General features: G+C 40.1%; 7 protein-coding genes and 1 non-coding gene across 11 annotated transcripts in view; 6 read left to right on the top strand and 2 right to left on the bottom strand.

The window, feature by feature from the left end:
- Window positions 1-8288, top strand: part of grk5l (G protein-coupled receptor kinase 5 like) — a 41664-nt gene extending 33376 nt beyond the window's left edge. Inside the window, exons 4-16 of one of the 2 annotated variants that reach the window (XM_053503453.1) lie at window positions 698-775; window positions 903-1000; window positions 1117-1209; window positions 1596-1659; window positions 1851-1991; window positions 2076-2266; window positions 2405-2442; window positions 2543-2632; window positions 3410-3618; window positions 3733-3870; window positions 4782-4919; window positions 5688-5890; window positions 6003-8288. In XM_053503453.1, coding sequence (XP_053359428.1) covers window positions 698-775; window positions 903-1000; window positions 1117-1209; window positions 1596-1659; window positions 1851-1991; window positions 2076-2266; window positions 2405-2442; window positions 2543-2632; window positions 3410-3618; window positions 3733-3870; window positions 4782-4919; window positions 5688-5879 — 1470 coding nt within the window. In that variant the 3' untranslated portion in view covers window positions 5880-5890; window positions 6003-8288. Of the gene's footprint in view, window positions 1-697; window positions 776-902; window positions 1001-1116; window positions 1210-1595; window positions 1660-1850; window positions 1992-2075; window positions 2267-2404; window positions 2443-2542; window positions 2633-3409; window positions 3619-3732; window positions 3871-4781; window positions 4920-5687; window positions 5891-5999 lie in introns of both variants that reach the window. The other variant, XM_053503452.1, reaches the window with a different exon arrangement.
- Window positions 8289-16208: 7920 nt separating this feature from the next.
- On the top strand, window positions 16209-21549 carry star (steroidogenic acute regulatory protein). Its single transcript, XM_053503188.1, has 7 exons — window positions 16209-16535; window positions 17464-17571; window positions 17964-18091; window positions 18278-18436; window positions 18973-19157; window positions 19245-19338; window positions 20252-21549. Exons 1-7 carry the CDS (start codon window positions 16472-16474, stop codon window positions 20369-20371), a joined length of 858 nt encoding a protein of 285 aa, XP_053359163.1. The 5' UTR covers window positions 16209-16471; the 3' UTR covers window positions 20372-21549.
- Window positions 21550-31312: 9763 nt separating this feature from the next.
- elmod3 (ELMO/CED-12 domain containing 3) lies at window positions 31313-42332 on the top strand. Its single transcript, XM_053504724.1, has 13 exons — window positions 31313-31370; window positions 33092-33397; window positions 33675-33746; window positions 34862-34924; window positions 35012-35081; window positions 35201-35263; window positions 35826-35914; window positions 36004-36127; window positions 36339-36461; window positions 36622-36752; window positions 36845-36921; window positions 38063-38190; window positions 38296-42332. Exons 2-13 carry the CDS (start codon window positions 33362-33364, stop codon window positions 38529-38531), a joined length of 1212 nt encoding a protein of 403 aa, XP_053360699.1. The 5' UTR covers window positions 31313-31370; window positions 33092-33361; the 3' UTR covers window positions 38532-42332.
- Window positions 42333-51269: 8937 nt separating this feature from the next.
- Window positions 51270-74697, top strand: aebp1b (AE binding protein 1b). The gene is made up of 22 exons (XM_053504963.1): window positions 51270-51472; window positions 56170-56244; window positions 56331-56540; window positions 57829-58131; window positions 59431-59550; window positions 59646-59738; window positions 60495-60578; window positions 61059-61115; window positions 62451-62552; window positions 66057-66155; window positions 68758-68867; window positions 68938-69077; window positions 69165-69249; window positions 69519-69663; window positions 70549-70637; window positions 70727-70850; window positions 70995-71191; window positions 71494-71673; window positions 71861-72548; window positions 72674-72813; window positions 72954-73053; window positions 73239-74697. The coding sequence occupies exons 1-22, from the start codon at window positions 51337-51339 to the stop codon at window positions 73820-73822; spliced, it is 3861 nt and encodes a 1286-aa protein (XP_053360938.1). The 5' UTR covers window positions 51270-51336; the 3' UTR covers window positions 73823-74697.
- pold2 (polymerase (DNA directed), delta 2, regulatory subunit) lies at window positions 74550-85181 on the bottom strand. Of its 2 annotated transcripts, none has more exons than XM_053504965.1 (11): window positions 85039-85181; window positions 83292-83514; window positions 82905-83026; window positions 81556-81679; window positions 81248-81362; window positions 80942-81140; window positions 80770-80850; window positions 80515-80672; window positions 80131-80258; window positions 79891-79992; window positions 74550-75121 (listed from the first exon to the last, which is right to left on the bottom strand). In XM_053504965.1, the coding sequence occupies exons 2-11, from the start codon at window positions 83503-83505 to the stop codon at window positions 74961-74963; spliced, it is 1404 nt and encodes a 467-aa protein (XP_053360940.1). In that variant the 5' UTR covers window positions 83506-83514; window positions 85039-85181; the 3' UTR covers window positions 74550-74960. The 2 variants fall into 2 exon arrangements, with proteins under 2 accessions (XP_053360940.1, XP_053360941.1); XM_053504966.1 differs by having other exon boundaries at window positions 83292-83507.
- Window positions 85182-86787: 1606 nt separating this feature from the next.
- Window positions 86788-86870, top strand: trnal-uaa (transfer RNA leucine (anticodon UAA)). Its single transcript has one exon. It is a non-coding gene; the product is annotated as a tRNA-Leu (tRNA).
- A 698-nt stretch (window positions 86871-87568) lies between these two features.
- Window positions 87569-96397, bottom strand: sf3a1 (splicing factor 3a, subunit 1). Of its 2 annotated transcripts, none has more exons than XM_053504937.1 (15): window positions 96200-96397; window positions 95468-95577; window positions 94337-94547; window positions 93986-94243; window positions 93678-93752; window positions 93434-93584; window positions 92995-93191; window positions 92752-92869; window positions 92319-92626; window positions 91987-92232; window positions 91179-91386; window positions 90918-91081; window positions 90433-90534; window positions 89544-89615; window positions 87569-87743 (listed from the first exon to the last, which is right to left on the bottom strand). In XM_053504937.1, exons 1-15 carry the CDS (start codon window positions 96239-96241, stop codon window positions 87642-87644), a joined length of 2364 nt encoding a protein of 787 aa, XP_053360912.1. In that variant the 5' UTR covers window positions 96242-96397; the 3' UTR covers window positions 87569-87641. The 2 variants fall into 2 exon arrangements, with proteins under 2 accessions (XP_053360912.1, XP_053360913.1); XM_053504938.1 differs by having other exon boundaries at window positions 90918-91078.
- Window positions 96398-96875: 478 nt separating this feature from the next.
- Window positions 96876-106915, top strand: LOC128530078 (coiled-coil domain-containing protein 157-like). The gene is given in 10 exon segments (XM_053503796.1): window positions 96876-97202; window positions 98297-98459; window positions 99162-99285; window positions 99288-99535; window positions 99609-99831; window positions 104411-104488; window positions 104579-104748; window positions 104858-105034; window positions 105768-105933; window positions 106134-106915. Coding segments are annotated over 10 exon segments (1977 nt in total). The 5' UTR covers window positions 96876-96954; the 3' UTR covers window positions 106514-106915.
- Window positions 106916-144179: the final 37264 nt, after the last annotated feature.

Raw genomic sequence — 144179 nt, 5'->3', positions numbered from 1 at the left:
ATGGTGTTATTGAGGATGATCATCATGATGATGGTTATGTTGAGGATGATCATGATGATGATGATGGTGATATTGAGGATGATCATCATGATGATGGTGATGATGGTGATATTGAGGATGATCATGATGATGATGATGGTGATATTGAGGATGATCATCATGATGATGATGGTGATGTTGAGGATGATCATCATGATGATGATGGTGGTGATGATGGTGATGATGATGGTGACATTGAGGATGATCGTCATGATGATGAAGGTGATGTTGAGGATGATCATCATGATGATGATGGTGGTGATGATGGTGATGATGATGGTGATATTGAGGATGATCATCATAATGATGATGGTGACATTGAGGATGATCATCATGATCATGGTAATGATGATGATGATGATGATGGTGATATTGAGGATGATCATTATGATGATGGTGATGGTGATGGTGATATTGAGGATGATCATCATGATGATGTTAATAGCTGTGATAATGATAAAGGTTGATGAGGATAAAGTGGATAAAGAAGATGGGAAAGGATCATCAAAGTGATGATGAAGAATGAATGTCATGATGATGATGAAGGTGGTGATAAGGACGATGGTGATAAGGACGATGATGATGATGATGATAAAGGTGATAATGACTGGTAATGCTGATCATCACCATGGTAACGCTGTGGTCTTGTGCCCCTTAGGAGGACTACGAGGTGACTCCGGACGAGAAGAGGAAGAGCCGAGGAGACCAGATCATCAAGAAGTTCCTCACCAAGCAGGTGTGTGTGTGTGTGTGTGTTTATTATTCAGTGAATAAGATGCTGTTTTAAACTTGTGCTAAATGTGTTAGGTAAATTGTGTGTGTGTGTGTGTGTGTGTGTGTGTGTGTGTGTGTGTGTGTTGCAGTCCCCGGAGTGTGTGGATGTGGTGGAGGGTCTTGCGGAACGCTGCAGAGAGAACCTCGAGCTGAGTCCCTGCAAAGAGATCTTCAGCGACTGCCGCAAGTATGTCCACACACACACACACACACACACACGCACACACACACACAGAGATCTCCTCCTACAGAACATGTGCTCAGGGTTCTCCTGTGTTCTCCCGTGTTCTCCTGTGTGTTTAGGGCTCTGCATGAGTACCTGAGTGGAGCTCCGTTCTCTGATTATCAGAACTGCATGTACTTCGATCGCTTCCTACAGTGGAAAATGCTGGAAAGGTCTGAAGCTGGAGTTTATCCTCCTCTCTCTCTTTATCTTTTTATCTCTCTCTCTTCATCTCTCTCTCTCTCTCTCTCTTACACAAACACACACACACATACACACACACCCTCTCATTACCACTCTGTCTCACTCTTTCACTCACTTGCCAGTGAGCTTTATCCCTCTCTCTCTCACACACACTCACACACTCCCTCTTTGTCTCTCTCTCTGTCTCTCTCTCCCTCTCCCTCTTTCTTTCTTCTGTCCATCCAGTCTTCATTTCTTTTTTCGTTCTTTTTATTTATTCGTTTAAATCTCTAGATTTTTTACTTTTTTTAGTATGTAAGCTGTCTATAATGTTTGTGTATAATGTGTGTGTGTGTGTGTGTGTGTGTGATTGCAGGCAGTCCGTTACTAAAGACACGTTTCGGCAGTACAGAGTGTTGGGGAAGGGAGGCTTTGGAGAGGTGAGGAGCTGTATGTGTGTGTGTGTGTGTGTGTGTGTGTGTGTGTACAGGTGTGTGCATGTTGTCTGTGTTATTGATAGTGTGTTATTTTAGTGTGTGTGTTTATGTGTGTGTGTATACAGGTGTGTGTTACTGATTGTGTGTTATTTCTGTGTGTGTGTGTGTGTGTGTGTGTGTGTGTGTGTGCGCAGGTGTGTGCGTGTCAGGTGAGGGCCACAGGGAAGATGTACGCCTGTAAGAAGTTGGAGAAGAAGAGGATAAAGAAGAGGAAGGGCGAGTCCATGGCGCTGAACGAGAAGCAGATCCTGGAGAAGGTGAACAGCAGATTTGTGGTACGTTCCCTCCTCTCTCTCTCTCTCTCTCTCTCTCTCTCTCTCGGTGTGTCTCGGGTCCTAACCTCCGGCGCCGCCCCGCAGGTGAGTCTGGCGTACGCCTACGAAACCAAAGACGCTCTGTGTCTGGTGCTGACCATCATGAACGGCGGAGACCTGAAGTTCCACATCTACAACATGGGGACGCCGGGCTTCGAGAAGGATCGCGTGCAGTTCTACGCTGCCGAGATCTGCTGCGGCCTCGAGCACCTGCACCGAGAGTCCATCGTCTACAGGTGACACACACACACACACACACACACACACACACAAAAGCCAGTGAAAATCATCAGAAAGTAATAATTCCATTCTGCTGTAGACACTTGTTTTTCATTTGTGTGTGTGTGTGTGTGTGTGTGTGTTTCTCTTGTCAGGGATTTAAAACCTGAGAACATTCTCTTAGATGATAACGGTAAGTAATGACGTGACTATCACAGATACAGGTGTGTGTGTCACACACAGAGTGTTTAATAATGATCTGTGTGTGTGTGTGTGTGTGTGTGTGTGTGTAGGCCACATCCGGATCTCAGACCTGGGGCTGGCCATCAAAGTGCCTGATGGTGAGGCGATAAGGGGCCGAGTCGGCACTGTGGGCTACATGGGTACGTCATCCTCTAACCTTTAATCACTCACTTCATTCTGCATTCTTGCTGTTAACACACACACACACACACACACACACATGTCCCATATTTCCCTCATGTATTACAATTTATTCAAACAGAATCAGGACCGAATCTGATTAATGAGATTCTGAATAAAATAATTTAGGATCAGATTCAGTGTTTAACAAACAAAACAACTTAAATTTGGCTGGAAAATAAACTGAATCGTTGATAAAAAAAAAAAAAAAAAGAATCAGAATCAATATTTGGCGTAAAAGAATTTTAGTGTTATGAGTCTTTTGGCTGCTCATATCGCGGAGTCGCCACAGCGGACCATCCGTTCTGCTCACAACTTGGCACAACTTTCTGCCGTAACCTCAACATTTTTATCCTGGCTTGGAACTGGCACTGGATCCAGTGGGTTTTGGGCGTTGGTTGGGAATCGAACCGCCAACAATGCCCTCATTTGGCTTAAAAGCGTTTAAATCAAAATTTGGCCAGAAAGGATCAACATCTGGACAAAAGAATCAGAATCAATATAGAGTCAAAGTGATTCAGAATCAACAGTGAGTGAAAACAACTCAGAATTAGTATTTGGCTCAAATGAGTCAACATCTGGAAAAGAGTCGGAAATGACTCAGAACTTAATCGAAATGTTTCATTATAGAATCACTATAAAGCATTGTTTTTCAATTATATTAGAACAAGCCCTCCCCAACACACACCCACACACACACATGTACATCACATGACTGTGTGCCGATGGATCCGCAGCTCCGGAGGTGATTAATAACGAGCGCTACACCATGAGCCCTGATTGGTGGGGTCTGGGCTGTCTGATCTACGAGATGACGGCGGGCCGCTCGCCTTTCCGCGCCCGCAAAGAGCGAGTGAAGAGGGAGGAGGTGGAGAAACGAGTGCAGGAGGAGGAGGAGGAGTACAGCGACAAGTTTACAGAAGACACCAAAGCCATCTGCAGGATGGTGAGGACATACACCTATAACACACACACACACACACACACACACACATATAACATGTATCACATATAACCTGAGTGGTGTGTCACAACTGATTTTATGTGTGTGTGTGTGCAGCTCTTAGCCAAAGACCCTAAGCAGAGGCTAGGCTGTAAGGCAGAGGGCGCAGTGGAGGTCAAAGCTCATCCCTTCTTCAAGAACATCAACTTTAAGAGACTGGAGGCTGGAATTCTGGAGCCCTCTTTCGTGCCTGACGTGAGTCATGTGTCTCAACCACGTGCAATCGCCAATGATTCATTCCTCCGCAGGTGTCACATGTTCGGGGGTCTCTTATCTGTAATGTTCAAACATGTTCAAGTGTCGAGTTCCTAATGATCACATGTGAACTCTGAATCGGATTCCTCCTGACTCTTGATTCTGATTCTCCTCAGACACACATTCTGACTCAGAGTTTGATTAAAGTTCTGATCCTGACTCTTCTCAGAGAATGCTGAGTCTGATTTTAGCTCTTCTTGGTTCATGTCTGATTCAGAGCCTGATTTCTATTTCCTAAAGTCTGATTCTGAACTGCCTTTGCCAAATTCTGATTACGTGTCCGATTCACTGTCAACTCTGCTGATCCTGAGTCTGATTTTGACTCAACTTCATTCATTTCTGACTCCGAGTCTGATTCCTCGACCAAATTCTTGCTGATTCCACGCCTGAGTCAGATTCTGTTTACATTTAAATAAATGTTGACTCTGAGCCTGATTGGTGTTGCATAAGTATTGACTCTAGTATTGACGTATTGCATAAGTATTGACTCTAATTCTGACTCAGAGCCTGACTCTGATTCTCACCTCCTGAATTCTGACTTTTGGAAACAAATTCAACAGTCCAACTTCTGATTGAGAGTCTGATTCAGATTCTCCTCATTGCAAGTCAAAATCTTTTTTCCCCTGACTCCCTGTCTGAATTTAAATCCTGATTGGCCAGATTCTGACTCTGATTCTGACTCTGATTCTGACTCTGATTCACCTTCACTAGAGTCTGGTCTTTTTTCTGCATTTTATTGGACTTACTATATTCCACATGCTTTATTGTATTAAATTAGGTAATAAATATTTTTCTTAATCTTTTATTTAAGATTTATTTCTCTCTCTCTCTCTCTCTCTCTCTCTCTCCAGCCGAGAGCAGTGTACTGTAAGGACGTGTTGGACATCGAGCAGTTTTCCACTGTTAAAGGAGTCAATCTGGACCAAACCGATAACGATTTCTACTCTAAGTTCGCCACTGGCAGCGTCTCTATACCCTGGCAGAATGAGGTGTGTGTGAGAGAGATGTGTGTGTGTGTGTGTGTGTGTGTCTTTTGTATAACACTCCTTAACAATAACTTGTACTCTATTTTAAATAACCCATTTTTTTTTTTTGGAAACGTTTTCCTCATCTTAAGTCCCGCCTCCTTCACTCTGATTGGCTAGTAGCGTTTACTCGCAAGTGGAAGACACTCGAGAAGTCGTTCACATCACCATAGCAACCGCAGCAACACAATGGAGAAGTGTTGGAGACGTCTCCGGCAGCAGGGTCATGAAGAGATCGTTCTCCGGCTTCTCCTCTAGTGCACGAGAAAAAACAAGCAATACACTAGGATCTGATAGATAGATAGATAGATAGATAGATAGATTACAATTTTAGCCATTTATTTTTTATTCTATGTATTTTTTCACATTTAATAATACATTATAATATTTTTAATTTTTTAGTATATTATGCCCATTTAAATAATTCATATGTTTGTGTATACAGTGTACTGTATATTTTAATGAATGTACAGTATATTATATAAATACTACTTTTTCTGTTGCAATTTAAATATTTATTAAGTAAATATTTAATTTTATTACATTTGATTTTTTTTAATTATTTTTATGCATATCTCCTGTTTTTTGACTGCAGTTTCAGAAGTTGTTCATTTGGAACTGATATTGTAGTTACACTCTACATAACTCTCCCATGAGCTTTGTCACTGTTAACACACCTTGGCTAACACACCTTGGCTAACACACGCCCGTGTTCATTGTGTCTGGATGCAGATGATCGAGACGGAGTGTTTTAGTGACCTTAACGTGTTCGGGCCTCAGGGGACGCGATCCCCGGACCTGGACTGGGCTCAGCCGCCCGAGGCTCCGCGCCGCAGCCTGCTGGACCGCCTCTTCAGGAGGAATGTGAGGATCTCCTCCTCCTCCTCACACACAGAGGAACCGGCTCAAGAACACAACAGCTAACTACAGACCAGGTTCTACACTCGCATGTTAACAGATCTTCATATTAACTCTGTGTATTCAGTTATGACTTCATCACCATCCGTGTCGTCTGCTCATCTTCCTCTCCGTTCTTCTCCCCAGCAGCGTCTAGAGGCGACCGTCCCTCGCAGCCGAGTCTCGTCTTCCAGCGTCAACTCTGCGTTGACTCCGTGTCTAACTCCGCCCCCTAGTGGACAGATGCCTACGGGACAACAAGGAACCAGAATGAGGGATGTACTGTATAGATAGAGAAAGTTGACAAAGACTCACAGAAATGAGGACATTTTGGTCCTTGAATTTGCCAGCGCGTTCCCGCTGGAGGGCAAGACACAAAGCGACTCAGCTTTGGAGACTATAAAGACGTTTCTCTTTTTTTTTTTTTTGTCTTTGTTTTTTTTTAACAAGAAAAGGAGAACTTTTAGCCCTCACCTCATGCTCCCTCAGGATTGCTGGACCAGAATAAAAAACAAAAAAAAAACAACGGAAACAAAAAGAGCCACTGACAATGACGGAACATTAAACTCTTTATTAATTCAATTCAATTTAATTCAGGGGATTTTACCGAGGCCTCCACAGGGAAGGGGACGAGGGGATGACGTGGGCTTTTCCCCTTCGCTTGAGGAGGGAAAAGCTAACGGAGTGGACTGAAGGGACTCTACACACACTCGACACACACAGGCCTTCAATCATCCACACTCTCTCTTCCTCTCTCGTTCTTTCCTTTTCCTCCATCAGTCCATATCCTACGACATGACGCGACACACACCTCCGAACCTCCACACTGCCTTGCGTTTTTACACTCAGGCCAAAGATACGACACATACTTAAAAATTCGGTTGCTGTCATTTTTGTTTGAGCTTCGGCTTAACATAGCGCAGCGCGGGCATGCTAGTCGCTATCTTTCACTCATTCACGTGTGTCTATCTATAAAAGGGACGCTTTATCAAACAAAAAATAAATAACTTGAAACAGACACTTTCTATCAGTTTAACATTAGCTCTGATTATTTTACCAATCCTTAGACCTTTGACCATGTTAGTCACCCTGATTAGCATTAGCAGTTTAAACTTTTAAAATACTGCTAGGTTAATGTGTGTTAGCTAGATAGAAGTCATGGTTAATAATATTTTACAATTTAACTATTTACAAGCTCAGAATCCTTTCAGATATCATAGCTAGTGCATGCTAGGTAACAGGTTAGCATTACTGTAGAAGATGATAAAACAAATCTTGTCAGGTTAGCTGACTTTAGCTGAGTGCTGACAGGGATGATGATGAACCTTCATTAATATGGCGGTAAAAATCCACTCAGAACTCCTGTCAAGTTAGCTTGTGTTAGCCAGCTTGGATCTGTGAAGATTGTGAATATTACCCTCATGACTCATAGCAAAGGTTTGGTAGCTAGCCCATGTTAGCAGTGAAGATTACCGATTACAGCGCATTTAAACTAGCTATCATTGATAATAAAGATAATAAACCTTTACAGAAAAATCCAGTCAGGTTAGTATTTAGCATGTTTTTCAGATAAAGCGTCCCTTTAAAACCAAACACATTTGGCAGCTTTATAAGTTTGAGGACGGACTTTGACTTTTGAATGCTAACACTCATTTCCTGCGAGAGACATAAAGGAAATTAGCCAAACACAAAAGTGGTGGCGGTCTTTTCAAACCAGCAGATGCACAGATTGACAGCACAACAGCCAATCAGGGAGCTTCACTTCACTTCATCCATCTCATCTTATATTACCACTCTGTAAACGTTTAAGAATCACATTTATAGCTCTGTGGTGGTGGATTAGCCACCTGTGGCTAATCAGTCGTCCTCTTTCTCTCTTAGCTGCCTAGTGTTAATACAGCTAGCTAACCAGCCATGTTTTCATCTAGCCGTTGTTCGCTAGTAGGCGTCAGCGATTCAACGTTATGTTAGTCCTGGTTGCCCTGAAACCATTGCTAGATAATAAATAATATAGTGGTCGCCCTTTCAAATGTTTTTGTAGTAATCAGCTGCATTGCACAATCAGCGTGACGATTTTTAGCAAAGCTTGTGCCGGCATTTGAACAGTCACGTAAGCTAGCTAGCTACATCTTTAAAAATAAAAAAGTCCTTTCACATTTTTTATGTCATGATACATTTCGAAACATTACGTCAAGACAAATAGTCCCACTGTGCCTCATTGCTTTTGGCTAACATTTTCTTCTCATTTCCATTTTCACATTCTAAATAAATAAATATCGTATCTCAACGTAAACGTCTATACATGAAGCGTTTACAGGAAAGAGCCTCTAAGACAATTGCAATACTGATTTTTAATTAAGCTTTTGCAATTTAGTTTGTGGGTTCACATTATAAAAAATTAAATTATTTGTTTTCCAAATTTGCTAAAAATTCCTAAAAAAACGAAAACTAAATTATATTAATAAACAGTGGTTATGTTTGTACATTAAATTTCTTAAAGCTAGTTAACGTTAATGGTGCAGTCACATGACCTTGCAGTTTCAAAAAGCATTTACCGTGTTCTTTATCCCCACTCACTTCTCTTTGCACCCCGCTGGTCCCAATGACCTGCTTCTTTGGTGGGAAAGCGCATGGCGTTGTTTTGCATTAAATCGTCCCAAATTGATCCTGCAGCTGCTTTAAAAGGACATTTCAAACTTTGGATTGTTTTTCAAGACGCACTGTATCGTAACGCAACGTACCGTACTGTCTGGAAAGTGGTAACACAAATCTGGTCACCTCGTCTTACTCCCTGGAGACGCCTCCCAGTCATATTCATCTCTGCTCCTCTCATCTCCAGAACGTTGCCAAACGTCATGTTAACGAACACGGCGTTAATGAACGCAGCTCTCCTTCCAGTCTCGAACCCGAGACACTCACACTGTACTGTTTACACTCAGTAAAGCAGGTTCACCTTAAACCAGCATACCTCAACACACCACTTCGGTCATCTACTTTCCACAGCATTACAGATTTACACCACTCCCTTCATGTCGCTGAGACGCTCCGAGAAGGATCTCGGGTTTAGACTGAATGTCACCCGTACGAAGCGTTCGAGTGCTTTCTAACTTTATTATTAACGCAGAAAGAAACGATAAAGGGTTCAACGTCGTTTGCTGTGTATTAAAGATCCGGTCATTCGCTATGATCACGGTCGCGGCATGGGTTTCGGGAACGTTATTTCGAGAACTTTGCCAAATGTACAGTTAAAGCACGAGTTTATTACTTTTAGTGAATCAGATTATATTTTAAAGGACAGAACAATTTCAAAATAGTGTGCCTGAAAAGAAACTGTGCCATGTTTGTTCTCGATAAACATGTCTAGGTATGTCAAAGTAGGCATGTGCTGATAACTGGTTGTCTTTGTAATGATTATTAGAATATCCCAGCTAATCCCAGCCAGATTAACCATCTTTCACAATGCTAACCTAGCTAGCTAGCTAAATAGCTAGCTAAAGTTCTATTGGTAACATTAACTTAATAATTTTTTGGCAAGTCCACCATTTTCGTGCATTAACGGCAAGCACGTAAATGTTATGCTAAATATAATGCGAATTAGTCACAGAATAATTAATGTTGGCACATGCCTGCTGAGGAGTTGTGTATTATTTAGTGCGATAAACCTAGATGTTTATAATAAACGTTAACAGGAAACCGTTGTGATTTCAGTAAAACGCTTCAGGTCCAGTTTTTTCCGAATCATTCGTATACAGATATTCCGTTATAATAAGTGTATAGGGACAGAGAGCCAGTTGTTTTTTCGGATAAGCTAAATATTTCCATTTCTTATACATGACATGAAAATTTCTTGAGTTGACCCCCGGTCCATGTGCGGAGGCGAAGGTGTACATGAGTGGCCGGTGCAAGCGCGAGTGTACAGGATCGTGTCACGTAGCTGTTAGCAGTGGTGAGAATCTATGTCGTGCCACAATCAGGGTTACGTCGTGTGATGGTAGAATTTTTAGTGTTTTTTTTTTTTTTTTTATGAATTTAAAAATCCTATGTCTCTTCCAAGAGGCGGCTCTGGGGTTTACTGAGGAATTCCGAAACACTTTGGAGTCGTTGCTATTTTGTTGCCGTTATTGCCTTGTGTCGTGTAGCCCTGCTAGCGTGTAGTGATGGAGCTTCGTGATTCACTGCAGTGATTTGATTCTTTTGAACAACTCATTTAAGTGAATCAAACTCAAGCATTACGATTTTAATCGTTGACATTATCATGTCGCTTAGAAGCCTTATCTAGAAAAATAGACTTGCATTCATTTTTAAGAAGTCTTGTAAGAACAAAAACACAGGAATGCTAGCAGCTAAGAAACCGCTACTAAGATCATAAACAAATACTTTTGACAGGTAACAACCTTTTAAGTTTACGCTGACTGATGTTAAATAACTAGCGAGTAACAATCACCACAAGCTAGTGGTTTTCTTAGTTAGCTAATTTGACTAGCTGAAACCTTTACCTCGGAAATGTTAAAAAACATACAGGCAAACCAACGTCCAGATTGGGCTAATCTCAAATGGACCTGATGAGGATGTAAGATCAAAGCACATTTATCTTGATCTAATTTCAAATTCTATCATTATAAAGAAACAGCTAAGAAATGGATAATACAGACAGATAATTGTTAGCAAGCCAGCTCCTTTAAGGTGAAAAATAAGCTAGCTTACTTTTCTAAGCAAAGCCTCCTATTATATAGCTAGCTAAATTTTAGCTAACGTTTAGCTAACGTTCAAATTCTTCTCAAATTAATAAAGAGCTGCTGTTATTTTACAGACACGTCCTGAATTCGCTCAGTAAGAGGGTCAACATCGATGGAGCTGAAGTCAAACGTGATTAGTTTGCTTAATGTTCAAACTAACTTGGCTGGCTAGTTAACATCAGGCAAGCTAGCATTATCCTTTTTGATTTAGATTACTTGAATTGATCCACTGAAACGAGTTGTTTCAAAAGAGCAAATACTTTTTCATAAATTTGCGAGCGACCCTGTTACTCTTAGCCAGAAGGAAGACTTTAGCATGCGTAGACGCAGTACCGTACATGGTGATTGGTTGAGACTGATTAGGCTGTCCGTTAAGTGTTGCTGTATTTCCGTAGAGTGTTTCCACCCTGAGCGTTACGGCGTACTGATGATTTATTAACCGTTCGTGGCATTTCATAGCGAGGGCCTGATGCTGATTTTTATTCGCTAATATTGTCATTCCCCCCTGTCTTATCCGAAGCATGAACTTCTATTTCGATGCATTAGCGTTACACATGTTCACTTGATGTATTATAATATGAATAATGTATTTTTTTTTCCATTTGCGATGTGACAAATGATTTGTTGTGTGACTGGGCATGTGTCGATAATCGTGTTAAACAGTGAACGACGTTGGTTGTAATCTCATGTTAGCAAACATGACTAGCAAGCTACACACACATCCTAAATTACCCTAGCTATGTTGTTCATAATAGCGACTAGCTAGATGGCTAACACTGAAGTTTAACGTGCGTAAGTTTTGAGCGTAATGAAACTGATTATCTGATTATCAGCACATGCCTAGAGGTGAGATAGCTAATATGCTGCATTAAAGGGACATTGCCTTCTTTTTAAACAATGACCAAACTATTAAAAAAAAAAAAGGAACCGGAACTGGGATTTTCTTTACCCGTCGTCCCTCAACAACACGAGGAGGAGAGTCACGGTTCTCGTTTAACATTTCTCATTACGAGAGTCGAATCCAAACGAAGTGCCTCCTTTTTAGCCGTGCAGTCCGGGTAGTGCCCACGTCAAGGTTTGCACTTTGTGTGTCACTTCTGTCCATTGTCTGTGTGCGTGACACACACTTACAAAAACACACACACACATATACATACGCACATGTGATTCGAAGAAAGAGGAGTCATTCTACGCTGATTGCATGTGAAGCCGAACCTGTCAAAGTCCTTCTGAATAAAACCTGTGCTGGCCTGAACACCACTCTCTGTTTTATTCTGTCGATCTCATTTGATTTATTTGGTTTTCTTCTACATCATCAGTTACTACAAGACATAATTAATCACTCAATGTGTATGTAGGATGATATAACACCTCGCACTATCTCTGACTGCACATTATCATAGTGTATATTCTAGGTTTTGCTTCTGCACTGTTTAAGACATAAGCAACCAAATCTAACAGAAACTAAAATATCAGTCATTTTTAAATGATAAATTATGTACGTTTTGTCATATGGAAGCTTTACTTAGTGTGTCACCATCATATCTGAGTTAAATGTTGATCCTCCTGATGGTTCTGTTATTTTTTCAACCTTAACGTTTATATGCTAGCTAGTAAGTGATTAGCATCAGTGCTTAGCGCTTGTGTTCAACGTTGTACAACGTTTGAGAACATTACAGCTCAGCAAACTGGAAATATAAATATTAAGCAAAAGCTAGCTACATATAGCTAAGTGTAATTGTAGAGACATTTGTTTAACACATCAAAAGTAAATGTTGCTGTTTATAATGCTTTTATGTAATTTCTTCAGGCGCTACGTCTGTGTAAAAGGCTAAATCAGAGCTACCATGCTAGCCGGAACAACTAATAAGATTACTTATAAGCTAGCATAAACTCAGTATTTGTGTTTCCTTGTTGCCTAGCGACAGTGTTCTCACATACTGATGTTTTGACCATTTAAGCAGCAAGTTTTCTTTCACAAGTGCCAACCGAACATAGCTTTAATTAGCATTAGCATTACCACACAGGATGTTATGACGAATATTAAGCGTCGTTTTTCGAGAGAAAAAAGCATTACCGAATAGCTTTTCCAAAATAGCAGCTTTATGGACAAGCTGAGACACACTCGTTTATTTCCCCCCGCTTTGCGCAGAAGGTCTGGGATATAAATCATGTCTTGGGGCTGGAGGGACGCTAGGCTAAGGGTTAAGGTTGATTCACCCATGAGGCCATGTTCATTTCTCTCTCTGATGCTCTTGAACGTGTCAGATGTGTGTTATGTGTGTGTGTGTTATGTGTGTTACGTGTGTGTGGACATTCCAAGTCGCTAAGCTAATATTTTCCCAATGAGTGTGATAGGCACAGAGAGCAAGGCTGCAGCTCAAGTTGCGCAAAAGCACGCTGGCGTTGACTCAAGTCATTTTGTAGGCCGTATACCAAGCATTAGCGTTCGAGAGGAACGACAATAAAAACTCTAATAAAGAACGAAGACTGGTAAATAGCTAGCTAGCTATCACCCTGTTTACTACACATCTGATTAATGGTTTGTACAAAAGGAAGGCAAAACGCCTTTGACCTCCCATTAAAGGTAATGGGCGGCATCGCTAACAGCTCCTGTGTTCTAGGGCTTTCGTAAAAAGCCCGAGGTTATGGTAAGGTCACTCAACACACCACTTCTGGCGCTTGGTAAATGGCTTGGGGGTAGCGGTAGCAAAGGCTTCTGGGTAAATAATGCCAGTGTTTATGCTTAAAGGTCAGGTTACTTAATGTACACAGAGAAAGAAGATCATTAGTCCACTGTGGACGTGTCTCAAAGCACACTGATGGGTCACTACATCGGTGTTATCAGTCCACAATGAGCGTGGCCCAAACCATACAGCTTGTAAACACTATTATTAAGTCATTATGGATGTGTCTCAAACCACACACACTGTTTACTATGTAGCCCACATAAACACCACCATGGACATGTCCCTAACAGCACATGCTCTGTCCATCATGTAGTCCACATTAACATTACTGTAGAGGTGTCCCAAACAACACACACACACTGTCCAATGTGATGTGTAGTTCAAATAAACACCACTGTGAATGTATACCAAACCGCACACACTGTCCAGTATATAGACCACATAAACACTGCTGTGGACGTGTCTCAAACCAAACACCATGACAAGTTTAAACACTATATGGGCTACCGAAACACTATCAACAAGCCCCTGTTTACATGTCAAAAGCTACATGTCAATGCCACTGTGGATATGTCCCAAACCACACTCTCTGTCCAATATCTAGCCTGCATAATCACCACAGTGGACATGACCCAGTCCACACACACTGTCCACTATATAGGCCAAATAAACACCATAGTAAAGCCACTATGCATTTGTGCCAAACCGCACACACATCATGTTCATTACATAAACCACTAAACACCATCAGCAGTTTTGCATAGACATGTTCCAAACCCATAAACACCACAGATGATGTCACAAACACAAGTGTTGTGCAAGTTGTACGTTTGTGGATTATTTCATTGTTGAGCAAATACTGTGTCCTCAGGCGATTGAAAATATTAACAAACTTCACACCTGAATGTTTCACAAAGGAAAAGAGAGTGCGTTTTTATTTTAAGAGTAAATAAAACCTCAAAATGAACAAATGAACTCTCCTGATGTCCAAAATATACAGTGATCGATATAGTCACCTCTCTTTCCAGTAACTACCCTGAGACTTCCATAAATTGATTCTGTTAGTTTCTTGCTCTATTGATGAGCAACTGCAGCCTCTCAAGGTGACGTGTCTTCCTTTTACTGAAAATCTAATATTTAAAGCCCACGATTTTTTAATAATGCAGGTGATAAAGGTGGTCAGGGGATTATTCTGTCATTTTTGAGGGCTTACCTGGCAGCCACCCAAGGGATGCATGTAATGGAGCGTTGTTTTGCATATAACCTACACCCTTCTTCAGTGGTGCAGACTTCATCTTGTATCCCTTTTAGTTATTTTAAATCCAGGGGGGCCAGGGGTAGCTTGGTGGATAAGGCATTGGACTACGGTTCGAAAAATCCCAGGTTCAAACCCCACAACCACCAAGTTGCCACTCTTGGGCCCTTGAGCAAGGCCCCTAACCCTCAACTGCTCAGATGTGTAATGAGATAAAAATGTCTAAAAAAAAGTCGCTCTGGATAATAGCGTCTGCCAAATGCCTAAATGTAGATCCATCTTCAACCCAAAAACTCCGACTAGTTGTACTAGTACCCCTTCTCTATTTTACTACAGTCTGACTCAAAGTGGTTCATTAGTGATCCAGTCACAGCCCCAACCATCTGGTCATTAAGAGTCACTTTCAAATGATCTGTCTTCAGATGTTTCTTCATGTTAACTTGTATATATAACTCATATAACGGTTTTGTGTTGTCCAGTGCTGGTTGGCTGCAGTTCTGGAATATGGAGTCACTGGAGGATAACAGGTTCCCGGTAGCTTCACGTTTCATTCTTCTCAAGCCTTTGGCAGTTATTTTGTGACTTCACTTTTCCACACAAACCTGTTGACTATTTCCCATAAAATGTAAGATTGTCCAGTCATCTTGACTTAATAGCTGATCTTTTCCAACATTCTTGCAGCCCTCTGTAAGTTGAACATCTGTGTCATTGGACCTTCCAACAGGACAATGACCCCAAGCATACTTCAGAGCCCACCAAGGCTCGGTTTCAGATGAAGTCCTGCGGGGTTCTGTTGTGGCCATCACACTCGCCTGACTTGAATCCAATAGAAAATAATTGATGGTACTAAAAAAATAAAAAATTGCAGCACACAAACACAAGAATCTAACTGAACTAGAGGCCGTTGGCCATGAGGAACGGGTCAAGATCCCTCAGAAACGCTGCCAGGTTTCTGAGGTCATAATAGCTAAAGGGGACTCTACTGAGTACTAAAGATGTTTCCTATGAAGGGGTTAAATAACAGTAAATCATTAAAAGGCGCAATTTACGTTCAATTCGGAGAAAACACTTGTTATATAAGTTGTGTTATGTGATTTAAATTGCTCTTGTTCTTCCCTAATGGCACGGACATATTCCAGAAGTCAGATAGTGAAAGAGTTCTCTGAGAGCATGAGGAATCATTTTCACACAAGAACTGGATACCACGGGGTGCGCTTTAATCAAAGCTGATTGAATGGCAGTATACTGTACGTATGGAGACAGAATTGGAAAATATGCAAAGAGATAGTGAGAAGGTCAGAATACTTACATGCCTATTAACTGTGCAGAGCGAGAGAGAGAGAGAGAGAGAGAGAGAGAGAGAGAGGGTAGGGAGGTATGCAAAAGTTCAGAACATCATTAGGGAGATTTTATTTACTGTTAGACATAAGACTGTGTGTTATAGTAGCACGGGAGGAAACGTTCAAAATGCATACTTCTCTTTATCACATTATCATTAGTTTCTATTTTGACTAAAGCTCCAGAAAAAAATGACTCCGTGACGTAATAACACACATATCAGGGGAAACACTTGACCCTTTGTCCTGGTGATTCAGGCCGTATGTATGTGCCCACTTCCTGCTCCTGTGTACTTTATTATTAATTAGAATAAACTCAGAGTCTGCACCCGTGTTCTTCCTCTGTACTCTCTCTCCGTGGGCTGTTATCTTAAACAGAGTGTGTTTACGGAATGTAAAGACAGGCTCGACGTGTTCAATGCTCATCCTTGACTCTGAAGGCCAGCACTGCTCCGGAGGTGTTTATCTGTGAGCTGACACACCCGCGGCCTTGTCTCGCCCGGCGGATATAAAGAGCGTGAGGGACGCAGGAACCCACAGACAGAGAGAGATAGCATCAGTAGTTCAGATCGAGCGATTCTGCCATTCACGAAGCGACACGATGCTACCTGCAACTTTTAAGCTGTGTGCTGGAATTTCCTACAGACACACGAGGAACATGACGGGTAAGAAGCACCATTTAGTGCAATTTACTTCTAATTTGCAGTAAAATGAACCATAACGTCACTTGTTAGCCAGGTAGAGGTCACACTTACACAGAAACACAGCACTTCAACAAATGCTACAAAAAATAACTACTGACATTGTATAGTGGGAAGCAAAAATTTGTGCACCCTTAGAACATTTAATTTAATTTATGTTTTATAATTTCTTTTGAATGAATCATAATTTCAGTATATTTCACGCTTTTTGCAATCAAATTTAAACATTTCAACTGCATAAAGCAAATATATATATATATATATTTATACATGGCAGAAATGGTATAGAAACATCTGCACAGATATGCGCTTTTACATACCTATAAAAGTGCACATCTGTGCAGGTGTTTCTGTACCCTTGCTGCTGGTCTATCCAAACACGAAGCAAAACATTCATGTTTGCCGATTTCACTTAATCGATTCCTGACACTTTCAGTCTAAATCACGTGAAATCTGACTCAGGGTCAGTGAACTAGGAATTAAGTGAGCATGTAATGTAGTTCGACTCCATACACTTCATATACTTTACAGTCAACAATGATTATAAATAAACTCTAACTCGTAGTCAGAGGCGACTCATTGAATCGCAACACTCTGAATCTGAATCAGAGTCAAAGTGTTGGGAATCAGAGAGTCCTGGGAATCGTTCGCATTGAATCTGTATAAGAGTCGATTCATTGTATGAGTCTGAACCTGAATCAGAGTCGACTCAAAGTTGTATAAAACTAAACAACACTAAGTGAGAGACCAGAAACAGATGTGACAGTAGACACAGAAGGAACAGATCAGCATCACTATAAACACTTATACACACATAAACACACACACACACACACACACACACACACACACACATTATATCCTTGTCATGAAATTTACTGTGTGTTTGCAGGTTTGAGGAGGAACGCCATGATGGCCATCCACCACGAGCTGAGCAAACTATCCGGGCCTGGACCGAGCATGTGGGTCAGAAACATCCGCCGCAGGAGCTCGCTGCTCTGTGAGAACACACACGCACACACACACACACACAAATAGAACCTTCATTCAAACCTACCTTAAATGCAAGATGTAAAATATGCGTATATAAAATTATCTAAGCGTTCTTTGAAGGTTCTCTTGAGGTTCCTCATGATCTAGGGTTCTCCAGAGGAACCATCCAACAATGTAAATGGTCTAGATTAAATTTTTTTTTTTTTGCTAGAAGATAGCATCAGAGCCATATTATTATTATTATTATTATTATTATTATTATTATTATTATTGTGTGTCCTTCAGAGAGCGTGTGTGTGTGTAAAAGAGAGTTCATATTAACTGGACTCAAATATCTGTGAATGGTAGCTCATTCGTAGACATTGTGCATCCTTGAAAACTGTGTGTATGTGTGTGTAGGTAGCAGGATTGAGGAGGAGGTTCTGAGTGAATCGGAGCAGAGCTACGTGCAACAGGGTCAGGAGGCTCTTCAGAAGTCCATCAGCATCCTGAGTGACCCAGATGGCTGGCAAACTGAGATTGAGACTGTGAGTGTGTGCGATGCAGATTTCCTCCGTTTGTGGTGTCTTGAGCGTTTTCATATCATTAAACACTAGATAAATTCACAGGACCTAGAAAGCTGAAAAGCCCAAACATGCGAGGCGAGCCGTGTTTGGGTTTGAGCTACAGATCCGATCTCGAGGTCTGATTTGTTTGTTTGTCCTCTGACACAGTCGACGGGAGATAAAGTGCTGAGCAAAGTTCTTCCTGACGTCGGCAAGGTCTTCAGGCTGGAGGTGGTTCTGGACCAGCAGCCTGACGACCTGTATGAAGAGCTGGTGGAGAACATGGAGCGCATGGGCGAGTGGAACCCCAACGTCAAGAAGGTCAAGGTGAGACGTCTCCGTCGGCGTCCACGTGTCCAAGCCTCGCTTCGTTTGTTAGAACGAGTCAACTGAGTCATCTGACTACCAGCACACTCAAAATCAATCGAATTGTAAAATATTTTCTTTAAAAATATATAAATTTAGCATTTAAAAAAAAAAAGAAAGCACAATTGTCTTGATTTTTCTGCGTAGTTTTATATGCTAGCTATTTCCACACACACAAACTAGCATGGCAAGAAAACATTTAGTAAAATGTTAATAATCTTTTGTGTCATTAAAATTAAAGCTCTAGAATAAAAACGGAGCTTGCACATCCCACCATAGCTAAGTGGTATGCTAATGGTTAGCAAGCACAACTGGTTATGATTTATATTAATGATTGGCGTTTATATGCAGTGAAATGTTGTGTGTGCTTCAAAGCATAGCGGCTGGCTCAATAGCTTAGCACTTAGCTGCTCAAACATTTACAGTGGACAACATTAATACCATATGCTACCGCTGTTAATCGAGATTTTACTTTGGTTTTACTCTGTGTTTCTCAGATCCTTCAGAAAATCAATCAGGACACCATGGTGACCCACGAGGTTTCGAAGGAGACCCCAGGAAATGTGGTGGGGCCGAGGGATTTCGTTAGCGTGCGCTGCGCTAAACGCAGAGGATCAACCTGCTTCCTGGCCGGGATGTCGACCCAACATCCTAGCATGCCTGAGCAGAAAGGCTTCGTCCGGTGGGCTTAAAAATAAAACATAAACTTATAATATGTATCCAGGAAGTGATGTAACATGCGCTAATGTAGCTGTTTGCTTTGACACAGAGCCGAGAACGGGCCGACGTGCATCGTGATGAAGCCGAGCGCAGACGATCCCAACAAGACCAAGTTCACCTGGTTACTCAGTTTAGACCTGAAGGTACGATTTCATCAGATTTGTTTGACCTTCCACTGTACAAGTAACTCATGTAGGTTATGTTGGTGCAATTAAATTATTGTAATTAATTTGGAGACTTACTTAGAGATGTTTGGACATTTCATAGAGAAAGCTCCACCCACAATAGTGCACCTTTACTGTAAGTACCACTACTCTGAAGAAGAAACTAAAATGTACGTCCTGAAAAGGTTCCTGAACACACTCTGAGTTTATTAGTTAAACATTTTCAGGGCTCCCGAGTTACTGAACAAGTTCTGTGGTTTCTCAAAGGGTTGCTGTCAAAGTTACAATGTTTCTGAAAAAGAAAAACATGGGTTCCTGAAAAGGTTATTCTGTTCTTTAAAAGACTCTTGGTTAATCTGATCCCAAAAAGTTATTTATTTCCTGCAAATGATTCATTGCTTTCATGAGAGTTCTTGAAAAAAACTTCTAGAAATGTTCTGCAGTTCTTAAACATGTTCCTGGGAAGCTTCCATTTTCCCTGGAAATGTATAGTGTTCTTAACTTTGCTCCTGGGTTCCTGAAAAGATTCTTTATTTCAAAATTCTTGTTTTTTAAAGTAGGATAAAAGTTCTTAAAAGTTTACTTGGATTTTTAAAAACATTTGTGTATTGCTGGGAATCCTTCCCAGGTTCCTGAATAGGTTCCTTCCAAAATAAAAAATTCCCGCGGTTCAAAAATTATCCTTGAAAAAGGTTCCTTAACTTCATTACAAGGTTCCTCATTCTCTAAAAAGGCTTAGTAGTGGAAATTTGTTTAAATGTGGCTAAGTACATACATTTCTTGACCTTTCCAGAAGTCCAGGTGTTTCCATTGAGCAGTCTGTGATGTGATGTGAAGTCAATGAGGGTGTGTTGTATGATGTGTATTATGTATACTTATTGTCTTTTTACAGGGCTGGATTCCCAAAACGGTGATAAACCGAGTTCTGTCTCAAACTCAGGTGGATTTTGCGAATCATCTGCGAAACAGAATGGCTACAACCAGTGGAGTGGAGGAGGCAATGGCCTGCTGACATCATACATAAACACACACAGAGCAAACTCTAATTAGAGTTTAAACTCCACCCACTCATAACATCACAGATTCTGACATCACAGAAACTACACAACCTTCATATCTGAGGTAGTTAATGCCTAGCACTCACATACAGCACCATACTTTACAGTTAATCCAAACTCCATACTCATCGGCTGCTAATAAACAGGAAGTCCAATATTTATTTATTTTTATAATCTTTATTAATTCCTACTTTTCTTTCTACTACTACGTTTTATAGAACAGCTTGGAACCAGACGGCTCAAATATTTACTGTAGCCAGCATGTAATGCAAATCTGTTGCCTCTGGATCTTAAAAATACTTCCATGATCATGTGAAATGGTTCCTGGGTTCTCAAGAGCTCATAAGGTTCCGTAATCCTGTGGTTCCTGAAAAGGTTTCGTAGATCCCATAAAAATGCCCATCACTTTTAAATACAGTGGAACCTCGGATTACGAGCATAATTCCAAAACACTTGTAAACCAAATTTTATTTTCCCATAAGAAATAATGGAAACTTAAATTATTTGTTCTACAGCCAAAAAAAATAAATACATAAAAATAATTATTACAAAATATTAAGAAAAAATAAAACAAATTAACCTGCACTTTACCTTTCAAAAAAGTAAAAAAAAAATCCCGGCAGATAAGCATTTCCCTTTGTGCACGCAAGCGCTGTGTATGTGCGTGCATGTACACTATTGTGTGTGTGTGAGAGGTTAGACTGAAGTGGAGACTCTTGCTTTCAGTTAAAACTTTCTCCTCTCGTTTAAACACACACACACATTAACGGAAAGACTGTTGTTCTCCTCTAAATTATTAAAGCTTTTCCGCTTTATTTTTATGTTGCTCGCGACAGCGTAACAGCTCGTTAATCCATGCTCATGTAATGATGAGATGGACAAACTGGTCGATGCCTGTTCTTTTATTTTCTGCATTGTTAGATTATAGTACAAACTTTCTTGTGGATCCTGCACTTAAATCCAACAAAAAAAACCCACTGAAGAACAAAACTCTAGGCTCTATATCCTGGCTTAGATCTCGCCTATGCGTTCACACACACTGGACTGCATTACCCACAATGCATCTCCCGCACTGGACTACACTTCCCTAAACAGCGCTCATAAATCAACATCTCTCTCCCACTACACTGTTTTATCTAAAAAAAGCAATAAACATCACTAAAGATACTTCACTGCTGTAAAGTAAAACAAATAAACAAATGACCCAGCACCTTACATCTGAAAAGATTTGCGAGTTTCTTCAGAGAGCAGAGTGTGTGTCTCTTGCCTTCATTTCTGTGCGCGCGTGTGTTTTTGTGAATTGGGGTTTCACACACACACACACCTATACTGGTTTTTGTGATTTATAAGGTCTTTGATAGCCAAACCGGTAGGGTGGTGGTTTAAGGGGACCCACCTTTCCCAATGCTTTACAGAGACGAGAATACTATCAAAAAAAAATATTTTGTTCTGCAGAAAATAATCTCGCTTAGGATTTTCTTTACACACAACAGAACTCAAAATATGATAACATGATATTTTAGTGGTATATAAGGACTTTCCCACCAACTCTTTTAGTTCAAGCAACGGACATCCATCATGTTCGACTGTATACTTTCATAGGCATCTTAATCCATTGAACTGAACCAATCAAAGCAATCTAAATAAAACATCCTGTTTAAAACAAGGCATATTTAAAAGATCGTTATTAAATAATCACTAAAACATAAAATGGAACCTAAATCAGTTTTTCAAAATAAAATGTTAAAGCAGAATTTAAGAACAACTGTAGAATTTAAGAACATTCTGCTGCATACGTAAATGAAAAACAAAATAAGTGGACAAAGAAATCTCAGAGAAATGACGTACTTGCTCGTGTATCACTTATTTTGGGCTTTCCTTTTCAAGCAAATACCTCCATTTCTTACAAAGTCCTACACTGCTGGCATTCAGTCAAAGTGCCGAGTTTCCTTTTAGTTATATGTGCTTTCAAATGTTTCATCACAGCTGTAACCTCAGCCTTGGACCAACACACTCTTCGACTTTTTCATGGATTCCCAATCTTTGTTCCAGACTCATTTCCTGTACATAAGAATACTTACTTTATTAAGCTTAAATTTTGTGGAAGGTTCATGTACTTACACTGCTGGCTATATTCCAATATAATCTCAGGTACCTTGAGAAACTTCAGGAGGTGTTTCAGTGGGCATCTTCTGAATACCTGCAAGACATAAGCAATGCACTGATAAGAAAACCTACCCGAAATTCTAATTAATGCATTATACGGCAAGCAAACATCTGAAGGAAATACAATGAGTAAAATGACCTATATTGATCACTGCTACTCTGAATTCCAAGAAAAGAACCTTCTCCGAACAGTGATGCATGCTGGTGGAAATGTAAGGTCTGGGGCTTCTTTTCCGCTGGGCCGAAAATGGGCCAAAGTGGGGCCAAAAATGAGTGGTGCAACAAGACAACGACCCATATCATTCATGCAAAACCACCAGGGAATGGCTTTAAAGACAGAAGGTTCCTAATATGGATTGGCCTAATTAATGTCCACTCCCTAATCCAATCGAAATGTGGCTAGAACTAGAATGGGAGGTACATACAACCTCTCTAATATGGTTAAGTGCTGCAAGGAGACAACCATGTCTGACGAGTTCACAAACATTCAAGCAGCACATATCATATAAAACTAGCTAGTAGCATGTTTTATTTGACTTGTATTACCCAAGTAGTATAAACCTGTATCTGACAATTTATATACATATTGTAGTATAAACCTATATTTTAAAATTATTATTTTAAATGGCAATATTATAGTTTTGTACAAAGGTATCATCCTCCATCATGTTAGATTTGTAATCAAACAATTCACAAGTCACGATCAGTAACTTGACGAATCAGTGATTTATGAGTATTCTATGTTCTGTAACAGCAGTATGGTTTAGAGCTGCAGTCAGTAACATGTGAATGTCTAATTGCAATTACTATTATTAATTAACAAGGCTATGGATTACAACCGCAACGTAAGGTTTTTTCCCCCAACCCTCTGACCACTGTCGCCCTGTTGGTTTGATTACTGGGAGACTGCGGACGTTAGCATAACTTGGAGTTTCTCTCTGCATTACATTAAAACTGCTTTCATTATTAGGGTCTAATTACAATCTTAAAGATTTCAGTGCCTTGTTTTACAGCCAAGCTATACTACATTATTCATCCTTTCCTGAGAATTGTTTATTCCAAGTGAAGCTGCTTTGTAACTACTACTTTATAATGATTGAGAAAAGCTATATACAGTTAAAACAGATATTAACATACACTTGAAAAAAAAACACACAAAACCTTTTTTGTTTCTTTACTGTCAAACATTAAATCAGTAAAACAGGAAAAGTTTTGGACCCTTACTTTTCAATAAAGAAAAATAACTTTTTGTTTTTGTGTTTTTTTCTGAAAGTCTATGTAAATTTCTGGTTTCAACTGTAAATAAGGTTTCATTGATTTAAACTGAACAAGTAGTTCAAGTGTACATTCTCAAGTTTCATCAAATGTATTTTTATACATTTTGGTGTCAATATGAAAGACATTTTACCTATAATCTTCCTGAATTGTACATCTGCATAATAGTAACCTCCGCATGTGCTTTAACTGTGTACTGCAACACTATACATACAGTATATGCCTCAAAATATTTCCACTACAGTACGGACATCACATATTTAATGGAAGTCATAAAAACACTTTATAAAACCTGACCATATACAGTTTAACCACTTGCTTGATTACAAATATAAAGCTGTGTAATAAAGAGGAAAACTATATTTAAAGGAAACAAATAACTATATCCGTCCTAAATACAACAGAAAGCACAGTTGTGGCATCCCTAACTTATTCTAGTCGTGCACTAATTAAATAAATGCAAATATTTCAACTATATAAAAACATTTAATCTATAGTTAATTATTCCCTAAATACAATTATGGGTTAAAAAATTAACAGATATACATAACAAAGATGAGTCCATAGCAGCATGATTAGAGGCACCAGCAGGAACGTTATCTTCAGCATCAGGTCCACTGGCTTTACAGTCACACTGATCTCATCTTCAAGTAAAAGTAACATGAGAAATGTCAAAATGTGTTTAACATGTACACAACATCAAACATGGACTAAAATGACTGCGGAGTTTCTGTTCAAATTTCCTGAGGCCCAGGGCAAAATCATGAAGAGCAGTACTGTCCCTTTCCTGAAAACCATTTTTTACACCTCGCCAGCATGTCTATGATTAAAAACACTCATTCTTGCAAGTGTTGCTTTGGCTAGATCAGTGTAGACCTGAAATGATGCTTCTTTGAGTTTCCCCAAACGCCATATGTGCAGTCTTCTCAAGGAACTGATGAAGACACTGGACATCTTGGGTGAATGATAGTGTTAATGGTTTGTTAAATTTGGCCTCAATCAGTGTAACTAAGGCAGTGTGTGAAATCAAGTCTCTGAAGTATAGAGCTTTTTAAAGGCATCTGTTGATGTTCTGTATGTCTTTATGGACCCTTGCTTTGTGCACTGGTGTGCAGTCATGTTGGAACTAGTGTGAGGTTGTTTTTCAGGAGTTTCAGCCCTTTATTTCCAGTAAAAAAAAATATGAATGCTCCAGCATAGCAAGACATTTGAGACAATTCCATCCTCTCAACTTTTTGGGGACCGGTTGAGGACGGCCCCTACTTGTTCCAACATGAACAACATTGTGCGAGTGCACAAAGCAAGGTCCACAAAGACATGGATGAGCGCGTTTGAATCATGTTATTCTCAATATAACCGTCTCCCCACCGTTCTTCTCAATATAATTCTGCTTCTCTGAGGACAATTGGGCCATATCAAGGGTAACCTGAAATTCGGGAAAAAGAAAAATATTCTACTACAAGCAAAGGATTTGAATATTAAATAACAATTAGATCTCCTAAACAACCTTTTTCAGTCCTTTAGCATCGGCACAAACACTCGACTCCATCACCACTTCGGCTCTGACTCCTGACTGAGATGTGGTGTTTAATTTATGGGTAGAATGCTGAACCTCACTAGGAGTCTACAAGAGAATTATCAGGTTTCCACACGGATAGTCTTCATTCTGCAGTTTGGTTTTATATGATCATCATTCACAAGTCTCCCAAGGGAGCCATCATCTAGGGCTGCATCAACACTGAACAAATGACAGTGAATCTCTCAATAATACATTACTATTACATTACTATTACAATAATACATACTTCTTATTCCAAATAGACACAACTACTGAGGATATCAGCACCAAAAGCTTCTCATCGAATATTATATTATTTGAATACATGATCATTAAATATTTAACGGTCAATGGTCTTTAAGAAAATAAAACTGGGCCCATATTTACTAATCGTCTCAGAATCACTCATAGGAATCAAAGTTTATTTAGGACTGAAGACAGTCTCACCTCAGAGAAGGACATATAGGTTATTTATAAAGCTCTCTATTCTTACTTTCGGCGAGGAGTAAGACTGCGCCAAGGAAAGTGTGAGACGTAACTTTTTACAACACAGAGACCCGCAAAGTAGTCTGCACATTATAGTGGGTGATGAAGAGTGTATACAGGTTTTTGTAGTTTTAAACGGTGAAAAAGTGAAATGCTGAAATCAGCGGCAGTTATGTGAAAGTTTTATGCACACGGACAAAACCTATAGATGTGTGACTCGCTGCATGACGTTATTCTAATCACTCTGCTCCAATCACAACTGATTAAAGCCCCTATAATAGAGCTGTGTAGGTCAGTCATAATCTGATCAACATGACTTCAAATAAAACAGGAGGATGAGAGCGTTTTGCCTTGCGGGGTAGGGAGCAAAAGGTAAAGAAATAAAGTAATATTCTGTCCTACTCTTACCTCTAAAGAGAAAAAGTGAATGGATGCAATATGCAAAAGCATCAGGGTAGCCTGTGCCTGAACACCACTTCCTCACTATTCCTAACCAGTTACAGGACACCTCCGGGGCTCGTCTACATTTTGGTGAAGATGGAAATGATTTCCTATTTTAAGAATCTTGATAAATAGCTCTTACCCCTGACTCTGAGAAGCTTGGTGAACACGGGCCCTGATCATTAGTGCTAAATAACTGCCACATTAGTAAACAAATGCCAAATAGTGCAAACTGCCACATTTCCCCCATGTATAAAATAATATTTGTACATACCAAAAGAAATTTGCCATTGAATCGAAACTCAAACATGAACACTTTGAGGGCATCGTGATATATTCTTTGTATATATAAGGAAATCTCCCTTATAAAAATCAGTACAACTGAATACCCCTCTCCCTAAACAAGAGGAGTACAGTATGTCATGTACCTGAGACATTAATCATTAATTAAACAATCCCACCTGAACATGTTACACCTACCTTTAAACTCATTTATAAATCGAGCTTCCGGAGGCCTTCTTGATCTTTCTGCTTAAGGCTGAAGTGTGTGGCCTTCTCCAGTGGACTGGGCTTTCTCCTTCTACTCCTCATCTTCATCATGTTTTAATCAGACTGTTTTACAGAGGAAAACCTCCTTTATAACTACACATCATTTATGGTGAAGTTCATATTAATCTGTGTTTATTTATCTCTTTAACCAGAACGCTGAGATAATGACTTCTACGGTGTCGGATTTATAAGGACATGGCCCCTGTCCTCATAAACCCAAATGTCCCCTTAATGCTGGTGCGTATTCAGGTCCAAAGTCCTCTTAAAACAAAACAATCCAACACACACACAGCCTGGACAGTGTCTAATTACGCTCTCGTGCGTGCACGCGTACACACACACACACTGCGATGAGGAAGAAAATAGATTTTTAACCTCTGTATTGAGAATTTCTTTTGCCTTACTCGCACGCACACACGTGTTATAAGAAACAGTACACGCGCTGTACACACGCGCTTCCGAACAAAAAAATAAAATATGTTTTACACACACATAGTCACAGTGTTATAGTAAACAGTACACGCGTGCACAGTTGTTGATTATACCAGTAAGAGACGAGCACTAAGACCCAGCAGGGGAGACGATTCCGCAGCGCAAGAGAGAGAAAAACCGTTGGCTCAGTTGAGATCACGTGACGCTCGGCGTCAAAACAAGAAGCGCATGCGTGAAACATGATACTCGGTGCTCGTAAACCAAGACAATGCTCGTTTTTCAAGTTAAATTTGATTCAAAATCTTTGCTTGTCTTGCAGAACACTCGTAAACCGCGTTACTCGTAATCCGAGTAACTCGTTACTCATAATCCACAGTATAATGAAAGCCTAAGGTCTGCAGTTCTTGAAAAGCTTTCCAGGTTCCTGTAAAAACAAAAAAAAAATGTTCCTGGTTCCTAAACAAGACTTAGTTACTAGATTATATGGTTCCTGAAAAGGTTAATTGGATCCTAAAAAAGGATGTAATGGAAGTCTGTGGACTCTAGTTATAAATGTTTACCTACTGCTACTACAATGATCATTATTATTATGTAAACTGTCTCTATTTGGAGGCTAAAGCATTTCTGTGATCAAGTGGGAGAGGTTTCATAATTGAAGGTGTGGCTTCTCATTAGAAGCGATCTGCATGATAATTATTTTAACCTTAGATTTTTTTTATATGAAACCCTATTATTATTATTATTATTAACACTGAACCTCACAGAAGTCCAGTCATTTATCATTATTTTTTATTTTACAGACTATTCAGTTAAAGTGATTAAAATTACCTTCTGGTTCCAGGCTGTTATTGTATTTGTGAGAAAAGTTATTTATTGTGCCTGTATATGGTTCTGATTGAAGTGTCACCCTGATTAAAGATGTCTGTTAAATTAAATGAATAAACAATAAAGCCGCCTCTTTTAGCTTAAAAGACAAGTGTGTACTTTGTCTAACTTGGAGTGTGACTTTTCTACTTTTAGTAGTTTTTCATTTAATCAAATCTTAAATGTCCAGATCTGTCCTTTTTCCTGTGGCTCTATCTGAAGCCGTTTCATAACTCTTTGGATGAATCTTTGGCCGTATCACTTTTAGGCACAATTGACGTACCTGAGCTAGCGTATGATGTTCTCGACTGACTCACACACATTGGAGATGGGAGGAAAATCGATTCAGTTATAGAATCGTGATTCTTTTGTGTGGTGATTCACATGTCGCCACACTGACTCCAAAATAGATTTTTTTGACAGAACTATTTTGACAGTGGTGAGACCAGCGATGCTCTACGGCTTAGAGACAGTGGCACTGAAGAAAGGACAGGAGGCAGAGCCGGAGGTAGCAGAGATGAAGATGTTGAGGTTTTCTTTGGGAGAGATAAGGATGGATAGGATCTAGAATGAGTTCATCAGAGGGACAACCCATGTTAGATGTTCTGGAGATAAAGTCAGAGAGGAGAGATAGTGAGCATATTAGTAGAAGGATGCTGAGGTTGGAACTTCAAAGCAGGAGGTCTAAAGGAAGATCAAAGAGGAGATTTATAGATGCAGTGAAAGAGGACATTAAGGTAGTTGGTGTGAGAGAAGAGGATGCAGAGGATAGGGTTAGATGGAGGCAAATGATTCACTGTGGCGACCCCTGAAAGGGAACAGCCCAAAGACAAAGAAGAATTTTTACATTTATACTAGAGATGAACCGGTTGATCAGTCAGTAACCAAAACGTGCTGGTTTTTAGTTTGATTGGCCGTGACCGGTGGTGTCAAAAGTATTCACATTTATTACTTGGGTAGAAGTATAGACACTAGGGTTTAAAAAGACTTCTTTAGAAGTTGAAGTATCAACTCAAGCTTTTTACTCAAGTAAAAGTGTAAAAGTACTGGTTTCAAAACTACTTAAAGTATAAAAGTAAAAGTACCGTGAGGGGAAAAAGCATTAAGGATGAAAGCTTAGGCTGTGCCACGGGCCTATATACTGCACTAACACCTCATAAACAAAAATAAAGAAAAATGTGTTGTTGTTTTTTTGTTGTATTTTTTAACAGCCATAGTGATTTGGGATACTGTATATGGCAATTGAAAAAGAATGCATTTTAGTACAATGCAAATCCATTAAAGAACCATATATGTGTACTACTGAGCATTAACATGTTTTATGGAGAAGAAGATATGATAACTAGTTGCCTATAAGTATTTTAATGGTGCAAAAAGTCAAACTTCAGAGGCGTGTCATCGGTAACCTTTATTGGAACGTAAATGTACATCCAAGCTTAGCTGCAGGAATCTGTGAGGGCAACATACAAGAAAATTAGTGCACCCAGGGCAGGCTTAGTAACAATTACCCTTATATGGTTGTCTACAATAAACATTAGTGTTAAACATTATTAATCCAAGTGATTCATCCAAATAATTTATTTATATATATATATATATATATATATATATATATATATATATATATATATCATTCCTGTTCCCTTCCTGGTGCTGTTACCTTCCTCGCTGGTGCTTGGTTGTGACATTTCGCTCGAATCTTGAGTCTCTATCACGGACATCTTCGTCTACTTATCACAAACTTATCAACCAAAAATGCTATTTTATTAAAATGTCCTTGCTGGAGTGTGTGACGTGACGTCATGTGCAGGTGCGATGGATCGCGTACCAACCAATAGGGTGTCGGAATGGTATGTTTATACTTCTCATCCAACCACAATCAAATTCGCTCCATCCGGATGGCGCGGTTTATCCGGATGTTTTTGTTTTTTTTGTTTTTTGAATGACAAGTTGAAATAAAATAGGAGTAACGAGGCTATTTTTAAAATGTAAGGAGTAAAAAGTAAAAAGTCGGCTGAAAAATAATTACTTCAGTGAAGTATAGATACCCAAAATTTTTACTTAAGTAAGGTAACAAGGTATTTGTACTTGTACGGATTTTTATGGCATTACATTATTAAAAATTGCACATGTTAAAAAGCCTCTAATCTGTCTTTTTTTCCAAAATCTGTGAGGAAATAAGTCTTTTTAAGTGAGAAAACTAATTGAGTTCAAATGCAACTAGACTTTACAATAGCTTCGTGTCAGGAGGGATCTCGTTCTCTGACATCTCTTTAAAATAGGCTCATATACATTCACTGCACTATGATCGCGTCCTTCATTCATTTCGTTCACTCTTTTGCTGATGCACCTTATGTACAGTACATTCATCCTGCATGATGACTTCTATTCTTGCGTGTTACTTACTTGTATATAATCTGTAAACTGGCTGCTGTAACAATAGAATTTTCCTTTAGGATTAATAAAGCACTCTATCTATGTCTATCTAATGTTACTGTACAGTGAATGGGCTACATTTATTTAATCAAAAACACTTCAACTATATTAAAACTTAAAGGTTTACAAAATTGTAAATAAATAAAAAATTGGGGGAAATGTAATAGCAAACTGGGATATTTATAAAATTGTGATAATTGTAGAACTGAATTTTAATTGAATCTGCACCAAGGTATCGTGATGATATTGTATCGGTGTCGTATCCCTTACACACACACACACACACACACACACCATGTTATGAATTCTGAATTATGTTTCTTCGCCTTGCGTCAATCATGCTAATTATTTTTTAATCGAACAAAGTAGTTAATTCGATATTTAAAGGTGGCTTTGAGTGTTTAGGTAAAAGATATTGAGCCAACTGAATGGATTAGCATGTTAGCATATTGTCTAAATATTTGCCTCAGAAAACTTTAATGACACGATATTCTATTAAACTGACACAAAAACACTGTAGACCTTGTAAGGAATTATTATATAATGTTTATTATTAAAAAAAAAAAAAAAAAACTAATGAGCAATATACATTATAAACTGAGAAATATACATTATAGTTTTGATTTCGCTCGATCCCGGAAGTGAGTGACGCTTCCAAAACTACATTACCCATGAGACATTGCGCAATCGCGAGCACGTCGCAAAAGGGGGAAGGGAAGCTGAGATTGGAGGAGAGCGACAGGAAGGTAAAATATAACACCTTTTATTTTTTATGTTTTTAAGTGTTAATGAAAGTAAAAGAGAAATGTTTTGAAGTGTATAACGAGTTAATGTGAATCCGTTCCCAATGCAAAGCGCGAGGACAGAAAGTTAGCTTGTTAGCCAGCCAGCTAAACCAAATCCACCAGGCAGTTGTTTATTGCGTATTAACGTGACACACTCAGTCATAAAGAGGTTATAAAGCTAAAAAAAAAGCTCTATAAAGCATGGATTTGGCCCATTTTAAAACACGTCTCCGCGTGCAATTACCTTGTTATCGTGTTAAATCACATGCACGCGCAGATCCTATGTTGCGTCTCCAGGTAACGGTTTAATGAGGTAATGAGAAGTTTAAACCGTCCGATGACGTCACCGCCAGCCAATTACGCGCGTCGGGGTGAGGGAATACAATCTGTAAAAGTGAAATAAAGTGAAACTAGAAACACAAAAGGTGATGTGTGTGTGTGTATTCAGTCAGGTCCTGTTTGTGTGTGTGTGTGTGTGTGTGTGTGTTTTCTGTTTGGAAAGAGATGACGTCATCCTCTGGAGAGCATCACTATGGTTATAGACACGACATAAGGTTGAATTTAGACTGTGTGTGTGTGTAGGGTAAAAGGTGATGGAGCAGCTCCACACACACACACACACACACACACACACACGTCGTTTTCATGTCTAACCTGGAGAAGTGTGGTTTGTATTTGCATACTTGTGCTTGGCTTGTGGTTTTTGATGTAATAATGTCTGTGACATCACCGTGTGTTTTCTTTTATCCTGATCGGTTTATTGTTTAGTGTTTCTCCTGAGATACGGCTTGGTGTAGCAAACTGTTGGGATCGGAGACTGGTGTGGAAGACGTGACGGTGGGGGTTGGGACGTACTGTCTCTGTTCAACGCAGTCATGTTTTGTGAGGGCGGAGTTAATGGTCTCGATTGGTTACAGTGAAAGTGGATTGTGGTCTTGGGCAGTCAGGCATTGTGGCGTAGTCGCTTTGTTCTGGAGTCTGATTAATTACAGTGGCCTTAGCAGCCAGCTACTGTGATCTGATTAAATACAGTACATTGTGTGTTGGGGCTGCCATTTGATTGGTTTACCTGAATTTTGGGGTGGCACCTATATATTAACTGATTGTGTGCTGTGATCTGATTGGATACGGTAGATTTTGTGGGCAGGGACTGTTCTTGGTTGAATACAGTAGATTTGGGGGTGGAGACTGTGATTGGATACAATGGATTTGGGGACGGGACAACGGGCAATGTTAAAACTGCAGGTTTTTGATTGGTTATAATGGATTGGATGGGGTGGGGAGGGACTGTGTTCTTGATTGGTTACAGTGGATTTGGGGGCGGAGACTGTGTTCTTGATTGGATACAGTGGATCTGGGGGGTGTCCCTATGGTCCTGATTGATTTTGAGATGTGTTCTGATTGGATACGGTGGATTTTGAGGGCAGGGACAGTTCTTGATTAGATAGAGTGGGTTTGGAGGGGCAGACACTATGTTTTGATTGGTTACAGCGGATTTGGGGGGCGGGAACTATGTTTTTAAATAGTTACAGTGAATTTGGGGGGCGGGGATTGTGTTCTTGATTGCGTACACTGTCCTTTGGGGTGTGCTCTTTGGTCCTGATTGATTTTGAGACGTGTTCTGATTGGATACAGTGGTATTGGCACTAACGTAAGACTTTGTTCCCTCGTTGTGTTTGTAGACTGTGGACGAGAGGTTCTGTGGTCTCGTGGTCCGCCTGCACCCTGATGGCACACCAGGAGATCCGTCACGCTCTTCACCAGACGTGACTCTAGCAGAGAACACGGATTCGGGATCAGAGACCTCCCTTTCCCTCCCGTGTGAGTGACCTGTGTCTCCGGGACCTGCTGCGTCCTCTTCAGCTTTCTCACAACACGTTACTCCGTCACAGGCGGTATGAGCGAGGACTGGGGACGCAGCATGGCGAGGGGACAGTAGCTCAGGACTTGCCATGGAAGGAGACGTGGAAGTCGCAGTCCACACTGAGGTTAGTACCGGAAATCAGTTGTTTATAAATTAATTTATATAGACAAATTATACACACTGCTGAATGTGGCTGGATCTGCCTCATGGAACAAGTTACTAGCCTGTCGCTAACGTTAGCCGAGTTACACACCAGACTGGACGTCATAGTTCTGCAGATAAACATCTCTATGGTTAAACTTTAGTTTAGTGACATCATAAACCAGAGCTCATGTGCACTGAGGAGGTGTCTGTGTGTGTGTCTGTGTGTGTGTCTGTGTGTGTGTCTGTGTGTGTTTCAGAACTCGAATGGTTTTACTCAGGAATGGAAGCAGACTGATGATCTGATCAACGAACGCTCCACACACACACTGGTAACACAACTCTCTGTAACACACACTCCACTCAAATGAGTGTGTGTGCACGCACGCGAGAGTGTGTGTGTGTGTGTGTGTGTGTGTGTGTGAGTGTGTGTGTGAGTGTGTGTGTGCGCACGAGGGAGAGAGTGTGTGTGTGTGCACGAGAGAGAGAGTGTGTGTGTGCACGAGAGAGAGAGTGTGTGTGTGCACGAGAGAGAGAGTGTGTGTGTGCACGAGAGAGAGAGTGTGTGTTTGTGCACGAGAGAGTGTGTGTGTGTGCACGAGAGAGTGTGTGTGTGTGTGTGTGTGTGCTCGAGAGAGAGTGTGTGTGTGTGCACGAGAGTGTGTGTGTGTGTGCACGAGAGTGTGTGTGTGTGCACGAGAGTGTGTGTGTGTGCACTAGAGAGAGTGTGTGTGTGTGCGCTAGAGAGAGTGTGTGTGTGTGCGCGAGAGAGAGAGTGTGTGTGCGCGAGAGAGAGAGTGTGTGTGTGTGTGCGCGAGAGAGAGAGTGTGTGTGTGTGTGCGCGAGGGAGAGAGTGTGTGTGTGCGCGAGAGAGAGAGTGTGTGTGTGCGCGAGAGAGAGAGTGTGTGTGAGCGCGAGAGAGAGAGTGTGTGTGCGCGCGAGAGAGAGAGTGTGTGCGCGCGAGAGAGAGAGTGTGTGTGCGCGCGAGAGAGAGAGTGTGTGTGCGCGCGAGAGAGTGTGTGTGTGCGCGCGAGAGAGTGTGTGTGTGCGCGCGAGAGAGTGTGTGTGTGCGCGAGAGAGAGTGTGTGTGTGCGCGCGAGAGAGTGTGTGTGTGCGCGCGAGAGAGTGTGTGTGTGCGAGAGAGAGTGTGTGTGTGCGCGAGACAGTGTTTGTGTCACTGTCTCGCGCACACACACACACACACTGTCTCGCGCACACACACACTCTGTCGCGCACACACACACACACACTGTGTGCGCGAGAGAGTGTGTGTGTGCGCGCGCGAGACAGTGTGTGTGTGTGTGTGTGTGTGTGCGTGCGAGACAGTGTGTGTGTGTGTGTGCTAGAGAGAGTGTTTGTGGAAGAGAAAGAGAAAGTGTGTGTGGAAGAGCGTGTGAGTGTGTGCGTGTGTGTGTTTTCTGATCTTCACTGTGCTGATGTTCCCCAGATGTGTAATGGCATTAAGGAGAACGGTGACGTCAGCGGGAGTGTGTACCTTAGATCTGTCCCGGTGAGTGAGGGAGAAGGTCAACTCACATCAAACAGTGTGTGTGTATCTATACTCAGTGTGTGTGTGTGTGTGTGATGTGTGTTTCAGATTTCAGTGCTGAAGCAGAATGGCCTCCTACAGTCGCTGGCCGCTGCTGCAGAACAAACAGAAGCCGATGGTAAAATTAAATGAAAATGTACTGGATTATAATGTATGTATAATGAACCACATTCTGAATGTTTAGTGTGCGTGTGTGTGTGTGCGTGTGTGTGTGTGCGTGTGTGTGTGTGTGTGTAGATGTGGACTCGGAGCTGGAGCGTGCGCGGCAGGAATGGGACGCCCTCGAGAGCATCCAGCCAGGTGAGACCTGGTGCCACGCCTCGTCTCCATGGTAACCTCACCTGGATGCGGGCCATCTTGCGTCACCATGGCGACGAGGCAGCATTACATCATCACACTGAGCTGAGCCTTGGGCTTTACTTCTCCTCTCATGTGGAATAAATCCGAGTAGAGATGTTAAATAAAATCTGACTGATTTTAATACTTTCTGATTGTTGTTGCCATAGAGATGGAGAGAAGGTGTGTGTGTGTGTGTGTGTGTGTGTGTGTGTCAGTCATTTGGCTGATATTTACTAGCTAGAGGAAGCTTATAATAAAGCATTTTTATACTTTATAAATTAAAAGGCATGTCATATTTAAGACCTGCCTAATTTTTAAAACGGAGCCTCACATGTTCAGAACGCTCCGCCCCGTTTTCCCCTTAAAAGGGCACCCACAATGAAAATAACCTTGATTCCGAAATAGTTCAGATTTTGCTGGAATATCAGGAAATAAAAGATAGTGTGTTTTTGTGTTGCCATGGCAACGGGTGCGTCTGACCAGCGAGTTGATTTAAGTGGTGATGATGTCATTTCCTGTGCAGTTCCCGTGGAAGATCTCGCTCCGTCCGCTCTGATCTCTTTCAACGAGGCGCTGCAGCACTTTCAGACCACAGACCTCACCGAGCTGATGGTGAGAGCGTGTGTGTGTGTGTGTGTGTGTAAGAGAGAAAGAGAGAGAGAGATTATTCCATTATTTATGTCTTTTCCGGTCATTTCCAGAGGAGCATACAGCCGACGGTGCGCAGGACGGGATTGGCCGTCGTCACACACTTCCTGTTTGGGCCGCCACGCCTACACAAGGAGCTGGTGGAGGAGCGAGACCTGGTGTTCGCCATCGCACAGTGTGAGCACAGTGTGAACATGCCTGCTTGGTTTTTTAATGCAGAGTTTAAAATGTTTCGCTGATGACTTTCCGGTAACAGCGACCCTAAAGTGTTTTATTCCTCTTCCACCTCTGAAGTGTTATAATCATTATAATGAATCATTATAGTATCATTATGCTTAATCTACTGTCTTATTTTACTCTGCGTGTGTCTGTGTGTGTGTGTGTTCAGGCTCTCTGGATAACACACAGCCGGTGCACATGCGAGTGCTTCAGACAATCTACCGCAAACTGACATGCGCGAAAGCAGACTGTCCTCGATACGGGCCGCACTGGGAGAACATCGGCTTCCAGGGTACGGAGACGGACAGGGGGCGGGGCTCAGTGTGTGAAGGGGCGGGGCGAGGGACACTTGTTTATCTACAACCTACAATTGATTACCCATGTCAAGAAAATCTTTGTGTGTGTGTGTGTGTGTGTGTGTGTGTATGTATGTGTGTGTGTGTTGAACACAGGTACAGATCCCGCTACAGATCTGAGAGGAACCGGGTTTCTGGGTCTGATGCACACACTTTATCTGGTGATGGACCCGGAGACGCTACCGCTCGCTCGCGATATCTACAGGCTCTCTCAGCATCCTGTACAGGTCTCTCTCACTCTCACACACACACACACACACACACACACACACACACATATGTTTATGAAACTATTCCTCATATCGTTGTTCTTCTTCAGAATTTTCCGTTCTGTGTGATGTCCATCAATCTGACCCGCATCGCTCTGTGTGCTCTCAGGGAGGAGGTTCTGACCAAGTGAGTACACACACACACACACACACAAAGTGTGTATTTTATTTTAGTTACTTATAGTGTAATTTATATTTGTAATTTTCTTTTTTTTTTACTTTATTGTTATTTACTTTGTTATTTATTTTCATTATTTTACTGTTTTGTGTTTTTCATTCATATAACGTTTAGTCAATTTATATTTAATTCTATAACATTACAAAAATAAGATCATCACCTTAAAACCATTTTTTATAATATTTAAATTTTTATATAGAAATAAAAAAAATATATTATACAGTTTTAATAATATACATATTATTTTTGAATGAAATATATATAATATAAATATTTATTTTAAATTTAAATGTTTATTTTATTTTATTTAAAACATATTCAGGGCAGGTTTTCTCTGCTGCAACTTTATTAGATTTTGTGTTTATTTTATTTTGTGTTTATTGTGCAAATAATATTTAGTTAATTTAATTTTATTCTATAATATTACAAAAATAGGGTTAGCCCTAAATATTTATATAGAAATTATTTTAAAAAAATTATTTGAAATAAAAAAAATATTTATATATAAGTATATATTCAAAGCAGGTTTTTTACGGTTTTAAATTTCTATCAGCTTTAAAAAATGTATTAATCTATTCCTGTAATTAACGCGCATGCATTTGCGTGGAATTTAATTCACTCATAGTCGCATATTTAAAAAATGTACAGCGCCATCTGTTGAATTTTGAGATGAGCTAATGATGTATTTATTTATTAATTTACATTATGATATAAGGGTGTTTTCTATTTAAATTTCAAAGTAACATATCTTCTCTTCTTGGGCCCGAATGCGATGAAACAAAGTCTATAAGTGACCTCAAGCTGAAAAAACCCCAATAAAACCAGTTCAACCGTCTTTACATGATGCAGCACAAACAAACAGACGAACAAACATTTCAAAAATTATCTTGATGTGTCCTGTTAGTCTTATTAATCTTACGGCGGCCAAAATAATCTTCGGAAATATCTTTGATGTACAGACACGCCCACTTTATTATATGTGCAGATAGATTTGTAAATGTTTTAATAAATAAAATTTATTGTAGTCGGATCAATCTTCAGTTTCTCAGTGTGTGTGTGTGTGTGTGTGTGTCGGTCCACCCCGCCTCAGGGAGTGTAACCGGCGGCAGCAGGTGGTAGGCGTTCTGAACGAGTTCTACGTGGCGGCGTTCCTGCACCTGTACCAGGAGTGGAGCGGTCAGAGGAAAACCATCTCCGACTCGGGATACGTCCTCAAAGGTCAGAGGTCGCCAGACTCATTACATTACCGTCTATAACACTGCAACACTTATTTATACATGTATGAGACTTTACTGTAAGTGTGTGTGTGTGTGCGCGGGACAGATGTGGAGCTCTATTCTAAGAAGAACCCAAAGCAGCTCATCAAACACCTGCACTGTTACCTGCAGGAGAGACGCACCGGGATCGGCCACCGCACGTCACCTGACCCGCTGTCACACGGCAACCGTTCCCTCGACGACGGGACGTCTCACACACACGGAGGGAAGGAGGGGAAGATGAACTTTACCGGAGTGTGTGAACTTCCACCTGAGATGGAGGGAGAGGCCAGGCTCATCTAAAAGAGAGAGAGAGAGAGTGCTAGTGAGGGGACATGAGAGAGTGACGGACAAGGAAGACAAACTGCTTCAATAAACTGAGGAGAGGAAAAAGAGATAGACAAATAGAACGAGAGAGAGAATCAAAAAGAAAGATGAATTAAAAGATGGTGACAGCAGGTGTGAGGACAAGAGAGAGTGAGAGTTTCCCAGGAAAATAGAAAAAGAAGACGGAGTACGAGAGACAAGAGAGAGAAAGACAGACAGGAAAGGAGAAAGAGAGAGACAGAAAGAGACAGATGAGTAAAGATGGACAGAAGAATATTGACAGAAAGAGAGAGAGAGAGGGAACAGGAGAGGCAGAAAGAGAGAGACAGACAGAAAAGGAGACAGAAGAAGAAACCGAATGAGTGACAGAGAGATGGACAGAAAGAGACAGAGAGAGAGAGACAGACAATCTGGAGTGTCTAATCAGTTTCAATTCACTCTATTCGTCTCTTCATGTGCTACCATTCTCACAGTCAGTCTAAGAGACAGACAGGGACAGAGAGAGAGAGAGACAGTTGATCTCCACTTTATCTTATCTAAGAGCTCCCTGACATGTCCCCCTCCCCCCTTTCCCTCCTGCCCCGCCCATCTCAGAGACAGGAAATGAGTGACTGTGGCGCTTCACCAGACTGAGAATGTACCATTTGCACAATCTTTATATTTTCACTAATTTCCTTCCCGCACACACACAAACACACACACACACACACACACACACTGTCTATAGAGGTATATAGAGTCCCTGAGACTAGTGTGATTTGAGATGCAGCCCGAGCTCGTGACTCGTCTTCACACTAAACCGCACTTTCAATCCACAGCACAGGCCACGCCCACTGAACACTCTACAACACGCTAGGACGCTTGGAGTCCAGGATCTGAAGAGATAGGAAGTCAAACAGGAAGTCAAACAGGAAGTCTCACTGATGATGACTGCTGATGTTCCCACACCTCCCCCCCAGCACTCGCCGTACAGTAGATTATCTCACAGCGGTTGGTTAAGGTGATCTCCGTAACCCCGCCCCTTGTGTGATGTCAGCATGACACGTAGCACTAGCGCTGTAGCATCAGATGTTTTATTTTATCTCAGTGTTGGCTTTCCGTCCGGTCCGGTCCGATCCGGTGCGGTCTGATGCGTCACTGACTGGATTCATTGCGATATTAAACGTACAGTGCGTTAAGGTCGCAGAACAATCGCGCGGTTTCACCAACTCTGTACTCAATGTTAAGTCTTTTAACTAATTGTTTCCCCACTCAGGGTTTGCTAGGTGTCCACCATAACACTGAACACGTGTGCGTGTGTGTGTGTGTGTTTGTGTGCTTGTGTTATAAGAGACAAATAACTTCAGTTAATGTAAATGTAAGTGTTGGACTTTATTGTAGATTCTGTTGTAAGTCTTCACTCAAAGCCGGACTTCATAAGGACTTCATAACACACATTTCGTCAGGGCGGCATCACTTCACGCTCACTTAGATTGACCGGCTGGACAGACGAGTGTTAAAAAGCATTGTGATTTTAATTTTAAATAAAAATCTAATAATATAATTATATGTTTAAAGAAAAGATATAATTATGTGATATCATATAGAATGAGAAAACGGGTATAATGTACAGCGGAAACTCGGTGTACAAAGTTAACCTGAGATTTTAAGGTGAAATTTCGTATTGTGAAACACATTGTCTCATAGGAAATGATAGAAATGCAGATAATCCGTTCCAGCCACCCAGAAATATTACCAATATTACAGATTTCCAAAACAATCATATTTCTTTCATATAAAAACAATCAAAACATTTTAAAAGACATGAAAATTAAGTAAAATATGAAATAAATAGACATTAAACCTCACTTAACCTTAATTTATGATTCCTCTTGGCACCGGCTGCTTTAAAAACCAAACTAAAAGTGGCTCCCTTTTCTTTTTGCTACCGTCCTTGACCTGGGACCCCGTGGTTCTGTGTCTTCACTAAACCTTATACAAAATAAAGTTAACTCACTTTTCTTGCCTTTCCACTGACACAAACAGGTTTTGGATGGCTTCCGGATGTACGCGCAACTTAGCTTTGGCGCGGTTCATTTACTAGTACCTAAAAAAATTAGTTCTTGAGGTGAAGATTATTAAGGCCAGCGCGTTCGTACCACTGTATTTTTTCTGTGCGATTTTTAATGGAGTAATTTAAAGATTTTTCTTTGTTTATTAAAACTTAATACCAAACCGTCTTAGAGCGGCATCACGCTTCGTTCAATCTCTAATTACATGATTGCTATTATTTTTACAAAAATTTAGATTTCATGATGAACTGGGCTCTGGCAGACAAAAGCACATTTCTGTGATTTCCTCAATTTAACCTAAAATCCTAAAGAAGCAGCAGGTTCTACACACACTCAAAAACTTAAAAACAAAAGGAGAACATGTTTCTTTTTTCACGTCAATATGATGATATTGCACTAATGATCAGAAGGTCACAGGTTCAAACCCCAGCACCAGAAAAACCCCTTTTCGGCCCCTGAGGAGGGTCCTGAGCCCTCAACTGCTCAGATGTATAATGAGATAAAATGTCGCTCTGGATAAGGCCGTCTGCCAAATGAATTTATTTTAATTAATTTTTAGAAAAGACCAATATATAATTGTTTGACAGAAACTCCTCGGTTTTCAATATACTTTATCCGTCTGTCTCTCGTAAAAAAAGATTCTTTAGTCTGAGCTGCGAGACACGAATGCACCGCTGTCTTTACTTCTTCATCAGAAGTGAATCTGGGTGGACGTGTGCGTTGAATCCAAAATTTAGTCTTCAGCTCTTCAATAAGCGTCTCACTGTAATGAACACTGTTGATTGTTAAACATTTTCCTGATCATGTTCATCTTGTTACAATAATTTTATGAACTAAAACATGACATAAAATGTTTATGTCCAGGATGATACGAGCTGAAGCTGTTCAGGTTCTCTCACATAGCTGCTTCTTCTCTGTTGTTTAATGGCGGTTTCAATCGCAGTCTCCGTCTCCCTCATCTTTCTGGCCTTTTAAAACCGGTTATCCAGTCCAATGTTCTTTAAAAAAATGTTAAATACTTCCTTCCCTGATCTTGTCTCGGCTTGTCCTGTGTCTCGACCTCTTCGTTTGCTTTATCCAGCACTCACACACACTCCAGCACTCACACACACTCTTATCTCTTCCACACGCTCCCTCTTAGTACCGCTCTGCACCACTGCTTGTGTAATTCCGCGCTTATAAACGTATCACAGTGTAGCTTCTAGTCCGAGTCATTCAGTGTGTCTGCACGTGTGTGTTATGAAGTCGCTAAAGAGCTCGGCTCTGACCGGAGTCTCGTCGTGTGATCGGTGCTGGACGCTAACGCTGTAGCATCGGACTCAAATATCAGACTTATTTTTAACGTGAAGCAAAATATAATTTAATGTTTAAGACACAGTGAGAGAACTAAATCTGCATTACATCAGTTTAGTTTTACAAACATTCCTCTCCTTTTTTTTTTTTTTAGTTCAAAGTGTCGATTGTTGATTAAATTTGTCCAAACATCAGGACGTCTGTTGTACTTAAGCTTTTTAATTTCTCTGTGTATCTGCGTACTGACAGTGTTGTGGACATCGTGACGCATCATACAGCTGATAATCACACACACATACACATACACACACACACACACACACACAGGGACTTTGTTGCACTTCAGTGAATGTAGAAGCTCTATTTTATAAAGAGTGTGTTTCGGGTTATACAGTGATGTTGCACAGAGTAATAAAGACACGCGAAATAAAAACAAAAAACCTTTGTCTTTATTCTTTTGTTCCTAAACTCATACAGTGCTGCGAAAAAAGTAATTTTTTCATATTTGTCACACTTGATGATTGGGATCATCAAACAAATGTTAATATTAAACAAAGATAACGCGAGTAAATACAAAATGCAGTTTTTAAATGATGATTTTATTTATTGATGGTAAAAAACAAAAACAGTCTGAACCTGCCAGGCCCTGTGTAAAAAGTAATTGCTCCCAAACCTAATAACAGCTTGTGCCATCCTTGGTTGCAATAACAGTAGTCAAAAGTTTGTGATAACTGACACTGAATCTTTCACTTCACTGTGGAGGAATTTTGGCCCGCTCTTCTTTGCAGAATTGTTTTAATTTAGCCATGTTGGAGGGTTTTCAAGCATGAACGTTCTGTTTAAGGATCTCTCTGTTGAAGTCACGGCTCTGTTCATTAGGTTTATTAAGACCCCAGTTTCACAAAACTGTTCAGGTGCATAAAGTTTTACACACCAGCTGACACCGGAGACTTCTTCCATAACGCTTGTAAAATCAACGTTTCATTGCAGAAAACTTCAGCACGTCCACAAGGACACGTTTGTATAAGTAAAATGACATTTTACAGCAAATGTAAAGTTCTAAAGTTCATAAGATTTTCACAAGACTTTACAATCTGCAACTTTAAGTCTCACCTTTTAACATGTTTTTTATTTTACTGCATAAATGAAAAACAGACAAGTATCATTTCCTCTGACTAATGTGCCTAATAAATTGTCACAAATCCAACTATGTTACTATAGAACGATATGAGCGATACGATCTGAATACATGCTTTCTAATGCGTGTTTACTGAAACAGCTAATAAACTCCTTCCTCAGTAGTTATGCCACAGATCCTTATGTAGAGATGTGCGGAGTTGTGATGTGACAAAAGGAGAACATGTTTCTTTTATTATTTACGTCACCATATTTACGTAAACATTTACTGCTCTTGAGTTGTCTCTCCATCTCTGTATTGTGTAAAGGAAACGCTTCACCACTAGGGGACAATCTGTGACTGATCGTATACTCAAGTGAGTCAATTCATTCGACTCAGCTCAATGAATCGACTCTTTTGAATCTCTTTTTTTCCCCCCATTTACATGATTGTGTAAATTTCTACCAACACACACACACTCTTTGGCTCTGAGCAAAAATGTTCTCTGAGCACTTTTGGCTCACATGACCTCCACTTTTAAATGCAAACCTGCTGCCTTGACACACACACACACACACACACACACTGACCATACTTCTCAACATCTGCGAACAAGCTAATGAATGAATCCGGATGAGTCACCCTGTCTTCTAACAAACCACGAGGATATCAATAATAAGACTTTATTATTTATTACTTAAAAACTCTTCCTGAGCGAAATAGCCAACACACACTTGCAATCATTTACACACACACACACTCTTCTATTACAGCACAGCCCATAAAGACTGGACGAGTGAATGCTTGGGTGTGTGTTTTTTCTTCTTCTTCATTTTTCTTGGAATCTCAGAATCGATCCAGATTTAACTGGAATTTTTAGCAGGAGTCGCATCTGGCGTGCAGAAGACAAACGAAAGGAAGATCCAGGGATGTGTAAAGCAGCCAGCAGTTGTACGTTGTAAGAGTGAGAATAGAGATTTTTCTTTTTCTGGGAAATGACTACAGTAAAACAAATACAGCTCGTACGCCAAAACGTGTCTGGCGTCTAAAAGCTGCTTTTTTATAGTTTCACACACTTTCTAGATAACGTTGCTAACAAGCACATGAGGTTTAGCATGGGACATCCCTGGAATTCAATTTTAGGCCACACTCCTTATCTGTCTAATTCATACTGCAAAGCAAAAGCTCCAGACTCCAGACTAGGGTCAGGTTTTCATATTTTGGCTGCTCTGAAATTCGAAAGCTATTTTATCTGAATATTTTTATTCTCATTTGTTGTGTTGCGTATTTAATAAGAAACACATCAAGGTGTTGTGCTGCACTTTATTTTGCCTTGTTCACATACAGTACCTGATTCAGAAAAGATAGATAGATGGATGGATTGGTGGATGTTTTTATGCATTTGGAGGAAGAATGGATGGTTAGACATAGGGATGGATGGATGGATGGATATAGATGGATGGTTGGATTATATGGAGAAGGATGGATATAGATGGATGGATGAATGGATATAGATGGATAGTTGGATTATATGGAGAAGGATGGATGGATGGATGGATGGATATAGATGGATGGTTGGATTATATGGAGAAGGATGGATGGATGGATATAGATGGATGGTTTGATTATATGGAGATGGATGGATGGATGGATATAGATGGATGGTTGGAATATATGGAGAAGGATGGATGGATGGATATAGATGGATGGTTGAATTATATGGAGAAGGATGGATGGATGGTTGGATGGATATAGATGGATAGTTGGATTATATGGAGAAGGATGGATGGATGGATGGATATAGATAGATGGTTGGATTATATGGAGATGGATGGATGGATGGATATAGATGGATGATTGGATTATATGGAGATGGATGGATGGATGGATATAGATGGATGGTTGGATTATTTGGAGATGGATGGATGAATGGATATAGATGAATGATTGGATTATATGGAGATGGATGGATGGATGGATATAGATGGATGATTGGATTATATGGAGATGGATGGATGGATGGATATAGATGGATGGTTGGATTATATGGAGAAGGATGGATGGATGGTTGGATGGATATAGATGGATAGTTGGATTATATGGAGAAGGATGGATGGATGGATGGATATAGATAGATGGTTGGATTATATGGGGATGGATGGATGGATGGATATAGATGGATGATTGGATTATATGGAGATGGATGGATGGATGGATATAGATGGATGGTTGGATTATTTGGAGAAGGATGGATGGATATAGATGGATGGTTGGATTATATGGAGAAGGATGGATATAGATGGATGGATGAATGGATATAGATGGATAGTTGGATTATATGGAGAAGGATGGATGGATGGATGGATGGATATAGATGGATGGTTGGATTATATGGAGAAGGATGGATGGATGGATATAGATGGATGGTTGGATTATATGGAGATGGATGGATGGATGGATATAGATGGATGGTTGGAATATATGGAGAAGGATGGATGGTTGGATTATATGGAGAAGGATGGATGGATGGTTGGATGGATATAGATGGATAGTTGGATTATATGGAGAAGGATGGATGGATGGATGGATATAGATAGATGGTTGGATTATATGGAGATGGATGGATGGATGGATATAGATGGATGATTGGATTATATGGAGATGGATGGATGGATGGATATAGATGGATGGTTGGATTATTTGGAGATGGATGGATGGATGGATGGATATAGATGGATGATTGGATTATATGGAGATGGATGGATGGATGGATATAGATGGATGATTGGATTATATGGAGATGGATGGATGGATGGATATAGATGGATGGTTGGATTATATGGAGAAGGATGGATGGATGGTTGGATGGATATAGATGGATAGTTGGATTATATGGAGAAGGATGGATGGATGGATATAGATAGATGGTTGGATTATATGGGGATGGATGGATGGATGGATATAGATGGATGATTGGATTATATGGAGATGGATGGATGGATGGATGGATATAGATGGATGGTTGGATTATTTGGAGAAGGATGGATGGATATAGATGGATGGTTGGATTATTTGGAGAAGGATGGATGGATGGATGGATGGATGAATATAGATGTAAGGATATGAATCTTTTGTCCAGTAAAAAAAAATCCTGATGTCTGTAGTGCAGCAGGTGGTTGTACAGTATTCAGAACGACTAGCATGAATGATTGTACAGTTAGCGAACTGAGGTGTGTAGCAACAGATAGAAGCATAATGTCTAACGTAAACATAACATCTATGTGTTATTTAATCAATCTTCTGTTATTTGATTCAGTGAATTAAATTCATGCTTGCTTCACACTTATTACTAAATTATTTAACCATAAATGGTCCACAGTTGCTGAAATACTTAAAAAAGATACTACAGATTTAGCAGAAAATAAAAGCCTTCCATCCTTCCTTCCATAGCGTCACTGCGACTTCTTCTTTTGATTTTATGTGTGTTTGGTGCAATACTGCCACCTATTGGGCTAAAGTGTGGAACAGGACATCAGCATAATAAATAAAAGGTTATCACTTTAAACAATTAACACAGCATTCCAGTGTTTATTTGATACGTTTATTGGTTTGTAATAAAAAAAATAGCTGCTTGAGAAACAAATTAGACAGTAAGCGGTAATGCTACTGTATAGAATCGAATTAAAAAATCACAATGCAAAAGAATTCAGTCTAAACAAATCCCCAGTATCCCTGCAGCTCTAATGAACAGAGACAGTGAGGAGGAATTACAAGCTATCCAGGTCTCAGGAGGTTAAAGTGCTTAACCCCCTTCTCAGATTTTACAGGAAGTACAAGCAGCTCGGAGTTCCTGAGAGGCCTCATGGGTACCTCAGGAGATCAGGGGCATTCAGCTAACTAAACTGACTAAAGCTGTAACTTGTCTACGAGCTCTGCTATATTCAGTCGAAAGTTCTGAATAAGAAGTAACTTTTCTCCATGATGATTTGTAGCATCAGTCTGCCACTTCACGTCACCATTTCTGACTCACATTATGGACCGTGGACAGACCTAACGTCTGTTCTAAATTTCTGACTTGGACAATACTGTATTACGTGCAGTTTTTTATTTTTTAACATTCTGTTTTCATTATTGACATTTTTTCAATCAATTCATGGCTTCATTTTCGCTAATCAGATCAGGGAGAGTCATTCAAATTAAAATCCTGTGTGTAAAGTCTGTAAATTCTTTCCTAACCCTTCAGCCAAAATATTAAAATAAATGCATGTGGTTTATTAAAACACAGCAGAGGACCTGCTCCAGAAACCACAAGGGTTTGGATTTACAAAATTAGAACTGCTGAACGGTTTTTAATTTGTGATATATGTTTAGTTACAGTGGTTTTTTTTTTTCATCTTCATGTTTTTGGTTCAGGTGTCTACATACATGCTGTCAGCTTTCAGATGATGAAGTCTGGATTGGGTGGTCCGGGTTTGAACCTGGGGTCCAGCTGTGGAAGTACTGGTGTCTTTCGTAATTCTGAAACTCCTAATCTGGCCACAGATTCAGGCACAGAGCTTTAATCAGTTAACCGATGTTTTATTTTATCCAACTATCTGCTTTTTTTCTAGCATAACAGGCACACACATGGGGTGTGGACTGCATGGTGTGGTCCAGCGTGTGACTGTGTCTGTAATGTGGTATTTTATATACTTAATTAACTGATTTTATAGCAAGCTGTATCTTGTTAATCCCAGTAGCATGGCTATATGAGCTGCTTCAACAAATCCCATTCCATTTCTCATTTCCAACATGTGTCATTTTTGGCTCTACATGCCCAGACTGTCTCCCCCAGATCAACAGGATCTACACTCCTTCATTAACACACCTTTTTTGTTTCTATACAGTGTGTCTCCTACTCCTATGACTGATGACCTAAAGAGGCTCATTTTCGGTTTGCTGGTGTCTTTGCTCTCTAGAGCCCTGTTCAGAAGATCTCCATCATAAAGATGTCCGTCCTTGATGAGATCTCCAAATGTCTGGCCATGAAAGATGGGAAAATATCAACACTGTGCTCAGCTTTAAGCAATTCCCCATATGTGGGATTCCCAAAATCCTGAAACTGTCCAACATTATTTGGTTTGATTTAGGAAATCTCAGGTGCTACTGTAAAAGTCTGGATCAGGACCTGCAGCATCTTCAGTAATGAATAATGTGGGATGGGGAATAAAAGATGCAGTGCAGGTCATGGGAGTACTTAAGTTTAGCCTTTGTTGGTTTTGGACTGAAATTAGATTTTAAAGTAAAGACTAAACAGATCACTTAGACAGAAACCTGCTTGGTTCAGGGAATCCCAGCTGTAGGGATGATACATCACTTATGGGTTTAGATGGTCCTGAAGGCCAACTATGTCACATGGGCTGGCACTGTAAAAATACCCAGGCCTAATACAGAACCCTAGAATCTCCAAATAATAACCAGGCATGACCAGTGCTTATTGGGCTTTTGACAGTGTCTGTAATTGTAAGATAATTGAGCCTAATACAGAACCCTGGGATCTCCCAAAACACGCTAGTAATGGTACTTGTAGTATCCATGCTAATAAATATCTTATTTTTAACTATGAAATAAATTTCTGCATTACGTTGTATCTACATTCTACAGTGCCAATTGTATTGTTCCTGGAGGCTGAAGGCTACAGTAACATGCCACTTGATGGTGATGTGATTAACAATGGAGAAAGACTACGACCCACCCACTCGGTCAAGCTAGGGATTGCAAAGGTATCTAGGAACTTTAAACCTATGATTTTCACCAGCAGACATTTTTAAATATATCCCATTACACAGATATATTCTAAAACACAACATAAATTTAATTTGTTCAATCACATATATAAATGCTCTTCTCGCCACATGAAGTTTCTGAGATGATCAGCCAGATTTCTCCATCTGTGAATGATCAACCCAGGAAGTCCAGAGCTGCAGGCAGAATTTCTTCTCATCTTTAGCAGCACTGAGCTAGCAGCACTGCTAAAACCATCACACTCATCCTCCTGTTCTCCACTCGTTCCTTCTGTAACTGTATCTGATCCCACCATCCACCCCTGTGGTTCACCAGAACCCCCGGTCCTCGGCGTAGTTGTGTGGTGGCCATGAGTCAGAGAGACATCACTGTTTCCAGTATGAGAAAGGAAGTGGAGATGTTCAGCAGAAGCACAGAGAAATCTATCTATCTATCTATCTATCTATCTATCTATCTATCTATCTATCTATCTATCTTTCTAATTGTCTTACTTTCTCATCTTTTTATGTGTTTCTTCTTTCTTTCTTTCTTTCTTTTACTTTTCACTTTCTCCTATCCAATAACAATCTATCTATCTATCTATCTATCTATCTATCTATCTATCTATCTATCTATCTATTTTCTTGTTTATTTTCTTTACTTCTTTTCTCTTTATGTATCTCTCTACTACTTTCATTCCTTCACCTCTTACTCCCTGCTTATCTATCTATCTATCTATCTATCTATCTATCTATCTATCTATCTATCTATCTATCTATCTATCTATCTATCTATCTTAATTCTCTTTTCCAACTCTTTCTTGATTTATTTCCTTCCTTCTCTCTTATTTGTGCTTCAATTCACTCCTTCCCTCTGTCTCTTTTGCACACTTTCCTTCTATCAGTATTGTCTCTTCTACCTCCTTCTTTCTCTTTTCTCTCCACTATCTCTCATTCTTTCTTTTTTATCTTCTCTTATGATTTGCCTCACTCTCTCTCTCTCTCTCTCTCTCTCTGTATTTATGTGTGTGTGTGTGTGTGATCAGTTCCACATCAATGAGAAGTGTATAAGTTGTGTTTAAACCTACAGGTCCTCCTCCATCTGAGCCTGTGGAACCTTCCGGTGAATGTCCCCCTCCCCTTCACCCTAACTCCTTTTTTTTCTTTCCTTGATTCTTTCTCCTTCTTTCCATCCTTCCATCATTACTTCTTCCCCTCCCCCACCCCTCAGCAGGTCGTGTCATGGCTGGTGTGTTTGCAGTGTATTATTATTCATGCTACAAAAACTTTATTTTATTCTCTCTCTCTCTCTCTCTCTTTCTCACACACACACGCACGCACGCACACACACACACACACACAAACATATAAACAACCATACACACATACACATGTCTGTTTCGTACTAGCAGAGTTTACACAAACACTAAACTCACTCCTGTTGTAATCACACATGATGCTAAATCTTAGCTACGAAGTCCACGAGTCAGTTAGCTAGTCGATGCTAAGTGTAATTACAGTGTAAATATAGTTGTGGGGATTGTTTTTGTTTGGTTTTTAGCGATTTGCTAACACAGCTGGAGCAAATGTTGACATTTCGCACAACTCTGTTGTGTTTCCTCTCTCACTTTAAAATGTCAGTTATTACTTAAGGACTATGCTAACTAGCTAGATATTAGATTTTTAACAACAGACTCTTTCAGTGTCCTAAGCAACAGGTTACCTAGCAACAATACTTTAAAAATTTTACATTATGATTTTATTATTTTTTGTTTTAATAAACACATGCTAACGCTTCTAGCTACGGTTTACTTATCTGGGCTCAACACAGCATGTTCTCATTGTTTGTGCGGTTAAAGCTGGAAGAACGTTGTTGCTAGCTGGACAGACTTCTCACGGTGTTGAAAAAAAGGGCTAATGATTCAGAAGACAGATGAAATGAGGAATGTAGAATGGCTATTTTTATTTCAGATATGTGCATAAAATGCTAATAAATAACAAGATTTACACATTTAGCATCTAATGTTAACGTCCAAGAGTTCGGCCATGTTGAAAAATTTGCTCTCTATCTTTCTTTCATTTGCTCTCTTCCTCTCCCTCTATATCTCTCCCTTTGTCAGTATTTCATGATTTTGCTTTCTTTTTCTATGTCTCTCTAATTCTGTTTATCTCTTTCTCATAATTTATTACTTTCTCTATCTCCCTTTGCATGTCTGTTTTTTATTACTGTCTGCCTAATCTCTCCATTTACAGCATGTCTGACTCTATCTTTTATACATTTTCCATCTATCACACTTTCTCTCACTCTGAACACTACTTTAATTCTCTCCTTCTCTTTTTCTTTACTCTTTTTTTCTCACTTTCTTTCTTTCTTTCTCTCTCCCTCTCTCTTAGACACCACCCCAGACTCTCCTCCTCTCTCTCTCTTTGTCTTTCCCTCTCTCTCTCTCCTCCTTCTCTCTGCCCCTCTCTTCCCTTCGTTGCCTCTGACTCCCCTCTCTCTCGACGTCCTGGGTGGAGAGCAGTGTGTGTGAGTGTGTGTATCAGTGAGGAGCACCATGCTGACACACACGGCCCAGGCTGCTCTCTCTCTCGCCGCCGCGTTCCTGCTGCTGGACGTCACCAAAGTCGGGGGATCGGTGATCGGGGCAGTACGGCAAGATGAGGAGGAGAGGAAGAACGACACTGCAACAGGTACTGATGAATATATTAACCCCAGTTAAGAGGAACTATATAGAAATTTAGGGTGTAGGTCAAAGTCCTTATCCTTTACCGAGATGATAACGAAAATAACACAACTAGTGAACGTTGTTAGATAAACACAGCTCATTTCTCTCTGTTTGAAGCTGGAAATAATCTCAAGCTTCACAACAACATCTAAATGATTAAATAACACAGATATAAATTAGATTGTGTCCAATAAAGCAGAACTTTCTGAAAAAGAAGTTCTAATGAAACATCTTCAAGAGGGAGACACCAAGGTTTCTTCTCAAACCATCTATGATTAAACCGTTCTCCTGAGTCACACCTCAATTACCATGATAAACAAGTACTCAGAGCCAATTCAGACAAAAACACGCCTGATGGAAACACCACCTGGGAGAAAGCCGAGAAGGAATTCGCTGCCAGAAGTGAAAGGAAGCTTAATTTTGATGATTTTTTTACAACCCTAATCAAAAACAAAAGCGAGGTCGTGGATGAGGCATGTGTTAGCCTTTACCTCGAGAAGTTCTGTGTAGATCATGGCTTACTGGACTATTTCAGGGGTCACGTAGTTTATGTGATTCACAGTTTACTAATGTTTCTGCTGTGAACTTTTAGACAATGCTCGAAATATTCAACTTTTTTATGAATCATTGGTCTGCTGAAAGTCCATCAGATGTTTGGGAGATCCACTCGTCCTCTTACATGGCCTTTCATACTGTAGTCAATCAAGGCACTAGAGAACCCTACAGGGACCTAGCTGTTGTCCATTGCAAGACCTAAACTACAACATGCTGCGAATCACTATTTAGTGTGATGGAAAGTCACACTAAGTCCAGAATTGTCACAATCGCAGGTCTCTCTGGAGGCACCATTAACACATTATAGCACGATTTATAAGTAATCAACGTGTCACCCATTGTGTATTAAATCATCTGCTTTCATGTGCATACCCATAGCGCTGCTATATTTCACCTTTCATACAACTAATGATGTCAGGGCCATGTCGAAACTAGAAACTCTGAGTGCTAGCCAGTGGGAGGAAAAAACTAAGTAATAACATGACTAAATGGTGTTCTATCATCCAGAGAATGTGAGTTGTTCATCTGGGGTGTTGCTATAGCCGTCCGTAGCCAGAAGCCTAGATAGCAGATTGGACACGCTCACTCATACTCACACGCTACACTAGCCAATCATGGCAGTCTGTCAGCTGATACAAGCAGAAGAGATCGGATAGCTGTCCTCCACGTGTGTTACGCCGCTCCCTAGCGATGAATGAGTGATAGTTCAAAGAGATGCGGTTGGCGGCTTGACATGAGTAGGAGGAAGCATGTGCTAAACAATTAAACAAATAAATAAATAATTACATAATAAATAAGTAAATAAAAACATTAAATTAAGACATGAATTAGCTCAAACATCACAATTTCCTGAGTTTCATGTCTGCAGAGACAGTAACAGAATTTGTTGGTTTGTTTCTTTATTTAGTTATTTAGTTAATGTTCACTTAAACAGGTTGTAGGTTAATGAACTAGAGGGCCATGAACTATTTCTAAAACCCTGAGCAGGGTAGTCTGGTCAGTGTAATTAAAGCTGTTTGACTGATTTATGATTTGGTAAAAAAAAAAAAAAAATTTCTAATTGCTTAAATGCCAGATTTTTCACCAAAACACTGAATATCTAAACCTCATCACTTTGACACAAAATACAAACAAATGCTCAAGAATATTTTTTTTGTTATTACCTAGACTACATTGTTGCTAAAGATTACATCGTTTCTACTTAAACCTGTGAAAAAAACCCAAATGACTCCTTCAAGCACGGTCAATTACATTACATAAACATAGAGTCGTTTAATTTCATATTTCACACTTCATAGTTCAGCAGCCTTTTGTTTTAGTATAAAGCGTGGAAAATTGTGGAAATACTGAAACTTTTTTGCTGTTTTCTAATTTATTTCTTTAACAAATATAAATAAGCGTTTCTCAATTTACCAAATGTCAAGATTTAGATTTTATGTCCTTTCGAGCATTAATAAACCCATCAAACTGAAATTGTACATAGTCTTATGTAATGTTTTTTAACCAGGTTTTCAGGAGATCTTCCTGTCGGTAGTGTTTTACGGTCATTAAGCCGCAGAAGGATGAGGAGGCTGTGTCCTCAAATATCCCCTACATTTACTGCAGAACGCTACAAATCCTGTTTGTGAGGTTACTCGCCAATTTAACACAAGGTCTTTCTTAAAAACAAGGTGTGTTCTTTGTTATTTCACTAGACATTTTGGCCATAACTGAACCCACACTGATGAGTCTGAGGGCGTGATGCTGATGTAGCATTTTCCCATTCGAACGGCTGACGTCAAACTCTGTGAATTACAGAAGAGTACAGTCGACTGGTCCAGGAAACACTAACACACTGCACCTGTTTGGCGAAGGAAATCAGAGAGAGAGAAAGAGAAGGAAAAATGGCAGAAATCCCCTCCAGATGCTCCAGACGTTTTTGAAGGCCAGACGTCTGCGCAGTTCAATGTGTTTTAAAGTGACATCGCAGATAAAAAAAATAAGTCGCAGTTTAAAATTACGCAGCAAACATTATAAGCTATTGTAAAACTTGACCCATCCTGATTCTTTGCTTCTTTGTGTTGAATTTTGTAAGTAAAAGTACAGATGTGTGATCCCTGTCAGGATAAATGAGTTTGATTTGAAAAACATGACAGTCGAGTCGAAAGCTTCAGGAAAAACGAACACACTGCACCTGTTTGCAGATTTACAAGAAACGCAGCCAATATGCATGAATACACAATTGATGTGCGGCTTTTAGACGCAGACAGTATGACAGCATTAGCACAGACGCTAAACAGGAAGGCTTTGATCTTTATTTAACCGCTAAATACCAATGCTTTAAAATATTAAGTGACGGAGCTCTGCTTTGGGGAAAACATGACATCAGTGCAGGATCGAGACAACTAGCATTGTGTGTGTGTGTGTGTATGTCCAGTGGTGAAAAGAGTTTAACAAAGTACTGCTACTCGCTACTCTGATCATCACTGTTGCCAACTTACTGTCTTTTGAGGTGTGCTATGTAATTATCATAATTTCACCCAATACAAAAAATAACAGTGGTACTGTAAATAATCTGCGGTTTCCGACAACATTACCGCAGGATTAGTGGTTTATTCCTTTCACAAAAACTGAAGCTTCAGGAACAGCTAACAGCAGCTAACAGTACTTTTTCAAATTTATATTGTGTTATTTTGTCCAGGTTAGTTGAAAGTGGGCGGGGCTTAATTTGGAGTATGTGACGTCAAGTAACCCCGTGTCCCGGTCAGTAACAGAAACATACAGATTAAGCAACTTATTTCTTTCTTACTTAGTCACCTTTTTTTACCAGCAGCCATGTATAAAACTAGCCACATGAAACTCAAGTTAAATACTACTAATGAACATTTTGTTAAAATAATTGAGAAAAGTTCAGGGTGATTAAACACTGCAGAGTTTCACTGAATTTTAGGTTTGACGATTTAGAAGAGCAGAAGGATCTTTCTTAAAGACTAACCAGTAGTTCCTTTTTTTGGGATTCGATCCCACAACCTTCTGGTCATTAACATGTAACCTTAACCGCTATTTTCCTTCAGAATCTGATGCTTACTCAGCAGTGGAAAAGATAAACACACTCAGGAAACTTTCAGTGTGAGGCGATATAATAAAGTGTGTGTGAGTGTGTGTGTGTGTGTTTGATATTTTTTAAGTAAATATAGGTCATGACTGATTTGGGGTTTTTCTAAGACGGCACGCCACAAGATTTTTCCATGAGGCTCTCTGCGGTGTCCTTGATGGAGGATTTAAACCTCTGACTGATGAATAAAGCAGAAACAGCAGCATTTAAAAGAAACTTAATTACCCCATAGTCCGGATAAAAGTGTCCCTGTGTGTATTTTTTCCTGGACTAATAAGACAGACGATTTTTAATAAAATTCATTGACCAATTTCACTTTATTTTTAAAGCAAACAAACTCATGCTTCAGCAGAACAGAACATAACATCAAAATGCTTTGACAGCAAAATTAGACAAATCCTGTAAACCTTTTGCAAGCAAAGTAAAAAGTATTGCAAACTGATAGATCATAATTTGTGAATGTTTTCTTTAAGTCACAAGGGTGTTAAAAAGCTCAAATGCCCGAATATTATATTGAAATCGTTTGGGTTATGTCAGTGTGAATTTTGTGTGAATTAGGAAAACACTACAGTATATCTCCATCCTCTACAGTTTTATCACAATGGATGAATCAGCCTGCAGTGTTTGTAGTTACTTAAGGTTGTGCATTTTAGTATCCATAAGATTTTGTGTTTTTGTAGTGAGTCGCTGTCAGCAAAATGGAACAAGAATTAAAAAATTGCTGAATTTTGTTGCACACAAAGTCTTTTTAATTACAAAGAATTGTTTTCTCACAGGAAACATTATTAACAATACCAAAACTTCAGCTTAAACTATCAATAAAATCCTTCTTTTCCAGTTTTGTGGTTAAAGACAGTTAGTTACTATGAAAGTCCATGAGTGCTGGGGAAAAGGCATGAAATGGCATTTATTGTTTAAAAAAAAATTATGTTAAGAAATCCTGCACTAATAACAGATGTAGCTTCAATGTAGCACTCTTACACGTGTGTGTGTGTGTGTGTGTGTGTGTGTAGCCCCTCTACAGGTCATGGTAATCCCGTCACATGTACAAATCCAGGCAGGACAGAGGAAACGTGTTCTCTGCAGAGGTGAGTCTGTTTCTCATCACATTTACAAATTCGCAGTATTTTTTAAAGTGTTTTTGCATTTTTTTAAAACCTTGTCACGTTTTCAGCGACAGGGAAAGCTGAGAGCATCGTCTGGATCGGCCCTGACGGAGAGAGCATCTCGGAAAATGACAAAAACATCAAAGCGCACAGACACGACGAGTCGACCAGCTCGCTCGTCATCGTCTCGGCTCGGGTGGAGAATGCGGGCGTGTACTCGTGTGTGGCTGAAAACACACACACCTCTGCGCAGGCCGAGGTCAACCTGGAGATTGTGTGTAAGTGCATCGAAACACACTCTAACATGATGATGCCAAATGTTTTTAACATTGTTATGGGTGTCAAATGTAAAGTGTGCTAAAACTGACCAATCGTAAGCCGAATCTCAAACCTTGTCTGCAAATATGGTCGAAAGGAAGAGTTTTTCCCATAACTGACTGTAATGTCCAAGTTTGTTTGTTCATAAACCAGTGTGTGTGTGTGTGCACATGCTCACTAATAGCCACACAAGATTCTAAACTTTATGGCCAAAAGAGTGTACTGAACCTCTAAAATGCCAACATCTACCAGATTTGCATCATTTAAATCATCACACACATTTAACTGACTGTGTTAAGGGAACACATTTATATATAATTATTTTTTGTCAAACTTAACCTTTAATGACTCCTTCCAGTGCTTGTCTTTATTTTCACCCTCTTCGCTGGATGTTTTTATATTGTTTATCTATAATTTATTATATATATATATATATATATATATATATATATATATATATATATTATTTTTTTTTTTTTTTTTTTTTTTTTTTTTTTTCTCTGCTTACCCTTTTACTAAAAACCCCAGAGCGAGACTCCAGACTCTTATTCACTGGACTGGGAAACATCAAGTTGGCGACTTTAGAACAGCATTAAACTGTTGTTATAAACATTATTAATGAATGTTTAACGGAGCTTTACTCAGGCAGTACCGTATATTAAGCATTGCTGTGATTTTTTTCCCCTCGTGAAAGTTTTTCAGACTCTCGTAGTCACAGAATGTTTTGCCTTTGGTCTGCTGAACTCATCGTGCTGTAAAGTGATCTCGCGAGGTTCAGCTCCAGCTCTCGGTCCGACTCTAAATTATCAGACAATGAGATTAACAGGAAGCAGAGTTTAGCTGTTGGGTAAAGTAATGGAACATACCTCAGGGTCCAGACACCCTGTATTTTTAGCTTGTGTAGTATTTTTACAGAAGAGCTCCACCTGATGAGATCAGTAGGAATGAGTGTGTGGAGTGAATCCTCAGCCTAATAAACAACAGATGGGGATTAACACTACATGCTATCAAGCACTTGGCTTTTACAGGCACATCAAAGATCTTGTATCCCTAGAAAATTAACACCTTCCCCACGTGTAAAATAAACTGTGTTAGCCGTAACTAATATACCGTGTAGGGCAGAGTCAGTGCAAACACATTCATGTGCCACAGCTTACTGACTAAACCTGAAACTTCATTCAGAAACAGTCTAATACTAATTCTTTCTCTCTCTCGTTTTTTTCTACCCATTCCCATCCCTCCATCCAGTGAAGCGAGCCCGCAGAAAGGCAAAGAAGGAGGAACGAGGGAAAAGACAAAAAGAACCAAAACCCACGAAAAAACCCAAGGGTGAAAAAACCACCAAGAAGCCCAAGACTGACAAGAAAGACAAGAAAAAGAAAGACAAGAAAAAGAATAAAGAGATTATCACCACCACTTTACCGCCGACAACCACCACCACCGAGCCGCCCACCACCGAGCCGCCCACCACCGAGCCGCCCACCACACCTCCTCAAATCGATTATGATGATGAGTTTGTGGATCCTTTTCCAGATGACTACTGGGATGAAGGTTGGAGACCTGGGCCCGTGTTTACTAAGCGTCTTAGAATCACTCCTATGAATCGGGCTCAAAGTTCATTTAGGACTGAAAATATTCCTAGCCAAGGGTAGGACATGAAAGTTGTTTAAGAAGCTTCCTACTCTTTTTTTAGTGAGGAGTAGGACTGCGCCAAGGAAAACATGTACGCTTTATGCACGCAGACAAAAACTTACAGATGCGTGACTCGCGGCATGACATCATCCTTATCAGACTGCTCCATTCACAACTGTTTAAAGCCCCTATAATAGAGCTGTGTAGGACTGTCATAGTCTGATCAACATGATTTCGAAAAGAACGAGAAACTAGAGAGAGGATAAGCGTGTAACTTGTGGAGGAGGAAGTAAAATGTAAAGAAATAATAAAAGTAAAATTCTGGCCTACTCGTACCTCAAAAAAAGAAATTGAGTGGACAGGGATTTGTGAAAGCATCAATACCACCTGTCAGTTTGCCGCACATAGCCCTAAGAAGTGTGAACCACTGTGGTAATGAAGTGAGGAAGTGTGTTTATAACAGAGAATCTCCAAAAAGAATTGTTGTGTACACTTGCACACTTTTATAAATACATAAAATGTTTATATAAATATAATTATTTTAATATGTGTGCCATGGATGATGCTCACAGCTCCATGAATGCAGCTTGTATGAATCTGCACATGATCTGCAGTGCTGTAAGAGCAAAGTTCGATGTGTTATTTTCAGCTGTTTTTAGCATACAATATGTTTATTTATGGACCCATTACATACTGCACATGAAAAAAAAGTCCAAAATGAAAAAAGACAAATTTTTGTCCAATGTATTTTTAATTAGAGTTACACCATATTTGGAGCTCTCTTAAATTTTGGTGGCGATAGGAGTGATTTCCTATTCTAACAATGTTGATAAAGTGCCCCTACTCCTACTCCTAAAAGTAGGCCAAAAATTGTGTCACTGAGAATTTTTGGCCACTTAGGAGCGATTTCCTGCTCTTAGACGTTTAGTTAGTACGGGCCCTGATTATGTTTTTAAACAAACCATAAAACACGTACAATCAACCACGTTTTTAGAGCAACAACACTTTAACTATATCACTATGAAGTTATAATGTATTTATAACTCTAGCACGTTTATATTAATAAAAATGTTTATAATTGATCAACATTCAAATTTTAAAAGCCATTACTAGGCATTATGGTGTACAAATATTATTAGTAATAAGAAATTATGGTGAGCACTTACATCACAACAAGCTTACAAATAATTAAATAGCTTAACTTATTTTTATTTGCAGTATACATGACAGAGGAACCCAAGACCACCACAGCACCTCCTGCTCCCCCGACGCAAAAAACTTCAGATGATCTTGAATTCTTCCCAACAGATGAATATTTGGAGCCCTTCATTGACCCCGGTATGATACATCTAATGTCAGAAGAGAATCTCAATAGCATAAAGTTTGTACTTCATATAACTCATGCAAAACTAACTTCATATAACGTCAAAAAGATGATGACTACTGGAAGGTTGATGATCCTGAACCTACAGCCCCAGGTATCGGCGGGAAAGGCAAGGATGAAGATGACTATTGGGGACCAACATGTGAGTGCACACTTGCGTTTTCCTTTTTTTTCCGCCATATTACTGGCGATACAATTTAAGAGTCTGAGACTGGACCTAAGCAAGAATTGGATTTATAAATAGGGGGAGTAACCAAGAGTCAAAAGTCTGAAGATGTTAAACAACCAGTTAAGTCGGGGCTACTTAGATTAACAAGAACAGAATATATTCAAAAAATAAAGCTTAAACAACCTACCTAAGGGCCAAAGCCAGAAAGACTACAACCAACAAGTGTTAGAGCCATAAAACCTGGACCTACCTAAAACATAGAGCCTTAACTACCCCAAATATTGTCTCCTATTCACTTGAAACAAACAGGAGTCTGATCCTTTAATCAAAAGATGAGCCCTGCATACTAGGCCCAGCCAAGAGCCATTGTCCCCAGGACTAGGAATAAACACAATATAGAGTCCTAAACACTAGAAGTATATTTTGAAACCCTAATGGCTAAAACTGAGACTATAAAAGAGACAGATCCCAAAAACTAGACCTAACCAAGAGTCAGATCACTAAAGATTGGAACTAAACAAGATTGGCACCAACCAATTTCAGATCCTTACAATATTGGAACTAACCAAAGATTATAGCCTCCATTAACGAACCATGAATCAGAGCCCTGAAGAGTTAGACCAATCTAAATACAGGGTCCTGTAGATGATGGCTGGTTCGTGGAGAATTACTTAAAATCAAGTGATTTTGTTGCTTAATTAATATGTACTTTACTTTCTTTGCTCCCAGTCGAGGTGTCAGAAGTACCAATCCCATTCCCAGATGGTAAAGAGATCGTCCCGACTGACAGTGATTGGAGTTACTCTATTACAGGTGAGCTTTAGAAAAAAATACACTGACCTTTTATCGAGAATAGGGGTAAATGAGTTTCATTGTATTTTACAGGATTTACTTACAATTTATAAATTATTGTAGCATAACTTAGTATACAGTATACTTTTACAACCCTAATCCAGAACAAAGCAACAGCATAAAAGTGTAGATCAGGAGTTAGAGGAAACTGTAAAAACCGCCAGTGTAAGCAAGCTTTTATTTATAAAGGCTGTGTTATAGTATCCAGCTTTATAAATTTACACGGCTCATAAACTTAATATCCAGCTCCAAAGAGCGTGTTTTCTTACAGTACATAAAAATCCAAGACGCCTGGTAAGGTTGGCACGGAGATCAGTAGCACTGACGTCTATCAAAGCAAAATATAAAAAGATTACTTTCTCATTGTCTTCTAAACACGCACTAAAGTGGGAAATGAAAAGGTAAGACCAACTCTGATCTTCAGTTTTTATTCTATTTCAGAGCCCACGGTCCCAACCTACGACAGCAAGTGGTGGGAGGAGTACGACTACGAGGACGGTAAAGAAACCATCACGCAAACAAACACTGTGTGATCTTTCAAAGCAAACAGACTCGTATATTTTAGATCTAAAGCAACGATGTGGACGAAAACCTCAGATCTTTGGAATGAATTAAAGGACAGTTGGAGTTTGTCAGCTCTATAATTTATCCTTCTGGATTTTATTTACTGGCTTTACATCACCATAAGGAGGGGTGGTGATATTCCAGCCTGTTATTCTGATTCAGAACATGAAGCAATGTTCTACACTGAGTCTTTCAGACTGCCAGATCCCAGTTTAACCTCAAACACTCACATATTACATACAGATTAAAAGTGGGTGGAGCTAAATGGAGCCCTAAAGCTTTGAACCACTCACTTACCATTTATACTGCTTTATCCTGTATTTAGGGTCAAGGGGGGCCTGGAGCCTATCCCAGGAGGCTTAGAGCACAACGCAGGGTACAGCCTGGACAGGGTGCCAATCCATCGCAGGGCAAACACATACACACACTACGGGAATTTGGGAACGCCAATTACCCTAATCTGCGGGTCTTTGGACTGTGAGAGGAAATCTGGAGTACCCAAAGGAAACCCAGCAAGCATGGAGAGAACATGCAAACTCCATGCACACAGAGACGGAAATCGAACCCGTGATATAATCCCAGCTGAAGGTTTTAATCTGAGTTTCAGAGTGCAATTAGAAAGTCAAACCTAGATTAGAATTTTTTTTTCTGCTCTAAATCATATTGAAGAACAGGGCCCGTATTTACAAAGCTTCTTAGAATTCTTAGCTTAAAAAGTCCTAGCTGGGAATCCTAGACTAAAAGTAAACTCTAAGTAAGGAAAGTACAAAAACCTTTATCTTAGTTAGGAGGATTCAATTCAAGGACTGTGATTGGTTGATAAAAAATATTTCTACTTTCCACCATTTTGTTCTCTGCCACAGAAACTCTTAAGTTAACTATTGAAGTCCTCCTCTCTACTCTTAACAATTTTTAACTTAGGAGGTGTTTTTAGGCCTAAGATGTTTTGTGAATAATTTTTATCTTTTCTAAGATTTTGTCCTAAATTCTAATGGGAAATTCTACAAATTTTCTTAGTATTTCATCACTAGGAGCAACTTTAAGGCTTAAGAGGTTTTGTGAATACGGGCCCTGATCAGTAAAGCCCAGTGTAATGCTGCTTGTGTTAAACTAGTAGAACTTTAAGCGCAGCTTATTAACGGTTTAGATTCTTCCCTTCTGTTTATCTGCAATTGTTTTGTTTTTTTTTTACTTTTGTTTGTATGACGTCATAGCGGATTTGAGAGCTGTCATGTCACACTGTTGTCCCAATATCTCTGTTTTCTCTAGAGAAGAAAAAGGCAGAGGACCTGGAGAGAGAGAGGGAGAGAGCGGGGGAAAAAGAGAAGGAGCAGGAGCGGGAGAATGAGTGGGATCAGAAGAAGGAGAGAGGTATGGCGATGCCTTAAACTTATGCCAAAAAGTGGCTAATAAACTTCCTGAGGGACATCACATTAAGTGACATCATAGTGTGATGCAGTTTTTCCAACTTTTTGGATCTTAACGAGCTTAAAAAGCACACAGATTGTGTGGTGCTCCCAGGCAGCAATGCTTGGACCCGCTCATCGTTGTTTAGCAACTACAGTTTTCTTTGTGATTGTGCTTTTTTTCTACAATTTTACATTAATTCCTTTTGTATTTTAGAAAAGTTTAGGAAATTGCAGTTTTTTTGCATTAAATTCTACTTTTGCATTTCAGCAACTAAAGATGATGATGTCACAAAAACCTTCACAGCTAACCAATCAGGAGCCTTGCTTTAAAATCTGTAGGACCCGCATTGCTCCTGCCCTCATTCTAAAGCACAAGGAAATGCATTAATGTTTGGAATTAAATTTAGCAGTGTGCCCATATTCTAGGAATGTCCGAATTGACTCTGCTGCCTTTCTGAGGCCCTTTTTAGGGCCATTGGAACATGAAATGCCGGGAGGATGATGAGTGGGGGATGGAAAGGGGGGTGGGGTTCAACTCACCCAGATTCCGATACCTCGGATATCTGTGAAACAGCACACACACACACACACACACACGTCATTAAGGAAGATAAGGTCTTACGTGAACTTTATTTAACCCCAACTCCTGCAATTTTAAACTAAATGTGACGGCCTGATCGCAGTGTTTATGTTCCTTAAAAAAACAAAAAGTCATGAAACACCCCTGAGTGTGAGGTGACTTCAGGGTAGAACTGGAGGAGGATCTTTAATAACTTACATTCTCCTTCTCTTTCAAACCCTTTTTTTCAGAGGATGTGTGTGTGTGTGTGTGTGTGTGTGTGTGTGTGTGTGTGTGTGTGTGTGATGGGAGGAAAAGAGCAGAGCAGGGTTCATGAGAGGAAATGTGACACGGGTGGACGAGTGTGTGCTGAACTGAGTCCACTTATATAATCGACACACACACACATGTGCATACAGAAAATTAGGTTAGCGAACACACACACACACACACATACACACGCACACTTAAAAACAAACTTTCACCACTACATCTGGGAAATATTCCAGAATAAGAGAGCAGATCCGTAAGATTTGGAAAAACAAAACTTTAGAGTCTTGTGTGTAAAACTGGGTGAAGTGGAAGTTAGTAAAAAAAAACAAATAAAGACAGAAATGATGTATTTCTTGATTATTCTCTTCTTAAAGAAAATGAACAAAAGTGTTCAGAGTGCTGATCGATGTGGCTGATTTGCACTCGGTGACGCCTACAAAACTCCATATAAGGGCAAAGCTCACACCGCTGAAATAACAACTAAATGGCAAAAACCTTAGAGGTAGAAGTAGATGATATTTAAAATGTATTTCTCTAAAAGAAACGAATTGCATTGGTGAGTACAATTAATTAATAATTCAAATAGAGTATGTAAAATAGAATTAAGAATATAAAAGAATAAGAATTTTAATAATAGGAATATTAAATTATTATTTAATTATTATTAAAAAATCTTCATTTAATATGATACATTTAATACAGAAAATGTTTGCACCAAAGAAGCTACTTCTGAAGTTTATGCAACATGGAAGAGACCGATCTCGCTTCCTGAAAAAGATCAAGTTACTAACTTCAGCTGTTTTGGAGAGATGATTTTACATAAGCCCCAAAAACTGCCATTTTTGAGCGTTATACTGTCTCACTTCGAACAATAAATATTTTAAATGCAAATTATTCATATTGTATTGAGTATTGGTACGAAAATTGGTGTCAGCTTCTAGAAGCATATGATCTGTAAAAATTGTTGCTTAAATGAAAGCATTCCGTGCAAAATTAAGGATTTTTCCCGCCCAAAATCTGTAGTGTCCGTAACCATGTCAGATTCAGGTTGCAATATCTTAACAATTCTGCATTTTAGACTAAGGCTAGACTTCAGGTTTATGTCTTTTTATGTGAAATCTAAATCGGCCGAGTGTCATCTGAATGACTGTTAAGATCATTGAAAGATTTGAATTCAAAAAAGTAACTGACACTAAAACATAAAAGGGCATGAAATTTCATTTAGCAAATGTGTTTCTTTTTATCTGATAAAAATATATCTGTGTATGCATATTTAAAAAAAAAACAAAGCATGGATCGGGATATAAGAAGCATTAAGTATTATAAAAAATGGTGTTACTGTATATGATACTCATGAGGTGAGACACGTTTTAGCACCGATACCATGTTTTGACCGAATATTTACAAGGTCGCTTATAAAGTAGAAGTGAATAGAATTGAAATACGAGGCTTTAAGTTTCTGTAAGTTAACTTAAAAGATGAAAAGAAAGAGAGAAAGTGAGGAGCAGTCGTGACGACAGCCGACCTTATCGGCGCCATCTTCTCCATTTCTTACACTCACATAAGTGTGTAAAAGGTTTTTTAAAAAGTGGATTATGTGGATGTGGCTTAAGTGGTGTGTAGCAGCTCAGCAAGTCAGACTCTCAAAGTGACTGTCAAGAAGAAATCTCTCTGCATGTAGAAACAGCAGGAGTGTGTGTGTGTGTGTGTGTGTGTGTGTGTGTGTGTGTGTGTGTGTGTGTGTGTGTGACAAACTGATGGCTCACAGCTCACACCAGGGAGTTACAGCCCACTGCATACCAGACTCATCACTTATTCACTTAGTGCTGACTGTAATAATGAGTTACAAACATTAAACACACATCTTATAGTCCTGCTCTCACGCCGCTGTGACTCTGTCGGCTGTAAAACTCGCCTGCTTCCTTGATTTCTTTATAAAAAATATATATATCCTTGGAGTTCATGTGAAACGTGTGTGTGTGTGTACTGTAACTAAAATCCATTGAAACTTAGCTTATAAGATCAGTAACTGATTGCAAACAATATCGAGTCGAGAATTCTCATGTACAGATTTACACACACTTACGAGCACGAGTGGATATGAAAGTTTTTTTAATTGGCCAATTGCTTCTGTAAAGGTTTCTAAAAACAAGTCTGTTCATATCATGTTGTCACTAGTTCTTCGTGATCGTAAGTATCGGAACGTACATATAAATGGGCTGGGCGGTAAATGAGGACATGGTGAGGTCTGGGAGGGTTTTGTTGTTATGTTTGGCGAGAGTTTCACATGAGTCTCAGGCGCTGTCAGATCCACACGTGTTCCTAATGAACCCTGTAACATTCCCGGGGCTGGACAGCACCATGCTGCTCTCTCTCTCTCTCTTAATCTATTCATCGGCGCTAAAGGAAAGAATGCCCTTTCTGTGTGTGTGTTAGTAATTATATTACTGTTATAGTAAAGAATTCACTGTGTGTGTGTGTGTGTGTGTGTGTATTAGGAATGACACTGACATTCACGCCACACACAGTCCAATCCAAAACGTTCACGTCTGTAATTATAGTTCGGCTGTAGGATTCTGTAAGTGTGTGTCTGGGTTTAGATTTTGACATTAGATGACCTTTGAACCTTTTCAGAATGGGACGAGAAACGGAGGGTGGAGGAAGAGGAGGAGGAGGAGGAGGAGAGAGAGCGGAGGATCAAAAAACCACCGCGCATTTACCGAGAGCCGAGAGGTGAGTACCCACAATGCATCAGTTACATTTACATACAGGAAAGTCTACAGTTTCCTAGAAAGTTATCGAAGATTATTGGTCATATTTTATTTATTTAAATATTTATATATTTTCATAGTGCAATGAAGATAATAATTCATTGCACTATGAATTAAATTAAAGCACTTATATGTTTGTGTCTGTGTGTGTATGAGTGTTTGAAGCGCCTATGACCTTTAAGTAATATGACATCGACACTGCATTCTCCTGATCACACTTCCTGTCACTTTGAAGCTTTCAGTATGAAGCAGCTCGTCTCCCGCACCCTAAAAAAAAATGTCCTTATTGACTAATCCAAATCCCAGAGTCCTTTGCCCCTGAGTCACACTCGATAACGCGAAAGCTCACGATGAAACATCTGCAAGGCTAAGCTTGTTTTTAAAGAATCCAGGCTGTTTGTTTTAGACGATTATAATCCAGCTAAGATTCGTGCCAGGTCCTCGTCCCGATCCAACAGCTGGTTTCTTTCAAGGCAATATTGAAGCATTCCTGAAGTCCTGAGTGTTCATGAACCAGATGTGGATGTAAATGTGAACTGATCTGGAACGATGAACCTAAAAGTCTCCACGTTAGTAATATGGGTCAGAGTTTCATCATGTCATGTGACCAAATTTTCATTAAATATTAATAAGAATTAACATGAAACATTAGAATAGTTCAATCGATTAAATCTACGTGACGCTGCTATGTACGTTTTGCCCGAAGTGTCTCACTGTCTGTGCATGTTTGAGATCATGTTACTTACAGTCGAAGAATACGGTCGAATATTCTAAGGCAAATCATCCAGTACACTGTGCTAGAATACCGATTCATATGACTGACACATACACTGCAAAAAAATACAGCAAGTGAAAGCTTAAGTGATTAAGCTTATTTCACATTACACGTTACTTAAATTAAAAGCTAAAATTTCTTGTTCTATTGAAAGATCATTTTGTTTCTTTTAAGAAATAACTTTCTAAAAACTAGCAAAATGATCTGCCATTAGAACAGCAGCTTCTCCCCAGCCGCTTTGACCTCTGGTGTTCCACAGGGTTCCATTTTAGGCCCATTTTTTTTTTTAACATGCTGCCACTAACGTTATTTATTTTAAAGCAGAATGTTTTATATCATCTGATTTACAAATCTATCTCCCAGTTGTGCCAATTTTTTCTTTAACAGATGTTTGCATGACATCAAACTATGGCTGTCACTGTGAATTGTCTCTGTGTGAACGAGAGCAAAACAGAATGTATTCTGTTTGGCACCTCCAATCTTTCTAGGTTTGTTACTGCTGGTCTTGATTCCACGATCCCTCATTTTGGCCAAGCTGTCATAAATTTTGTGGTGACTTTAGATAACAGTTTAAACTTTTAGACGCACATTGACTCTGTTGTCAAGGCAGACTTTTTCCATCTTCGCCTCCTCTCAAAGGTCAAGCACTTCCTGAATCGGAGTGACTGGAAAAGCCATTCATGCTTTTATTAGTTCGTTGCTACGCTCTTTACGTTGGAGTCACTCAAGCTCGTGTGCATTGCCTACAACATTTGCAGAATGCTGCGGCTCTTATGCTGACTAATAATCAGAAACTTGATCGTCACATTCCCGTATTCTTCTCGACTGGCTTCCGGTACAGTTCCGGCTACAGTTTAAAGTTTTGATGCTTGTTTTAAGTGCAGTTAATAGCTTGGCATCTTCTTACTTGTGTGTGACAGTAAACAACAAAGTAAAGCTTTACATTCTGCTGATGAAAACCTACTAGTGGTCCTTCGGTCGAGGTCCAATTTATTTAGAATGGCTTTTGGTATTTAATGATTTTATGTGTCTTGTTTTGTTTTGTATATTTTATTGCCATTTTATCGCCATTTATTTTAAAAAAGTGAAGCATATTGGTTCAGCTTAGGTTGCTGTAAGGTGCTATATAAATAAATGTTGATTGATCAATCGATCGATTAATAGAACAAGAATTTTTCACTTTTAATTTTAGCAACATTTGGCTCGAAATATACAGTATATAATTGTATATTTGGGTATTTGTAAACTTATGTAAGAAATAAAGATTTACCTACAAGATGTATATTTAAGATATTTTCCCTTTGCTTAGATAACACTTTTTGAAATGTAGACTAATTTACTTCTAAATAAAGCGTTTTTAGGAAATGTTCATATGTACAAGAGTGAAATTAATGCAAAACACTAAATTGCCAATGTTTTTAAAGTTCCGTTTTTATATGTTTATATGTTGCTAAAAATAAAAGCTGTGAAAAGTGGACATGCTACATTTTTAGCAAACTTGAGTTTTAAGATCTTTTGTTTATATGAAAGAATGTTTGTATGGAAGGGATTTAAGCGATTATAAATTAATAAAATGTTTTAATCCATGATAGTTTAGTAAATAAAAATGTATAATCAATATGGCATCTCATAGACACTACGCTTACAAAACATTGATGCGATTTTCAACTTAAAAGGAGAAATTATATATTTTAATAATTGAATTTATAAGTAAAAGTCTATTTATAAATCTATGCAGTATATTTGTATTAAGGTTTTTTTTTAATCATTTAAATGTTATTGATGTCAGTATGTCCTCCACTGGGCCTGGAGTCTCATCGAATCGAGAGTGACCAGCTGCAAGTGTCCTCCATGCAATTTCACCGCTACGGCTCTCACAGAGCTCGCCTCAACATCCAGGTACACACATACACATACATCACATCACATTATAAGAGGTGCCTGTATGTAAATATGTACATTTATTTAGGCGTCAGGAGATGAGGACAATATGAATGGAGGAGCGTGGTGTCCTAACCCTGAAGACAAAGTCCACTGGATCGAACTGGACACGCGCATGCTCACCGAGTTCACCGGGGTCATCACACAGGGCAGAGACGACCCCATAGAGTGAGACAATTTCTAAGACGTTGACTATTTCACTGAAAAAGAAAGAAAGAAAGATTTATTCAAACATATTTTTCTTTGATCATTTAGAAACGATTACGTTACTTCCTACTACGTGGGCTTCAGTAATGACAGCAGGGAATGGACTGTGCTCCATGACGGGTACTCAGAATGGGTAGGTTGCGGCTCTTATGATCAGTGATTATTTCACAGAAAGAAAAGTATATACAGTATGTGTACAGTATAATGTGTATTTATTATTATGTCACATTGCATCCCAAGCATTTTGACTGTATTATAATTCATTCTTTATCGTTCATCATAAGTATCTGAATTACTCAATTGTACTTTGCACATTTATATTTCGGGATCTGGAAAAAAAGGTTCGTTTTAGTGAATGAAGTATTATCATTCCACTTAAACATCTGCTTCATTCTCTCTCAGCTGTTCTTCGGGAACTCTGACAAACACACCCCAGTGATGTCTCAGTTCTTGGACCCGGTAGTGGCGCGTTACATCCGCATCTATCCCCAGAGCTGGAACGGCTCCGCCTGCATGAGGCTGGAGGTCCTGGGCTGCCCTTTGCATGGTAACAACATGCACTTGCACATGAACATTTTATATATTTTATATTTTTATTATTTTTTCCTTCAACGAGAGGTGTTCAAAACAAAGTAGGACTTTCGCAGAATTTTTGGTTATCCCAGTGTTTCCCTAGTGCTTGGATAAAATCAAAGTTTCTCAGTACACTGATCAGAGTGCCTGATTCAAGTCTGAAATGCCAACCTCCCAGGACCCACTTCAATGGCCCAAACATGTGAAACAGTCATGGAGCGAGGTTAGGACTGTACAGGGATGTGGCAATAACTCCTGGCCGAGTTCCTGTAATGTGCAAGTGGTGTTGGTGAATGATTGTGTGTACAGTTCACACAGACAGATGCGTCTCTTCCTCGTCGCAGGTTTGTGACAAGTTATCTGTCGGTTTTCAAAGATCAGGCATTCTACTCACTGAATGTTCTCATGAACGACTGCAGTGGGCTCCGAGCCACCCCATGACAACCAAGTTGTTCCTGTTGGGCCCTTGAGCAAGGCTCTCAACTCTCAACTGCTCAAATGTATAATAAGATAAAAGTGTAAGTCACTCTGGATAAGGGTGTCTGCCAAATGCCTAAAATGTAAATGTTTACTGCGACTAAAAGTCTCATCACTGTACTGTATTTAAGGTCTTCTGTGAATTTCATCGCAAGTCCCGGTTTGACTTGAACACCCCTCATACTACTTCTTGAATTTTCTCTTAGGCAGGCGAAAGAACTGAGGACAACCTAGTTGAAAATGTCTAGCTGAAATGTGATGATTATAAAAAACAAGAACATACGGATAACATGAAGTATTTTATGAAGTATTATAATAATAACACACATTGTTATGAATGCCTTGTTACTGTTTTAATTAAAAATGTCTTTATGTGAGACAGATTCTGTCAATGAGCACCAGAGGCAGAACGAGGTGACGCCAAGAGATGACCTGGACTACACTTACCACAATTACCTGGACATGGAGAAGGTGAGATGTTTATGACACTGAGAGCGTGTAGTCTCTTAAACCAGGTTTAATTCGATTGAGTAAGTTGGGATTTTGTTTTTGATTTGCAGTTGATGAAGTCCATTTCAGACGAGTGTCCCAACATCACCAGGTTGTACAGCTTGGGTAAGAGTTACAAAGGCCTAGATATCTACGCCATGGAAATCACTGATAATCCTGGGATCCATGAGACCGGTGAGGAATTCCAGATAAAAAAAACTAGAATATTTAAAAAAAATTCTTTGAAATCTCACTCTCACTGTATAACTTGTAAAATGAAAGTCAGTTAGTAAATCTTGGAATATTTACATCCTTGCGTACATGTTCCCATCGCAACAGGTGAGCCTGAGTTCCGCTACACAGCAGGTTACCACGGTAACGAGGCTCTAGGCCGAGAACTCCTGTTGCTACTAATGCAGTACCTCTGTAAGGAGTACAAAGATGGAAACCCGCGAGTGCGCACCCTGGTGGACGGAATACGCATTCACCTCGTACCCTCAGTCAACCCCGACGGCCATGTGATTGCTTTTGAGAAGGTTTGTGTGGTTACATACAAAACTGAAGTAAATAGTAAAGAGATAGTAAAGCAGGTTTTTTTGACCATGTCTCTTAACCTACCCGGGTTCTGCTAGTTCTATTAGATCTAGTCAATTCACCATGATCTAAAATTAATACAGAACCTAAGTGGAAGCTAGCAAGTTAACATTTAAATTGTTAGCATAATTTTATTAGCTCAATTAATACCATGTCTGCCTGGCCCGATAAAACCATCGTTGATTTTTTTTTTTTTTTTTACAAAAAGAGGTACAGCACGGATTTTCTTTTTTATTTGTCTTAGGGTTCAGAGCTGGGCAGCTGGACTCTGGGACACTGGACTGAGGATGGACATGACATCTTCCAGAACTTTCCAGATCTCAATACTGTGTACTGGAATGCAGAGGACAAGGGCATGGTGCCCAAACTGACTCCCAATCACCACGTTCCAATTGCTGAGGGCTATCTGGCTGAAAATGGACCTGTAAGCAAAACTTTACAAATAATACAAAGCATTGAGCATTATTAGTTCGTTTTAATAATATTTGAGTATTATTAGAATGAACATTTAGCAAAATAATGGATGCTTACTCTTCTGACTAGGGCATGACATGTAATATCTGTAATGAATGATGTGGCAACATGTGCAGTTATTTAATTTTATTGTTTAGCTAGCAGTGGAGACACGAGCCCTCATCTCCTGGATGGATAGCCACCAGTTTGTTCTAGGAGCCAATTTGCAAGGTGGAGAGCGAATGGTCACCTACCCCTTTGACATGCGTCGCCTCACCAAAGAGTCTGAGGAGCTGGAGAAAAAGTTGAACCCAAGGGCATACCGTCGCAAGCGCCAGTATGATGAAGAGGAAGAACCAGAACCAAATCCATACCTCCACATCGGGTACCATCAAGAGAGCTACGGTGACCACCAAGAGGGGCAAGGTTACCATCAAGAGAACTATGGCTATCACCAAGAAAGGCAAGGTTACCATCAAGAGAACTATGGTTACCACCAAGAAAATTATGGATATCATCAAGAGAACCAAGAGTACCACCATCAAGAGAACCAGGGGTACTATCATGAGGGTCACTCTGAAGGGGACCACGAAGGATACCAAGAAGGATACCATGAAGGATACCAGGAAGGGCACCAGGAGGAAGGCTATGAACAAGGGTATGGACAGGCAGAACCAGATGAGATCAGGGTGGCTGAGGACCATTCCTTGTTTCGGTGGTTGGCCATATCTTATGCTTCTACTCACCGGACGATGACAAATACGTTCCGGGGAGGGTGTCATGCCGAAGACCCCACAGGTGGGATGGGAATTGTCAACCGTGCCAAATGGAAGTCCATTCCAGGGAGTAAGTATTACATCTCCTGATATAAATGGTGCCATGACCCAACCAGAACCAAACAATTTGCCCCAAAACTTTTGCCCTAAAACAAGAGTACCAATGTTACTTTTTTGTTCCCGTCTCTTTCTCAGGTATGAATGATTTCAGCTACCTGCACACTAACTGTTTTGAGTTGTCCGTCTTCCTGGGCTGTGATAAGTACCCCCATCAGAGTGAGCTCCTGAGAGAGTGGGAGTACAACAGAGAGGCTCTGCTCACATTCATGGCTCAGGTGAGGGAGTCAAGGTTGTTCCTTTAAAACACGTCTCAGCAAAAGATCATGATTTTCAATAGACATTAATACCTACAGTTTACTTCACACTCTGGTGCCCTGCTTTTATAACGTACGAACCTTGATCTTGATGTTTGTAGGCTCAGCGGGGGATAAAGGGGGTTGTCCGGGACAGGGAGGGGAACCCCATTGTAAATGCCAGTATTGCTGTGGAAGGAATCAATCATGATGTCACCACAGGTGAGACCTGCAGACCAGTAGTTTTGTTTTGGGGTCACCTTGTGACCCATGGGCATGTAAATTTATTGTAAATCAAGGGTTTTCTTGTCGTCTATGCATCATAAGATCAAGTTAGCTGACCCCTGTTATCCAGCCCCTCATGCTACTACTGCTAGACTAAGAATTTGCTAAATATCCTCTTTTAGGTGAGGCTGGTGATTACTGGCGCATGCTGAATCCTGGCGAGTATCAGGTAACAGCACGGGCCTACGGTCATTCCTCCGTGAGCCGGAAGTGCGTGGTGGGTTTCGAACCAGGCGCCACCCTGTGCAACTTCGAGCTCAACAAATCTAACTGGGACCGCATCAAAGAGATCATGGCTCTTAACGGCAACAGACCCATCCGACTGCTCAACCCAGGAACAGGAAGACGTCAAACCTTGCGTGGTGACAGAAAGATCAGCAACCAGATTCCTAGTGGTAATGCTGGATTCACTGAACGATCCCGTATGCGACGCCTACGGTTTTTGAAGATTCGTCAGTTGAGGCAGCAGAGACTGCTGGCCAAGATGTCAACTACACCAAGTATGCCAACAACACTGCTGCCGACGACCACAGAACCCACCACTACTCCCAGCACCACCACAACCCAAACATTTTCTCCAGAATTAGAGACCTTCACGCCGTGGTATGACTCGTGGTTCCCAGAGGAGGAAAACACCGCCCAACCAGAGCTTGAGGTCACAGACTCCTTTAACTACAACTATGACTTCAAGATTAATGATTACTAAGACTAAGGGTCAGCAAAGGGTTTGTGCTACTTTCTCTTTTTCATCAGCGCTCGTGGAAAGTTCTTAACAATCAGATGGGTTCTGAAGGAAGTACTCCCAGAAGGGAATTTTGTTCAAGTGCTCTACCAAGAACTTGCCTTATTTCATCAGTTACAAGGAACTAACGCTGTTTAAAACAGGCATCTATGGATCAGTGAGACTTGATGGTGTAAATTGATTAGCCAGTTAGTAACAAAAGTGATATGATCTCCTTTCCAGTTTTTCCATAGATCTGAAAATACAGCTTTAACTTACACAATGTATTTTCCACATAAACTAATTTAATCAACTGTTCTATACTTTGGATCATATTCAGTTTGCAACTTTTTGACCAAATGTAACTTAAACCCCACCCCTTTCTGATCAAAACATAGCCATCACTTACTATCAAAACAAACACGTCTATGCTGTTTTTTTAAACCAAAACAAGTTTGCATTACATAACTAATCCTGACGAAATAAAACTAGTTGCTGTAAGCGTTCTCCGCAGTCCACAGCTTTTGTTTTTCCCAAAGCCAGTAACAGGCTACAGATGTGGCGATCATTTTTCAATAACAACAATTCCTCTACACCCTGTCACATCTTTCTTACAATTCCACTGGGCTTAAACCTCAGAACCTCCCACCTCCCACCCCATCCCATGTCCTTGGACAACCCGCACGGTTCCCACAGAGCCAAAAACTGAACATTTATACAAAAAAGTGACTTTATTTACACTTCTTTCACACAAGTAAGCACCTCTGTCAGCACTGCACATGGTCTACAGGAAACGTTTCTCTCAGAGAGACCTTAAGGTTGAATGGACTTGTTTCATCCAATAAAAGCTTGATTATGGATTTTCCAAAGTTTGAACTTGTTTACAAACCCACAGCTTCAAAATACTCAAAAACATGAATGATTTTTATCAAACCTATTGTCTGACATACTTGCCAATAAAAATTTTTATTAATTATAATTAATTTAATTAATTCATTAACACATCGCTTACACATTTTTTATTTGAATATTTAGCATTTCTTGGTAATTACAGAGGGCTTCTCCTCCTGCTCAACGGTTTGTTTAAGAAAACACAACCACAAAGTCTGACATTTGACGCTGTTTAGTGACTGACATTCATCTCGTTCTCCTCATCATCATCAGCGGAAAAGGCGGAGAATCTGATTGGTTCGCACTCAAGCGTGCGAAGGTTTACCAGGCACGCCGTCTGAGTACTGCTGAATTCTGGAATCGTCACCAGCAGCACCTCCTGACCTTCAGGACCTGAAAGAGAGAGAGAGAGAAAAGAAGAAAAAAAAAGTTGGTATCCCAGTTTAAATAAGAAAGGCATGGCCTCTGTGTTACATGTCACGGTAAAGGAGGTGTGGACGTTGTGCATTTCAGTCCTGGTAAAAGTGATGCGGTCAATGTTCACATCAGTCAAAGTCTAGGATACGTCATCATTGTTACCTTTAATTTAAAGTAAAGGAGTCACTTAGTTATAATAAAGGAGGTGTGGCCTCAGTCATTTAGTTATAATAAAGGAGGTGTGGCCTCAGTCATTTAGTTATAATAAAGGAGGTGTGGCCTCAGTCAATTAGTTATAATAAAGGAGGTGTGGCCTCAGTCGTTTAGTTATAATAAAGGAGGTGTGGCCTCAGTCGTTTAGTTATAATAAAGGAGGTGTGGCCTAAGTCACTAAGTTATAATAAAGAAGGTGTGGCCTCAGTCGTTTAGTTATAATAAAGGAGGTGTGGCCTCAGTCGTTTAGTTATAATAAAGGAGGTGTGGCCTCAGTCGTTTAGTTATAATAAAGGAGGTGTGGCCTCAGTCATTTAGTTATAATAAAGGAGGTGTGGCCTCAGTCGTTTAGTTATAATAAAGGAGGTGTGGCCTCAGTCGTTTAGTTATAATAAAGGAGGTGTGGCCTCAGTCGTTTAGTTATAATAAAGGAGGTGTGGCCTCAGTCGTTTAGTTATAATAAAGGAGGTGTAGCCTCAGTCAATTAGTTATAATAAAGGAGGTGTGGCCTAAGTTACGAAGTTATAATAAAGGAGGTGTGGCCTAAGTTACGAAGTTATAATAAAGGAGGTGTGGCCTTAGTCAATTAGTTATAATAAAGGAGGTGTGGCCTAAGTTACTAAGTTATAATAAAGGAGGTGTGGCCTCAGTCGTTTAGTTATAATAAAGGAGGTGTGGCCTAAGTTACTAAGTTATAATAAAGGAGGTTGGCCTCAGTCGTTTAGTTATAATAAAGGAGGTGTGGCCTCAGTCGTTTAGTTATAATAAAGGAGGTGTAGCCTAAGTTACTAAGTTATAATAAAGGAGGTGTGGCCTCAGTCATTTAGTTATAATAAAGGAGGTGTGGCCTCAGTCGTTTAGTTATAATAAAGGAGGTGTGGCCTAAGTTACTAAGTTATAATAAAGGAGGTGTGGCCTCAGTCATTTAGTTATAATAAAGGAGGTGTGGCCTCAGTCGTTTAGTTATAATAAAGGAGGTGTGGCCTAAGTTACTAAGTTATAATAAAGGAGGTGTGGCCTCAGTCGTTTAGTTATAATAAAGGAGGTGTGGCCTCAGTCGTTTAGTTATAATAAAGGAGGTGTGGCCTCAGTCGTTTAGTTATAATAAAGGAGGTGTGGCCTAAGTTACTAAGTTATAATAAAGGAGGTGTGGCCTCAGTCGTTTAGTTATAATAAAGGAGGTGTGGCCTCAGTCGTTTAGTTATAATAAAGGAGGTGTGGCCTAAGTTACGAAGTTATAATAAAGGAGGTTGGCCTCAGTCGTTTAGTTATAATAAAGGAGGTGTGGCCTCAGTCGTTTAGTTATAATAAAGGAGGTGTAGCCTAAGTTACTAAGTTATAATAAAGGAGGTTGGCCTCAGTCGTTTAGTTATAATAAAGGAGGTGTGGCCTCAGTCGTTTAGTTATAATAAAGGAGGTGTAGCCTAAGTTACTAAGTTATAATAAAGGAGGTGTGGCCTCAGTCATTTAGTTATAATAAAGGAGGTGTGGCCTCAGTCGTTTAGTTATAATAAAGGAGGTGTGGCCTAAGTTACTAAGTTATAATAAAGGAGGTGTGGCCTCAGTCATTTAGTTATAATAAAGGAGGTGTGGCCTCAGTCGTTTAGTTATAATAAAGGAGGTGTGGCCTAAGTTACTAAGTTATAATAAAGGAGGTGTGGCCTCAGTCGTTTAGTTATAATAAAGGAGGTGTGGCCTCAGTCGTTTAGTTATAATAAAGGAGGTGTGGCCTCAGTCGTTTAGTTATAATAAAGGAGGTGTGGCCTCAGTCATTTAGTTATAATAAAGGAGGTGTGGCCTCAGTCGTTTAGTTATAATAAAGGAGGTGTGGCCTAAGTTACTAAGTTATAATAAAGGAGGTGTGGCCTCAGTCGTTTAGTTATAATAAAGGAGGTGTGGCCTCAGTCGTTTAGTTATAATAAAGGAGGTGTGGCCTAAGTTACGAAGTTATAATAAAGGAGGTGTGGCCTTAGTCAATTAGTTATAATAAAGGAGGTGTGGCCTCAGTCGTTTAGTTATAATAAAGGAGGTGTGGCCTCAGTCGTTTAGTTATAATAAAGGAGGTGTGGCCTCAGTCGTTTAGTTATAATAAAGGAGGTGTGGCCTCAGTCGTTTAGTTATAATAAAGGAGGTGTGGCCTCAGTCGTTTAGTTATAATAAAGGAGGTGTGGCCTCAGTCGTTTAGTTATAATAAAGGAGGTGTGGCCTCAGTCGTTTAGTTATAATAAAGGAGGTGTGGCCTCAGTCGTTTAGTTATAATAAAGGAGGTGTGGCCTCAGTCGTTTAGTTATAATAAAGGAGGTGTAGCCTCAGTCAATTAGTTATAATAAAGGAGGTGTGGCCTAAGTTACGAAGTTATAATAAAGGAGGTGTGGCCTCAGTCAATTAGTTATAATAAAGGAGGTGTGGCCTCAGTCGTTTAGTTATAATAAAGGAGGTGTGGCCTCAGTCGTTTAGTTATAATAAAGGAGGTGTGGCCTCAGTCGTTTAGTTATAATAAAGGAGGTGTGGCCTCAGTCGTTTAGTTATAATAAAGGAGGTGTAGCCTCAGTCAATTAGTTATAATAAAGGAGGTGTGGCCTAAGTTACGAAGTTATAATAAAGGAGGTGTGGCCTTAGTCAATTAGTTATAATAAAGGAGGTGTGGCCTCAGTCGTTTAGTTATAATAAAGGAGGTGTAGCCTCAGTCAATTAGTTATAATAAAGGAGGTGTGGCCTAAGTTACGAAGTTATAATAAAGGAGGTGTGGCCTTAGTCAATTAGTTATAATAAAGGAGGTGTGGCCTCAGTCGTTTAGTTATAATAAAGGAGGTGTGGCCTAAGTTACTAAGTTATAATAAAGGAGGTGTGGCCTTAGTCAATTAGTTATAATAAAGGAGGTGTGGCCTCAGTCGTTTAGTTATAATAAAGGAGGTGTGGCCTCAGTCGTTTAGTTATAATAAAGGAGGTGTGGCCTAAGTTACTAAGTTATAATAAAGGAGGTGTGGCCTCAGTCGTTTAGTTATAATAAAGGAGGTGTGGCCTCAGTCGTTTAGTTATAATAAAGGAGGTGTGGCCTAAGTTACTAAGTTATAATAAAGGAGGTTGGCCTCAGTCGTTTAGTTATAATAAAGGAGGTGTGGCCTCAGTCGTTTAGTTATAATAAAGGAGGTGTAGCCTAAGTTACTAAGTTATAATAAAGGAGGTTGGCCTCAGTCGTTTAGTTATAATAAAGGAGGTGTGGCCTCAGTCGTTTAGTTATAATAAAGGAGGTGTAGCCTAAGTTACTAAGTTATAATAAAGGAGGTGTGGCCTCAGTCATTTAGTTATAATAAAGGAGGTGTGGCCTCAGTCGTTTAGTTATAATAAAGGAGGTGTGGCCTAAGTTACTAAGTTATAATAAAGGAGGTGTGGCCTCAGTCATTTAGTTATAATAAAGGAGGTGTGGCCTCAGTCGTTTAGTTATAATAAAGGAGGTGTGGCCTAAGTTACTAAGTTATAATAAAGGAGGTGTGGCCTCAGTCGTTTAGTTATAATAAAGGAGGTGTGGCCTCAGTCGTTTAGTTATAATAAAGGAGGTGTGGCCTCAGTCGTTTAGTTATAATAAAGGAGGTGTGGCCTTAGTCAATTAGTTATAATAAAGGAGGTGTGGCCTCAGTCAATTAGTTATAATAAAGGAGGTGTGGCCTCAGTCGTTTAGTTATAATAAAGGAGGTGTGGCCTCAGTCGTTTAGTTATAATAAAGGAGGTGTGGCCTCAGTCGTTTAGTTATAATAAAGGAGGTGTGGCCTCAGTCGTTTAGTTATAATAAAGGAGGTGTGGCCTCAGTCGTTTAGTTATAATAAAGGAGGTGTGGCCTAAGTTACTAAGTTATAATAAAGGAGGTTGGCCTCAGTCGTTTAGTTATAATAAAGGAGGTGTGGCCTCAGTCGTTTAGTTATAATAAAGGAGGTGTAGCCTAAGTTACTAAGTTATAATAAAGGAGGTGTGGCCTCAGTCATTTAGTTATAATAAAGGAGGTGTGGCCTCAGTCGTTTAGTTATAATAAAGGAGGTGTGGCCTAAGTTACTAAGTTATAATAAAGGAGGTGTGGCCTCAGTCGTTTAGTTATAATAAAGGAGGTGTGGCTCCTTATCCAGAGCGACTTACATTTTTATCTCATTACACATCTGAGCAGTTGAGGGTTAAGGGCCGCGCTCAAGGGCCCAACAGTGGCAACTTGGTGGTTGTGGGGTTTGAACCTGGGATCTTCTGAACCGTAGTCCAATGCCTAGCGTCCCCAGTTAGGGAGGTGGTGTTTAACTGCTTATTAGTTAATAATAAGGCGTGGCGTCGACGTTATCGGTCTCAGAGAAGAAGGCGTGGTACCTTTCAATCCCGGGGAAAAAAGGCATGGCCTATATGCCTAATAGTCTCTGTAGAAGAGGAAGGCGTGACCAATGGGTGTGAGTTAAGAGGGTGTGGCCTTTGTATTCATCACAGCTTTCTCATCTTTTATTAATCACAGTTAGTGTGTGTGTGTGTGTGTGTGTGTGTGAGGGTCCTGTCCTGACCTGTGATGCGTTTCGACTGGTAGCTTGGCGCGTTTCCACTGAAGTACACATGAGGACACTCATTAAGGATGAACGGGTCCTTCTGGTAGAACGGGTAACAACCTGCGCACACACACACACACACACACTAAACATTAAACTAGTAATAAAACACACAAAAGAAAATTCCATAATGTGAGTCTGAACAACACAAAAGGGTTGAACCTCCTGTGTGTGTGTGTGTGTGTGTGTGTTGTATACCGAGTGTGTCGGGTGCAGTAGGAGCGAGGTGTCTGAGTCGCAGTGTGTTCTCCAGGATCTCCAGGTGATCGTCTACGCTGCTGTACTTCACGATGTCGCTCACGTTCTGTCCTGACGTCCCGAGGAAACTAACCACACACACACACACACACACACACACATCATTACACATCAGATATACAACATATCGATCACCTTCCCACTGCTCTTTAATACGTCTTCACATTCACACCAGACGACATCATGACCAGACGACATCATGACCAGACGTCTGGTTTTGTGTGATATCAATACGAGATGTCGGTTGCTATGGCGACCGCTCGAACAGAGATGTCTGTACGGGTTTTGATCCCTGCTCGCTCTGCGTGTGTGTCTCGCTCTCACCGTACGCCGTCCAGCGCGGCCTGGTAGGGGTTGGTGACGAGCTGCAGGGTGCGGTACGAGCCACACAGGGGGAACATGCAGCCGTGCAGGGGCTGCTGGGGCAGGGTGTAGTTAGTGGGGTCGAACTCTCCCGGCATCACGTCCACCGCTACGGAGGCCTGTGTGAGAAACACAAACGAACACATAAAAAAAACTGTGTATGAGCTGTGTGTGTGTGTGTGTGTGTGTGTGTGTGTGTGTAGGAGAGACCCTCACCACCAGTTGAACCAGCAGCTCGTCCAGCAGTCTGATGGCCTCCACGCTCCCCGCCTGCGTCTTCTTGGTCAGATACTTCGCCTGGGTTCAATAAACAAACAGACAAACCAATAAATAAACAACCTGTGTTTGGGTGTGATGTCGTGTGTAAGCGTTCCTGCCGCAGCCGGACCTTGGAGCTGGAGTCTTTGTCCTGCGTGCTGCGACTCAGCAGGTTTCCAGCCAGCAGGACGCGAGAGACAGACGCCGCGCCGCTCTGCTCCCCTTCATCGCCCAGGTGACCCGTTACCGTGTCGACCAGCAGCTGCAATCCCAGCATGCTCTCTGCTCCGCTCCCACCCAAACCCAGACCAGAGGCCAGGAGCACGAACCTGTAGAGAGAGAGAGAGAGAGAGAGATCAGCGTGACGTGAATACGACTTTAATATAACTCTGTGTGTGTGTGTGTGTAATTATTACAACAATAAATAAACACACACCTGTCAGTGTTTAACGGTTCTCTGGGAGTCTGAGGAGGCAGATCAGCCAGGCAGAAATCCTCCACTGTGAATTTCCCGTCGTTTTTCTCTGCGCCCAGGACAGCGATCACACTTCCTTTAGCAGGACACACACACACACACACACACACACACACACACACACACGTTAAGGATTTTATAAAGAAATAAATGGAGTTTTTACTCTGTTCTGTTATTCTGCACGATAAAGAGTCCCGCTTTGACTCGAACACGCCTGGTATCATAACACAACATTCTACAGGGTCGACTGAGACACTCCGACTGGTTACCAGTAACAAACTTGCAGGTTTCCATATTGCCCTCCAGTTTGATCCTCTGCAGCTCGTCCTCCAGGATCAGCTCGTCTGATTGGCTGATGTGTTTGGTCCGAGGAGGCTGCGGGAGCAGGTTGTGCTGAAACAGAGTTTATTTTTATTTTTAAAAAATCAATAAATCAATTAATTAATTAATCAACAAAACGTCCCTGGAGCTCACGTTAATGGTGAAAACACACTAATTTTGGACGTGGACAAAAAAATGCCCATAAATGCCTATTTTTATAGTTTAAACCCTAAAAGTGGATCCAAAACTTTCAATTTCAAACTCGGCTTAATACATTACGCTTAAAAACATCCCACAACGGACTGTAAAGGTGAACCCGTGTACTGTACTGTAAAGGTGAACCAGTAGAAAATAGAAAAAAGCGAATAATTTGATACTAGTTTATTAGTGCGCCACCTGTAGGATTACGGAGGAACTGCAACAGCTTCCGAGCGATTGTGGGGTCAGTGTGGTGAGACGCGAATAACCACAATATTATACTGTAAGAGTGCCGTATGGTTACAGTGAGGGCCGGATCGATTGTTTCAGTCAGAACAGATATATTTTATTGAAAGTCAAATATAATTTAAATTTCATTTTTATTTTGAAAATCGAAACAAAATGAGATAAACGCTCCAGCCGGACTGTTAACCCTAATGTTAATCACTAAATAATAATAATAAGAAGAAGAGTACAGAGACGGATTAAAAGCACGTTTAAGGTTTTAACCTTCATATAAAACTCTCGGAACTGACGCTCACACATTAGTTTTTTTTATTTTTCATTCTTCTTTCTTTTAATAGACGTGTGTTTGGGGTTTATAAATCCAGATTATAAACATGTGTCTTAAAACACACACTACACGTTTACTCTGTATGTTATGTCTCTGTTTGAAAATCAATAAAAAATATTATTGAAGTAAATAATCAATGTTTTTTCTTAGAGCTCTGAACAACTCCTGTGTGAATGGTTAATGGCACCACCTGGTGGACGACAGAGGAACTGTACAATTTTGACCAATAAAAAAAAAAAAACATTAAAAAATGAAAATAAATTATAATTACATAAAATTATTTTTAACAAACACAGGGGACGACAGAGTGACGAACAAACGAGTCTCTCGATGCGGAAACATAAGGACGAAGGTGATGTAATTGACTGGTTGTCATGGTTACCGTTTCCTAGGCTCATCATCGGTACTGCTTTGAGGTTTTCAACATCACAGAAAATTATATAATTATCATTACACGATTTATTAACCGTGTTGCTTACTCACCGTGTGTGTGTGTGTGTGTGTGTGTCTGTGTGTATTGTTCACCTCCTCACTGATCTCCTTCAGGATGGACGGCTGCAGCTCCATGTGTTTGAACAGCGTGCCGACGATCACGCACCTCTCACCCGTCTGCAGGTCACACAGCTTCCTGATCGGCACCACCGACCCTGACACACACACACTTTCTACAGTTAGCAATAAAACAAAACTATCCGTAAAACAAAATAAACAAACATTTGGCTGCGATGTCAGAGGAATAAAACACACAGAGATTAAACCAGGTCATAAACTCTTTATTAAATCTTCTATCTGAATAAAATCTTTCAACTAAATCAATATTTTGGTCTGATTAGTTTCTTCCAAGGAGAACTGGATCTGTAACCCCCCCCCCCACCCGACACACACACATAACATACAGTTTCTCCTCCTCACCCCATTTCTGCCGCGCTCTCTCGCTCAGGATCTCGCGCATGTGCATGAGGCGCGTGGCGTAGATGTGAGCGTACTGACGGCTGAAGCTGCGCTCTCCGAGATGGAAACACTCCGAGCAGGCCGAGTACGACGTCTCCGAGCGCTCGAACACCGGCCGCTCCGAGCTCGGGGGACTCAGCAGCGTCTGCTTCGGCACCGCGACGTCTGAGAACATGACTGAGACCTGGGGGGAGGGGGGGAATAAATAAAGAATAAACACAATAATAATTAACTGTTACAGTGTTTGTGTCACCTCCCGATACGATACGATATTATCACCGTACATCGGTGACGAGTCAATTCTATAAGTATCACGATTTTATAAACGTCTCGATCAGATGTTACATTTTGTTACAAACCTCTAGAAAAAGTTTGATGAGTAATTAAATGTATCGTGTTCCTTAGAACATTAGTTTTCGCACTTAAAACCCAAACGCAGCGTTTAAATTCTACAAACTGACTTCAGATACAAGAGTTTAACGTTTAACTTCAGATTAAATTAAACACGAAGCTACACTGTTACTGAGCAGCGCGTCTCTCCGTGTTACATCATCCGGCGTAATCATTATTATTCCTAATCAAACTTATTTAGGAATAATTCACTCCGACCACACGGGATGGACAGGTGTGAATAGTTCAGAGAGCGCCACCTGTAGGATTATAAAGAGAAAAAGCAACAGGGTGCTGACTCACACGCCTCCAAAGTGCACGTATATACATGAGATGTATGGGGTGTGTGTGTGTGTGTATATATATATAACCGTATGTACATGCAGATATATATATATATATATATATATATATATATCTGTATATATATATATCTGTATCTATATATAAATGTAACATAGGCGGATCTTGGGCTTTGCTGCAAATCAAAAATGTTTCAGAAATAAAGAATTATTATTTATTTTTAAATCCCACATTAAAACCCTTCGATCTAACTTTTTCCTCCAAACTGTGAGTGAATTAGACACACACTCCACTCCACACACACTTACTCCAGTCCTTATTAGTCAAAAAGTGTGTGTCAGAAATCACACACACACACCGGTGTGTTCACCGTCAATCAACAATGTCCATCCCGTGTGTTAGGAGTGAATTATTTCTAAATAATAATACTTACGAAAGAAGAAAGAAATAATAATAATTACGCCGGATGATGTTACACAGAGAGACGCGCTGCTCAGTAACAGTGTAACTTTGTGTTTAATTTAAAGTTAAATGTTAAACTCTTGTGTTTAAAGTTAGTTTGTAGAGTTTAAACGCTGCGTTTGGGTTTTAAGTCAATAATCTAATGTTATAATGAACCTGATAAACATTGTGATAATATGGTATGGGACGGGACGGTGACTCTCATCACTAACATATACAGTAGATATGGGTTGTTTTGTTGTTGTTCATTTAGGTTTGGTTTAGGGGTGTACATACTTTTGCACCAGTATGTACTTTACCAGGAATAATTATTTGATGTATATATTTTTTCTTAAACTATCTATACATGTGCATTTATATTTATTATAGTTAAAGATGATGAAGTTATATGTAGTATTTATCAGGTTGTACAGATTATTAATATAATGTGTTTAATAATAAATCAGAGACACAAAGTTAAAGTTACTGGCAGTAATTACAGTAACACACACACACACACACACACACACACACCTCGCTCAGGTTTATCTTAACATACAGGACATTCTCTTACCTTCTGATGAACTTCTAACCGAAATGAAACGATGCCTTTGATGTAAATTGTATATTTATATTAAACAGAGTAACAGATGAGTAACAGATCAAACACGCAGCCGGACACAGACACCAGGACACTGCTTTAGGATCTCGCGCGAAATTCTTCCCCGCGGTACACTTCCGGTTATGACGCAACATCCGGTAGAATAAAAGTTCGCTAGGAAATTATTGTCAACAAAATTATTTAGAATTATTTAGAAATAAATTAATAAAGAATAATTACACGTCACGGGAACATCATGATGCTTCACAACTGATTAAAAAAATATTATACATTCGCGAAAATAAAAAATAATGCATCAAATATATACAAATTAAACATTTATTAAAAAGAAACAAAACAAATTCAAAATAAAAGCACGGTGTTGTTTTTGTTTATTTTTGTTTTAGTGATTTATAAAGTAATAATCATTGTAAAATATTGTGCAATATTGTAGAAAATGCATTAATAGATTTTTTGAAGATTATAGACATGTAAATATAAATGATATGTGGTGTCAGGTGCTAATGTAGCTTCCATTTTATTGAGATATATTTTTTTTTTTTTGCCATTTTTGCCTTTTATAATCTGAAAAAAATTATCATCAAGTCTTAATATACACTGCTTGCATATTATTAAATTAAATTAAATTAAATTACGCTCTAATATATTATTGGACTGGATTTCAGCTCCAACATGGTTTAACAATCCTCTTTAAGTTTTTATTTAGACGTCTTTATCCAGAGTGTGTAAATGAACATCATCTGTGGCTACGGAACCCCAAACGGAGCAACGTGTTAGTGCTGGAATTCACACCAGGGATCCACCAAACTGTCCACTGATCTCCGATCTATTCAGTAAATTCTGATCCTCTGGTGGTTCAGTACATTCAGGTGGTCAGCTGACTTCATTTTATTGCCCCATAACGTTACTGAGTCTCGACCTGAGTAACTGATCAACCCCAGATCATAACACTGTCTCCAGAGGCTTGTACAGAGGACACAGTGCATGATGAGAGCCTCGCTTCATGTCCTTCCCTTCTCACCCTGACACGCCCATCACTCTGGAATAGGGTCAGTCTGGACTCATCAGGTCACATGACCTTTCTCCATCACTCCAAAGTTCAGTCTTTATGATCCCTAACAAACTGAAGCCTTTTGTTCTGATGAGTCTCAATAACAAGTGGTTTTATTATTGACACACGGCTGTTTAGTCCCAGTCCTGTGAGATCTGTTCGCATCATGCAGTTGGGTAAACATATCCAGTTGTTTTTATTTTTAAGTTTCTAAGTGATCTCCCATCACACACTTCCCCCTCGGAGGACCACCACTATCCTTCCATGGTTTAATAATGTGTTTACAGTCCACTTGTAGTAGTCACAGCAATCTCCTTAGTTATCTTTGCTTGATGCAGGACAATAATTTGACTCTTCAGAAACAGAATAATATCTTTGCCATGACCACAGGATATGTCTTCTGACCCGGTCGGTTAGGGAGTGAGAAGCTCCCCACCGTGTCAGTTAGGGTGAAATAACTTGTTACAGCTTAACTGTATTCATCACTGGAATAATTATCCAATAGGGGGATCCTAACTATTTAAACTTAACTTGGTAAAATCCAAGTGGTGACTTTTTTTAGGTCACACAGTGTAATTTGTATGCAAATGTAATGTAAATGAAATGGTCCATCCTGACTATAGCACTATAGTAAAAGCTCAACTGTCAGGACCAGGATGGCCGAGTGGTTAAGGCGTTGGACTTAAGATCCAATGGACGCATGTCCTCGTGGGTTCGAACCCCACTCCTGGTAAACAGTACAAAGCTTTTAAGCTGGGAGTGAGGAGCAGGTTTACACAGGTCAAAGTGTGTGTACACACAACTGTGATAATGGAGGTAAAGGTGAGAGTTTAAATCCCAATGTGCTCAACTACACACCGAACACAAAACCCTCTGCTGTAAAGGAACAAAACACTTATGAAGAAAAATAACCAACAAGTGAGCTTTTCAAATGTATAATTTTATTAAATCATTCAAGAGATGACATTTAATCTGCTTGGTTGCATCTTATATCACCCCGACTTCACCACATTACTGTTTACACACGGCTTTTAATCTCATTATTAAATCAGTGAAGCATCTCCGTGAAAGAGCGGTTACTATAGCAACAAAAACATTACACCTGACCAATCAAATGCAAGACTTCTGCTTGATTTCTACTTATCGAGTAGGTGCGTTACTGTGGAGCGAATCTTACACTAAACCTTTCGCTTTAACAGATCGCTCATCTTCCAGATAAACATCAGAAAATCTCGCAGACGTTAAAGGAAACTGTGTGACACGATCTCAGCGCTCGCTAACACGTTTTGCTAAAACACACAACCAGATCCAAAAGGTTGACTTTATTCTGCTTTGGTTCATCATCAGTGTTTCGGCAACGTTTATAGTTTCACATAAAAAAAATATAAAAAAAAAGAAAAAAGAAAAAAAAAAACAATCTAGGCTAGCTTTACACAAACGTGCATGCTTACAGCTACACATACTAATGAGAAAGAGAGAGCACACAGATGTGTTTGAGAGAATTCTATTTCTTCCTCCCTCCTCTCTCCTTCAGGGCCAGGTGAATCACAGAGCCGTTGTTCATGTTGTAGTAGGCCAGAGAGTTCGAATCCTTGATGAAGATCCCCTGCACACCAAACAAAGGAAAAACAAAAAACAAAAACAGTCATTTACACCTCACACACACACTACCTGCGCTAATGTATGAACTTCTATGAATATATTTATGAATAAATAAAACACATACACTTTATATTATGTTAATAACAAGAACATTGTAGACACTTTGGCTAAAGGTTGTTTAAATCAGAAATATTTTTATTTAGTTTATAAGTAACAGCAGCGCCATTTTGTAGTCATGTAATAATTATAACCTGCAGTTCAATGATCTTAATTCCTTTCAGTGTGATGTCCATCAATATTTTTATTTATTTGTTTATTGTCAAATATGACTGAAGTCGTAGCACAATTTCGGTTTATTGAACTTTCACGACAATAATAGTAAGAAAAAAAATCAGTTCTGAATTAAGACATGACATTTTTAAATACACTTGAGAGACAGTCCAATCAACAGTCCAGGTTTGACTTGAACACCCCTCATATATACACAGATGTTGGACAATGAAACTAAAACGCCTGGTTTTAGACCACAATAATTCATTAGTATGGTGAAGGACCTCCTTTTACGGCCAATACAGCGTCATTTCATCTTGGGAATGATGATAAAAGTCCTGCACGGTGGCCAGAGGGATTTTAAGCCGTTCTACTTACAGAATAGTGACCAGGTCACTACGTGATGCTGGTGGAGGAAAACGTTTCCTGACTCGCTCCTCCAAAACACCCCAAAGTGGATCTATAATATTTAGATCTGGTGACTGTGCAGGCCATGGGAGATTAACTTCACTTTCATGTTCATCAAACCACGCTGTCCCTAGTCTTGCTGTGTGTATTGGTGCATTATCATCCCGATACACGGCACCGCCTTCAGAATACAATGTTTGAACCACTTGGTGCACATGGTCCTCCAGAATGGTTCAGGTAGTCCTTTGCACTGACGAGCACATCTAGCACAAGTATTGGCACTAGTGACCAAAAGTTTGGCTACAGCAGCCCGGCCATGTACACTGACCCTGTGGAGCTCCAGACCAACAGTTTTGGTGAAAACAGGAGAGTTGAGGTGCACATTTAATTCCTCAGTGAGTTGACCAGCTGTGGTTTTATGTTTTAGCACACGGACATCCCTTTTAGACAGCTTCCTCTTGCGTCCACAGTTCCTCCTGTTGGATGTGGTTAGTCCTTCTCGGTGGCATGCTAACGTAACCCTGGATACCGTTACTCTTGATACATCACAAAGACTTGCTGTCTTGGTCACTGATGCGCCAGCGGGACGCTCACCAACAATTTGCCCTAATTTGAACTCTGATGTCACCCATAATGATGTGTGCATTGCAATATGTTAAGCAAAACTGTGCTATTACTCTAATAATTAAACCTTTTCACACTCGGCTCTTACTGGTGGAATGTGCAATCAGTGAAGATTGGCCACCAGGTTGGTCAAATTTAGCAACACTAAATTGGCCAGTGTTTTACTGTCCAACTCCTGTAGATGTAAAACTGTAATGGTTTGTAAATCACTGTGGTGTAAGAGAGAGGCGCTGCTAGACGAAAATAATCAGCCTTGAGCTTTAATAACTCCGCTTCTCTTTGGTTATTTACCTGTAATGATGTTTCATTCCTCACACATTAACAATTTAATGCACAACTTTGTCCTGAATCTTTCAACAGCCATAGATCGGTGTTTATGGCGATCAGTGTTTACGGCGATCGCTTCACTCATTAGTGTTGGAGAGATTTAACACACCAGAGTCTGTTTGTATAGAATATAGAATATAAAGAATTAAACATGATTGAAGGACGTGTGCTTTACCTCGTACTGAAGTTTCTGTTTTCCGGCCGGCATCCCGGTGGCCTCGTGGATCTTTACCTTTATAACAGACACCTGGGGGAAAAATATTAAACATAAATAAAAAAAAATCCCATAATCCACCATCACAAGCCGTGTTGTTTTCCTCTGTGGTTGCTTCGTGTTCTCTCCACACAACCAAAAAAATGTATACAGTATCATACGGAAATTTAGATGAATTTATGTTAAAATTCGAATGTATTATACTATATTGTACTATATTATATTATATTTCGGGGGGAGCCGAAAGACCAACAAGATATTATATAAAACATCTGGTGAGCTGCTGTAAACACAACAGTCCATTGTTTTGCTTTATTAGATATTCATTAGATCTTCAGGGCCACATACACACACCTACAGCTACGTACACACACACCTACATACGTGCAGCGTGAAGTGTTGAGACATGCACATGAAGCCCAGTGCCGAGTGTGTGTACGTATAAAGTGTTAGCAAGGAGGATGTAGGAAGAGTCTGGTGATTTATCCAAATATATTTTGATAATTTTAATCTCATTGAAAAGGACACAGAGACAGCGTGAGAAAGAGACGCTGAGGTTTCAGAAATTAACACGGCATCAATATAACAGGGGACAGGACGGGGAGAAAACGGTTTTATTACCGCCATAAAGTTGGTAATTTTTAAGGTCTGTGAAGTTAAAAGTGTATTATTACACACAGAGTTTATTAACACACACACAAAAAAAAAACAAAAAAAAAAAACAAAAAAAAAAACGAACGAGTGATAAAACAAATGAGAGGATTATTGCAGAAGAATAAACACACTGATGGTTTCTCACAGTGTGTGTGTGTGTGTGTGTGTGTGTATGTGTGTATGATGACTGATTTACCTGGTCTGTGAGCGGCAGTGTGAAGGTCAGCACCTGTCCACTCAGCTTCCATTCTGTCTTGTCCTGCATGTTGGGAACCTGGACCTTTACTGCCACAGGACCCTGAAACATCATCACACAGACATATAAACACCGTATACACACACATACACACGGTGCAGATCATACACACATTTACTGTATACATTCATAATCTATTCAGGAACAGTCTCAGATTTTAAATCCTTTATTGAGATCACTGACATTACAGAGCATATTATTATTATTATTATTATTATTATAGCCATGTTAGGTTTATTCATTTATTAGGTATTTCTCTTGTTACTTCATTGCTGTTCAGAGATGAATGGATGTTATCTACTACAGGAAGCTGAAACTTGATTTAAAGTGATGAAGGTTACGTTCTTAAGCTGTTTCTAACATCCTGCAACTTCAGTAAGAGACACTAGGGGGCGTAAATAGAACTGTGATGTGTGTGTGTGTACCTTGTTTCTGCGCAGGAACTCCTCCTCTGGGATCAGGTTGTCCTCTGTCTTCATCTTCTTGCTCACCGGCTCGTCCTCGTGTGGGGCAGGAGGGTGGGCGGGAGGCATGGGGGCGGGGGCAGAGCTGGGCGGCTGGGGCACCGGGGGGGCAGGTACGAACCCTACTGGATAGAGGACAATCATGTGTTAGCGTCTCAGTTGTGCGCGTCTCTCTCTCTCTCTCTCTCTCAGTAAAACAGTGAACACTTTGCATTGTCTCACCTGTAGGAACCACCATGGGTGGAGGGCGGGGCGCCATGATGGGGGGCGCGGACGGGGGCATCTGCACCACGTTGATCCGAGGAGCGTGCACCATAGGGGGCATCGGGGCTAAGACCGGACCAGGGGCCAAACGCACCACGGGGGCCATGGGGGGCCTCGGGATCACGGGCACGGCGGAGAGCAGGGTGGTGCGCACCGGGGGAGGAACCTGCCACAGGACACGCCCACATACAGTTACAACAACAGTCTTATAGCACAGGATTTAAATTAAAGGAGCAGTAGTCATCTACAGGGCATTAAAGGGATAGTATTAATTATACAGAGTATTAAAGGAATGGTATTAATTATAGAGTATTAAAGGGATAGTTGCAGATCATAAAGTATTAAAGGAATAGTATTGATATACAGACTATTAAAGGGATAGTATTTATTATACAGAGTATTAAAGGGATCGTTTTAACGTACAGAGGATTAAAGGGATAGTTTCAGACCATAAAACATTAAAGGGATAGTGTCAGGCTGTAAAATATTAAGGGATGGTCTCAGAACATAAAGCATTAAAGGGATGGTCTCCTCTCTCTCTCTCAGATCATATAGTATTAAGGAAAGAGTATTAATGTACAAAGGGTTAAAGGTATAGTCTTAGACTGTAAAATGTTAACAGTATTACTATTAAAGGAATAGTTTAATGTATAAAGCACTAAAGTGATTAATGTGCACGGTTTATAAAACATTAAAGTCAATCTTGTTTATAAATAAACATTAAGATGAACAGATTGAACAGATTGAGACGAGGGTTGGTACTGACGGCATGTGGCAGTCTGGGGATGGTGTTGATGGGTGGGCTGGGCTTGGGCAGGGTGGGCACGGCGGTGGGCAGGGGCGGGGGCGCGTTCTCGTTGGGTTTGCTGGGTCCGATCTTCTCCTTGTTCTCGTCCTCCTGCACCAGACCTTTAGCCTTGTGGATGGCTTCGATCTGCTCCTGCAGCGTGATGTTGGCCTGAGCGGCCTGCTGCGTCCGCGCCATGCTGCCCGAGTGACCGTCCCACGTCACCTACACACACACACGGGATTAGTCAATAATCAAGCGTAATAAAGAAATGTCCTGTACGACGTTAGGGTTACTCCTCCATCACTGACCTTCTCCTCGGGTTTCTGGATCTCCTCCTCTCCGATCTTCTTACCGATGGCTGTCTCCTCCACACCGAAGATATCGGTTCTTCTCTCGGCCAGCTGCTTCAGGCTGCTCTCGATGTCCAGGCCGGGAGCGTACACCTCCTCCTCGATCTGTCGCTCTCGCAGGTTGCGGTCTCGCTGCTCCAGCCAGCGCGGGTCCAGGAGCCCGATGCGCATGTGCTCCTGCATCTTACTGGCTGGGATCTTCTCACCCGTGATCGGGGAGATGAGGAACTCGTCACCGGGAGGAATGATAATCTGAGTCTTAGAAGCTGAGGAGAGAGAGAGAGAGACATAAATCTTCACCAGAGGAACTCATTACATACTCACACTCCTCATCTAAACACACATGGGTTCCTCCAGGAGAACCCTGAGGCACTGCAGCTCCTTTACTCACCCTTGGGGTCGTAGTCTTTACGGATGATGACCTGGTCGGGGGTGGGGGGCAGAGGAGGGGGCATGGGATTCTCAGGAGGAAGTGGAGCCTTCATCGAATCCTCGTCTTCATCCGAACCCTACGAGAGAGACCACACACACACACAGCGTGAGAGGTGAGTCCAGAATAAGAACCAAGTCATCATTTCATACGCTTCTGTTCGTGATGACATCATCATCATCATCATCATCGCCGTCGTCTCACCTCGTCCATGTCCTGCAGCTGTGTGTCCTGGTCTGGCTGAGCCGCGTGTCCATCGTCCCTGGTCCCCCTCTCGTCCTCCTCGTCCTCGCTCTCCACCTCCATCTCCACCTCCTCGCTCTCTCCGTACTTCTCATAGCGCTCCTGGATCAGGATGCGCGCTCCCAGCTCCTCCGGGGTGGTGGGGGGAGGGAAGTTCCCTGAGAAAAACGTCACACACAACGTCATTTAACAACACACACACACAAACACACACACACTCCTCTCTCACACTTAGTCTCCACATATCCACATTCCTCTCAGTATGTCTCTCTCCATCACTTCTTCTCTTTTACTCGACAACTTTCCATCACTCTTTTATCCTTGTTTTTCTCTATAACACTCTCTCTCTCTCTCTCTACACTATTTCCCACACACATCTTCGTCTCCTCCTCTTCCTCACCTTGCTCGTTGGGCTGGAAGTCGACCGTTTCCACGACGACGAAGTCGTGCCAGTCGATCTGAGCGTACGCCACGCGCTCCTTCTCCCTCTCCTCCTCCTCCTTCTTCCTCTCTCGCTCCTGGTACTTGGCCCACTCCACTCTGTACTTCACCTTCACACACACAGCGTATATAAAAACACACACTTTAACGCTGTGATAAACACTGTAGTGAAGCTCTGTGAGATTATTTCACACTCCCGTTACCTGATCGAGGACCTCTCGGGGATTCTCCGCTTCACGCTTGAGTTTCTGCAGCAGGCCTTTCGGAGGAATCAGAATCTTTAAACACACACAAAAAAAAACATTTTACACCACAGTCTGTGTAACTTGACACACAAAGAGCTCAAAATCTACACAGAACTATCAGCGATTAGCTGAAACAATGCACAAACTTTTGTACTTTAATCTGTATGTGGAAAGTCCCGATGTATATACACACACCTTGGTAATTTTTGTATTCTCACACACACACACACACACACACACACACACACACACACACACACACACACCTTGGTGTACTGTTCCACCAGTTTGGTGAAGTAGTTGAAGAGGCTGTGCTGAGGCCGCAGGAAGTCGAACTGGTAGTTCCTCTGCTCCTTCTGCATGAGCTGCGTGAGGAACTGACGTCCGTTACGAGCCACGAACTGAGCCGTCAGCTTGACCACGTCCAGGTCGAAGGCCGAGATGGAGGGCGGGTCGGCCATGAACTCGAACTCGGGCGGAGGCTCCTTGGGAACGATAGTCTCATGGATGACCTGCGCCTGCACCTGGAGGAGGAACCAGGATTAGTATTAATAATGTTATTAAGATTATTATTATTATTATTATTATTATTCCTGAGTTAAAGTCGGGACTCAGACCTTCTGCGGGAGCTGCTGCTGAGCCTGCTGCATCGCCTGCTGCTGCATGACCTTGGGCACGGCGGCGGACGGCTCCTGACCTTTGCCCTCTTTGAACTCGTTGACCTTGTGGCGGTAGTAGGCATGGTACGGATCGCTGGGGTTCAGGAAGTTGAACTTGGGGTTGTTGATCTCGTTCTGACGGATCCTGGCCTCGAACTCGGGTCCGTTCCTGAACAGAGGGATTTGAGTCTTACACGGTGCAGTAGAAACGTAATAAACGAAAGGATTTAAATAAGAAACGTCTCAATTATTTAGCGATCAGCTTTTAAATTTAGCTTGAGGTTGTTTAAGGATGTGGTAGCTGACAATAACAATAATAAACAAACACTTCATTAAATCTTATGATTTTTAATAGACTTTTCTGATCGAAATCTAGAAGCAAGAAAAGCAAAACAGATGCAATAAAATATAACAATTCAATTAAGATTAAAGATGACACAGGGTAACTAAGTTACATTGTAAGGGGTGTGGAAAAATTGTGGGGGCGCGGTCAAGCAGTGTGTGTGCTGCTGCAAGAATTCCAGCGCGTGTGTGTATGGATTCCACTTAAAAAGAATCGTTCAGGTTAACCATAAATAAAGGGGTGAAGCCTTTCCCTATAAGACCTGACTCTCACCCTTGACCCTTGAGTGGTTCTTGGCCCCGCCCCTGCCAGCATAAAAAAATCTTTCCCTTTGATTCTAGTAGCTGTTTTGTTCGAATCAAATGCTCACACGCTTATTTTATAATAAGTAATATTTTTGCTCATGAAGAGATCTACATGGTGCCAGAGCATTCACAGAGTCGAGCATGATAACCTTTTAATTAATCAAAAATTAAACACATCAATGACTAAACTGATTATTGCTTGTAGTCGACGATGTTGATTAACAGTTACACCCACAGAGAGGGTAAATTACAGCCCTGATGCATGGACATGAATTTATTTCGGGAGCAACAAACTTAAAAATCTGAGGTCATTACAGGATCTTTATTGCACAATTTGACAGAGAACACACTGTCTGTTATAGAGTCACAGGTTTGAGTTGTGCCTGAGACCCCGAGCAGGAGGAAAGGCTGCAGTGTTGTGCTCCGTGTAGAGGACTGTACCTGGCTACGAAGCTGGCGGTCTTGTCCACAATGTTGCGCACTTCAGGAGGAGGGTAGATGATCCCTACGATGGGTTTGGTGGCCGGAGTTTCCTCTTTCTGCTCATCGGCCTACGCACGAATACACACGTCACTTTAATATCCACATGATTAATATCATCAGGTTAACCCCGCGTACTGTTTATGGTAAAAGAGGCTACTTCAGAATATAACTGAATATATATAACAAAAGCAACCAAAATGGAAGCGTTTAATTACAAGGAACAAGCAATAACACATTTATACATATCTATATATGAAAGATAACAATAGTCAAAGTTCTGGTGACGTAAATTTATCGCGACACAGGTATCATGACGTCATACAGCCCAGATTTAAGTCTTTAAGTACAATTTTAACCTACTTAAAATAGTAAAAGCAAGGCTATTATGTCGATCATTTCACTTATTCACTAAGATACTATAAAAGTAACATTAAATCTATAAAATTGCGTTTTAAAGTACATTAATTAACATTTCAGCTCCAGCCGCGCGCGCGTTCTGCTAACGTTAGTTACTTTAGCTAAAAAAAAAAAACGCACAACAACTACAGGTTCATCTAAACATCATTAAAGCATATAGGACTTAAATGTTTTAAACAAAAAACGCTTTGTTATATTTAATATCTAAAAGTAAATGTTTGTAAATACTTAGCTTATTTATTATTAGCCGCTAAGCTAACTGCTAGCGCTCACCTTGTTGTTAGCCTCCGGCTGAGAGAGCTGCACCGGCGGCATGGCGGCTGATTATCCGGATCGGATCAGATACAAAACTCACAACCTGTCGTAATAGAAACAATTTTAAATTATTTTAAAGAAATTATTGCTTTAATATTTTAAAGAACTTTAAGAGCTTAAGCTGTAAGCTCCCTCTCACAGCGCGAGGAAACTCACCGGCCACGAAGGAGAAGTTACTTCCGGTAACTCGCACAGAACTATGGGAAACGTAGTCCTGAAAAATACATTCGTTCATTTATTTTGTTAACATTTTATTAAAACACATCTTTATGCTTAAAATCATGTAATGCGCGGAAATTGTTTATTGTTCTTATGTGTTTACATTATTTATAAAACGTACGCATTTATAATTAGGGTTTATTTTTGTACAGTTAAAAACTACATATCCCAGAATCATTTTAGAAACATATTTTCCGGTTAAAAATTAAAATATGAAAATAAATCAAGCCAGCTGTTTAGAAAACTAAATACTAATAAAATGAAAATGCAATAATTTATACGTAAATTTTAAGTTCGTGTGTGAAATCAAATGCGGCTTCTTCCGTTAATAACTAAGCGCGGAGATGACGTCATCCTCTTTCAGGGCGGGCGCACGTTTCCATGGTAACGAGCCACAAACACACGCTTGCTCCACTTGCGCGCTCCCGGACGTTATTTCACTGATTTTGATTATTTGCTTTAATGTGTGGTGTGTCAGTGGTGATGTTTGCAGGATGAGCCACCTGTTAGGAGCTCAGGGCTGTGTGGAGAGTCTGCGCAGAGATGTGATAGACCTGCAGGGGGCGCTGGTGGAGGTGTTCTCTCGCACCGGACCGGTCCGGTTCCGCTCGTGGAGGTTCCCGGAGAGAGAGTCGTGCGATCTGGACCTGGTGACGCTGCTGGAGCAGTACCGCTACACGGAGGGCAAGGAGGAGCTGAACCAGCACGCGCACATCGTACTGTTAGAGCTGGTGATCGACAGGTGGCGCTATCGCCTTCATTCAGTTTCCACTGTAGTGTAGAGATCTGAAGGATCTAAAGCATTTATCATGAAAGTCTGTCTCACCTCATCTCTCTCTGTAGTCTGTACTCACTTATTCTTGTATACTTTTTGTCCTTGCCCCTTTTTCCTGCTGTATGAGGTCGTATCAAAAAGTTTTAAGATTAGCTCTGACGATCTAAAACCTTCATTATTTGGTCACTGTTAATGATGTTCACCGTTGCTGAATGCTTTCAATATTTTCTGAGATTGAATGTCTCCCTGATCTCTCTTCGTCTTCCAGTGATGTTCTTCCGGTCTTGAAGCGCGCGCCACACACTCAGAATGATGTACTGCAGCATCGCTGTAGACTCGCCAAACTATGTCATATGTCTCTGTGCCAGATCTGTCCAGTCTCACACAGTTTTTGTTCTAACTTGCTGTCCATGATGAAAAAATTCCACAATGTACACAGGATGATGTCTTTCGCCACGCTGACTTATAAAGGTCGGAGCTGTGTGTTTGTGCGTGTGCAACCTTGTGCTGCCATCTACTGGCGTGTTACAACGCTAGTCTCAAAACTTTTTGATACTCTCTTTCGTAAACAGCAAAACCTTTCCTTTTATTACGTTTTCTTTTCCATTTTCTTCCTCTTCCTTTGCTTTTCTTTTTTTTACCTTTAAAATGTTTCCTTATGTTTCTTTTATATTATGCTGTATTTATCCATTTTCCTTTTTGTTGCTACTTTTTTTCTTTGTCTTTAAAATTTGATTTTTTTTATGTTTGTTCCTCACCCTTTAGCAATTTATTTATTTATTTATTTATTATTTTTGTGAGTGTATGTTTTGTGTTGTTGTGGCGGTTTCTAATTAGCTAGTTTTACTGGTTGTTGTCATTTTATTTCCCTAAATTGAATTTAAATCAGCAATCGGATGAGTGTGTATTAATTAAGACCTGACTGTAAATAAATCACTTCAATAGAGAGACAAATCAATAGATTCTGTTTGGTGTTTTTACTTATAAGGAAAGTCACTGAATGTATTAAAGTTGTAGATGTATTAAGGTGTGTGTGTGTGTGTGTGTGTGTGTGTGTTCAGACTCCTCCTCCTGCTGCAGAGCTTTAACACCTACACCGAGCAGATGTTGGGAGGACAGAGAGCCGGGGATTGTGGGAGACCCGGCGGCTCGGTGTGTGTCGGCCTGGTGGTGAAACGCTACTGGAATAATTTAATCCAGTTTAACAGCCAGCAGAGACAACAGGTACAGAAATAATTATAATAAACCAGAATTCTCAAATGGGAAAATGTGTTCGACGATACGACACTTCACCTTAAGGCCTCGCCTCCGGGACGGATCACATCCGCAGGCCGAGGTTCTGCTGAACAGCTGTGAAAATAACAATAACAATAAAGAAAAAAACCTAAAGGAGAAGAGATAGAGACATGCGGTCACTTTCATTTTATTCTCAGTGAAGCAGATATTTTAAGCGTGCTTTTTTACTGTCAGAAAAAAATAGCTAATTCATGTTTAGAAAGAAGCTACAGTGCAGCTCCAGTGAAAAAGTATTTGCCCCTTTCTGATTCTTTTTGTCATACTTAAATGATTCAGATCAAACACATTTTAATATTACACAAAGATAATCTAAGTAAATACAAAATGCAGTTTTTAAATGATGATTTTATTTATTAAAGCTGTTAACATTTGTAAATGTGGCAAAAAAGCATAAATAGTAATAATAATAATATAAATCACAGCACTGTAAATGATCTGCCAGTAGAATAGTTAAATTTCACACTTACAGTACAAGTGGTCAGTTATATTTAGAAATAGATTTAATAATCTTTGAAAAAAATAAATATGTGAAATGTTTGTTTATATCATACTGCATAATAATAAATTAAAGGCGGTGGAGGAAATAAACGAACTGTGTGTTTAATGAAATTTAAACTGTATATTTTGTAGAGGATGAGCAGCGTGTCCCGGCCGGACTCTTCCTCCAGCTCCACCCCACCTCCCCCACGCACGGCCCTGTCCCCGTCCCTGTCCTCGTCCCACAGCCTGCACACGTCCTCTACGCCCCCCGTGAGGGCTGCCAGACTCTGGAGTCGGCCCTGGTGCCGTGTGACGCCTGCGCTCGGGTCCAGGCCACGCTGCAGGACAGCGCCCGCGCCGTGGCGTCTCTGTGCCGGGCCCTGGGTCTGTCCTGCCAGCTCTGGAGCCCCCTGCAGGCCGCGGAGGAAACGCTTCAGCTGGGCCGCCTCTCGGCCTGCGACCTGGCTCTGTGGGCGCGCGAGCAGCACCGGGATCTGGGACGCATCCAGACACACGTGACTCAGGTACGGAACAGGATTAGTGTTTAATTTATAAATACACGGCTCTGTCTCTGATCCGCTCTGTGTGTGTGTGAAGGTTCAAGAGAAACTCGAGTCGCTCACACACACGCTGCAGAAGGTAGAGGAGGAGAGGGACGAGATCAAAGCACAGCTGGAGAGAGAGAAGGAGACGAGCACGAGGGAGAGAGAGGAGAGGAGGAGGAGGGAGGAGGAGTGTGAGAGAAGACTGCAGGAGGAGACACACAGGCGAGACGAGGAACTGAAACACCAGCAGGGGGCGCTAGAGAACCTGAGACGAGGTGCAACTCACACATGTTTACATTTACATTTAGGCATTTGGCAGACGCTCTTATCCAGAGTGACTTACATTTTCATCTCATTACACATCTGAGGGTTAAGGGCCGCGCTCAAGGGCCCAACAGTGGCAACTTGGTGGTTGTGGGGTTTGAACCTGGGATCTTCTGAACCGTAGTCCAATGCCTTAACCCAGTGGTTCTCAAACATTTTCTGTCATTCCCCACTTAAGGTGGTGGGCGAATTTTCAAGCCCCACTTGTCAACAAAATGATAACGAAAACGGCCAAGTGTACTATTTATTGAAAAATCTATTTCTAAACTAGTAAGATCAAATAACACCAAGTTCAGAACAGATAAAATACACGTGCAATTGTTATAACAGGCTTACTTTGTCACTTATCTAGAGCTTTCTTTCAAAGAAGTTAAGTGGCTTATTAACGTGGGATGTGTTGTCTCTAGGTGTCTTCCTACTTTGTCTCATGCTGTCTGCTGCCAGCGGTTTAAGACACAAAACACACAGAGGTCTCTCCTCTGCCCCCACCATCCCCACCATGAATCCAAGCGCAACATAGGCTTCATCATGTTTTCCTTTCGGCTGGCTTTTTGGTTGATTAGACTGATGATGCTGAATCACCTGCTTATTTGTGGTCCATGTAACAAATGTATCCACTGATGTTATTACGCTCACTACATACAGTACGCTACTGTGTTATGGTCTAAAATGCCCCCGACCTAGGCCACGGATTGCCCACCTAAATTCATAGGTTTATGGTTTACAAATGACAAATTATAACAAATGAATTTAATTATAAAGTAAGCAATATATAAAAAAAAGGTTGTATAGGGGGAAAAATATATAAATTATATATATATATATATATATATATATATATATATATATATACCACATGTATATTTTTATATTGCTTATTTCATAATAAAAATCGTTTCTTTTCACCACCGTAATTTTTCACCACAAAAAATGGGGTGCGCTTGGGCAATCCGTGGCAGGGGGGCATTTTAGCGAATAACACCTGTTTGTGTCCGCGGTAAAGTTAGTTTGATATTCGCATCTCCGAATTCAATAGCTGCGTAAATAAACCCGCAAATAAGATACTCACATATATTTCCTCTCTACACTGTCTTCAAGCTACTTTCGTCTTAAATTATACATGTTCAAAAGCATAAACACCATTATTCTCTACAGCGCAACGAATGATTTAGGGATCATCGCAAAATGCCGCACAGCAACAAAAAGCGTAGAACGATCTTGATCTTCTCTTCTGTTCAGCGCCTGAAGGATCAAAAAGCTACTTTGTTGCCACACTGGAAACTAGAAATGCCAGACTAGTACTGCCTGATAAAATATTAATGTTTAACAAAAATACAGAAACATCAGCATACACATTGGAATAAATTAAATTACATATATAATACCGAATGTTTCCTTATATATTGTTCCTCTGCAATCAACATGCCGACGTTAAACCGTTATTGTTGCACTATGGTTCCACTTTTTCTCTGATGTTATTTTAATTTACTTGTATTAATGATCCATTTCTTTCTGTGTCATTATTTAGTTTCGAGTGTCTAATAAAGAAAATAAAGATTAAATAAATCAATAAAGAAAAGCATACTTTCGTATTATTTTCCACTAATTCCCATACCGTTCATTGCGCCCCACCTGTCATATCTGTATTCCCCACTAGGGGGGCGCCACACACTTTGAGAACCACTGCCTTAACCACTGAGCTTTATTATAAGATCCCACTTTAATTTTAACAGCTTAAAAAACTTCCATTCTTTTTAAAAATTCTCATTTAATTTATTTACACTGAATTTCCACTTTTTAATATTTCCTTTGCTTGACTTTTCCTTTCATCTCATGTTGCTGTTCATTACCTTCCCCTTTTAATCTTCCTCTTCTTTCGGCTGCTCCCGTTACGGGTCACCACAGCGGACCATTTAACTTTAACTTTCCACATCTTACCCCATTCCTCCGTCCTCCTGCATGTCCTCCCTCACCACATCCATAAACCTCCTCTTGGTCCTTTCTCTTCTTCTCCTCCTACCTGGCAGCTTCATCTCTATCATCCTCCTCCCGATACACCCCTCATCCCTCCTCTGCACATGTCCAAAACATCTTAATCTGGCCTCTCGAACTTTGTCCCCAAACCGTCCTACCTGCACTGTCCCTCTGATCTACTCATCTCTAATCTTGTCCAGTCTTGTCCTTCCCAAAGCAATCTCCATTCATTGCAGCATCTCCAAACCGTACAACATTATTATTATTATTAAAAATTAATATTATTAATTTATTTTTATATGAGTATAATAATTATTATTGTTATTTTTCCTCCCTCATTGCTGTTTGTGTAACCTTACATCACATCTACTTGTACTCCCATCTACAGAAGATCTCTGGTTCAAACCCCACAACCACCAAGTTGCCACTGTTGGGCCCTTGTGTAAGGCCCTTAACCCTCAACTGATCAGGGCCCGGTTTCTCGAAAGCTTCTTATCATTAAGGTGTTCTTAAGTTGTACCTTTACCTTTCTCTTAACGTTATGGCGCGATTCCTAAAACGTTCGTACTCCAAGTATCTCTTAGGTAAGTCACACGTTCCTAACTCACTCTGTGTGTAGTTTCAGCTCCAGACGCTAGTCGCCGCCACTGAGCAGCAGTCTTCAAATTCAAATTCAAATTTTATTTGTCACATACACAGTCATACAAAGTACGATATGCAGTCTTTATAGATCAGTGGCGTATGGAAGCACATTATGGCACGTTATCAAAGTCGTATTCATGATGGAATATACTGTAGGCCTGTTTAAATATTTTATTTTATTTAATATCAGAAGTGACTTTTAATTAGCCTATAATGTGACTAATGCATTAACATTGGTAATCACTTTTAATATTAACAAAATTCCTTTAGGCAAAACTCCAGCCCTTTTAGATTTTGTGGAAATTTTAAAACAAACAAAGGTTTTGCCTTATAAGGCAAAAAACTATGGAGTTTCTAGACCAGACACGTGCAGAGGGGTGGGGGTGGGGGTGCTTGAGCACTCGCCCCTTTCCTGCTGGATGCCTCAAGTGCACTTTTCTTGTTTTTATTTTTATTTTTTATGTGTACTGTATGTGTGTGTGTATAGAGCCCTGTCTTTGCCCCTCAACTATAAAATGTAACTATTAATCTCAATTTTCTAAATAAAAGGCTCTGGCTTGCATCAGTCACATGTCTGCCATTATTAAATTATAATATTATAATTATAATGCCATGATTATTATATTTATGATATAAAAAATATTATAATTATATTTTAAAGAAAATATATTAAGTAACAGATATTAGGTTTATATTTCAAATTAGATAAAAGGCTGATTTTACAGCAGTGCATGTGCTTTGCCTTGTCCCCACCTGATGACAGTCATACAGTATGATGCAGTTTCATATGAGAATTATCATGAATGTGGTTTGTGGTTATTCAGCCTGATCTTTTTTAACTTTGAGCACGCACACTTGTCTAGCTGCTTTTCCTTTAAAATATGTTGCATTGATCATCATCATTTATGACTGGATGGACTTTTCTTTAGACACGTTTTATTTTATGATGAAATTTGATTTAGTTAAATGAGAAAATAAACTTGGGAGTTTCAAACCCTGCATCCATTCATTTTTCTGAGTAATTGTGATGTGTAATACCCCTATCTCACCCACGTGTTAAACATGTTTAATTTTTGTGCGTATGTGGCGGGGACACCGAGGGTGTAAAGAAGTGCTACCTTATGATTACGCCACACTGGAATTTCACCAGGGAACATTTGTTCTTAGAAACAGGACAGGTTCGTTCTTAATGAGGCGGCAGGAGACACAGTTATAAAAACAAATCAAATTTTATTACAAAACATAAAACAAAAAAAAAAAGAAGAGCAATTCCACTTTAACCTATAACAGGCTAGGTGGCGTCCTTTCATAGATTACATTAAAAACCAAATATGACTACAAGAGGACAAAACTATGTCCTCTTGTAGTCAAAACCAGGTTTTGCTTTTGATATTCTGATGCTATTTTCTGTACACAATACAGGAATCTTTTATCTGTTGTAAAAAGAGAGAAAACCACAACACAACAAAACAGCTAAGCCGTGACATTAGCTCACCATTCATTATAACGGTGTGGAGACACTCACACACACACACACACACACACACACACACACACACACACACACGTGAAACTGAGACCACCACCAGGACTAGGCCTCGTCTCAGGCACTCAGCTCCTGTAACCACAAATCTGAGTAACCCAGACGTAAACACTCTTCACCCCCACCCAGAATCTGACTCACAAAAATCCCCTCTACACACTTTCATCTGCTCCCCCCTTCACTTTTTACTTACATTTTTTTTTATTGTTTCCTGGTTATTTTTCCTTTCTTTTTTTTTTTAACTTACAAATTTTTTTATTACTTTTGTTTTTCTGTCGTTGTTTGTGTTTCCCCTTTACTCTCTCTCTTTCTTTCACTCTCTCTTACTCACTTTCTCACTCTCTCTCTCTCTCTCTCTGTTTGTCTTTCAGTTGCTGCCGCTTTAGAAGTGAAGATCTCCGAGCTGGAGGGAGAAGTGGAGCTGCGGAGAGAAACACAGCAGTGTGTCGGTGAGTCTCAGAGTCTGAACAGGTTTATACAGATACTGAGGTAATGCTGAGTGTGTGTGTGTGTGTGTGTGTGTGTGTGTGTGTGTGTAGAGCGTGAGAGGGATTCCCTGCTGGAGGAAGTGCACAGGCTCCACCTGGAGGAGATGAGCTGGAGACAGACAGAGGAGGAGAAGAGAAACCTGGAGACTGATCTCAGTGACGCTCAGACACGTCTGGATAAGGAGAGCGCTAAGTATCAGAGCGTTCAGCGCAGACACGAGGTGTGTGTGTGTGTGTGTGTGTGTATCAGTATTGTGATTTCTTTTTTTTCCACTCTAGATGTATGTGTGTGTGTGTGTGTGTGTGTGTGTGTGTGTGTGTGTGTGTCAGGCGACGGTGGTGAAGCAGCAGGCCCTGCTGGAGCGTGTAGACGCGTTGTTGCAGCAGTGTGAGGACCTGCAGTCTCGTCTGGACGAGTGTGAGGACCAGAAAGCCGAACTCACGGATACACTCACACACACCACGCAGGAGAGGAACACACTGCAGGAGCAACTCACACAGCAGGAGGTAGTGAACACACACACACACACACACACACACACACACACACACGACCTTCATAAGTCAGCGTGCCAAAAGACATCATCCTGTGTACATCAGTTGTTGTGTGACTGCTGCTATTCTGACTTCCCGTGTTACCACGTCTGCTATTTTATCAGGGACAGAAAGTTAGAAGAAGAAAACAAAAACGTGAAATTCTGCATAAAACTGGACAGATCTGCCACAGAGACATTTTACATGATTTTCCAAGTTTACGGCGATGCTGCAACATGTCGTTCGAGGTGTTTTGAGTGACACGGGCGCTTCCAGGGCGGAACATCGTTTGAAGTCGATCCAAAAATGTTGAAATCATTCAGGATAGAGAGAACAGTCCAGCTGATCCTCACGTGTGATTTGAACCTTGAACACGAAACTCGCTGCTAAGTTCGTCCTCAGGCTGCTGAACCCAGGAGCAGAAGAAACATCACGTCAAAGTCTGTCGAGAACTCGTGGAAGACCCGTCCTTCATGTCGAGGATCATTACCGGTGAACACACTTGTGTGTACGGGTACGACCCTGAGACGGAGCAACAGTCTGCACATCACCACGACCGAAAAAAAGCCGAGGCGGGTCCGCAGGCGGGGCTTTTAGTCTGGAGAATTTGTCCCCAGAAGCATTAACTATATTCTCCTAATGTTCTGCAGCACCTCTTGTAAATTGAGAGATTGCATATGTGTGTGTGTATGTGTTTCTGATACAGTCTGAGTTCCTGTCCCTGAATGAGGACAAACAGAAGCAGTGTGTACGACTCCAGGAGATGGAGGAGTGTGTGAGTCGGCTGACTGAGGAGTTACGGCAGTCCAGGGAGAGAGAGAGGCTCCTGGTGGCTTTTCCTGAACTTAATCCCCATCACGCTGTACCACAGAGTGAGACACACACACACACACACACACACACACAATGAAAATCTAGAGCTTGTTCCTTGCTCAATCTTACCTGAGCCAAAAGTGAGCCGCAATAGGGTAATGAACTCACAGGCTGAAATAATGAGCTTAGCCACATCATCTGATTGGCTAAGCTCAGATCCAGATTCAACCCTCTCTCTCTCTCTCTCTCTCTCTCTCAGCTACAGGTGATGTGCTGTGTGATATGGAGCAGCAGTTGAAGGTGAACTCCATCAGGATCAGGGTTCTCGAGCAGGAGAACACATCTCTGACTAAAACCCTCTCCAGACTGAGAGACGCTCAGACCGTCACACTCGGTCCGCAGGGTGCAGGAGACGCTCACACACTGTGTTCAGACTCAGCAAGCTCAGAAGTGGACAGGAGAGAGAGGGGAAAAGAAAAGCAGATCACATCTTCTGCTTCTCAGTCTTCTTCTTCTTCGTCTGTTCTTCACCATCAGACGATCAGTCTCTCTCTCATTCCAGACGCCAAGGAGAGGTACGGGAAACTGCGCCAAGCTGCACGGGAACGATCTGCTGGGACGAACCGCAGGAGGAAGTGATGTCACCATGTCCCGCCCACATGCATAGTAGTGTAGTGTGGAACGGTCTTAGGCACATGCAAAAGTTGTTGTAAAGTTTCTAGTGGAATCCTGAGGTTTGAGCATCAGCAGTGTTTTCGCACTCACTCTTGTGCACCATCCTGTAAATGCAAGGAGAATGAAAGACGTCTGTATCATCTAATCATGCACTGTAAGAAGTAATTTGTTAAGTTTACTTAATTAAATTGTGCAAACGCGTCGCCTTAATTCAGTTAAGTAATATTAACTTTATCATATCAAGTATCATTTAAGTCATATTTACTTATGTATTAAAAGTATTCCTTACTTGTATCCAGTCACATTTACTTAAAGCATTTAAGTTTTATTAACTTAACTGAATCTGTAATTTGAGGAATGGTACCAGTAAAGTTAACCTATAGCATAACAATCCTGTCGCAATCAAGACAGGACAAGTAAAGACGCGACACAATAACTATATATAAACCAAAACAAAGTGTATTAAAGCAAACAAACCAACAAACAAACAAACAAACAAACAAGGTGCACCAAAACCAATATATACAAAATATATACAAATAGAAACAATGTGTACGGTGTATGCGGGTGTGTGAGTGCGTGTATGATTGTCCAGAGTTAATGATATTGCAGTGTGTGAAATGATGCACGGGAGAGATTGGCTCGGCCTCACCGGTATCGATGACAAATCCGGGAGCTCGAGCAACGGAACGAGAGGTGAATTGTGAGTGTCTATGAGGAATAATCCAACCGGGGAAAAGTACTCCTTTAGAATCATCAAACAAACTCTCTCTCAAAATAAACAGCGCGCTGGGTAAATCTCTCCGTGTTGAGCCACTTGCCGGTTCCGGCTTTATACCGGCACACGTGACCCGACGCCGCTTCCGGGTTCCCTCGCGCTGCGATCGCGCATGCTCGCGAGAGCTTACCGAGTGACCAACACAGTCAATGGGGACAAATAAAACCAGATCGGGCAAATTTACGAGCACAGGTGAGCCGCATTAGCTCCTTAATCCATTTCCCTGTTTGTTTAAAATGCCCTTTTATGTGGCTGCGCTACATAGACCCCCCCCCCAAGCCTCCGGCGTCTGAGGAGAACGTCCGTAAAAGCGCTTTAGATTAACCACGTTCAATGTATCAGTTTTTTGTGGATTGCCCCAAGACACTGTGTAGTTGATTGGTCCTTTTTTGTTTTTTATTTCTGCTGGTCCCTCCCACTTGGGCACTAGCTTGGCAGAAAATCTTTTCGCTGCGGAGGAGAGTGGGTGAGTTTTTATCCAAACTAGATCTCCCGGTTTAAAGTGCGCATCTTTTCTCCGGGCATTGTAGTATCTAGCTTGTTTGGACTGTTGTTGTTTCACTCTTTGTTTCACCTCCTCCGTTATAAGTCGTTGTCGGTCCAGTAATGAGTAGGCTGTGTGATCCGGTGTTGGAGGGTGATTCATGAGCCTTTCGAGTGGCCCTTTTAGTTGCCGACCCAGTGTGAGTTCTGCAGGTGTCTTTCCCGTAGTTTCCTGTTGGGCTGTATTGATGGCGAATCTGAGCTCTGGTAACCATTGGTCCCAGTTTTGGTGATGGTCCCCGACGTATGAAGCGATCATTGTCTTCAGAGTTCGGTTAACTCGTTCCGTCAGGTTCGTTTGTGGGTGGTAGCTCGTAGTTAGCTTTTGGACGCTCCCCCAGGTTTGGCAGAGGTGTGCCAGTAGCTGAGACGTAAACTGTGGTCCTCGATCGGAAACTAGATATTTGGGGACTCCCCATCTAGTAAAGATTTCCTCTCTTAGTACCTTCACCAGTTTTGGCGTCTTTACATCCCTGAGGGGAAACATCTCCACCCATTTGGTGAAATAATCTACCACCACCAGCAGATATTCATTTTGCCTTTTACTACGGGGAAAAGGACCCATGATGTCCAATCCCACTGTGTGTCCTGGCTCTGGAACCTCCGTGCTCTGTAGTAGCCCACTAGGTCTAGTGTTTTCTGTTTTATACTGTTGACACACGCTGCAAGTTCTCACATAGTGCCAGACATCCTTCCGCACCGTGGGCCACCATGCCACATCTAGTAACCTCAGCAGGGTTTTTAGTTGCCCCAGGTGTCCTCCCAAGGGATTGTCATGATAGTAGTGTAAAAAGTTTTTTACTAATGACTGGGGGACAACTAGTTGAAATTTTTCTCCGTGTCTTACCGGTACCCGGCGATATAACGCCCCTTGGTGATGTTCGAAAGAGACCCTCTGCTCGCTTGTTCTTCGTGGCTGGTCTTTCGAGAGCAACTTTGTGATGGTGGGGTCCTCATGTTGAGCTTGAGTTATCTCGCACAGGTCGTTTGGTAAGTCGGACGAACATTTAGAGGTTGTGATGGCGAGACATGGAGCGGTGCCCACTTCTAACGGCGGGGGCGCCCGGGATAGCGCATCTGGTCCCAGATTTAAGCAGCCTTTTCTATGATGTACTGTAAAAACGAACTGTTGTAGGCGTAACGTCCATCGGGTGAGACGAGAGCTGGTTTTCGGGCAGTTAAAGGCCCATGACAGGGCGGCATGGTCGGTAAAGACCTCGAAAGCACGACCTTCTAGATAGTGCCTCCATTTTTCTACAGCCCAGACCACGGCCAAACACTCCTTTTCTGATGTGGAGTAATTCTGCTCAGCTCCTCTCAACATTCGTGAGGCGTAAGCTACTGCTCGTTCTCCTTCTGCTGCAGTTTGGGTGAGGATGGCTCCCAGGCCCACTTCGCTGGCGTCGGTGTGCAATTGGAATGGCAGATTTAAGTTTGGTTGTATTAGTACTGGTGGGTTTTGAAGTGCGTGTTTGATGACATCCATACTGTTCTGGCATTCTTCGGTCCACTCCCATTTTACTCCCTTCCTTTTTAAATTATTTAATGGAGCTGTTATGTCTGCAAAGTGGGAAATGAACTTGTGATACCAGCCCGCGAGACCCAGAAAACGTTGAAGAGATTTTAAGTCTTGTGGGGGAGGATATTCTGCCACCGCCTTGGTTTTCTCCGGGTCTAACTGCACACCTTCTTCAGAGATGACATGACCGAGGAACTTCAGCCGCCTTTTGAAGAAATGACACTTCTTCATGTTGAGGGAGACAATGGCTTGGGTGAGTCTGGAAAATACTGCGTTGAGATGCATTCTATGTTGTTCTAGGGATTGTGAGTAAATAATAATGTCATCTATATAGACGAAGCAATACTTTCCTCTTAGATCCGCCAAGACTTTCTCCATCAGTCGTTGGAACGTTGCAGCTGCGTTTCTGAGTCCGTAGGGCATGGACCGGAATTGAAACAGACCTTTGGTAGTGATGAAGGCGGTCTTCTCGCGGCTGTCTCTCTCCATCTCCACCTGCCAGTAACCGGATTGCAGATCCAATGTTGAGAACCAGGAGGCGCCATCCAGTGATTCAATGATGTCGTGTATTAAAGGCATTGGATATGCATCAGGTTTGGTTTTGCTGTTCAATTTTCTAAAATCTACACAGAAACGGTAAGTCCCATCGGGTTTAGGTACTAAAACAACAGGTGACGACCATGATGAACATGAAGGTTCGATGATGTTGTCCTTCAGCATCTGGTCGACTTGATCTTCTATAATCTTTTTCTTTAAGGGTGATACTCGGTACGCTCTGGATCTAAATGGGGTGTCGTCAGATAAAGTGATTCTGTGTCTCTCTAATGCTGTTTTGCCCAAGATGTTGGAGGTGGTGCGGGGCCAAGTGGCCATTAGTTTCAGCAGCTCCTCTTCATTGTCGGTGTCCCAGGATGTCACACTTTTTGTGTTTTCCTCCACGCATAGGAGATCCTCAGGAATCACCGGTAAGGCTAGATACAGGTTAGCCGTAGCCAGGAGATGTGTGTGTGTCCTTTGAGCTGACTTAGATGGCGCAGAGTGGGGTTGGGACATTATGAAGGGATGATAAGTGACTCCCTCCTCTGTTTTCAGCCCGTACTCCCCGCGTGCGACGTCCAAGGTCGCTCCTGTGGCTTTTAAGAAGTCCAGCCCCACGATCAGAGGGAAAGCCAGGTGAGAGTTGCTCATGACGTAAGTGTCCAGCTCACATTCGATCGTGTGCCAGTTGTAACTCAGCCTTCTCTGGGTTTGCGCCTGGTGTGTTTTCCCATCAGCCATTACAAACTTCTGAGGAGAAGGAACATCACACCTGACTTCCCGTTCGCAGAGCTGCCTCCATAGATGTTCCCTCATCAACGTGTAGGAGCTTCCTGTATCGACCACAGCATTCACCTTCCTTCCTTGCACTGTTACTGGAACCAGGAGAAGCGAAGGAGTTGCCAGAGGTTGAGCAATGGAGAGTCCCGCTGCGTGCTTTGAAGGAACGCGCTCACCTGCCTTCTTATGACTCTTTTCCTTGTTGTGCTGGGAGTCCACCTTTTGCCAATAGTCTTTGGAGCTCTTGCAGTCTTTTTCCACCCTAGAACCTATCTTCACCAGCTGTTCCACGGTGTTCACGGTTCCTCTCAGACATCCTGCCACTCTTGGGTTGATGTTGTTCAGGATTCGACCCACTAGTTCTTCCTCGGAGATATCAGGCTTCCACTTCATACAGAGGGCGCGGTAGTCATAGGCGAAGTCTCTAAGGCGTTGACTGGGCTGCTGTACCAGAGACCTTAAGTTTTCTTCAACTTCAGTGAGGTAGTCATCCGGTAAGAAAGCCGCCATAAATGCCTGTTTAAAAGACTTCCAGTCCTTCACCTTGCCTTTCTCTGCCTTCCACCAGCTCAGAGCAGGTCCTCGTAGCACTGTGCTGAGGGTTCCTAGCAGTTCTGGGCTGGGCAGTGGTCTGATCTCCAGATAGTTTTCACACTGTTCGATGAAGTTAAGAACATCCGCTGTCTCTGAAGCGTCGCCAAAGGCTGGAAACTCCAGGCGGATGGGTGGTCGGCCATAAAAGGAAGAAGAAGAGGGTGAAACTGAGGAGGTAAGCTGAGCAGAAGCGTGTGGTTGAACACAAGGAGGAATGTCGTATGTTTCATGACTGCTTATGTGCTTTACCTTTGCCGTAGATGCTGTGATCGCCGTGCTGGGAGAATGTAGAACAGGAGATTGGGGAGATGCAGGGGTGTAGGCCTTTAACCTTTGGATGGTGGGCGTACTTGTGAGCCGTAGTTTTTTCATCTGGTTTTCCCAGATTACGTCACGTCGCAGAAAACAGTCAGTGACAGCTCTTTCCAGTTTCTCCAGGGCCTCTTGGCAGTAGCGCTCCAGCCCTTCTAAGCTAGCGTCCACTGCGTCCCGAAAACTGGTTTCCCTGTTCAAACTGCTGTTTACGGATTGTCTAAAATCCTGCTCCAACGTGTTCACTTTGTCAGTAAGCGCCCCCATATCCTCCTTGCATTGATTCAGTTCAGTTTGCAATGTATGCACAACATTAATATCAGACACAACATCATCATCATCATCATTATCATCATCATGTCTGTCAGATATATATAGTGAACTAATCAATGAGGTTATTTCGGCTGTAGGGTTACGGCGTGTAACAAATGCATCATCTACATCCTCCAGCACATTATTAGCTACAGCAAGGTCGGCCTGCACGGCACCACCAGCATTAGCATTAGCAATGTTAGCATCCATTTTGTTCTGCCAAGACACACAAAACCGGAAAATACCCAAAAATACCGATTCCCCGTACGGGCCACCACTATGTAACACTTGGATTTAATTAAACCGCTAGTTACTTTGCTACGGGGTCGAGAATCAAAATACGGGTTTTTAAACAACACTTCCGGTATTGCGCAATCAAGACAGGACAAGTAAAGACGCGACACAATAACTATATATAAACCAAAACAAAGTGTATTAAAGCAAACAAACCAACAAACAAACAAACAAACAAACAAACAAGGTGCACCAAAACCAATATATACAAAATATATACAAATAGAAACAATGTGTATGGTGTATGCGGGTGTGTGAGTGCGTGTATGATTGTCCAGAGTTAATGATATTGCAGTGTGTGAAATGATGCACGGGAGAGATTGGCTCGGCCTCACCGGTATCGATGACAAATCCGGGAGCTCGAGCAACGGAACGAGAGGTGAATTGTGAGTGTCTATGAGGAATAATCCAACCGGGGAAAAGTACTCCTTTAGAATCATCAAACAAACTCTCTCTCAAAATAAACAGCGCGCTGGGTAAATTTCTCCGTGTTGAGCCACTTGCCGGTTCCGGCTTTATACCGGCACACGTGACCCGACGCCGCTTCCGGGTTCCCTCGCGCTGCGATCGCGCATGCTTGCGAGAGCTTACCGAGTGACCAACACAGTCAATGGGGACAAATAAAACCAGATCGGGCAAATTTACGAGCACAGGTGAGCCGCATTAGCTCCTTAATCCATTTCCCTGTTTGTTTAAAATGCCCTTTTATGTGGCTGCGCTACAGTTGGTCATATATTATTTGGTCAGTTGTTGTTGTTGGTTGCATTTATATATGTACATAGTGTTTATATTTTTGTTCTGAATATACAGTATGTTGTTTGTATGAAATGTTGTCTGTATATTTGGAGTAACAAAATAATTTCTCCCTGAGATTATTAAAGCATTTCTGATTCTAAATCTTTAGCAAGTCTAGCAAGTGTGTTCTGAGTGTGTTTTTAGTATCACTTTAGTATCACTCTCACTCATTTCAACTGAAGACTTTTTATATCTTGTACGTTAATACCTTTTGTACCCTTAAACAAACCACATTCATCCCCCACATTTTTTCTGTCTGAGTCATATGAACAATACTTACACGGCCAAATAGACGGCATTGGATTCCAGAATGTTCCCGAAGTCACAGTTCTTAATGATATTTAAAACGCTTTTAATCATTTTAACATTGCTTGATCTGGTTTTAAATGATCTAATGTGAATCTTGAACATTGATGAATTCCCCTTTTAAAAATACTCATTATTAAACTATCTTTTTTTAAACAAAGAACATATTCTTATCACTCTCATTCACTTTAAAAAGTAAATTTAATAAAATGATTTCCATAGTGAATATCTAATAGAAAAATATCTTTACTGATGGACAGACAAGTTTGTATGAGTTAAAAATAATCTGCACTCCGGTCATATTAAAGCTTCTTTTGGCCTTATCAGCACTTTCCGTTCGAGGAGTTTGTGTGTGAACGTCTGACATCAGTTCATCTGTAACTGCGGTGTGAGTAAAAATTTATGCCCCGCTTGTGAATTGCGAGAAAGATCAGCGTGAAGGGGTTCATGTTGTTTTTCTGTTCTGAGGATGAACCTGCTGCCAAAACAACTCGAGCAACTCTGTAAAAGCCACCTGCACCCACACATGATACAGTAGTGTGAAAATGTCTTAAACACATGCAACTAAATACTGTAGAGTAAGGACTTCTTCAAAAAAAGAAAAAAACACCTAATCTCAGTAACAATCATTAATTTAACAATATCAGTATTTATTGTGATGATGTCTTGAGAAGTTGTTAGTCTCAGGTTGTGCAGTTTTATAAGGAAATTTGTATTATATAATATTATAAACTTTAAATAACATTAAATATTATAAACATGGGTGCTCCTGATCCTGTCAACAGGTATGTAATTAATAATCAGTGATTGGTGAATATTGGATATGTAATACAGTGGGACCTCGGATTACGAGTAACGTGGTTTACGAGTGTTTTGCATGACGAGCAACAATTTTTAATAATTTTTTACTTGAAAAACGAGCATTGTCTTAGTTAACGAGCACCGAGTATCATGTTTCACGCATGCGCTTCTTGTTTTAACAACGAGCGTTACGTCATCACAAGTGAGCCAACGGTTTTTCTCTCTCTTGCAGCAGAATTGTAGGTAATCGTCTCTCCTGCTGGGTGAATACACACACGCGCTGTGTGTGTGTGTGTGTGTGTGTGTGTGAGATGTGCACACACACACACACATTAACGGAGAGACCGTTTTTAAAACCGTTTAAAATTTAGCAAGGAAAATCGCTAGTCACACTCGCGTGAGTGCATACTAACGGGATTACTACTGTAAAGTAAAACAACAACAACAACAAAAATTAAACAGCTCCTCACCTTTGAAAACAGTCGCGACAGAGAAGAGTTTGTGTGTTTATTTGGCAACCTGAGAGAAGGGGAGCTGTAAAGCCGAGACCTATCGTCTCCCCTGCTGGGTCTTAGAGCCTGCAGTGTTTTTGAGTGTTCGTGTTTGTGTCTGTGTAAGGCAGGGAGTTTGTGTGTTTGTTTGGCAACCTGAGAGAAGGGGGCTGTAAACGCGAGCGAGCCCCCCTTCATCCCCCCCTCCTCTCAGGTTGCCAAATAAACACACAAACTTCTCTCTGTCGCGATTGTTTTCAAAGGTGAGGAGCTGTTTAATTTGTTTTTTGTTGTTGTTGTTTTACTTACAGCAGTGATCCTGTTAGTATGCGCTCACGTGAGTGTGACTAGGAATGTTCCTTGCTAATTTTTAAATGGTTTTAAAAACGGTCTATCCGTTAATGTGTGTGTGTGTGTGTGCGCGCGCGCACATTTTACACACATACACTCTGCATGCACAAACGAAAACCCTTATCTGTTGGGGTTTAATTTTACATTTTTTTAAGGTAAAGTACAGGTTAATTTGTTTTATTTTTACTTTATATTTTGTATTAATTATATTTATGTATTTATTTTTTTGGGCTGTAGAACGAATAATTTAAGTTTCCATTATTTCCTATGGGAAAATTAAATTTGGTTTAAGAGTGTTTTGGAATACGAGCCCACTTCCGGAACGAATTAAGCTCGTAATCCGAGGTTCCACTGTATATATATAATCTGGGATTTTCAGGACCGCATGAACCCTGTTGATCTTTAGATCGACTCTTTGAACTTGACCAGTTTTGACCATTTTTAAATATAAACACATTAAACAGCGTGTTTGTGTTTACACGATGTGAATTCTCAGTGTTGGTTTTGGTACTAAACAACTGATTACCGTATAATCACTTTCTTTTACTGAGTAAATCTTCTCCAAACTCATACTGTAGTACATACAGGACGAGTTTGAGTTTATCTCAAACCATATCACAACGCTTGTCACCTATTTCCAAAACAGAAACCTCACGTCATCGTTGTCAGAAAAGTAGCTTTACAATAACAATAATACAATAAAACAATAATTAATTAAACGACATGGCGATGCCTTGAGGACACTTTAGTCTCGGGTACAGTTTCATATGGAAAGATTTGCGCCAGTCATCTTGCGCGAGTCATCTCGTGTTTGTCATCTTTTTCAGTTGCTTATTTTACAGTAATCGACCATGTAATAATCAGAGTAAGTAAAGTAGAGTTACATAGCAAGCTTGGATGTTATATATTTTTTTTATCAAATTGTTGGATTGTGCTGGATTGTGTTTATCGGAATGAGCAGTCTAACATTTGTAATCACTGCATCTGTGGCTGCATTGTTTTAATCAAGTTTTTGTTTTGAATGGCCTCATTCTTGAAAATTCAGTTAATATGTAAGTTGTTCATTCCGTTCTGATGTAAGTTTTTTGGTTCATGAAAGTGTTTTCTAAATGTTAGTAGGTTTTACACCTGTTTCCAAGCGCATGTTAATTGTGCTTGAAACATACAATGTTCTATTCTTTTAAGCAAACTGCATTTAGTTAAAATTGTGTGCAAAAATATTTTAACTCTCACATCCTACATTCACAACTACTGAACAAAAAAGGAGAGGTTAATATTGCCTGTGTGACTGCATTTGTATATTCAGTAATTGGTGATAGAACAAACTATATGCAAAACCAGCTGCTGGTGTAATATATTAAACTGTGGATAATCAATCTCAGCATCTCAGCTGAAAATCGCTGTACCACCAAAGTGCTGTCACATTTTGCATATAGACAATTTATTGAAAGGGAGATAATGCTGAGTGAATGGCACACATATGCTATTTAATTTTTGTGATTTAATAACAGACACGTTCAATGGTCAAATCTGTGGTTTATAAATCATTTGTGAAATCCAGACTAGTGTTTTCGTGAATGTCTGGTTTACGCACAGTTTTCCGTAAATTTATTTGTATATTTTCATGAAACTTTCAAGAATGAGGGCAAATGTGTGCAGTGCCTGACGAAAACATTAGAGATTATTTTGATTTACTGATTTATATTTCAATGCTATTTTAGATGTATGATGATAATAACACATATTCTTTTACTTGCAGATCTTACTAGATGATGGGGCATGCAATGGAAGTGTAAGTATTGTTTTTTTTCCTGTGAAAAGAGATTTCTTCTATTGAAGCGTTATCGCATATATCGTGGAAGCTACTCTCTAACTTGTCCAGTTCCATGCCTTCACACAGACAGTGTTCATTCAAATCTTTAAATGCATTGAAGGTACATTTGACACGAAATCATTCAATTGTATCTTTTTTTTTCCAGAGCACTGACATCACTGCAAAGCGCACAGCAGTTCTTCGTGGCCTGCCACTCATTCCTGGAGAAGAAGCCTCTAACTTTTTTTTCAACAGCACTGGTAAGTACCTTTACTATAACCCCCACACAAACATCTCATATAGGCATTCGATTATGTTTAAGGCAACTCCTTAATTTGGACCAGATAAGTAAATTCTGCTTTTGTTTTACATTTCTTAATCAAGCCCTTGTACTGTTAATTTTGTCAAATTTCTACAATGTACTTTAACAACAGTTTTTATTAGTTGTACGTAGGACATGGCCCAAGAGATGGTCCTGATTCTTTGGGTGACATATACTTGTGAGATTTCCCATTTATAATGTAACAAGAATTGTAATATTGCTGTTCCTCTTTTTTTTTAATTAGGACTGTGAATGTGACACACCCCAGATTTCCATTGGGATACTGACCGTGATACCAGAAGATTCCCCACAAGCCAGGATTCCCCACAAGCACTGCATTTGGAGGCTTCAAACACCACAATCATCTTGGAAGGAATCATCGTGATGGATGATCTTGAAAATCTTTCAGATGCCATGTGTCTACTTTTTGGGCTGATATATGCACTGAATTTGGAGTACCCTCCACAGCTCAAGAACACCTTTGATTTTATTCAGTGTTTTTCTCTCTCTTGGACACAAATCTCTGAAACCAAAACTACAGTCAACTACAACCTGCTGCTGATGTAAGTTGAGGCTGTTTGAGATTATTTAAAAGGATAGTTGAATTCCTTTAATCTTTTGGTTGCACAGAAGTTTAATTAAACTTTCCAACTGTTACCTGTCAAACTTTGTTGCATCATCCAGCTGCACTTAAACTGCACTTTTTTTTTTGTTGCTTTTGGAGATTAACATGAGTAACAATGTATTTTTTGTTTATCAAAAATTGTTAATGCTACATTCAAAAAACTGTTTACAGAGTTGGGTCATCTGACTTTGTTTGGTACGCTGTAGTACCTGAAGAGATTCAATATATAATAAACTGTTAAACTCAAGTTCAGTTGTTGCTTTTTGTCTTAACTTATTGTTTTTAGTTTAGCTTACTTGAGATTTTTAAGGCAATCGGTTTCCTAATATTTTCCTAGTAATGTGAACACTAATAGAAAGTTAACTCAAATAATGATTTTAAGTCGACAGTACTTGAGTATACTTGATTAACAAGTTGTCCCTACAAATTGTGTTAAGTTATGCCAACTAAACATTAATACTCTACTTTACTTGGAAATTTTAAGGCAATCGGTTTCCTCACTTTTTCTAAGTAAAGTCAACTTATTACATTTTACAGTGTGGTGAACCTGCTTCATTTATGGCATGCAGAACATAACAGCTTCTATTTTATTTTTGTGTTAAGAGTGGTTGTTAATTTTGTGGGAAAACACTGATGATGAAATGTTTTGTACTGACTTAATAATAAAGTCCTTAAATAAATCCATGTGAAAGTTTGTACTAACACACAGGGCACCTCAGACTTTTGCTCTGTACTGATTTATAAAAGCACTAATGAATTGGTGGTGTAGTCCTGCTGGAGCTCCTGCTTGCATTCTATTCACCACATCTACTGTAACTGTTATGTCTGTATAATACACATGTCTAAAGTGATGCTGAAGATGTGTCCTCCCTTTCATGAGCAAAACATTGCAGTGCAGAGCAGTGCTTCCTGTTAAACCATCTGATGGTTTTATTCCATACATCTTTAAATTACCTTTAAAAGACCTATCTATTTCTGAGGTACTTTCTTTAACCTCCACCAACAATCAATCAATAAATCACTATACAAACTGTAAAATAGTTTCTATTGATAGCACCAAGTTATTTCTGAAAGATGCTCTTCTGTGCTTGATTTTTTTTTGGGCTTCTGCTTTTTGAACACATTCTTCAGCAGTCACCCCCATGACACACCACACGGTAAGCAGCTCTCTTTAAATTATGCAGCTAAATAAATTATAGCAAAATGACATAATTAAACAAGTAAATCTCTGCTTTCTTTCTATGCCTATTAATATTATTTATATGGAACCAGGGTTAGGCTAACCCTAACCCTAACACATGCACTAATTAATTTCTTGGTCTGTGGTTTGGTTTGTTCGGTTATATCTGATAACTGGGAGTTGATAAAGCGCTCTAACACTCCATTCTGTTAGCACTTAATCAAATGTATTGTTTAACTCTTGTGTGATGTTAATATTTTTGTTACTCCAGTAATTAGTACCTGTGGTCATAGGGGTGGGCGATATAACCAAAATCTTCTATCACGATAGAAGCAATGTTCTACCTCTATAACGATATATAACAGGCCCGTAGCCAGGGGGGGTTCGGGTGGTTTTGTATTTCATTTTGAGGATTAAATATTGCATTTTAGTGACATGTGCTGGATTATCTTGTCTGCTGGTATCATAATGTGCATGCTTTTGATGCACCAAAAAAATTTGCTACAATTTTGTCAAATTGCTTATCAAGATCACGTGCGCCTTTTTTCACTTCAAAAACACACCCACACACACACACACACACACACACACACACTCAGTGGTCAAAAGTTTAAAAACCACACTAACAACAGAATACATTTAAGGAATTTTTACTGGAATATTATTAAACTACAAATTTAACTTCTCTCATCAACATGCTCTCTCATTTCTTTGTCTTTGCCTCTTCACTTTATTGAACTTATATAAAATATATTTAATATTCAACAAATTGTTATTTATATAGTCTATTAATTAGGCGAAATATAATAAAATATGTTAAATTCAACCTTTAAAATCCCAGTCATATAGCTTAATTTAATCTTTATTGGCATGTCGAGCATTTACAGTAGGCTATCATTTACATTCAGAATGTAAAGAGATCAAAATAAGGGGAAAAATCAAATATAAACAAATATAAAAATATTACCAATAATTATCTAATAATAATAATAATATACAAATATTACGGGGAAAAGACGATCAGTTAATGTACTTACAAGACTGTGGGATAGATAAAATTTATTTTTTGTGGGCTTATTTTATTTTATGTTTTATGTAACAATTATTTATGATAAACTTCATTCGAATGCTGTCTACACTGCGTATAGACACTAGACAGCATCACCTATGGTTAATTTTACTAATTTAATAGAATAATTTATTAATTCAAAATAAAATGTTAATAAATCCTAATATTATGCATGGTCAAGCAGGTTTGTTTACGCATTGAACTCGTCGTTCTTTCTTATGGATTAACATTATTTAATATAATAAATTCACAGATCCATCAGATAGGCTACTGTCTGTTAATGTTTATTTAAGATGTTACAGACTTGTCATAGCCATTCAGACTGCTCAAGAAAAGGCACGAGAGAACTATTCTGTGTGTGATGTGGGGTTGACGATTAGCTACCACTTAACTAGAGTTAGCAATTTGATCTTGAGGTAGTAACAGACTTACTCTGTTAGTCTTTTTGAACATATGTTTAATATTCTGCGATAATGACGCTGCTGCCCGCTTTCTCTTCCGTCTCTCCTGCTCTTTTCGACCCATATTATACACCGCTGGATGCCGCCGCACACATTTAAAAAACGTCAGTTGCTGCGCAGGTTTTTCACGTCGCGGGTTTTTTTTTTTTTTTTGTAAATTGTTTTGTAATAAAGTGTTATTTTAAATAATGCCCAACAATTTTAATCTGTCTTAAAAATTTTTTTTTAAATAATAATAATAATAATAACAAAAAATTCTGGACCTTTGGCAGTGGGGGGTGGGTCGTTCGAACCACCCGAACCCCCCCTGGCTACGGGCCTGAATTTAATGCTCGGCGCGGTCTATTTCTATCAGAGTCGTGCTCAAGTTGGTCCGCGCTGCGCGATCCACCAGGCTGCGCGAATAAACCAGATCATCTCTTCGCTATCCAGATAGTCGCGCTGCGCTGTCCACTGGGCCGCGCAGATATTTGGTCTGCCCACACCGGCTCAATCAGGTGTCACAGTTTTGTCCCACTTTAGATGTGTTAGGCTTCCCATAGAAGTCAATGTGTATTGCGTGGTTACGTAATGTGCAACAATAGACCAAAATCTCTATCAGTTGACAAACTTCTACCGGTTAATCGTGTCTACCGGTACATTACCCACCCCTATGTGTTCATTTTAAATGTTTTATGATATATGCTTTTCACAAAAATTGAGACAAGGCCAATAAGTCTGAGATGGAAAAAATTATTAATTGCATCAATTCTCTTTTGATGAAACATAAAAACGGGTCCCATAGACTCAAAAACCACACAAGGGTTAAATACTACTTGTAAATGGTTATGTTTTATCTTAATAAAAGTAGTGGACTCCAAAATGATTTGGCCTTGTGTAGCTTTCGAAAAGATTATGCCAATTCTAGCATTATTTACTGTTTTTTTTTTTTTTTTTTACTTATTTAAATTATTTTACTTGAGTGGAAATTTAACCCTGTAAGGAGATTGTCTTTATGTTATATGATGTATGTGTGTGTGTGTGTTTTCCATTTCAGATGATTGGTCAGACAAGGAAGCCTCCAACACCTTTGTTTTTCCCTGATTTGAATGTAAATATTTCAGCGTTTAACAGAAGTGATGTGTTCGCCCCAGTGTTTCACACCTTTAAAGGAAAACTGATTATTAATTATGTCGTCCAGAATAAAGGTTAGTGTGGGTTTGGGATCCACTGTTGTTCATGTGTAGCGCTGCTCATCTCCCCCACAATGTGACCTCAGTCAAGTCAAGTCGGCTTTTATTTAGGGAGGACGCTTGGGAAGCCGCGCTGGGCTTTACGTCGACTGTGTGCTGGACGGCGTCTTACTGCGGGCGGCTCCACTGTTTCGCTGCTGCGCTCTGGATTACTGGGGCAAAGCAAGCGTGTTTGCGGACGGCCTGATCCTGCCTTCAACATCCGCACCGTTGCTGGGGGCTACGTGAAGGTACGGGCGTGTCGCACAGCGCGAGTCCAGGTGGGTGGTCGAACTTATTCCCACGGGTTCGTTGTGGGGAATGTCGAGGAGGACTGCGTTTTGGGGTTGGACATTCTGGAGAGATGGGGTGCGGTGCTAAATTTGTCTAGCAGAACTCTGCGTGGTAACTTCGGGGTAGCCAGGTTGCTAGGACCCAAACCACAGCCGGACAGGTTAGTAGCACACACCCGGGGGGCGGAGCTTCCGGTAGCAGACCGAGGGGGAAACCTACGCGCTAACACCAGCGCTTTATCTCGCCGGCCGGGCAGCAAAGCGCGTGGTCCGTATTGCGGGCGAGTGGAGCGCCGTGGCGACGTAGAACCCTCGACACTGAACATTCTCCCTGTGCAGTCCTCCAGGCTCTCCGGCGGTGATCAGCCGTCCGAGCCAGCGTGCAGCCGAGTTACTGCGTCACCCGCAGTGGCTTCGCCGGTGTCACAGCTGAACCGTGATCCGCCCATCACCAAGCAGATGGGCCCCACCCAGCGCTCGCGGGCACCGCTGCAAGACTTTCGGGTGGGGGCACCTATGGGGCGTATGGGCATGGACACTCACAGCCGGGGGCGAGATTTTGCTGTTGGAGAGCAGGTATGGGTGTGTTCCTCCGGAAGGAAAAGGGGGCTCTCGGCCAAGCTTATGTCCCACTAGGTGGGCCCCTGCACGGTAATTGCTCGGCTCTCCGATGTCTTCTACCGGGTGCGGTTGGCGCGGCGGGCACGAGTTGTGCTTCACCGGGACCGTCTTGCGCCTTACCAGCCGCACGCCGAGGAAACATCGAACTCTGTGGAGGCCGGACCGCCTCAGGACAATGTTCGCGTTTATCCCTCACCTGCCAAAGGACACCGGCATTCCCACCGCCAGCGCCGACCGCCTCCACGCCTCCGAAACAAAGTTCGTCATGGTGACCAGGGACGGTCACAGCTCGGGTGGGGGCGGTGTGGCGTGGGCGGGGCGGCAGCTGACGACCAGCATGCCTTGCGGGGATGTCGGTGTGTTCACCATGTTGGGGAAGGGTGTTTGGGTTAGTGGCTTCGGCCCTGTTTGTGTGTGTGGGGGGTGTGTGACGTGTGGAATGTGCTCCGGTTCATGCTGAGGCTGAATTGGATGTCGGTTCCCGTGTGAATGTGCTGTTCATGCTGTTTGTTAGACTGCGTGAGTGAATAAAGTACTCCCAGCCATTGCATTGGGCAGCAAATAAGCTCACTCGTCTCTCCAACATTCTTTCCGGCGTAAAAACGCTACAATATACAGTTCAGTACACACTAAAAATGAAACTGCGTTTCTTCAGGACAAAAGTGCTACATACATGTACAGTAGGAGTGTGCCAAAAAATCGATTCACAGAAAAATCTAGATTCTCATGCACGCGCATCTGCTCCAAAAAAAAGGCCCTCTGCACTGGTCACGCTATTGGGCGTACAGGTCAAATATAGAATTGATTTTAAAGTTTTGTTATTTGTTTTTAAGTTCTTACGGAATCAGGCTCCACAGTATTTAGCGGACTTACTACATCCATCCACACAGTCGAGATTACTCAGATCAAGTAACTCTGATTTACTCTATGTTTCTAGAACTAGACTTAAAAATTGAGATGATTGCGCTTTTTCGGTAATCGGTCCTAGGCTATGGCATAGCCTTCTGATTTATATTAAATCTTCTCAGACACTGTCAGTTTTTAAATCAGCTTTGAAAACTTACCTTTTCTCTAAGGCGTTCAATATTCCTTAACTTAAATTTAACTTCTTTATTATTTACAAAATTATTATTTAAATGCCTTCGTAAGTGTATTGTCTTTTTATTTTTGCTTTTGTGAAGCACTTTGGTCAACACTGGTTGTTTTTAAAATGTGCTATATAAATAAATTTGTATTGTATTTACTGAGGTCTATCCCTGAGAGAGTTATCTCCACCGCTGGAGATATAGTGCAGAGATAAGGCACAGGAAAGCAGTCTCACTCCTGCACATGTTGATCAGCTTCTCTTCCTACAAAAGAACCTGAATGTTGCATCTGCAAATGAATAATAATCTTGGACACAGTTCATGTCCAGTTTTTTTCATGATTCGTTGAAAATCATATAATCAGTTGCACAGTTTACAGTTCTGTTGTTGCAAGAGACACTGTCATGAACATTTCAGAGACAGGTAGCTTAGGGGTACTATTTTTCATTTTGAAAGAAGCACTTTATTTTCATAACTTGTTATTCTTTAAGTTACTGAATCTGACTGAGAAATATAGATGTTTTTTTGTCTTCTCCGGTTGTGTTCTACATGATATTTGTGGTAAACTGCAACTTTCCTGGGAAATGCATCCATTTTTCAACCATTTTGTATTATGAAGAAGCACTTTATTTTTGTTCCAACTTATTTTATAGCTAGCTACTAATGAGTAGCAATTGAGAACCAGACAATGTTTTTGATAAAAGGCACTTCCCTGAGAATTTAACTTAATAAATGTGAAAAAGACACTTTAATGTCTCTGTTTGTCATTCTGTATAGCAAAGCAGATGAGAGTAAATCATGATCAGAAACCCGATTAGAAATCATTATGAATAAAATTGAATCATTTTGAATCGAAAATCGATTTTGAATCGAATCGTGGCCTCAAGAATCGAAATCGAATCGTGAGATGGTAAAAGATTCCCACCCCCAATGTACAGTAACATAAATGAACAGAAACTAACTGGCTAACTAGTTCACCTAATTAGCTGATTATCTAAGACAAACCAAACTGACACAATAAATGATAAAAAACTATTCTAAAGTATTATACAAAAGATAACACAAGACAACATAAACATAGTAAACATTTCTTGTAAGTAGCAGCAGAGGTGAGCGAGTCCTTGTGCAAATAGCAGCTAATAATATAAATGTCTGTGCAAAAACACAATTTCAGGTTGGTGTTGAAATTTAATGGTTGGAGATCAGTGTGTATGCGTGTGTGTGTTAATCAGTAAAGTCCTATTTTATACAGGTGAATGTTTATCTCTATGTGTGTGTGTATGTGTGTGTGTATGTGTGTGTGTATGTGTGTACAGTATCAGTCCAGTCCTTTCTTGGTATGGATACAGATGTTATCTCCTCCTGCGGCACCCAGACTGTCCGCTACGGGAATAACGCTGCTCTCACACTCTCTAAAGTCTGGATGCGCTCCTCTAACGATGATATCACCTCTCCGTCAGAGTGCTCACTAACACACACCTACCACAAATAAAGTTATCGCTAACGACGGAGGAAGAATGTCTAAACACCCCGCACTCTACACACTGAACGAGCTGAATATTAGACATGATGTACCCGAGTTTTAATTGTTTGGTGATGGATTCCACTTGTTGATTTTAGACGAAGAGATACGCGCGTTCTCCGAAAAAGCACAAAAAAAGGAAAGTCCAGTAGTATTAGAACATAAAAATCAGTTATTATAATTATTTTGTATAAGCGAAAAAAGCAGTTGTAATAATTTTGAATGAACACACACTTGCCTTAACACACACACTTGACTCTGAACTGGACTTCATGTTAATTTAAAGAATTTCTGTTATATTGTACGTTCAGCTGCATAACACACATGATGTTATATCATCTCTATCTGTTATCACCCAGATGAGGATGGGTTCCCTGTTGAGTCTGGTTCCTCTCAAGGTTTCTTCCTATTGCCATCTCAGGAAGTTTTTCCTTGCCACTGTCGCCGTCACCCTTGGCTTGCTCATCAGAGACAATTCATTCATCATTCATTCATCTCATTATTATCTAGACACATTTTTCTCACACATACACAATTTATTATTATTATTATTATTATTATTATTATTATTATTATTAATTTTTTTTAATGAATTTCTTTTGTTTTTGTGAAGCTGCTTTAACACAATGAACATTGTTAAAAGCGCTATATAAATAAAATTGAATAAAAAAATTTAATTAACAGAGCTCAGGTATCACTTTACACTCAGAACAGAGCACATGTGAACAGAACTGCTAGTCATGTTACTGACTTTCTAAAACGCATGTAACGACGTAATGACGTTTTCTTAAAGACTCATTATATCTCTCCTTTTCAGTTTTTTTCTTTTTCTTAATAGAACGGAATTAAACACTAAAACATTCCTGGCTACTGATAAATTATCAACACCTTCCAACAAAACCTCACTTTCAATTTCCTCACTGCGTACTCTAACCTCATAGAAGAACATTGTGTGGGGGTGACCTCTCACAAACTGCTCTGACCTCAGGATCGGGTCTCATGGTTCAACTTCAACTCAGACAACACATTCTCTCCAATACATTGGTAAGCCATTCGTCATGCTGTTCCATGGTGTCTCCATACACCAATATATCATCCATGTACATCGATACTCCCTAAATACTTACAAACTCCTTGTAGAGTTTCCATCATCTTCCGCTAAAATATTTCTGGGTGATGGCACTGGTGATGCCGAAAGCAAGACGTTTAAAGGAGTACCTTCCAAATGGCATTATGAAAGTGGTTAGTTTGCTGCTTTCTGGGTGTAACGGTATCTGCCAAAAACTCGAAGCAGCATCCAAAGATGAAAAGACTCTTGCACCACTCAGTTTCGCAACTATCTCCTCTGCAGTTGGAAGAACATATCTTTTCCTTTTTACAGCTTCATTCAACTTTTTCAGATCTACACAGATGCGAACCCTCCTGATCTGATTAAGCACCGGCACAATGAGTGCGCACCAGTCCATAGGGTCTGTCACTGGCTGGATTTTAGCTGGATTTTAGCAGGTTCTGTTTTAAGAGTTCCATGCTCACCAAATGCATTGTGAATTTCCTCAATGCGTTTCACCACTCCCATTGAGGATGCAGTGGATCGGCTTAACAAATTGTTCACATTTTGTCCATGGATTACATATAAAGAAAGTGTGAACACATTCCCAATGTATGTGGTACAGTCTTGAAATTCTCCCCAAGCACTCAAGGCGACCTCCAGGACTACACAGTTTAACACTAGACCGCTCCAGTGTTCTCCTGGGATTAAGCATGCAGTATGTTTCTTCGCGCATGATGTTTGCATCTGCACCAGTATCAATTTTAAATTTAACTGGTGTCTTTCTGATGGAAATTTGCACAGTCCACTGCTCATCATTATTTTGTGAATTTGTAACAGCTCCCAGGAAATATGGTGTCTGTGCAACAGTTTCTGTCACTTCTCTCACTGATTTACTGTGACAAATTCTTTCCCAGAGTTTAATCTTTCCACATCTTCCACATTTTGTTTCTCCTTGCTCTTTGTCAAATTTTGTTTTAGGTTTCCAATAACAGGAAGATGTCTGTGATAGAGGGAAGAGAGACCCCAATGATTTGACCAATCACTGTAGGGTCTTGTGGTCCAAGATGGCACAGTAGTATGCATAGTAGTGTATAGTAAATACAATATTCTTTCTCTACATATATAGTGATGATGAATATGAAGAACATCAGCAGGGAAACATTTGAATCTCAGACTCAGGTACGTTTTACACTACAGTGTAGGATAGACTTTACGAGAGTGTAAATTATAATGAAAAGGAAAGATTTGGCTGGTTAAAGGTTGTGTCACTAAATAAGCTTTTCTCCTGTAATTAATGTTTTTCATGTTTTATTTCTCTGTTTCGCAGATGAAGAAGCGTTTACCATCTTTTCAACCTGCGTCTGACTTGAGAATTGACATTTCTGCGTTTGATGGAAGCACTGTATTTGCTCCAGTTATTTACAAAAGCACAGTAACGCTGATTATCAACTGTTCCAGGGAGAATGACGGTACGTCTAACCCTAACACCACATTTTTATCGTTGCAACATGCTTTATTCTTAACCAAGAAAAGTTAGAACATCATCTCTGTGCCAGGGGATCTCTAATTGGATGGGCGGACATGTCTCAGCCTCCCTCACTCTCAGCACTGGAGCCCCCCAGGGTTGTGTTCTGAGCCCCCTGCTGTACTCTCTGTACACGTATGACTGCGTGGCCATATTCCAATATGAAGATGCCAGGATTCATCGAGTTCAAATTGTGACAGAGAGGTTCAGGGAGCATGAGACATAATTTTCACACGTGGACCGGCCACCACAGAGTCCAGACCTTAACCCCAGTGAGAATCTTTGTTCTGGAGAAAACTTTACATAGCGGTCCGACTCTCTCATCATCAATACAAGATCTTGGAGAGAAATTTATGCGACTCTGGATTAAAATAAATGTTGTGACATTGTGTAAGCCTTTTAAAATGACGCCGCAGCCACAATCGAAGCAAATAGTGGACCAATTAAATAGTAAATTAGAGTTTGTGCATTTTTAAAGATTTATTGGCAACATTTCTGCAAAATTCTAATCATGACAAGCACACAAAGCCTTGGTACTAGGCAATATTAATTATTTTAATTAAATAGTTTTAAGATAATATTTTACCTTTAAAATGTTTCTGGTTATCATTTATCATTTTAATGAGAACTTTTTTTTTTTTTTTTTTTACCAAAATTTGGCAGTAAACCTGAGTGATAAATAGAATATTCCTTCTCTTTGTATATTAGTGATGATGAATAAGAACCTCAGCATTGAAACAAATGAACCTCAGTCTCAGGTAAGATTTAAACTAAAATCTAACTCACTTCAATAGAGTGTACATGCTAATGAATGTGCTTACTAAAGGTTATTTCTGAATACAACAGAACAGATATTGAGCTGAACATCAACTAGTAACGGATCAGTGCAGGACATAACGAGATACTGTATTCTAGAGCGTGAGAGAATCTCATAGTGCTTTATATCAGACTATCAGCATACTGTATAGCCTTGTGGAGGATTTTCTGACCTGGTGCAGGTTAAATCACCTCCAGCTGAACACCTCAAAGACCAAAAGATGGTCACTTTCTTAAGACTGGGACCACAATACCCCATGTCACCACTGAGGGTGCTTATGTCAAGGTGCTAAGGACATAAATACCCAGGGCTACAGCTGGATGACAAACTGGACTGGTCAGCAAACACAGAGCACCTGTACAAAGTCTTAGATGTTCTTCATGAGGAAACTGGGCTCTTTTAGTATCTGCAAAAACTCCTACAGAAGTTCTACCAATCAGTGGTGGCCAGTATTCTTTTCTAATACACTAACAGTATATAGGCTACAGTCAGATTACTCAAACTTCTAGCAATAGAGAAGAGGAGGGAACCTCAAATTCGGGGATGCCACTTGACAAGGTGGTCAGGGTAGAAGAATCTGTGGTAGGATTTAAGTTGGACTCATTGAACTGGTGCTGGGAAGGAGGAACTTGAACAAAATGCTGTCCATCGAGTCCAACACCAGTCACTCTCTGTATGGAGCTTTTGTAAAGCAAAAAATCTTGTTCAGTGGCAGACTTCTATCTAGGGCTGCAACTAACGATTATTCTTTCGATTAATCGGATAAAACCTAAACGCTTCTTTAATTTAATGTTTTGCTATAAAACTATAAAAACACATATCTATATCTATATCTAGATAATTGAAAAAAAATACACTGACATTCAGTTGTTAAGATAAACAGCTAAAATAATGTTATTTTTTTCTATAATAAAATGATGTGTGCATAAGTAAAACCACAGTAAATTATGTTTGTTATAAGTTAACTTTGTAGTGGACTATAAAAAAAAAAAAAAAAACTGTAGAAATGCATAAAGCTAATAGTCACAAATGTACTGTTATTTGCATTCGCTGAAAACCACAACAATCACTAAATGTAATATTCTACTGTTATTCGCACCGTGTAATTTAAGTTAATCCAAGATAGCGCCATTTAACTAATCACTATTGCTCATGAGGTGATTGTGCAATGTGATGCTAGCAAGTAGCACGTGAACAGATCTAGCGCGACTGTCCCGAAGTTAGCAAACACTAAACAAAAGCACTTACTGTAAACTATACAACTTTTACACGATGGAGATACAGTTTTTACCGACCCTGCGGACGTTTCGCCATCCGTAACACCAACACGTTTTCTGTTTAAGTGTTCGTGCATGACATGCCATGAAAGCTCGGTCTTGCATAGCGTGCAGGTTACCGTCTTCTTAGAGGCGTTTAATGTGAATTGCTATCGAACCTTGGAGGACTCGGGGCGCGCGCTTTTTCCTGCAGACGCTTCTGTAACCTCCATTGCGCGAGCGGCTGTGTATCTGTGCATCTTGTGGTCGCGCGCCTCAGTGACGTGAGCAGCCCAACTAATCGATAACGGCATTCGTTGACAACGAATTTCATTATTAAAAATTATCGATTTTATCTATTAGTTGTTGCAGGAATTGAAAAATTAGTAATGAAGCATGCTGCAGGCAATGTAGTGTTGCTAAAAAAAGCTTCTCTCCTGTATAGTTTATGGTTTTCTCTTTTTGAAGATGAAGTGTTTAACATATTTTCATCACTCTGATCAGAGAAGTTCCAGTTCTGCAGATGGAAGTCATGTGTTCGCTCCAGTCCTTCACAACATCACAGGACCGCTGACCATCAACTATTTCAGGAATAATGACGGTAAGTTTTGGGGTTGGGAGACATGATACTCCTGACTGTTCATTGCAAGCGGTTCAAGACTGAATCGAGGGTGAATAAGTGGTCATCCTACAACATGGAATTAACCACTAGGTCATCAAGATAAACTTCACAATTCTGTACCTCAAACAATACAGTCTGCATTAATCTTTGAAACGTGGCAGGCGCGTTTACGACCTCCCAGTCTAGGTTGGGAGGCCGGTAACAAGATAAGTAAAGAAATAGAATTTTAAAGAACACCCCTTTTCTCCTGTCCCAGCTCACAATGACCACAGAGATAATTTTTCAAGTTATATAAAACACGTTTTATTGTTACAGACTGAATGAAAGAAGCTTCTCTCTTCGGAAGGGGATCAAAGGCCAAAAAAACAACCAAAAGGAAAACTAACTAAGGATTTCAAAGCTAAATTGCCTATTAAAAAGAAAACTCTCAAAATAAATACAGGCAGCCTTCCCTAACTCCTTAACTAGCCCAAAACCAGGAGAAAAGTTTGTACACAAAGAAAAATGGCAATCCCCAACCTACTTGCTTCAATATTAACAAAATATTATTAGAAATAACGAATAATCAAAACAGTCAACGAATCTCTAGTAAAAAACTACGAGTTAAGGAAAACGAATATTACACACAGCCGCGTTAGAGCGAGAGCTTCGCGGTACAACTTACTCACACCGAGTTTCAACGTTAGTCACAACACAGTACAATTAAATTCAAGTTGTCTGGGACAGGTGAAAGAGAACGCACAACGGAGCTTCACCACGTGCTCCCAACAGAAGCTCTCTGCTCTGTTTCCGGGAATTCAACGCTCCCGCTTGCCACGCATGCTTCTGCACCTGGTCCCAATCAAGCTCTGCAAGAAGGAGAGAGAGAGCAGGACAAAGGGGGGGATTGCGCACAGTGTAAAGCATGCAATGCAATTTATAATACACTAACAGTATACTGGAGTAAGTGGAGTGAGAGTCTGTGCAGTAGATACGCTGATCAGACGGTGTGTTCACGCTTATGTTCTTCTTGTTCTGTTGGTGGAGTGTGTGATAAATCAGACTGACTGATGTGACGCATCCAGCCTATCTATCTAGCTAACCAATAAGTTTGGATAAAATATATTTTAGAAATTGTAAAACACATTCAACAAAGTTTTAATAATTTCATTCATCCATGAACCTCTCTAGTCCAACTGGGGCCTGTGGAGGTTAAAGGTGACCATTGTATTTATTCCCATTTGTACGACCTCCGGTCAACATTCACACACTACAGGCAATTTGGAAACACCAGTTAGTCTAATCTGCATGTCTTTGGACTGTATAAAGAAATCAATGCAGGGGAACATGCAAACTCCATGCACACAGATCCAACGCGGGTTTGAACCCAAACCCTGCAGGTGCAAGGCGACTACGCCACCGTGCCACCAGTAATCATATTTAAATTATTTTAATAATGATTATCCTGCTCAGCTCCTCCTCCACACTCGTAAGAAGCCACAAAAATGTTTAGCAGTTTCTCTGCATCCTTCTGAGTTACGCATGTGTCTTGTTTATTTCTAACTTGTTTTTATTTATAACATTGCCTTGCCCTGACTCGTCTTTAATGTTGCCTTGCTTTTTAAATTTAGTGATCTTAGGGATCCTGCTATGAGCAGTAGTGGCTTGTTTGTTGTCATTTGCAATGTGTCGTGGACCAACGCTAGTGCTTACTCCCGTCTGTGTGAGCTCTCTGTGGACAAAGCACTAAGGTGCAGCCAAAACTTCTTTTTTTTTTTTTACAAATAAACTCAAACAAACTAGTAACACAAGGTCATTCACTTAGAGCTTAGTTTAGTCAAAGTGTATCCCTTGTGCCTTATTAATATTAATTTAATATTACTGTTACCGACAACCGTATTTGTTGATGTGAGCGCTCCCTTATTTTTTTGTTGGCTCTAATAACAAAATAATTATTTATATCTATAAACTCTATAGTACTCATACTAATAATAATAATAATAATACTAATATCTGTAACTACTGTATTTACCCCCCCCCCCGACAGACACACAAAACTCCCCTCCCAAATGCATAACCAAACACTTAATGTGCAGCAAATATTAAATATTAAATAAAATAAACATTCATTGTAAACTAAATCAGGAAACATGTAATTTTCATTCATAAAGACCAGATTTGTGAAGCGCACTTTTAATAGTCATCCTGTGGACAAATTCTCCCTCCTGTAAATCTCTGCAGCTCCTCCAGAGTTACCATGGGCCTCTGGGCTGATTCTCTCATTCCTTGCTGGTCCTGACAGTTTAGGTGGACATCCATGTCTTGGTACAGTAGGTTTGCAGTTGCGCCAGACTCTATTTTCAGATGATGGAACAATAATATGTCAGAAAGCTTGGAATAATGTTTTATAACCTAACCCTGCTTTAACCTTCTCCACATCTCTATCTCGGACCAGTCTGGTGTGTTCCTTGAGCTTCATGATGCTGTTTGTTTACTAAAGATCTCCAACAAACCTCTGAGGGCTTCACAGAACAGCTGTATTTGTACTGAGATTAAATTACACACAGCTGGACTCTATTTACTAATTGACTTCTAAAAGTAAATAGGTTCCACTGGATTTTTTTTTTTTTAGGGGGATCAAAGGTAAGGGGCTGAATACAAATGTTACATAGTTTAAAGGGTATTAATACTTTTGCAAGGTGCTGTATTTGCAGTAAAGATGACATTATTGTGTTTTTGATGATTATTAAGCAAATGTGATTCCAGCTGAACGTGAATAATTTGTACAATGGTTTCTATCTTCATTTAGTTTTGACAAAAGTCATCACTGAAGAAACAACTGAACCTCAGGATCAGGTGAGATTTACACAGAACAGACTTTAATACAGTATAAGTCTAATTAAATATCTAAAGCACAAACAACTGAACTGATATTAAGCACTAGTGAAGGTGAGCGAATGGAAATCTCAAAGTGTTTCTTTTTCCCGGTGTCTCGGTCTCTGAAATAATCTCCATGTAGAATAAATAATTTATATACAGTATATTTGACCATTTCATAAACATAAGTTAAGATTTACTCTCTCACTCACTCATCGTCTACACCACTTCATCCTGTATTCGGGGTCACAGGGGGGCCTGGAGCCTATTCCAGGAGACTTAGGGTACAAGGAATTGAACCTGGCCGGGAATCGAACCCAGACCCTGGAGATGCGACAGTGCTAACCACTACACCACCGAGCCGCCTAGTTCAGATTTACATGTTTTGTTTATATGAATGAGTGTATTATAATTAAAGAACGTCACAGGAGTGAGGGTAGAGTTGTGATACAGAATATCAGCATGGTGTGTGATCTGACCCCAGGCCGAGTGCTGGATATAAACACAACCCTGATAATATTCAGCATTAATGTGTAACTGAAAGTACAATATTTATATGAGATTAAAACTTAAATATGGAATAAGTGAGATTTCAGACACAATGTGACTAAATATTCTCATGTTTTCTGTGTTTTATGCGATCGTGCCATTGAAGAGGAGTTCATCACATCCCACAGTTAATATCACTGCTCATAACAACAGCAGGGTTTTTGCTCCAGTTTTTTACGATTGTACAGGTGACGTGACTCTCAACTATTTCAGGTTAGTAATGATTTAATGTGTGTTTGAGTTAAATTAGTTTAGACCCTGGAGGAAGTTAAATCTCCTGAAAAATGAATGAAATGAGCTCCAAAGTTTGGGATACTGATTGCTTTTTACAAATTATCTTAATGGGACTTAACACGTTGAGGTCTCATCTGTGATGCCTCTATATATGTCCAAAGTGACAGGGCAGTTAGACTGGGCCTTGGCATTAGAACTGATGGACTTTTCTTTCCTGTCCTCAGTTGCTTTTTTTTTTCAGGACATGTAGAAACACTAAACACACATAAGTCTGTCCTTATTCTGTACTGTCTCCTGTTGTTCATCTTCTATTAAATGCTCCTGTTTCAGCTAAACATGTATAAATATGTAGCTTATAATATTATGTGTCTTCATTCACAGTGAGGATGGACACATATGAGAAGACTGAGACTCATGGACACGATTTTGGACTGAAAGTGCCAGTTTTGCACTTGAAGTTAAAAAAAAAAAAAAAAACCATACAGACTTCATTTTACACCTATAATGTATTTCCTGGTTACACAATAGTACTTTTTGTCTTTTAGCACATAGGTTACAGTGCAATCCTAAATCATTTCCCTTCTATACCTGTTCATTTTGAGTCTGGTTCCTCTGAAGGTTTCTTCCTCATGTTAACTCAGTTTTCCCCTCACCATTGGTTCCCCTGTCTTGTGCATTAGCAGTGGTTAAATTGTAAAAAAAAAAAAAATTATAATAATTCAGTGTGGATGGTGTGGTCAAGTATTTTTTTTGGCAGTTTGAGCCATCAAAACAAAACACATGCATTTAAACATGCAACTGTCAAAACTATCATTTGATCCTTTCCATGGATTTCATCTGGGGAGGATTTTAAGAGTAGTATAGAGTATTATTCTTTTTCTATTCCATCATCAGCATTTGCTAAATGCACTGTGTATAAGCTAACTGAGACATGGCATAGCATTTGCATGTCTTTGCTCTTTTGTTGATTTTAATTCCTTTAAATGTCCTCATTTATAAGTCCCTTTGGATAAAAACATCTGCTAAATATGAAAAAAATGGTGATATATATAGTAATATATATTTATATATCTATGTATAAAAACTACGACGGTACGATGGAGCTTTAGTGCCACGTTAAAAATAAAAAAAATATGTAAATCTACAAGAATAAACTCAATGTTATGAGATAAAAGTCGAAATGTTACAAATGGGTTTGTCAGATACAAATACACATTCTTACCATATTTCAAGCTTCAAATAAGTGTCACGTAACTTTATGAAAGCCACATGACAGAATTGTCTCTTACTTTCGGTTCTGAATTTGCAAATAACTTGCATGTGCAGCGTGTATTATGCAAATTACGTGATGACGTCATCTAGCAACTTTTACGACAGTCAATAGCTACTTTCCTTACTGACGAGTTGGCAACACTGACTATTACCGGATTTTATACAAAACCAGATCTTTATCTTCGTGTCAGAGCGCTTTAATACACAGTGAACAAAAACAACAAGACAACGACCAACTCAAACCAAACAGACGTGTATTATACAAAGAAACTAAACAAAAAGGTGCATCAACCAAGAAAACCAACAAAGTAAACAATATTTACAAAATATATACAGTGGAAGACGGAGTGTGTGTGAGTGTGTAGAAGGTCCAGGGTCCAGGTTATTGTAGGAGTGTGTGTGTGAGAGAGTTGAATCGGTCTTACCGGAAATTATGGACTACAACAATAGTGTTCTGGTGAAGCAGTTCAGTCGGAGTTGATCCGTATGACAAGTAAAACCCGCCGGAACCGGCCTCCGAACTACGTAATAAACATATCAACAGCGCGCGGTATCTCTACAACTCTCCCGCCAACAGTCATTTCGCGCGCCGGCTTTTATATCCGGGTCAGGTGACCACATGCGTCACCGTCTTCCCGAGCAGGCCGGCCACGCAGTCTTGCGAGAGTGGAACTTTATGATGCTATTATAAAACGAGGCTGAAGTTAGCTCCTTATGAAGTTAGCTCCTTATTCGCCTCGTTACTAACGGGAGTGTTGGCGAAAGCTGCGCAGTTTATCAATAAAACGTTTTTTGGTGGCTTAAACCATTCTGGCCAAGCGAATATGTACTATACCATACCTAGCAGGTACCCAACTATACAGTAAAAGTGAAATTGTCCTGGCCCAGATTAATTTTACACTTAAAAAATTTAATGGAAATATTTGACTTTTTAATTGTATTATTAAATCGACTTTTGAATTGAAAATTCGTTTTATTTATTTATTTTTTCATTGTTTTTTTTAAATGGTAGTGATTTTAATGTCAATTGAACTTTAGAACAGAATTTTCCAGTGTATCGAGCGCTCTGACTGATTAATGCATATGTATTAATTATTCAGCAATCACTATATTTTTAATATTTGCCTATCCCTTACTTGCTATATACACTCGCTAAATTATAAGTATGTTAGGAGAGTATGCTACTATTCAAACTGATAAATTTTAATTCTTTTATACAGCACATTAATGATAGTAAAAAATGTTGCACATAGCAATGACAACTAATAATAACATTTATCAAAAAAAATACCCTTGGTAATATACTTGGTGACTCTAAAATCAGAAAATATATTAATCTCAACACATATGCAGTGATTAACACAGTGATTAGTTTACTGCTGATGTTGATGGCAAAAAGGGGAATAAAATAGGCTGTATCTTAGTTTGTTACAAAAACCTTAAACACTGTTCAGTCTATGGCAGTAAAAACATTCAATCCCATTTCTTTTGTCTATCCTGTCTTCAGCATATTCAGTGATTGAACAAAAGAAATGGGATTGAATGTTTTACTGCCATATATATCGTCACCAAGTATATCAGTGCATTTTGGAAGCTGAAAGGTGGCGCGATGAAAATAAACAGCTTTTCCGGTGGAAATGTTGCTTCACCTCTTGTACATGAACAAGGATGAAGCAGAGACGGCCCTGTGTAAATTTGACACACTAGAAAATGTTGGAGAAGATGAAAATGTTGGAGAAGATGAAAAAGAAGATATTCTCATGAATTTTTCATTTGTCTTCTCCAAAATGAAGGACATGCTAGTGTTTTTGGAAAATGTAAGAGAAACAATGAAAATGAAATTAGTTTACTGTCAAAAAATTTAGGATAATCCCGTATAGTTTGTCATTGCATTTTGGATGTGCATCTCTGTATTGTTAATACCTGTTTGGGTATTTTTTTGATAAATGTTATTATTAGTTATCATTGCTATGTGCAACATTTTTTACTATCATTAATGTGCTGTATAAAAGAATTAAATTTATCAGTTTGAATAGTAGCATACTCTCCTAACATACTTATAATTTAGCGAGTGTATATAGCAAGTAAGGGATAGGCAAATATTAAAAATATAGTGATTGCTGAATAATTAATACATATGCATTAATCAGTCAGAGCGCTCGATACACTGGAAAATTCTGTTCTTAAGTTCAATTGACATTAAAATCACTACCATTTAAAAAAAAACAATGAAAAAATAAATAAATAAAATGAATTTTCAATTCAAAAGTCGATTTAATAATACAATTAAAAAGTCAAATATTTCCATTAAATTTTTAAAGTGTAAAATCAATCTGGGCCAGGACAATTTCACTTTTTATATATAGTTGCGTACCTGCAGAATGTTGTATAGTTCATATTTGCCTGGCCCAAAGAGATTTAAGCTACTTAAATGGTCTTGGAAATCTGGCTTCTTATTCACTCCATTGTGCATAATAGAATGACATATTTCCATTTAATTTTTAAAGTGTAAAATGGTGCTTAAATGGCTGTAAAATGGCTGCTTTTAATGACTGTAAAATGGCTGCTTCACCAGAACACTCTTGCAGCTTTCGCCAACGTGAACACTCCCGTTAGTAACGAGGCGAATAAGGAGCTAACTTCAGCCGCAGAGTGAGACGCTGCGCAATAAGATGCCAAACGAATCGGAAGCTCCGAATCAGTGTTGCCAACTTAGCGACTTTGTCGCTATATTTAGCGACTTTTCAAATCCCTCTAGCGACAATTTTTTAAAAAAGCGTCTAGCGACAAATCTGGCGACTTTTTCTTGTGTTACTGGAGACTTTTGGAGACTCTGATGTGTCTGTACTGACTCTTCTCAACTTGCCACAGCAGCTGCCACCGCCGGCCCCTCCCCCGTCCCAAAGCACTCACAGACAGGCCTGTCCTCTCTCAGGAGTCCCCCCGCCCCCAGATGCAGCTACAGCAGGAGATGCTCACTCCTACGAGTCTCGTCTGCAAATGAATTGCCTATGCACGAATCCGCCGTTAAGTGATCCCGCCCTGGCTTGTAAGCGGGATGTAAATTAAAAATATCCTGTTCCGATGCATATTAAAAAATGTTCTTTGTCTAAAATAAATTCCTGCACAAGAATAAATCGCTGCATTTGACTCAAACAGCCTCATTACTTCCCTCATCCACTGTGTGTGTGCTTCTCTGTGACTTTAGCATAAACATATAGCTCGCTAGTTCATCATGTCTCAGTCAAAACTATACTCTCAGAAATTCAGAAGGGAGTGTGAATCAAATCCTGAATTCAACGGATGGTTGAAGCCTTTTATTGGAGATAATACACGGGCATACTGCCTGTATTGCAAGACTGATTTTTATGCCAAACTTTGCGATATAAAAAAAACACATGTCAACTCAGAAACATACACAAAAGGCAAAGTCTTACAATAGTTTCACTCAAAACAAACTGCCATGGTTTCACGCATCTTGGACCAGTGGGAGGAGCTTAAGTTGCATTTCACAGTCACCAAATCCAGTGAAAACTGCTACATAGCTGAGGTTTTATACTCCATGTACAGTGATCCTCAAAACATACTGTGTCTTACTTTTTTGAAGTCAGTACTGGGTGAGGTACAGTTGGCCATCAAGGCTTTCGAGGGGGAGCAAGTAGATCCTCTTAAACTACTTGACAGCTTGGTGAGTCTGATCAAGTCTGTGAGCACCAGGGTGCTGAATCCACTGGCAAAAGTTGATGTACTCAAAGGAACCATAGATGGATTCATCAGTCCTAAACCGTACCTTGGTTACCTTTTTGAGTCAAAGGCTGCTGAGTTGCACCTTGCGCCTGAGGATGAAATTAATGTTCGAAAGCGGTGTGTAGCCTTCACCATCTCCCTCATTAAAGAACTGAGGGTGAGACTGCCAGACAACATTGAAGCATTGCAGTTCATGTCAGTTTTCAATGTGGAGGAAACTTTAAAGCACAATAAGAGCCCTGGAGAAATGGAAAAAATAGCCAAGATTCTTGGTTACTCCCCTCCAGAGATAGACAAGATTGTCCAGCAATGGAGTGCCATCCATCTTAATAAATGGAATGAAATAAAAACCACATTGGACTTCTGGAGTAAGGTTAGGAAATTCAGAGATGCAGCTGATATCAACCCATTTCAGGAACTTGCCATGGCTGCCGTGTCTGTGCTGTCCTTGCCACACTCAAATGCTGAAGTTGAGAGAGTATTCAGCCAGATGAGTGTGGTAAAAAGCAAACTTAGAAATCGAATGTCCCTGCAGACCCTTAACTCCATCCTGTACATTCGATATGGGCTGAAGCTGTGTGTGAGACTTGCTATGAGCATCAGCTGCCTCAGAATGTTTTGCAGCTTTTGGAACATCAGCTGGTTACTCGTTTAAGTCAGCTGCCTCAGTTGCTGAACCTGCTATTGAGAGCCTTGACGAAAATGATGAAGAACCACTTTTTCTGTGAGCTTGCTTAGTCTTGAGTGTTAGTGTTGAGGGGGGTCTGGAAAAAACAAAAACAAAAAAATTTGGACTACTCTGTTAAATTGTTAATGTAGATGGTATTTAAAAAATGTTACAATGTTATAGTTAAACTGTTCATGTTTTAAGGTTCTAAGTGGATTATAAGATTTTAAACATAAAAAAAAACAAGCACAAAACAAAACAGAAAAACAAACAAAAAAAAAACATTCTCATTTGGGTCACTTTTGCCGGTCTCAAGCCCGGGTAAAGGAGGAGGTTAGGAATTGTGACATTTAAAAAAACCAGTAACACTAGCTTTCCTGTTCTTTTTGTTTACTATATTTTTTATTTTATTTAGGCTATTATATATATTAAAAAAATAAAAACAGAGGCCTACCATAAGCATGTATTATTCTTTTTCTATTCCATCATCAGCATTTGCTAAATGCACTGTGTATAAGCTAACTGAGACATGGCATAGCATTTGCATGTCTTTGCTCTTTTGTTGATTTTAATTCCTTTAAATGTCCTCATTTATAAGTCCCTTTGGATAAAAACATCTGCTAAATATGAAAAAAAAATGGTGATATATATAGTAATATATATTTATATATCTATGTATAAAAACTACGACGGTACGATGGAGCTTTAGTGCCACGTTAAAAATAAAAAAAATATGTAAATCTACAAGAATAAACTCAATGTTATGAGATAAAAGTCGAAATGTTACAAATGGGTTTGTCAGATACAAATACACATTCTTACCTTATTTCAAGCTTCAAATAAGTGTCACGTAACTTTATGAAAGCCACATGACAGAATTGTCTCATACTTTCGGTTCTGAATTTGCAAATAACTTGCATGTGCAGCGTGCATTATGCAAATTACGTGATGACATCATCTAGTGACTTCTAGCGACTTCTACGACAGTCAATAGGTACTTTCCTTACTGACGAGTTGGCAACACTTGCTGCCCCGTGCCGTGCCGAAAGGTCTATTATTAGGTCTCAACTTATAATTGGTTGCGCTAGTTGACTGTTTCACACAAAGGCTAATATTAAACGCTATTGTTCTTTCTAATGCGTTTAAGTAATGCAGCCAACATAATCCTCTGTTTTAAAATTCCATTCTTTTCCTGTAAAATATCGATATTACAAATATTCCTTTCTAAACATTCTAAACATTGAAGAGAGAGCTCCGACCGGAAGCTAGGGTTCGTCAGTAACCCATGGCAACGCAGTAGAATGTTCCAACAATTAAATCACTTGTTATAACTTTTGGATCGTTTTTCACGTCTAAACCTAATCTTTTCTGTAATACAAAAAGTTGTATTGTTGTACAGTGAGAGAAAAAAAATAAAAAAGGTTAGATTGATAGAATCGTATTAAACCCATAATCAAAATCAAATTACAATTATTTAAAAGAATATAGTACCACAAGCTGTTCATACATTTTTTTATGTAGGCTAATTTTAATATTTTTGAATACTATTAACTTTGTATTGGTTAAACAAGACCAAAAAAAAAAAAAGTTACAGAATCAGTCATTTAGAATGTTTTGAACTGACAGTTGTTTTTCTGTTGTTTTTTTAAAAACGCCACAATATATTTAAGGTTATACTTTGTAATTTATCATAGTATGTATCTCAAGGGTAGAGTGTCTACTCGTGATAACCACCATACTCTTTATTTAACCCACTCAAACATCCAGTTCTATTAAACCATCTGGTTACATATCAAACACACAGGTACAGGAATTATAGGACACCACACACATGGTTATTCATCTTATTCACATCTGTCTATCCATCTACTCTATCTATCTATCCATCTACTCTATCTATCTATCTCAGCACCCGCATATGATGGGGAAACATGATATCCTGAAGTCCATGATATACTGTATGGATATCCATAAAAAAAAAAGGCATACATAATTGTCACAGCACATATTATAATAGCATTTTTACATTAAATAATGTATCTAAATCGGTTCTTTTTCTTTAATTTTACAAAGTATGGAAACTTGAAGTTTATTACAAATGTTAACTGGGTGAATTGATTTCCAGGAGTCTCTTGTTAAAAATAGTGTTTTTAAAAAAAAACATCATCTCACTGTATTACCTAAGCACACATGTCTCTAAGGCAATTTCAGACATCCCTGATACTTCCACAGCCAATAGGAGGAGGGAAACCCATTTTTCTGATGCCCAGGAAAATACGTTTCCCATACCTAAATTGAAAGACAGTGTTTTTTAAACATTTTGTGCATATTGTGTTACCTGTGCCCCATGTATACATGTCTTTGAGGCAATTTCAGACATCCTTGATACTTCCACAGCTAGTAGGGAGGGGGAAACCGATTTTCCTGATGATCAGGAAAATATGTTTCCCATACTTCAATTGAAAGACAGTGTTTTTTTTTTTTAACATTTTGTTCATTGTCTTACCTATGCCCCATGTACACATGTCTCTGAGGCAATTTCAGACACCCATGATACTTCTATAGCCAGTAGGAGGAGGGAAAACCGATTTTCCTAATGCCCAGAAAAATACGTTTCCCATACTTTAATTTAAAAGACAGTGTTTTTTTAAACCATTCTGATCCATATTTTATCTTTGCTATGGGCATACATGTCTCTGAGGTAATTTCAGACATCCATGATACTTTCAAAGCCAGTAGGAGGAGGGAAACCGGTTTTCCTGATGCCCAAGAAAATTTGTCTCCCATACTTCAATTGAAAGACAGTGTTTTTAAAAAACATTTTGTGCATTGTGTTTCCTTTGCCCCATGTATACATGTCTCTGAGGCAATTTTAGACATCCCTGATACTTCCACAGCCAGTAGGAATAGGGAAACAGATTTTCCTGATGCCCATGAAAATACGTTTCCCATACTTTAATTTAAAAGACAGTGTTTTTTAAACCATTCTAATCACTATTTTATCTTTGCTACGGGCACACATGTCTCTGAGTCAGTTTTAGACATCCCTGATACTTTCACAGCCAGTAGGGAGGGGGAAACAGATTTTCCTGATGCCCAGGAAATAATAAAATATCCAATAACTGGATGTTTAAGTGGGTTAAAAAAAGAGTATCTTAAAAAAAGTAATTATCTTCAAATATACAAAAAAAGCGAAAAGACACTCGATTATTTTGCATAGGTTATCTGTTTAATTCACAAAGTTCGTAAAAACACTTAAAAACGAGAGAAAAACTGTTAAAATCATAGTTCGCCTTCTCAGTGAGTGACGTCATGATTTTAATCTGCGTGCGACCGGTGAAACATAGGGAAACTGAATTTCCCGGAACACCGGCCTTGCCGGGTAGAGAAGGGGGTTGGTGTTGGTCATCATCAGCAGGCACTGGTTCATTATCACTGACCTGCTGCACTTGTATCTTACACACTGACGAGTGGTGTGTATCTTATACACTGATGAGTGGTGTGTATCTTATACACTGATGAGTGGTGTGTATCTTATACACTGATGAGTGGTGTGTATCTTATACACTGATGAGTGGTGTGTATCTTATACACTGATGAGTGGTGTGTATCTTATACACTGATGAGTGGTGTGTATCTTATACACTGATGAGTGGTGTGTGTATCTTATACACTGATGAGTGGTGTGTATCTCACACTGATGAGTGGTGTATCTCACACTGATGAGTGGTGTATATCTTATACACTGATGAGTGGTGTGTATCTTATACACTGATGAGTGGTGTGTATCTTATACACTGATGAGCGGTGTGTATCTTATACACTGATGAGCGGTGTGTATCTTATACACTGATGAGTGGTGTGTATCTTATACACTGATGAGTGGTGTGTGTATCTTATACACTGATGAGTGGTGTGTATCTTATACACTGACGAGCGGTGTGTATCTTATACACTGATGAGTGGTGTGTATCTTATACACTGATGAGTGGTGTGTGTATCTTATACACTGATGAGCGGTGTGTATCTTATACACTGATGAGTGGTGTGTATCTTATACACTGATGAGTGGTGTGTGTATCTTATACACTGATGAGTGGTGTGTATCTTATACACTGACGAGCGGTGTGTATCTTATACACTGACGAGCGGTGTGTATCTTATACACTGATGAGTGGTGTGTGTATCTTATACACTGATGAGTGGTGTGTATCTCACACTGATGAGTGGTGTGTATCTTATACACTGATGAGTGGTGTGTATCTTATACACTGACGAGCGGTGTGTATCTTATACACTGACGAGCGGTGTGTATCTTATACACTGATGAGTGGTGTGTATCTTATACACTCATGAGTTGTGTCTCTTATACACACTGACGAGTGGTGTATCTTACACACTGACGAGTGCTGTGTATCT

The sequence above is a fragment of the Clarias gariepinus genome, chromosome 9 (genome assembly GCF_024256425.1).
Source record: "Clarias gariepinus isolate MV-2021 ecotype Netherlands chromosome 9, CGAR_prim_01v2, whole genome shotgun sequence".
NCBI classification, from domain to species: domain Eukaryota; kingdom Metazoa; phylum Chordata; class Actinopteri; order Siluriformes; family Clariidae; genus Clarias; species Clarias gariepinus.
The sequence above is the reverse complement of the archived record's forward strand: the minus strand, read 5'-3'. Positions and strand labels throughout refer to the sequence as shown.

Excerpts from the sequence above, each read along its gene's own strand:
- star (XM_053503188.1), top strand. The coding sequence starts at position 16,472 with ATGCTACCTGCAACTTTTAAGCTGTGTGCTGGAATTTCCTACAGACAC. Across the intron at positions 16,536-17,463 it reads ACACACGAGGAACATGACGG|GTTTGAGGAGGAACGCCATG; the intron begins GTAAGAAGCACC and ends GTGTGTTTGCAG. Across the intron at positions 18,092-18,277 it reads GGCAAACTGAGATTGAGACT|TCGACGGGAGATAAAGTGCT; the intron begins GTGAGTGTGTGC and ends CCTCTGACACAG.
- elmod3 (XM_053504724.1), top strand. The coding sequence starts at position 33,362 with ATGGAAGGAGACGTGGAAGTCGCAGTCCACACTGAG. Across the intron at positions 34,925-35,011 it reads TGTACCTTAGATCTGTCCCG|ATTTCAGTGCTGAAGCAGAA; the intron begins GTGAGTGAGGGA and ends TGTGTGTTTCAG. Across the intron at positions 36,462-36,621 it reads GGAGAACATCGGCTTCCAGG|GTACAGATCCCGCTACAGAT; the intron begins GTACGGAGACGG and ends TGTTGAACACAG.
- aebp1b (XM_053504963.1), top strand. The coding sequence starts at position 51,337 with ATGCTGACACACACGGCCCAGGCTGCTCTCTCTCTCGCCGCCGCGTTC. Across the intron at positions 51,473-56,169 it reads GAAGAACGACACTGCAACAG|CCCCTCTACAGGTCATGGTA; the intron begins GTACTGATGAAT and ends GTGTGTGTGTAG. Across the intron at positions 61,116-62,450 it reads GGAGTACGACTACGAGGACG|AGAAGAAAAAGGCAGAGGAC; the intron begins GTAAAGAAACCA and ends TGTTTTCTCTAG.
- pold2 (XM_053504965.1), bottom strand. The coding sequence starts at position 83,505 with ATGTTCTCAGACGTCGCGGTGCCGAAGCAGACGCTGCTGAGTCCCCCG. Across the intron at positions 80,673-80,769 it reads AGCTGCTGGTTCAACTGGTG|GCCTCCGTAGCGGTGGACGT; the intron begins GTGAGGGTCTCT and ends TTTCTCACACAG. Across the intron at positions 80,259-80,514 it reads GCCGCGCTGGACGGCGTACG|TTTCCTCGGGACGTCAGGAC; the intron begins GTGAGAGCGAGA and ends GTGTGTGGTTAG.
- sf3a1 (XM_053504937.1), bottom strand. The coding sequence starts at position 96,241 with ATGCCGCCGGTGCAGCTCTCTCAGCCGGAGGCTAACAACAAG. Across the intron at positions 92,627-92,751 it reads TAAAGACTACGACCCCAAGG|CTTCTAAGACTCAGATTATC; the intron begins GTGAGTAAAGGA and ends CTCTCTCCTCAG. Across the intron at positions 92,233-92,318 it reads TCCAGAAACCCGAGGAGAAG|GTGACGTGGGACGGTCACTC; the intron begins GTCAGTGATGGA and ends GTGTGTGTGTAG.